This window comes from Pholis gunnellus (assembly GCF_910591455.1).
Source record: "Pholis gunnellus genome assembly, chromosome: 13".
Classification (NCBI taxonomy): domain Eukaryota; kingdom Metazoa; phylum Chordata; class Actinopteri; order Perciformes; family Pholidae; genus Pholis; species Pholis gunnellus.
Genome location: NC_136540.1, coordinates 16,213,369 through 16,357,547, shown reverse-complemented (window position 1 = coordinate 16,357,547; position 144,179 = coordinate 16,213,369). Strand labels below are relative to the sequence as shown.

Below are 144,179 nucleotides of genomic sequence, written 5' to 3'. Positions count from 1 at the left end.
GGCAGAACGCTGTGGATGCGTGTAGACCTCTGTGCGCTATGTTGTCAAAAAAATCAATACATGGTTTGTAATCTGGATAATTCTGACTCCATCTCTAACTAATTCATAACATTTTGAACCAAAGAAAACATCCACTCTGGACGGAGATGTCGTCGCATCAAATGTTTGTTTATTGGAGTTTGTGTGCAGGACTGAGTCTATCGCTGTGTGTGTGTTAGTTCCTCCCGATTCCCTTTTAACGTTCCTTAATATGAAAAGCAAATATGACACGCGTCGTCACTCCCACCGCTGCCTGTGTTAAAGACCTTTGGAGGTTTACTGAGGGAAACCACACTCGAGTTCACTGGGAGTGGAAAGCGGAGATGGGTCTAAGCAGTTTGACGGGACCATGTAATATTTCACAGTTTACCTGTCAGTTGTTAGACTTTTAGTAGACAGCAGGGGCTGCCTGTGTACAAGCATGCACCACTTTTTCGCCCAGAAGCTGCATGACAGTCTATTAGGAGGCTTAATATTTTTAGCCCGTTAGATTCAACCTAGCGGTGTAAGGTAAAAAAAAAGGTATCGAAAATATACCAGTATGAATTTTCCCTACGGTATGAATTTCGACTATACCGTCTATAGCCCTCTTTTTTCAAACGCCAGTGCGACTTCCGTTATATAAAGATGGTTCAGTTTTAAAAAGTCAGACAATTATGTCGGGAGCACCGTGGTTGCAAGGGGTACAAGGTTACAGGTCATCTTTTCTATCACCTCAAATCCAAACATGTTCTGGAGCATGAGAAAAGCAACAGAATGGCTCATCCACGGGCAAGTCAGTTGTTGAGCGAGGAGAAAAGTTTTGAATTTTTTTTAATTCATTATTGCAGTTTTGATCAATAAAAGGTTCTTCAAATACCTATAGGCCTATTCAAATATGTCCTATTAATACAGTTATTAAGAGTACATTTATAGATACTATGAAGTTGCAGTACCGGTGCTTTACCCCTTCAGAGCATTTATATTGACATTTTGGGAACAGGGAATATATATCGTGATATATCATTACCGTCCATGCTTCTAGATTATACCATGATATAAATTGAAGGCCATACCGCCCAGCCCAAGTGCCGACGGAGCTTTCACATACAAATATTAGTTTGCTTGTGTTATTCTGACACATGCTTTATGTTAACATATTCCCACTGTAACTGCGCAGTGAATGTGGGAAGAATGCATTTGAAATTGTAGATTGTGTGCCGTCGATCGATTTGGCTGTTATGGCTCAAATTACAGTGTGTGATGGCTTTGAATAACAACAGAAAAGCTGCTCAATAGCAGTGATACAGGACATATCCAGTGTCACAGCAGGTCCAGCTGCAGGCCTTTATCATGACACGGTAAATCATGGGAAGTCATGGTAAATCGTGTAAATATGCAACAGGCTTCTGCATGCAACATTTTACAGTGACTAATATGTGAAAACCTGCAGAAATCTAATGCTGTATCTAAATATACTGCTTTTGTGCACACACACACACACACACACACACACACACACACATAGTTGTTTAGCCTTGAGACAACAGCAGTATGCGGTGGAAGCAGTGGAAATAAAATAAAGGAGAGAAACACACTGTTACTCATGTTAACTGCGTGTGTTTACTGGACATTGAAACTATAGTCATGGTGACTTTCCCAACATCTACTGATCACTAAGGTTGTGTAGAAATACATTGTCTTTTGTGCAATATGTATTTCAGATAGTATTGTCTATGTTCCAACATGCAAACAATGATTTGTAACAATTTAGATTCAGCTCAGATTTATTTGATATGAAATGATATATTATATTGTACCTGACTTTAACTGGAAGTGACTTAAAAAGACATGAGTACTTGCTTATTTTTAATCTCATTTACAAAGTGCTCTACTGCCCGTCAATTACAGAAAACAATAGAGGGCAACTTTTTGTGCAGTCCCCTGAGAACATGCATCATCGGTTGCTATGTCATCCATCTGCATTCTGGATTTTCAACAACACTATATGAGTCGACATTTTTGAAAAATAAAACACATTATTGCTTCAGCTGCTGCAGTCGACTGGGAGGAATTACCAACCATGCGCTACATTTGTTGCCAGCTTGCCTCAGGTTGACCGCTTATGCAAGTAGCATTGGCGTCCGCGCTCACTTGCACTGTAACACGTATTCAAAACATATCCAGTAACAATACAAGTTCTACGTGATCACAGTAAGAGTTTGTAGTTATCATTTGAAATAATACTTCTCAATTATTCAGCCCCTTAGAATAGCTTCAAGCTTCCCTCAGAAATGCGGTTGATTGGAATTGTTCACATAAAAAAAAAAAAAAGAATGAGCAAAAATAGAGGCACAAAAATAGTGCCGAAAGTCACTCAAAGAGACGTATTGAAGCACAAAGTTTCAAGAATTTGTTTTAGAACATCCACAAATTGAACACTTTGAAACACCTGCCAGCGATTCAGAGCTTCTGCCTCAGGGAATCAAACTCTCAGTCTCGAGCTGAATTTCTGACATTAAGAGGTTGTGTTCAACATTGTACACCGGCAGCAGGCAGACTAGTGAAGGCAAGGAATAGCGTGAGCAACAAACAGCGTGATCTACAAAAAGCAGCTTGTTGACACATGTACAGCCTCAACCTTAGGCATGTTTATCACTGGGTAAAAAAAGGGAGTCGTCACAACGGGATTAATTAGCATTTCTTTGACGCATGTCATGTTTTTAACTTTAGCATAAAAGCCGACACCCAAAACCCACTGTACCCTGTAAACCAATGTTCTCGAGTGAAGCACATACCGTTAAGACGCTTATTTCCAGCCGTTATGAATGAGTTATTAACCATGTTCGGAGTGATGCCTTTCTTTATGATTGACTTCCTCCAGCCCTGTGCGTTCTGTGGGAAGCGGGGCATCATGGGGCCGCCTTGACAAGCTCATCCATCAGCACAGCATGTTCAGGTCCCCATCAAATGCCTGCACCGCTCCATAAAGTGGAGGAGGAGAGGTGTCACTCCCTAAACAGGATATATGGTCTCTCACCGAGACACAAATTAGACAGTAAATACATTACAGTGGAAGTAGCCTCGTCCGCAGCAACATGTTTGCACTGCCGCTGTGCCAGAATCAACACTGCAGGGCTGTTAGAGGAGGCTGCTCGCCTGCCAACGAGACGTACACATTTGCATCGGATTTCCTCTGCATCTCACTCACATCAGACTGGAGCACTGACATAGCGACAGCTTGATCCAAAATAAATTAGTGATTCAATTCATTAAATTGCATACTCAAAGTCTCACATACTCAGGTATCTGGGCTTTTTTTCTATTTTATTATTATCACCTTGACATTCAAATAGCATTTTTTTTTGTTTGTTTGTTAGTTTGGCAGCATAATTATCATCACTTTCAACCTTGACTGACCATTATTCAAAGCATGTTATACTGGAGGCACAGGTGGAATACGGCCCAGTCACACATTTGGATTTGGCACACGCGGCGCATGAATCTGTGTCCGTCCATTCGTCCTATCTCGTTGGAATACTCGCCTCGCACGTATAGCGCGGCGCACAAAGACAGAGCTGTGACTCCGTCCAACAGACTTAATTAATTTTCCCTCCCCCGGTCTTTGTGCTTCCCAGTTTGGTATGGCCAACTCTCAGCAGCTCTTCCCCCCCCCCACTGTTGGCCCGGAGAGGAGGGCGAAGACGGCCGCAAATCCTCTGATACATACACGTGGTGTCGCCAACCCCCCGACCAGTGAGTAGCCATGACGTGAAAAAGAAAAGTGAATACGATAACCCCATATTGTACTCGCCCATGACCAACAGGAAGGTCACTTTTTAGACGTCATACCTCCTTGCCGAAGAGCATTTAGTAAGAAATACAAAATATAGGAAAAAAGTATATCTCACCTACACGATGTAAAAAAAGAGATCTGGTGCTGGAGATTGCTAATTGGAATGGTGGATTTGCGATCACAAGCAAAGCTCAGATTCTGCAAGGAAATTACTAGCTTCATGGGCGGCAAGAGAAATGTTGTTGTAGAAATTTTAGGATGAAAACCGAGGTGACTCGTATTTGCCGTGCGATGTAAGCGAGTAGTTCAGTGCGACAAATGGCTGAATGTGAAACTGGAAGGACACAAACCAGGCGTTCATGAATATGCATGCTGCAGTAAAAGGCAATTCAAAGAAATCTACATTCACTGCGAGCGCCAAACCGCAACAGGAAAAGTACAAATTTAGGACGAGGTTTACGAACCTTGTTTCGCACAAACGGTAGTTTTGAAAGTTAGACAAATACATTTGCGGGGTTTGATGCGGAGAGTTTCCCAAAATACTGACACATAGAGCTGAATTAATTACAGCGGAACAGCCGACGGAGGGCCAAGTTTGAATCTCTAGAGGCAAAAAGAGTTTGCCCCTTTCATCTCAGACACAATTGCACAACTCCGCCTTGAGGCTGCCTGGGCGCCAAGTATGTTTGGAAGCATTTATTTTGTGTAAACAAATGCTCTCCGTGATGAGGCACAACGATCATCTCACAGGCCCACCTGACAGACAAGAAGAGGTGTCTATTTTATTTTTTTCAAAGCCGTCTGACTAACATGTATATTATTTCAGTTACAGCTTTCCCAATTTCACGGCTTTTGTTTTCAAATGAGTGATCACAGTCGAGTCTCCGCAATCAAACTAGAAGGGCAGCTGCACGATGAGGGTCAAAATAATCAGAACGAGTGTTTTGTATCAAAACGCAGAGATGGAAGAAGAAGGCAGACAGTTTTATTGAATTGATACGGACTGGATAATGCAGTGCAGCGAGAGAGGCTTCGTGGGGCTTAATTTGCAAAGAAAGATACGAAGCGCTCCAAATTAAACTAAATATTGACAGTATGAGGCTCCGACTGTCAGAATGTGTGGAGTGATGGAAAGGTCAAAAACATGATTTGGGTGTACATGTTCGACAAAAGGTTAGTGACTGTGTCAGAATGGTTACTGGCTGTCAGTCTATAACAAAAGAAATGTCACAAGCAGGTTTTATTACCCACTGAGATTGAAAAATGTGCACTCTGTAAATCTGAAATATAGGTACGGTAGCCTATACGTACAGTATATATGTAGACTGTATATAAGTAGATTTTTTACGATACGTGATTTTGCGGTTTGATAGTACTCTGGTGTGCCAATCCAGGTGGAGTCTGACATAAATATTCTGAATTATCAGAGTGACAGTGTCTCTTATCATTCAAAGAAGCTAGAAAGAAACAAGCATAGCCATATGAAGACAAATTAAAAGGTTCAAGCAGACATAAAACAAAGGACACAACCTCTGTCATTCATTCATTTGTTCCTCCATTCAAGCAGTTTACTGATGGACTAATTGAATGTTTTCGCAATACGCATTTAAAGAGCACTCCACCTCGTTGCGGCAAAAAAACCAGAGACGCTCGATCTTTTCCATTTATCCTTCTTCCTGGAAAAACCCCGGTGCCTACATTACCAACAATGCAACTCGATCTCCACCAGCTCAGCCGGAGATTGGGATGAGGAGCGGGCTAAAGGGGTCTAAGCTCCCTCCTTTCTAACTCCACAATCCCAGATTTTTTTTTTACATTTTCAAATTTGTCTGAAATTTGAGGCCCTTCCGACTTCACAACTGGAGTCATTGAAGGCTTTACACAATTGTTTTCACATATACAGTCGTACTTTCTATGGGTCACAGTGATCCCGGATAGTCGACTGGCTGCCAATCTCACAGTCGATGCATTGTTTGTGGTTATATAACAAAGGATCATCTCATTTGGGCTAAGTGGGAGTGATGAATATCTGATTTTATATTGAATTGCATAGTTTCTCCAAATAAATCATGATATACAGCACCTGTCATAGGCAGCCCACTGCTCCCTATATACAGGGATGGGTCAAATGCAGAGACAAATTTCCCCCTTGCCGGGATAAATATAGTATAATAAAATAAAAAAATAAATACAAATATTTTGGTATAAATAGTCTATTAAAAAGAATGGAAATATCTCATCTACTTTAAATCAATCTCCTTAATATGCGTGAATAAAACAGTATCCAAACTTGCTTGGCCCAATCAGAGCAGCATCTTGGCAATAGCCTCAGAAAGGCAAAATAACAACATAAATCTACCGTTTTAAAATCAAAAAATACTTTTATTAATCAGAGCACTCACATAAGAATTTTATAGCACTATCAGAACGCTGAAAATATTTCAAATTCGTGAACGATTCCCTGTCAACATCATCAGGGGGCAAAAGTAGAAACTCCGTCTTTCTCTCGTTGCCGGTTCTTCTAAAAAACAAAAAAAGCAAGCGGGGTAACCGTGTTCTGTCAGTCTTTATATCGATCTCCGATCAGATTCAGTACTATGGACAGCTCCGCACCCACACACACACACATTAAACATAACAAACAGCGTTGTTCTGAAACAACCGCTAAGTTCCCCTTTAAGATCGGTGGACAGCAGTACTGGGCCTTTCCCTGAGCCACGCAACCGCCTCTCCACCGTGTAACCTGCAGAGAGGACAGCCTACACCACAACACAAGAAGCACAACTGAAGCAGACACACAGAGGGAGAGACGGAGACAAGAGGAGAGGCCGAATCTCCTGGAGGACGGAGATCCAGATCCAAAACATGTGGATCGAGGCACCGACAGCCAGGAGAGAGAGAGAGACAGTACCAGGACGGCCGATGGTCCAGCACAGAGAAGTGTATCAACAATAAATCCACAGTCCTGATGTTAAGAGACAAAGGCCTTACCTTCTGACCTCTGCTACTGTGATCATTTACTTTATCTAGAGCAGTGTTCAGTTTTGAATCAAACATTGCCATGTTCAAATCCACTAATGAAAGTGAGGATTTTAGTGATCAGCTCTTTTTTTTGTATGGCTTAGGAGGGCTTTGCTACTTGATCATAACTTTGACAGGCCAGTGGGGAGAATCGAAAATTAAAGTGACAAGCTGCGTGACAGTCTGATTGAAAAGAGAATAGACTGTAACTTCATTAGTGCCACCCATCAATCAATTTGAGCAAACTTTTACAGGCATCTTTATGAGAAAACAGACAGCATGATCCTAGTTTGATGACTCACCGAACTTATTGGAATTTGTGCAGCTGGACTTTTTCCACACGGGACACTTTCATCGGTCTTATTGCAAAATGTTGCCTGCTAACTAATAACTCAGACCTTAACACGTGGCCTACATGACATCAATCGATGAACAGGTCTTTCTTTATAAGATCTTAAGAACTAATTTGAAGATACATTAGAAGTAGCATGGCTCTAATAGTCTAATAGACTTGTAAATATAGCACACATATTGGAATGGAATAACACCTTTTCGCTGCTGTGAAATTTTCTGCGTTAGCTCAAAATGCATTTATGGAAATGTTGTCATAAAATGCTTGCCATAAGGGAGAAGTTTCAGTTGGTTGCAATCTGCAACCTCACCGCTAGATGGTGCCAAATCCTTCGCACTGCACCATTAAGCTGCAGGGTCAGGTGGAGACTGTCTCACTCTTAATTGCTTCCAAGCAGCGACTTATTGACCGAACAATTTAGCAAACTTTCATTAATCAAATTAGTAATCAAACAATACCTTAATACCTGACAATTAAAAATAAAAAAGTAAGAATTCTTGTGGCAATTTGTTTATTTAGCACAAATGTGTTTTCGAAGCTTGTTTGCCCTTCAATGGACATTGTCGGAAAGCTAATTCTCATCGGTGTACGTGGCCATCAACAGCTAAATATGAATAAAGATGATGTTCTGTTGGCTGGAATGTGAGCTCACTTGTTTCAAGACATAAAGAGCCCACCACTTCTAATTATAGTTTCTGATGTGAAGAAATAAATAAGAGATGAAGAGATTATTAGAAGGACAAAACTGTGTTGTGTTTTTGCAGTGAGGTCAGTCCCATGGAGGCCTATTACCACCACTTATGTTTTATATATATATTTATATATTAAAAGTTAAAGGCAAAAGCATTACGTTATCCAGTGAAACCGTGTTTAGCAGTACTATAGCACTCATATCTATAACAATAGGATCAAAGCGTCAATCATTCCCTTGCAATTTTCAAATTCGGGCAAGTAAAATGTACACACTATAAGGTCAGCTGTCATACCCAAAGATGTACTATCAGAAAATAAACATACATTATTAAACATATGATCTGCAAGGAATAATTTCCTCAGCCATTGAAAAAAAGGAATATGTTCTGCTTTTCTGGTCATCGTGCACTTTGCCCTAATCCAAGCTATTTTCCACCTTTAGAATACAATTTTATCTTGGGAGCACTTTGACATAAGTCATTTATTTGAGGCATAGCTATAATTTTCTTAACTACTCTCACAGAACCATGAGAGGCTGTTTGTTACAATGCTAGAAGACACAGACGGATGATATACAACCTGCTCTGCCTCCTCCGTTCTTTCACTGCATCCCCTCTGGCTACTTCCACAACACGCCAACACACAAGAACGGGAAAGGGCCATTTTAACTTTAAGCCTCTGACAAAGTCACAGACCTCGAGGATAGAACATTTCATTACCAAGCAACAAAGATGTTTCTTTGTCGAACTGCATGTAACAATGTAAAACAAATGAATACAAGTATCACACACTCTGCACTCAAAACCAGTGCTGTGCAGTGTACTTAAATCAGCTTTAGTATCACTTAAATATATCGTTAATATATATATATATATATATATATATATATATATATATATATATGTAAACAACGATTAGAACTAAATTTAAATGTGTTTTAACTCTGTGTAAACTTAGTGGGTGCTGCAGGAATAGGGAACTTTTCCAAGATAAATGGAACATCTCTTCCTTAGTTATTTTCTTCACTTTGTGATCGCAGTCATTTGGCATAAATATATGTTATTTAACATTTTGGTGGATATTTTTTTGTACTTTTCAGCGCCGCCTTTTCAGAAAAGCAGCTATTCACTGCAGATACGAATCTCATTTTGGCAGAGACGCAGCACAGCTTTGCATGATTGGCTGTATTGCTGTCCTCTCACACTCCCACAGACATGCATTTGATTTGTCACCAGCATCCAAAGTCTTATCTAAACACTGCAAAGAATCTCTGAGTAAATGTTCCCCGTTGGCACACTTCAGCAGCACAGAAACAAGCTATTCTGCAGAAGGATCTTCTAAGTACCTTTTTTCTTTTTTTATACAAAGGGAGATTAGAATGCACCGCTAAATAAAGGGAATAAATTATGTGAAGATGACTTGGCACATAAAAACATGCAGGCCGTGGTACGTTATTAACATATGATAAGAGGACTGCAGGAAGTTTTCATTCAATCCTTTCTCATGAGAGGAGAATGAAAGAAAACAGGCCAAACTCAAGTAATTGGCTTCAGAAGTTGCAGCTCTCTCTCGTCCTCCATTTCTGGGCTGAGAGGGAGAAACCTGCCATGCTTGTCAAATCTTCTTGACTGTTACTGTGATGGCCAAAGAGAGTAAAAATGGCATCCATCTTGTACGAGTACGGGGGAAATACAGGTTTAGTCATGTGTGAAAGAACGGCTCGTTATGAAAGTGAAATATGTCATATTGGCAGATACCAAATTCACATTTTTTTTAAATGACGTTTTTCAATTCACTACACTGTTAAACAATTGAGAACTTTTTAAGATCGCTAATTACGGGAACCAGGAAGAGTTGGACATCAGGACGTGCATCGGTCCCAAGGGCTTGCAGTAGGATTTGTTTCAACACTGGCGTATTAAGATCATTGTAGGTAAAAAAAAAAAAGAAACAAGTTAGGAGCCTGGAAAGATGGTAATATTCTGAGAAAAAAAAAAATCAAATTTTTCTTAAATTTATGAGAAACAAAGACTTGGATATTCTCTGAGATCATAGTGGTAAAAAAGAAAGCAAATTACAAGAAAATAACTTGGGAAAATAGTGGAGTGCAAAACCGCTGTAATGAAAAGAACAGTGGGGGGTTTGGTTAAGGAACGACATTACTTCACTTTGCAAGGTTGGATCAACCTCCGCACACCACAGCTAAGAGAGCCGCGGAGTGAAAATATATTATATTGAAGGATACTCTCCATCAACTCTCATCCACTTAACTGGGGACCAGGTCACAGCAGAGAATCCCAGACGTCCTTCTGCCCAGCAAACTTTAAGGTAATTCCCCATAATCTGTGGTTCTTCACAAGCAGTTATGTTATGTGCCTTTTCTGTGTTGCTTTCCCTTCACACTGACACAGTGACAGTTGGGCTTGGTCCCTTAAATGTGTGTTGCTATGGTAACACAGTGTGTTCAGCGTAGCGTCTTCTCGACGGCTGGTTTTTAAAGTGTTATAGCTGTGCCGCAATAAAAGACACGTCTTTGCGTCGTCTAAAGCTGTTTGCCTCTACTTTCCTGTGACTTCTACAGTATTCAGGATTTATTTATGTTCATGAACGAACACAAAGGATAAGAAAGAAAATTGATTGTGTGTGCATCATTCAGGACCGTTGCCTCGCTCAGAGGCACTCCTTACCATAATTACATTACTTTAAGAGCAACGACATTCAGACGGCTGGCGTTTCTAAAATGCCCCTATTATGACATTTTAGGGCGACACATATAAAGTGGCAATCTGGGGGTTCCTGCATTCTGGTGAATTCGTACGCACCAATTCATGGTTCAAATGTTAATATTTATGTAAAGGAAAACAACGCCAGGTGACAATTCAACATATAATAATGTAATATAATGCAGTGAGGCTTGGGCATTCGGTATTGCTTTCAAATATTTATTCTCCTTTAAATAACTGTCTGATTGAATGTCAGTCCTCTTTCATTTGGAAAAGTAGCCCCTTTAAATGTGCATATGGCACATATTCACATCCACGATTCATTGATTAATCCTAGTTGATTTATAAACCCCTTGTTCTTCAATAGCTCATGCTCGTTTCAGCAAGATTTCTGCTTTAAAACCTCTGCAAATTCAATCCCACGTATCCGTGTTCACTGAGATTTTGGGGATAAAGTCGTCCTATTTCAAGAAGAGATCTACCTGCCTGGCTTCGGCTGCGCACTGCTGTTATTGTAGTATCCCCTTCAGACCATCCGACAGACACAGAACCCTGTTTGGGACTTGGCTCTCTGGATGAGACAGAATTTAGTCCGCGGCTCTTCATCTGAAGTGGAAAAAAACAAACTCAAAAAAAAAAATAAAATAAAAAACGCGAGGGCATGAAACATCTTTAAAAAGCTCATTGCCCACACAAATGTTAACTTCACCACCTCTGATAAAGTGCTTCCCCATGCTTTTCAGGGGGAAGCAACCTGGAATAGATAGGGAGACACTCTCAGGCAGAACAAGGGTGTATCATCTAACTCTCAGGAGGCTAAAACATGCACACATGACTCAAAACCAACATATATTATCTACTCTCAAAATATCAAGTTTTTTTCTCTCGTCATATTATGACTTGCTTCTCAATATGTCAGATTATTTCACTGGCCTATTTCGCCGTCAGACTTAAATTCCTCCGTTTGGTTGATCTTGTTTTGCTCTCACTAATGTGCGGCTTATTTAGAGCAGCTTTCGCCGTGGTTTGCCGTTTACTAAATAGAAGTGTTCTAAATATTGAAAGGGACACGTCCTCTGATACCACCGCCCCCCCCCAGTAACCTACACCTACGGTCTGTGCACACGATTCTGAACCCTCCATCGCAGATAATGTAATACAACAACCTGTCAGGCAATGACGTCTGTAATATCTCCAGTCTGACACACCTGATGTTGCTCCGGATAATAATCTCATGTCACACGGGGGCATCCATATAACAGGGTGTAATTCATGATCAGACAACTGTAGATTCAGCGTTTGCACTGGTTTGAGATACGATCACAATGACCTCTATCGCAAGAGCAGCGGGCTACATTATTTATTTGTATTTACTTCCAACGGACTTAAATAAGAAAATAATATGGTGCAACAGACATGCCCCTAAGGTGGAGAGCAACATGAGTTAAACGTTTGATTTCTAAGCGATCCTTTGGCGGGGACAGTGCAAAAGCACAAAGCAAGCCTACTTTAATATGAAACACCCACGGTGGCATACTGTGCAAACATGTGTTTGCATGTGAAACAGCAGCACTCTCTTTAAATTATTGGCACCTTTCACTTCTCCTGGAATCCCAGGGGGACACACTGGCTTGTGTTGGGTGTGCATTCTTGTTTCGTGGCATGTTCAATACGTACATATATGAGTAACATCAAATATGTAACAGAAAGGCTCGGAGGCTCGAGAATGCATCTGAGCACCCTTCACTAACAAATGCGTTTTTTCACCATTGTTTATTTTGAGGGGGTGGGGGAGAATGTAGAACCACTATAATAAATACATTAAATACAATTCCCAATGTCTACAGATCAAGGCAGATTATCAGGTTTTTCTTTAACAGCAGATTAACAAATACTATATCGTCTTTAAAACTAATTTCCAGTTGTGTCTCCCCAGTTCTCAGTGTAGGAAACCGCTTTCCCTCTCTTGCTGTGCACAGAGCATGTGTTTTGCATTTAAAGACACGTTGCTCGCTTCACCAAGTTTCATGCCGGATAAGAAGACAAGTGAAACCAAACAGCAAGCTGTAATCCCAGTAAACAATGGCAGGTATTGTGGAGAAATCTCTTTTAACTAAAATCACACTTCATCACTGTTTTTAAGATGGCCTTAAATACTGTGTAATGAGTTATGATCATTGGATTGCACTGTTGCCAAGCACACACACACACAACTTCAGAATTCTGATCTGCATTCCCAGAGATACTTGTAATCAACCGAGTCCTGATTTCCCAAAACTGACTAGCTGCTGCCATTCAGTATTTGGCAAGCGCCGTCCCCAACTGTTCAACTTTCAGTGCTGTGGCTCGTGTTGCCCGCTTTTTGTGAGTTTGTCTTCAGACATGCCATACAGACTCCAAATGTCTTTTTTTCTTACAGAAAGTTCTGTAGTTCTCGTTGGTGAGGTAGGCAACACACACACACACACACACACACACCTACACACACAAGCAGGAACTAAGTCCGGCTCATTAGGCAGCACAAAATCAAGCCGTCTTCAGAGTTCAATACATCCTGTGGGCCCGAATGTGGAGTTAAATTCTGCACTTGGCAGTCAGATAGACTGCATCATTTTCCTGAGATAGGCTCCTTGCTGCTCAGTAGGAGATAAACAGCCAAGCTGGAGGACGTGAGCAGGTGCTGCAGCCGAACATTACATCCCGACTCCTCTGGCCACAGCCACCCCCTACCATGCCCCCCTGCACCCCCTCAGCATGAATACAAACTCTGGATGATTGATGTCATCTCCCAAATAAACAACCACAACTTACCAAAAAGAGCTAAACAAAAACTCAGTGAAGGATTTATTTTGGTTTCAAGGCTTGAGGTGTGCAACTATTCCAGTATATTCTCGTATCACTGAAGATATGACTTCTTTAATGCCAACAAACAACAATAAATACTACTGTGTCCTAGTAGTGTATGTTTTTTTTGGTTTTTTTCATAGTAGCAGGCAAGTTCTCCACATAATATTAGATGAATATATTCTATATACACTGCATGCAGAATTATAAGGCAAGTTGAATTTTTGAGGATTAGTTTTATTATTGAACAACTACAGTGCTCTCGGCCAATCTAAAATGTTAATAAACCTCAAACCTGAATATTTAAGAAAGTACAAGTGAGGTTTGGGCTTTCTTAAGAGAATATCTATGTGTGCACAATTATTGGGCAACTATTAGTGTCTTTAAGCCAGTAAAGGCCTTATTAAAGATGAAAGAATAATGACATAGTCCCCTTCCTCACCTGACCTAAACCCTATTGAGAACTTGTGGGCCCTTCTTAAACGGGAGATATACGGTGAAGGAGAACAGTCCATCTCTCTGAACAGTGTCTGGGAGGCTGTGGTTGATCGTCAACAGACAGAATCCATGAATGGAAGGTTTATTACTGTTACTGAAAAGAAGGGGGGAAGCTATATTGGTCTTTGAAATGTCAGAAATGTTTATTTGTAAATCCTGAGTTTTTATTATTCTCACTTTAACAGATGAAAATAAACACATGAGATGGGAACATTTTCGTTTTTCATTTAGTTGCATAATAATTCTGCACACTAATAGTTGCCCAATAATTGTGCACACATAGATATTCTCTTAAGAAAGCCCAAACCTTAAATATAGAGGTTTATTAACATTTGGGATTGACCGAGAGCACTGTAGTTGTTCAATAATAAAACTAATCCTCAAAAATACAACTTGCCTTATAATTGTGCACGCAGTGTATGTGGAACCTATTCATGTCAATGATTAGACTTTAAAAGCTCATATGTGTTTCAGCAGGATTTCTTCTCATGTTCAAAGCTCTCTGCACATTCAAAACATATACCACGGCCTATCTGTGTTCTCTGACAAGTAGTAATGTTTTGAGAAAAAAACAAGGAACCGGGTTTGGACAGGATCGGAGGCGCCGGGATATGCAGCCGTTCACACCGGAAGCCCCTTTTCTCTGCACCGGAGGAACAAGGGGCTCTTCTACTCTGTTCCTCTCTCTGTCGCTGTGTGTGTGTCTGTCTGTCTGTTCACTTCATCAAAGATAATGCAAACAAGTTTATTCAAATATTGGTAGGGACAATTCTGTCCTCACACAATATTAGTATAGGGACATGTCCCTACGCTCCATATGCTCACCTATGTCCTTGTTTCACAGCATTGATACAGCAGCTCACCACTATTTGCTAAGTAAAGATACAGTGGAGGGATGTCTACCTGAGGAGAGAATGAAGTAACTCTCTCCCTCTGTGTGGGTTGTAATCACAGCATTCCTGTGCTTTGCTTACATAGCTGAGCAGGCCGTGCATGCTTTTAGTGCACCTGGGGCCAGCATATGCCGTCCTGATCCATAGCATCATCTTGTAAGCGTGGAGCCCACCCTCCGGTTAACCCTCAGGTAAACACGGTTAGCTCTGTCAGCACTGTTGACGTTGTTAGCACCGTTAGCACCGTTAGCTTCTAGCTGCCGGCTCAGCCGTAGCCATGTTGAGAGCTGTCTGAAGGCACTAGATACGCCCTGAATTTCCTATTGAGCAGCTTTTAGTGTTTTTTGCAGTCGCACGTTTTTCCATAATATTTTCATATATACATGCTGCATGAAAGATTAAGCATACAAAAAATGTTAATTTTCATAACCTCAATACCAAGAATTTCACACCATATAGATTTGGAAGAAAAAATGCATTCTGCATCCACTCTGTTGTTGTGCAGGCTGTACAACAGGGGGAAAAACTAAAAGTGATGCCTCAGCTTCCCTCATTGAACAGATTTGCGTCCCATATGTCTCGGGCAACAAAAGAGAAGATCCTGAGAGGCAACCACAACCTTCAGGAGTAATACAGGAAACAGATGAGATGTTTAGATGTTAAACATCTAAAAGAATGGGCTCAAATCCCCTCCCCAAAAAAGAGCTTTAGAGTTGCAGGGAGGAAGTAAACAAGCGAGAAAGCCCTATTGGCCGCCAACAGAGGTGAGTGGTGTGCTGAAAGAGCAGACGGAATGCTTGAAGCCTTAGGAAGGAGACAGCGTTATTCAATTACGGATTCTCCGATATACTAAAGACGTGAATGCAGAGGGAAAGAAGTTTATTTAGTTGGGAGCGGAAAGAAAAGGGAAAGAGTGAGACCTTTGCCTGACGAGTACCAGACACACGAGGTGAGGGGGAGAATGAGACACTTCTAATTAGACAAGATCGACAGTGAGAGGTTGTGAAGTCTAATTAGGTGTGTTTGAAAAAGCGGTTTTGAAAGTGAGGTCGCTCGACTGAATGAGAGACTTCATTATAGCTGAACGGAAGCGGGAGATGGACGATGTATTTTTCCTAACACTATGGGCGACATTTCAGATAACAAGTGCTTAGTTCTTTTGTCCGTTTCATTAGCGAATGAATTTCCTGTCAATTAAATTTTCATGATACAGCGGGCCCTCATTTTGCACCAGAGCGGATCGAGCTCAGTGACCTTGTAAGTGACAGACTCACTGGGCAAGAGCTAGGTATTTGCCTGCCTGCCCCCATTTGGTGATTTCATGGCTCTCCATGACATCAGCTGTAAGAAAATGTGAGGGGGAGCAGACTAAAGGGAAATGGATGTAAAAGGCAGGCAATTTGGCATTGAATATTTAGCTTCCCACTGCTTTCAAATGTCTTGGCACAATGGCGGCTGTGTTGTGCCGTTCCTTTAGATTTCACTGGGGAAGGCACAACACAGACGTCTAAAAAAGCGGCGATATGCACTCAATCATCAAACATGTTTTTACATTGTAACACTAATCATGTTGTTATCTCTTTAAAGTTAACGTTTTCTCAACTCTTAAAGAGTTGAGAAAACATCAAACTACCTCTGATCTCCTTTAATGAAGTTGTCTCCGTGATTAAAATGGTGATGGTGATGATATCAATGAAGATCATTTCGGATATTAATTTATAGTGAAAAAAAAACCACAATGCTGTTCTGGTGAAAGTCTTAATTGAGAAAAAAAAGGCTAATGACCTCATTTGTACACTACAGGAGGAATTAGTGGTTTATCATATCCTTTTTGTTTGTAAACAATCAGCGGCTAATTATCCTGTTCTGAATTGCCAACGGCGTATGAACATATTACACTTATTTTTCGATTGTATTCACAGTGTGTAATTCATAACTTCACATAATAATCAATACCATAATTTGAGAGGTTGGTTGGATTTGGGTGCAATAATGGATTTGTTTGTTGGCCAGTTTCGGACAAAAAACAAGCTGTGAACACAGCTTGGACATATTAATACATTTTAGATTGATTACAGCAGCAGATACGGAGCAACATAAGCATTCATTTGAGGTCATTTATATTTCTAACCACCTGAGGATTCCAGCGACAATATTCACCCACCTTTTTAGCTCTGTTTTTGGTCTCCAACAACTCCCGAGGGAAATACCTGGCTCTTTAGCTTCTATATGCTTCACTATGTTCACCAGTAGGGCTGAGCGACGTGGAAAAATAATCAAATATCACAATATCTTTCACCAAATACCTTGATACTGATATTCCCACGATATTGTAGGGTTGACAATTGGTGCTTTGACAAAATAGTTCCACAATGAGATTTGTGATAGATAACCATCAGCCAAGTGGATGTAATGATATAAGTGGGTGAAGACAAATAACAGGCATTTTTCAGAAAATTACATCACTTTACTGTGATGCAGCCATTACAACCTGGAAAAGATAACACTTATGCCATATTACGATATCACACATTTCGTTAGATATCTAGTCTCATTTCACAATATCAATATAATATCCATATATAGCACAGCCCCATTCACCGGCTGGCCGCTATCACACAGCTAGCATACACTGGGTTTTTATGAGAGCGGTGAGCAAGAAAAAACAAGACAATAAGCTGAAATATGTTTCTCAGCAATGAAGGGAAGTGCAGTCTGGTGATAATTCCCTTACACATTATAATACCAATTATTCTTTCAAAGATATTGATATTAGCCACTTTAATGTCCAGCTGGCCATGAGTGCTGCCCGGAGTCTGATGTGTCTGAAGTACTGAGGGGTCGGGTTACTTAACACAAAGAAACTGGATGAGTATGGATATTTTACACCAACCCTTCAAACCATCTCGAAATGGTAACTAAAACCCTTACCAGCAAACTATCACAGAGAGAACGAGCCAAAGTGCCTTCCTCACTTGGGATTCTCTCACAAATTAGATCTAAATAGTTTTGAGGGATTCCAATAGAACTGGCTAATGATTGTAAAGTTAATGAACGTAGTCCTTATCTCCATAAGAAACCATTTGGGAATCCTTATAAGCTGAACCAATCATTATCTCTGAATAAAACATTGAGAATTTAATAAACTTGCCTACTAAAGGAGAGCAATACAGTATTTAGGTACCCGTTGATCAATATTTATTTTCTCATGCAGGAGTACCCCAAATGTATTTTCTTGGAGACTGCCAATTAGGAGCCACCTCCATCACTGATTAACCGGCAGTTTGTATTCTATGGCATGAGACTCTCAAAAGACCTCAAGATATAGCCGTCATATAGATCTCATATCTTCTTCACTAGAGACATCAACCCCATTTCCAGTCAATACGTAAGATACTACTTACTTCTCTTTCTGCCTCTACAGAGCTGACTCATCCTGGCACGCTCGCACTCTGCTCTCATGGCTCCATTCAACATTGTGCAGGGTATCTCCCACTCAAAATCATTTCTCACACACACGGCTTACTCACTGCAACAAAACTTCTATATACATTTGACTTTTATGTTTAGATTTCACAGTTTCATCTGGGCAAGAACTTGAAAAGGCTCGCACTGTTAAAAGGAGGACATAGACATGCACATTTGAAAGCACACAACTGTGACTTTGCAAACACTAGAATATCCCCCAAATATGTAGCACCATCCTTGTTCATAGGATTGTGTCTTAGATTGACCCTTTGCAAAAGCCCTGCCCCCACGCTGCTACTACATAATGTTGTCAGAGCTATCATGGAGCCCACACTGTCACTAACTGCACACCCGGAATACATTTCAGTCAGAGGGGTCTACAATGTTCGTTTGAAGGATATACCCATGGTGTCAAACTGATTCAGCAATGAACATAGGTGAAAAAGATAAAAGATAGAAGCTAAAGCCTACAGATCACAGTGTAAAAGTAAACCTCCATATAACCTGGCAATCTAGACTGAAAATGATGAAATTAAGGGGCAAAACTGTTCCTGTAAAGCCGGGTAGGTCTATGGCGCACAGCCGGTTCGTTGTCGGAGCTGGCCGATGCTAGTCAGAACAGTCTGGGGCGAAACAACACATGTATTTGGGATGTTAGAAAATGTTCAGCAGTGTCCACTCTATCACAATATAAAAAAAAAAAAAACAGGGGATAGGAATTGTGGTCAGAGTTTGAGTGGTGCCTCTCATCTTCAAATTCAGGGCACATTTACGATTGAGGGATTGCCTCCAGACAGCTCTCAACATGAAGGCACTGGAGCCGCTAATGGCGCTAACAGCACGAACAGTGCAAACACCGTTAACATAGCTGACAGAGCCAACAGTGTTAACCTGGGGAGGAGCCGGAGGGTGGGCATTACGACGCCGTGGGTCGGGACAGCAGTAACTGTCATACTAGCGCAGTGCAGAGCGGTGGCAATTAGCTAGCCATGGGACACACACACACACACATATGCACGGCCAGACCGGCTATAAGGCCACTTGACAAACACTGGTGTTACATTTGAACAATTTTAACTGTAACTACTATTAAACTTCTCTCAATGCTAAAACCAAATGATGTTTGGTGACAACTGCTTTTAGGTTTTGTGACAAACAGTATAGGGGAAGCTTCTTTCTCTGTGCCATGTATACACGGGTTCAAGCAAGCACACACAGATTTTCAAACGAAAACCCCCAAGATGATAACAGGAGCTTACCAGCTTTGGTGTAGGCCAGATTTTCAAAATAAAAAAACCCCCAGACGAAAACAAGACCATATTAGGGCCCTGGAATAAGAAAGATTTTCAAAATATAAGCCCCAAAAGGTAACATGAGCTTATGACAGGCTTCATGAGCACTTTCAAGATAAAAACTTTCTTCTTTTCACACACACACACACACACACACATAGTAAATCCTTCAAGTGCATGCCAGTCTTTATAGGATTTAGACCTCAGCTGATGGTTTACCCTTACTCCATCTAGACACTTATGACACCTCAACCCCTTCTCCGTATACTGAAGCTCCTATAAGTCCTAACATAATAAGACTAATTTCAACACATTCCTTAATTTTCACACTATATTTTTCCCCTTTTTTCCCCTTTCAGACTCTCTCTACTCAGCTGCTCCTTCATACAAAGTTAAGCCAACAATGCAGTTTGGCTTCCAGGCATTTATCAAGCAATGCTGTCCAGCTCCCAGCCACACAAGAAGCAATGTGCTCCAGCTTCCAGCTTTCCAAACAATGCAGCCCCACCGCAATATCCTCAGAAATTGCATTTTCCAGTCACTCTTTCACACTAAGATATATGACCAAAACACAATGTTTCCACTGCATTAAATACGTCTAAAGCCAATTAATAAAATCAGGCAGAAAATGGCTGCAGCGCTGCGCATCTACTGCAATGTCCTTGAAACCGGTCGTAAACCACTGACTGCAGCACCAGAAATACATTTCTGATCACAGGACCAGAAGTAAACAGTTGACTACACAACTGGAAACAAGCAAGCAGCAATGAGACCAGAAATAAACGACTGACCCACGGAGCTGGAACTAAAGTGGTGATCACAGGAGAGTAGATATATGACCAATTATCATGCGGTGAACAGGCAAAGCTCCAAGGGGTTTGACATCTGCGGGCTGTGTGCGTCCCCCCCCCCCCCCCTCCCTCCCTCAACAAGCCGGTGCCCTTTCGGCAGCCTCTTTAAAAGACTTGGTCGCTGTGAATCTGGTGTCTACACTGGCTGTCCCTGAGGAGATGGGCCACCAGTTCCTCCTAAAGGTTACATTCTGTCACTTCAGTGGAGAGGGTCAGCCGTTTGAGGATTACAATCCACTAGTGATTACTGTATAGTAGGTGTGTGTGTGTGTGCCTGGAGAGTGACAGACCAATAAAAGGATTGGATAGAGAGAAAAGTGAGAATAAATACAATATGCATAATCCTTTGGAAATAACGTCAATATGTTTCTGTGCCGACTGCTCTTTAGGGTTCAAGTGTACTGTAAAAAGTAAGCAAATAGAGAGGTTCTGAATACATTCATGACAAAGGCCTACGCTTTGCTACTATCTAATATTGATCCCCACTGAAAGCACATCATAGGGCTAGTCGATACATTTTGGACTGCGGTTGGTAAAATGTAAAAAAAAACGGTTAAATGCAGAGGCTCTTGGACATTCTATCCAGCCTAAAATAACAGCTTTTTTAAATATAGTGTTAAGATTTGGCACTTTCAAACTCATCATTGGATAATGAGCAAAATCAGCAGTCTTTAAAACGGTGCAGTGTGTTATTTATGAGATTGGTGAGCACTTACAAATTAATTTGGCAGTGACACGCAATAAAATGCTGCTGCAACCACACAACGTAAAGTTTCACGCATAGATAATGGCGTTAGGACGATGAGCCAATCAATTATTTGGACGGTCGGCTCTCACCATTCAGCTCGGTCAACGCGCTGCCGGCAAAAAAAATCTCAACATTTCGCACAAGATTCCACCGTCGCCTAAAACTAAATAGCCTCAGAGAGAAGGAAGAAAAAGAGAAAACTAAAAGGAAGTACAACTCCCTCCTGGAAGACAGTGAACCACAACCAATTATTCTATCACCTGGAGGCCTCTATAAAAGGTTGACGGATCGTGTGAGACAGGTGATTAGTTTGGAGTGTCAGATGATTGGGCTGTGAACTCTGCACTTAACTATTACAAGGACTAATGGAAGGAAAGCTAATGTGACTCCGAAAAACTCCCTAACAAGCTCCCTTACTTTTTTGGTTAAACACGATGAAACCACCTCAAATGTTGAAACAGCTCTCTCTCGCTCTCTCAAATACCTAGAAAGCCTTATTACGTTACAGTCAATGCGCCAGGCCCGATGAGCAGTGAAGAAGTGAGAACTACCATAGTAATTTTAAATAAATTAAGAGATTTTGACATTAGATTGACACTAAAACTAGCATTTTAAGTTACGGAAGATTACTCTGATGCTATGAATTACTAAAGATTCTGCTAATTAGACTTAATATTTAATTACAAATCGTGGCCTGTAAATTATAATAAGCCAAGACTATCTTCCAACAACAGGCTGTAAAGCCCTCAGGCATTCTACACATAGCTCTTGTTTAACATTTCATTTGCTGCGAGATTCTCTCTGTTCTTACAGATGACTTGATGCGTCATGCCATTTCACTTGTCGGTAAATCTTGAATCTTAATGAATGAACACGCTTTGATACTGTGACCTATTTATGTTCTTCTTTTTTTCCCTCCTTCCATTTTTTTGGAGCAAAAGGCAATCATGCTTTCAAATGTTTAGCATATTTTGAGGACAATATTTGTATTTATTTACCTGTGTTTAGTCTTTATTGGTGTCTTTCTTTTTTATATATCTCTTCTACTTCAGGACCCACATGCATATTTCATGGCCCCTGTCTGCATTCACCCCGGGAGTTTGTGAGCAGCCTATTCTGGCCCTTTTTTGTGGTTCTTTACAGCAGCTCGTATTACTGGGAGCATTAAAAGCCACACATACCTCTTTCCAATCCATCCTCCGATCATTTGAGTTTGCTTTCCGTTCCAATCTCTACCTGGTTTGAACCGGGTAACATCAGTCTCCAAAAAGTTATTTTTCCCCCCCTGTAATTGCACTTGACAAACAGCCTGCTGGCCCAAGTAACTGTTTATTGACTCGTCTCTCTACAGAGTGCTGCTGCTCCTCGTGGTGCAGTGCCACCGTACTCGTTTGTGAGGCATAAGGTGCTGGCTTGCACCCATTCCAACACAGGTGCCACAGTGTGTAAATGTAATGATCGATTTCAAATTTGTTGAGAGCTGCAGGGAACGCCGGTGGTTACACAAACTATCCCATAACCACAGAATCCAAACTTCTCTCCCTGCAGCTTTTGAACGGGCAAGATGCTATTTGCTCTCTCGTTGCTCACGTATACTCTGTGTCCCTCTGGCAGCACGAGCAGCTAAAAAAAAAGAAAAAAAAAGACCAGAAGAAAAGATGAAGAGAATGGGTATTTGATTAGTCCAGATTAGTCCAGTTGCATGAAAGGCATATGATTGATATGCTAATTAATGTTTTTGGACAGTTTTCACACATTCACATTTGAGTCAAAATTCAGGTCGAAACGAAACTTTGAATTTTATAACGCGTTTGTAATTGATTCTGCTGGGGTTCTAACACCATATCTGAAATTCAAGTGGGCACTTGAGAGAAAAAAGGAAAATCCCATCATGACCTCTAACGTCGAGAGCCTTTATTGGTTATTGCAGAGAGTAGTAGATATTGTAAATGCCCGGCTTAAGCTGTTAATGGAAATGAGCATGAGAGAAGGGGGAAACTGCTAATGTACTTTAGACATCTGAAGACATCTATGTATATGCTGAATACATCTTAGACGAAAGCAAACTGTGTTAATTCCATTTGGACCTGTACTGGTGGCTTATTAGATTAGTGCTTGAATGTCATGTTTGTCAGGTTTAGAGACGTAAATGGAAAGTATTAAATGTATCCTTTAAGGCTACAATGGGGTGCTGAACAAGCTCTCCCTGGCTAGCAGAGAGTTTGGTACAGAATTTGAGGCTGATATCATTCTAGCACAGATCGCTACTGGCCCGCATGGCTTTGAGTGCGTGGGTGGTTTACATTAAACTAAGTGAATATTTGGTGCTACAGTCGGCCTAGAGAGTATTTGGACAACGAAAACGCAGTTTGATACTGCGGCTGGCTCCATTGTCTCTCTCCTTCATATGTTCAACGAGATGATGCTAATGAGGTTAGTTGGTTTTAATTTTTATAGTATCTTCAGATTCGTATTAATATTCAATGAAGCGCTTGCTCTTTTCTTTTTTTGTTCCACTGTTAAGAGTCATTATGGGCGCGCGGTGCCCGGAGATACAAGTGCCTCTCGATGAACAAGGGGCTTATTGTGAACAGAGGCCAGCAGCACTGAAGCGCCGCTCACCTGTTCAGCCCGACAGCCAACTCGGCTCTGCTCCGGCCTGCCAAGCTACACCACAACCAGCTGGTGGCAATCTTCAATTACAACACCTGAGCCGCATTAACTCGTCAGCCTCGACTCTGAAAGCCAGCAGGTGCGTGAGGCAGAGGTGCAGAGGGCCCGCCGGTACCCGTGGACAAGCCTTGGCTCATGTCAAAGGAAATAAAAGATGTTTTATTAATTTGCTGCAGTGTAGTTTTCTCTTCCCTTTATATGGAAATTGCAGATTTCTGGTGAATAATGGAGCTACAGGTGCCTGTACCTGTAGTGTACCAACGGAGACTTGGTTAGCATTAGAGCTTTAAAAAAAAAATACAAGATCACAAGATAAAACTGTTAAACCATTCATGTAATAGGAATCTGAAGCTTATGTGGTAATAATTCTTGCATAGTTTCCATTTAAGGAACAGTGTGTAATAGGGCTGCACAATTAATCAAATTTTAATAGAATTTTAATCGAATTTTAATCACGATCACGATTTTGGCTGCCACGATTAAATGAGCATGATCGTCAGCGATATTGACGTTTAAAATACGTGCTCTGCTACATATCAAATCGAGCGCTTCCTCAATTAACAGTCAGCCAACCACCAGGGGGCGAACGAGATGAGAGCTGTCATGCGCGCACCCTGCAGAAGTAGAAGAGTAGAGAGACGGGAGCTTGAAGGACGAGTACTTGTGCTTAATTTATTTACACGCCGTCATGTCACGTCTGTCACTACATGGTCGCGCGTTTACAATTCCCCTGCTCTCTGTATCGCGCACGGCGTTGTTCCGCCCCGATCCGCGCGCACGATGCAACAGTCACTCTCCTGCGAGTAGCACGCATGTAGCACCCCCCCCCCCCCCCCCCCCCCGCCCCCGCCGCCACCACCAAGCATCTAAGGTCCGGTAACTGGTCAAATCGTGATCTCAATATTGATCAAAATAATCGCGATTATGATTTTGGCCATAATCGTGCAGCCCTAGTGTGTAACATTTGGGGGGATCTATTGGCAGAAATTCATGATAATATTAATAAGTATGTTTTCTTTACCTGGAATTAAGAATCACTGTGTTTTCATTGCCTGAGAATGATCCGTTTATACCTACATACACCTCACAGAGGCCGCCATGTTTCTACGGTAGCCCGGAATGGACAAACCAAACACGGGCTCTGAACGGGGCTGTTCGCGAGAAGAAAGAGCTATGATTTTACACCAAAGTATCGGACAGCATGAGCATGGTGGGAAGTCGGTGTTGACAGGATTATTGTGCATGGAGAAAATCTTCCAGATGAGCAGCCACATATTACATCCCACCTTCAAGTAACATAGCGCAAAAGTCAAAGATCAATTCCCAATAGAATTGCTTTAAGAGCAACACGCTTGGGGTTTCACAGCCGAGTAATTGCACAAGAAGATTTCTGACTTGTTATCTGACCAATTACTTTTGACATAATTAAATGTAGCCAGCCACTGTGTACTGCAGAGGTGTTTTTCTTTTTTATATTGATATCCTCGATTAAACTAAACCTTTTGTCCTCTCACTTCACCCCACCAAGTCTTTTTACTTGTAAAACAAATCATTGCAACAAACCAAAAGTCAATCTCACTCAGTGCCTTTGCATCATAACAAGCCCTCGATCTCGGTGGCAGTGTGCCTCATTGTTTGAATTAATTCCGAAACACTCTCAGCTACTGGCTCTTCATTTAGAAAACGATTTACTCAGGTGAACATATTATCACTGAAATTTATTTTCTGATGTTTTCATAGAGGACCTGCGATCGAAAGGCCAAATTTGAGGACGGAGCGGACTGTTAACTGGTTCACATTTGTTTTTGGCAGGAGGGAAATCTGTATTCTGTTTATGATAAATTAATTTAGCTAATCTATAGCTACAGTCGGTCAACCTCTTCAAACGATAAGATCGGCTCAATTAATCATCTTTAAAAAAGGTAGATGTTCCGATACTGTCGATTATGTAATAAACTCCGCATGCGCCTTAAATTGTTCTGAAATCAGCAATCACGCTCGACCCGACTCCCATTGGAGGGCTTGTCGCTCGATTACAAAAGGCCCGTCGATGCAGAAGGACGGCTTGTGGGTAATTCAGTAATGACGGAGAGCGTGCTCAGGTGGTAGGTAATAGAGTGTTAAACGAGTGACGCAAAGCCTCACAGACTCAGCTGAGGAGTTTGCACTGACTGCTCTCCAGTATATATATGTTCTTTATTTTACCCCACCCACACACACACACACATTTTAGTATGTGCAAGAGCAACCGACGGGCGAGATTAAATTAATGATGATGTTGCATATGAAACATACCAAGTGCACTCCTCAAGAGTACTTATTCACTTAGAGCAAACGTCCTGTAATGATGATTCACTTACATTTACTTCATCAATTTTAATGCTGCAATAACATCGTCAGTTAATCAAAGTAAAAATGTCGGGCAGTAATATAAATTGCCGAGTGTGATCAGACTTAAAGACTTGTAGCCGTCATTCGTTCCACTCACATTTCTGATATTAATCATTTATATAGAAATGGCCTTGAATGGATGAGCAAAGAAAAAATAAAAATAAACTGCTCGGCGTTACGCTCTCCGGCACTTGAAAATTGTAGTGCACACCCAAGGATGCAGATTTGGATTGATCCCTCAGGCGTTTTTTTTTTTCCTCCGCCTGTGAAATAACCGTCACGATGTCTGGAACATTGTTTTGCTTTTGCGAGAGCGCAGAGCAAGCTTGAAAAAGCACCGGAGTAACAAGGCATTGTCTGATCTGCGTCGCATTTGTATTCACGCAACTAAAAGACATGGATTTTGAAGTCATTTATGGATATGGCAACCACAATGCAGGCTTTTAGAAGCATGGCTCCCAGGTGCATGTTGTATTGTATAGAGAGCAGATGCAGTTTAAGGAAACATTGCGATTTCAAAGTATTTAATTGGAGACTGCATTTCCAGACAGCCATCCCTGCCGCTGGTTTTATTCTAATTGCCAGCAGCAACGCACTTAATGAAGCGAGTGGTGAAGAGTGTGGGTAAAAGAGTGAGAGTGACCAGGTTTCCACGGCAACAGCAGCGGTAGCCGAGGAGTGTTTTTTCATCTTAAGGAAAAAAGCTACAGGAGAGCAGTGTTTGCCTGCAGTGCTTCCTAGAGCTCCATTATGAACTATAGCTATACGGTAATAGATATATTGGTGCAAAATATAGCCGAGGAATGTATGCAAACCTGTAGAGCAAAAATGCCCACCAAACCTCAGGATTAGACTCGAGTAGGCCCCACAGTGAAGCACAATAATACAGTGAAGCACAATAATGCACCACCTTAAAAGTAACTCTGCAGGGGCACAGCTTTAAAAGCTTTCTTTCTTATGATCTGAACAAAAACACATGGTTAGTAATTTTGCCCTGCTTCTCTTACAGGTATATATCAATGCAAGTTCTTTAGAATCCAGAGGGTGTCCATTTGCACTACATTAACCACAGGTGCCCACAATGGATCATCATTATTACCCATGCAGTACAGTTCTGCAAACTGATGCGATTGCTGCAACAAAGTATCAGGTTTGTTTGTTTTTTTGGCGTGCTCCAGCCTCAGGTCACGTTCAGGTTTGGTTATTTTCAAATATCATTTATAAGGAAATCTCTCTCTCTCTCTCTTTTTCTTTTTCTCCAATGGTCTGCATCTATGTGTGTCATGTGTTCCAAGTAGGACACACTATGCCCAGCAGGAAGAAAGAGAGGCAGAGCGTAGCCGATGTGTTGCATTAGCCCAACGGTCAGTAATGGATGAAATAAAGCAAAAACTGAGCAAAAAGGGAGTGTCTCAAAATCCCCAATGATTCAGGGAAGGCTTCTTCACTGTAGGAACATTATGACCTGGCATGATCCAAGATTTATGACTATGCGCAGGGCTGTCAAGTCCAGCTGGAGAAGACGATCAAAGTTTATACCAGCCAGGATACAGCCAGTATTGGGGAAAAAGGCAATATTGAGCTTGATGCGTTTGTTCTCAAACCTACCTCGTAATTGGCAGGCAGTCTGTGCGTTCCACAATAAACCGATGTGAGAAATCTGCCACAGCTACAGCTGGTGCAGTTAAGCCGCTTTCCTTTTGCCACCTGATTTTAATATAGTTGTAGTCTCGATGAGGATATATATTAGTTACATTTTATTGTTTGCCTTAGCCCACAGAAAACGAAAGACACTTTATGCTATTTTTGTTTGCCACTTCCTGTCTAATTCTCAGTGGATTGTGTGCATTTAGTCCATGAATCGTTTGACACAACATTAGTGATTTCAAGATGCTTCTCATTAATGGTAGTAGCAACAGGTCAGGCGGCTCCACAGATGCATGCCCAAATGTTACCAGAGTTGATGCCAACCTATACTGTACGACACTGTAAAAGAAATATGATCCGTAAAACTGAATTATAAGTCAGGCTGCTCATGAGATATGTATAGAGTTATTGATTCAATTTAACATCTTCAATTCATCATCTTCCTGGCCTCATCTTTATTGCGTTGTCAATTACCACGTGGACTCGGGTCTCTCTCGCCCAATTCTAGGTGACTCCCCTGAATAGCAAAACACTTCCATGAGTCAAAAAGCAGATAATAACCATAATACTGAGACAGCACATCCCTCAAGTAAGAGGGTCTCCAGCACAACATAGACACATTAATAATTGATAGACAGAAAGCCTGGCCTACACGGCAATTCTGTGAAGCCCACAGCCTGCCACAGGAGAAATTTCCAGCAGCAAATAGGTCTTGAAGGTGCCAGTTATGTCATCTTTCACTACAACAGTGAAGTGAAAAGCCGAGCAGGTCTAATAGAGTCATAAATTAGAAAATGGAGCCCCTTACCCTGAGTTTAAATTCAATGGAGAGCAGAAATGCTGTAATACCTCAGTTCCAATTTAACCGGTGTTACTGAGTTAACAAAATAACCGTCAATTCTAATAATTGAAAAAAAGAAGAAAAGAAAGTTTTGTCAAAAGCCTCTAAAACTTGGATATTTTAACAGTTAGGCCTTTGAGCAAGTAGTCCGACACATAGCAGCATACTCGCCGACTTTATACTTAACCTCTTGTTCTTTTAACCGTGGCGACTTTGAAGAGGACGTCGAAACTGCATCCCCAGTCTACCCGTCACTCTCCTGTGGCTCAGCATGACGAGCTGCCCCATGTCCAGGTTACGTCTAGGGTTGCACGCTATTGATAATATTGGCTTCCCCTCGCTCCCCGGGAAGCGGGGGGAGGCTAAAATTAGCAGCAGGTTAAGCACTCATATCAGAGCTGATAAACTCAGTAAAGTTACTCGCGCAGGTTCCTTTCACGAGAAGAGAGCCTTGGAGCGGACAATAGCGTCTCTCCGAGCTCTTGAAATTCTTGAACCTCCACGCCGCTGTTTGGAGAGAGAGAGAGAGAGAGAGAGAGAGAGAGAGAGAGAAAAACTAATTATGTGAGCTGAGCTTTCTTTAATGACTATTATTCGTGAGTAGTTCACACAGGTGAACAAGGCAGAAAGTAACAGAGTGGGTGATGGATAGAGTTGTCACGAGAGCACATACAAACAGAGGCTACAGCGAACGCCTTTAGACCTAAAGCATGGTTTCTATAGGTGGAAGTGGAAAGAACCTATGGATTCTGTACTCAAGTAAAAGATCTGTTACTTTAAATACATTGTACTCGAGTAAAATATCTGTTACTTTAAATACATTTTACGCAAGTAAAAGATCTGTCACTTTAAATACATTGTACTCAAGTAAAAGAACTGTTACTTTAAATACATTGTACTCAAGTAAAAGATCTGTTACTTTAAATACATTCTACTCGAGTAAAAGTAGGCTACTTACGTAAAAATATCATTAATAAAAGTATGTCAGTTAAAATGTACTCTGAGTAAACGTTATGAACATATAGCCTATGAATAAACATTACTGAGTTACAATTTGAAAGGAGTCATTTTTAATTAAAGTAATTCATTATACCGTATTTAAATATCTTTAAGTTACAATTAGATTGCCTTAACTTGGAACAACATAAGCAACAATATCTATCTCTCTCTCTCTATATGTGTATATATATATATATATATATATATATATATATATATAACCAGAAGAGAGACAAATGATCGTCAATAAATAAATGATATGAATTGGTATTTGACATTCTCATTAGGAGTTCAGCAGTGTGTTGTTGTACTCACCTGCCTGAATGGCACCATATAACCAGCACGTTTGGCTTTTCCGGTCCCACGTTTTAAGATGAACGAGGCTCCACCGTCTCTTCAGGCATTAACAGTTTCAATCGGAAGAAAGTCCTCAACACGCCAAGTTCATCAGTGAACCCGGTGTTACGTCCCTACTGGTTTCCCTTCCCTGCGTATGTTGTGGTCACTTAACAGTATACCGCGAGAGCAGCTATTTTATGCCTCGGTCGCCAGATTCGTCACATATTCACAAACATATTGCTGGAGATCTATAAACCACATCTCGTATATATTGCGTGGATTACGATTGTATAAGTGTAGCACTACATCACAGCCACGTATGAAGAAATACATTGAAGAAAATGTATTTATGGGAAGATCGCAACAATCTGGATTTGAACTCTGTCGAGCAAAATAGTAACAAATCCAAAGACAGTCACGCTACGCAATCCGCCACATACTCTTAAGTGTTAGTCATTCAGTTATTTATCTATCAAGGCATACCTCGTTAGTGTCCAGGGAACGTTTTGGTTTAGGGTGAACTGAAACAACTGGTCACCTTGTGCGTATCTTCAAACGATTCCAAACATATTTATCAATGCTTTTCTAATGTATAATGTTCACGTCCAGGGTTTTCTAAATTATATTCAGACTATAATAATATTAAAAATAATGATGATAAACTTTATTTACATATTACACAAGTTTAAAAAGTGCTTCACAGACGTCAAAACGAAAATACACCATGCAAATTCAGGATCAAGCAATCACGTAACGTTAATCAGCAAGATCAGTATAAAAGGACAATGGTGTTAATATGACATTTGCTCAGTAGAAAATGATTTTGTACAGCTGGTAAACAAACAAACAAAGAAAGCACCGAAATAATTGCTTGAGTTCAAGCAAAGCAACATCTCTCCGACACATTTCAACACTAATGAGCGATACTTTCTTAAGCTTATGGTAATATTTACATTTTCAATATCAGAGTGTTCTCAATTGTTCGCCTTTATTAGATTGCCCAATGTGATGCCTGCCAGAAAAAGAGGACCTCTATGAAGGAGAAAATTCAGTATCACCCCTAGAGGTGAATAAACATTCAATTTAACATGTTGTATGGAGTCTTGTCGGTGTTAAGCTTTGGTTTGCATTCTAAGGTGACGGAGCCCTCCGACCTAGTCTGGATGGATCTTGTTGGCAACCTGAAATGCACCAACAATGGTTAGGTGTATACAGTATGTGTGATGGTGGACTACTTCAAGTGACTAGAGGTCTACCCTCTAAGAACTAAGAGAGCTGAAGGAGTGACATTGTGACATTGTGCATCATGGATTTTTGTTAGCGCCCCAAAACGTATCCGGACCGATCGTGGCAAAGAACTTGTTAACAAAGTAAGCAATTATTTAGTGTATTTTCACAGTACAATCGTCACTGTATAAACGTCACAAAAGTACATTTGTTTTTGTCCAAATGCAATACGTTTGTGAATGTGTGACGAATCTGGCGACAGAGGCAGAAAACGGCTGCTGCTGTTAAGTGAACACAACGTACGCACGGAAGGGAAACCAGTAGGGACGTAACACCGGAAGTCACTGCACTAAGATCCGCCAGAGCCTGTTAGCATTTTGCATGTTAGCTAGAATCAGTTGTGCCGCTAACCTTACTATTCAGGTCCCGAACATCGTGGTGTCACGATGCCCTCACGGGTGGTGTGAAACAGTCGTTAAGATGGATGCAAAAAAAGATTATTTAACAGTGCCGAGGTACACAGCAATGCTAACTGTAACCACGCCCCCTCTGTCATCCTTAATTTGATTGTGCTTGAAGTTGCTCCGGGCCGTAAAGTGAACGCAAACTTTTCTGACTTATCATTTCTGGAGTGACGCCCCTTCCTCTGTTGCCCACGATCTACGGCAGTGGTCACCAACCTTTTTAAGCCCAAGATCCCTGACCTCTGCCTTGGTGACCGGCAAGATCTACTTATTGAGGCGTTGAGAGAAAAAGACTGTCCAGACTGTACTTACAACTTGAGGCTTTTTATTTGGCCTAATTGTAATTGAATGAAATCAAACACTTTGGTCCGGCTTTCAAATTGATGTGACCAAGAACACACTAAATGACTTCATTTCAGTGCAACATAAAAAGGAAATTATTTGTTAACCGCACACAATATGAACAAGAAAAAACACATTTGCAATGAGCAGGCTGGATGAACGACCAATATTAACTGTTGTATTTATCAACTGACGTTACAACACAACACTGACACAATTCTCAGTCAGTGCAACTAATGTAAGTGCAGTTCAGCTCTGTGTCCCATCACAATGCCATCAGAAGTCATGTGACTCAAGTCAGTGTGATGCTGTGACTGAACACCGTCTGTGAGTGCCTTGTAGTTCGGCTCATAAGCACAGACAGCCAGTCTGAGGCAGTCTGTGAGGTGTCTGTCTCCTTACCTCCTTATCCCTCACTCCCTACCCTGGTGTTCTCATGTTTCCTTACCTCCTCATCCCTCACTCCCTACATTGCTGTTCTCATGTTTCCTTACCTCCTCATCCCTCACTCCCTAACTGTCCGTGCTGAATCTGTCCCCGTTGTTTTAAAAAGCTAAATAAGTTGTTAGCATGACATTCACAAACATATTGCTGGAGATCTAAAAGCCACATCTCATATATATTGTGTTGATTACGATTGTATAAGTGAGCACTACATCACAGCCACGTATAATGAAATACATTGAAGGAAATATATTTATGGAAAGATCGCATCAACCTGGATTCGAACCTGTCGAGCAAAATAGTAATAGATCCAAAAACGGCCGCGCTACGCGATCCGCCACTTGCATCTTACATAGTAACCTGCATTTTCTTGTAAGTCAATGAACATTTGCAGACCTCCACCCTCGGTAAACTATCGATGGATAAATCCAAAAGAAGAAAAGTCACGGAGGAAAATAGAGTTTAATTCTGCGTGGACGTATTAATTTGCTTTCACTGCCAACGATGCTGGCTTACCTGAATGCTTGATATATGGCGAGAAATTTGACATCAAATAGCTTTTGCGGCTCCAGACACATTTTATTTGGTGGAAAATAGGGCAAAATGGCTCTTTGGATGATAAAGGTTGCCGACCCCTGAGCTAGCCAAACCTTTCTGGTGCAGCTAGTAGAGAAGCTTCATGTTCTGCTTCCCTTTCCCGCTAGTCTGCTGTCTGATTGTGAGGTCAGGCTGATCTGGGATCAGCTCTTTAACTGCAGAATCTCCGCGAAACTTCTCCTCTCAAACGGGTCTTGGAGGAGCAGTGCTCGCCTGGCGCTCGCGCTCGCCTGTAGATACTTCTCCTGACGAGAACGCGCAGCTTGGGGCCAAATCGTTTTGGCCCCAAGCTGAATCTATTTGAGGACGTTGATTGGCTAAATTGTATGTCACTCATTTATATCTTTAATCAGCAATTGGCTAAACTGCTCCATAGACCCGCCTCGGTAGGGCCCACTAGCTGCGCGTTTTGAGACGTGCAAACAAGCGGAGATGATGAGCAGACAGGCTGCAGACAAAATCCCCTTCAAAATAAAAGCACAGGATTTTCTTTTTCTTCTTTTTTTTATTTTTATTTTGGAGATCGACAGGGAAAGTCTCCGAGATCGACCTGTCGATCGCGATCGACGGGTTGGCGACCACTGATCTACGGTGTCACAACGCCGGACGTGGCTCTCCGCCCTCCTGCGGCCACACACACACCTGCAGCTTCTTCTCTGTGGATTCATCCTTTCTTCACTCTTTATCAGGACTGTTCATGAGTCTTGTGATTGTCCAAACATACAAATAAAGCTTTGTATGCTTTTTTATCTTGGTGGAATCCTGGGTTGAACGGTACTATAACATTGTTTTTAGGCGCTGATGAATGACAATTGTGAGATATCAAGTTCTTTACATTGTTGTTGTTCAGTATCTAACAACAACAAGCTATTTTGCCAGATGATATTTCCTATTCAAAGTTATTGTGTCGTCGTTGCTGAAGTAAACAAAAAATGTATTTGACATATCGATCAATTCAAATTTATATCTCCTCAGTTTATAAAGATTTCTCTCTTTGGGAGTTTTAGCACAAGTACTTTCTGACTGTTTGATTTCCAGTTCCAGGTTTCAATATATTGAATTCTTCATATTCTTTTTTTTCTTGTGAGAAGAGAAATGAAATTATTTTCTCCCTGTATCACTGTTGTTGCAGTTTCCCCAGTACTGTTGGCGAGCTGTTCGAGAAAGTCATTTGTGTCCATGAAGGATGCCCACTTACCTGAAGAACCTGTCAAAGTGTGGATCTCTGAGGAGGGAAACATTAAAGCGCCATCTGGAAGTCTGTACTGTGGAGAACTGAGGCGATAGGGGCATGGTCACTTATTACAATTGAAGGGATTGGTGTATCAGTTATGTCCTGAATAACTGACTTGCTAGTGAGGGGAAAGTCAAAGCTGGAGAATGAGTGAAGTGGCAGTGAAAAAATATGAATATTCATCTACTGTTGGATTATTTATACGCCAACTGTCGCCAAGTCCTAACTCCTTCATGTACTGGTTTATTTTCTCAGTGGATTGCCATTTCCTGCTGTTGTTGATCTGTCTATTGTTGGGTTAAGAACTGTGTTCAAATCTCCTCCAATTAGCATTTTAAAATATGTGAAGTTACATAAGGATGTGAATAAAATGGGGTCGTGTATGTTAGGTCCAAAGATATTTGCAGTGTTGTTAATGACAATGAATACGCCATCTGGGTCCACAGCGGGCATCACTCCAGTGACCGTTATCTGTGGTCGTTTGTGCTTGAAGTGTGAGTTGCTGAAAGTAGGCATCTATCAGGGTTACATTTATTTAAATGGGTAAATAATATATTTATTTCAGCAATGGAGCCAATCCCACGTATGTTCCATCTTAGGAATTTAAGTGGGGCAATGATTGAGGGTGTTTAGGATGACGCGTCCTGGTGAGTATTTGCAATGAGTAATATGTGGCTGTGTCTGATTATGCAGGCTTGTTATGTTGAATGTAAGTCTGTAATACTGTGTGTGTGTGTGTGAGGTTTAACATATATTACTTTAACATGCTGTCAGAAATTATCATATTGGCTGTTGAGAGGCAGAAGACAGAACACCTGCAACTAAAGACAAACAAGCAAATACAGCAAACAATGCATGAACACAGATGTGAATTTGAAGGGTTGCTGTTCACTTGGGAGACTGACATGTCACTGTCACTGATGGGTAGGCGGGACATAATGTGTAAGAGAAGCCAGGCTGTGGTATTGGGGTCACAGTGAAGCTGTCCTCCAATATATATATTTGTGCACAATCACATTTTGAGTGTTGGTCGTTCAATCAGCGTATTTTCTAGATAGAGTACAGAACTTTGCATTGATTGCTTGTCCCTTCCTGTTCCTTTTGTTTTGTTGAGTTTGGCAACAAGCAAAACCAGTCCGTTGCTGACAAGATTTAAGGACACTGACGTCAGTTCTGGTTGTCAGTAGATCGCTTGTGTCTGTGGATGACGTCTTCTTCTGCTCGTTTGGGACGGACGAAGATTGCAGAGGTGTTCCAGTAGTTGTAATAGAGTGACGGAAGTATGCGTTAAAAGTGTTGGTGGCCCCAAGAATGTAAGGAGGTGTCTGCCAGCGGGGGTTGGAACGAAGCTGGCTGACCTGGGTGAGAAGAACAGAACAATGGGTCATTGGCCCAGGAGGGGCTTATTGGAATCCGGCCAATCACTGAGCTGATCGATTGGCTGAGAAATGTGAAACATGATACTTTTGAGAGACTCAGCAGGGACAAAGGATCTTCGAATTGCAGAAGATCCTCAGACCTCCTCCGCATCATGGGACAGGCACGCCATTCTGTCCTGTGGTGTGAACGGGGCCTCATATTTCATGGAATATTATGTTTGTTTTACTGTCGATAGTGTAATTCAGTTTGCATTTGTTTTGGCTTCTGTTAAGAATATTAAATACTTTTGATTTTAACCTGAACCATTTGATTCTGGCCCTGCTTGCTGATGGAACAAAGAGAGCAAGGGGGGGGGGGGGGGGGCTGCTTCTTCTCCTCTGTGCTCTTCTTCTCCTCTGTTTGAGAAACTTCAGCCTCAACAATATATCGGAACACTGAAATGCTTCTCAGATGTTTAACAATTACAAATTAGTCACAAGATGTTCACACTCAATGCTCAATCAGTTTTCAGGTATGAGGCAGAATTCTTCAGGTGCACCAGTGCAATATAATTCATTCAAAAAGACTTCCAATACAATTTTTCTTCAGAGAGATATTGCTTTAACTATTTTTTTAGGCTGTAATCAGTGCAGCCTAGTGACTAAGTGGCTCCATAATTGTCCACCGCTGCAGATCCAGTCCGTCCAAATGTTCTGTTAAACATACCGCATGCGTCTGCTTACATTGACGTATAGGTGCTTGCTGTTTAGAGATGCCTCCCGTTTGCTGTGGCTACTGCTTGTCTTGACATCATTTAATGAGGGTGAGAGACCTTTGCTCTCTTGGTCCAGCCATGTCACAAACTCATCAGACTGGATGGAGCCGTGCCATGCTGAGGCAGGACCATAAAAGCAAGGGGGGGGGGGCTCTCTCGTGTCCAGGATGGTCCACTCGGATATTTTTCACCCTCCATTTGTGAAACGAACCGATGCGCTTCGAGTGACCAATAAGCTGTTCTTCCTGTTGGCCTATCCTCACGCTGAATGTGATATTGCATTTGGCACGTATTCACTTCGTATTGCAAATCTTAACAAGATCCAATTAACTGTGATGAGCCATTTTTCTGAAACCATTTTATACCCAACGTCACTTGATGCCACTGTTCACTGAGATAATGCTAAAACAATTATTGACTTCACAGATATCTTTATGTAACAAAGACATACATTGACTGGAGTCTCATCCATAATGCTCACTGGCAGCCATGGCCGAGGACAATGTGCCTAATGAGTGTAGATTAACAGGCTTACACAAGGGAGATTGTTGCCTTTATCTACTGTATGTCCAGAAGAATAAATACCGTTAACTCTGCGTATAACAGTTCTGCCGGCCAGTCCAGTTGTTTCAGGGTGCCTATAGCATATGTTTGATCTTTCTGCCACATATAATGTAGGTACAGTAGACTGGTCCAATGTTACAGGGCAGTGAAAGGCAATTTCAAGGGCCTCAGTGCTGAATATCCAACACTTTGGAATTATCTCTACCTGCATGGCTGCGGGGATGCCAGTCAGTGGCAGTTGGTGGATCCAACACTCTCCTCCAGGCTGAAAAATCTCAACAGGTGTGGATTCCCTGCAATTTGTGTTTCCGAGTGAAATCTTTTTACATGTGGTCAAGATATTCACTGCCTTTGTGAGCCCTGCTGATCCTCTGACTTTTGATCGAGCACTAACATCGCGTCACAATGTACTTTTGTCCTATACTTTGGTTTTTGACCAATTAATGAAAACACTGATGTTTTAACTGTACAGAAAAGACACCATGTATATGATAAATACTTAAAAAAAGACTTCCCAGCTCATTTTTCACTTCTTTGCTCATCTAACACGAGATATGATCTCGCAAAATCTCACAAGTGACTCGGCATGATGACCTTTCTGCTTGCACTACCTCCTGTCATCTTCACACTGGATTTTGGACGTGACCATGAGATGTAGGTACTCGGAGCACTGTCCGCCTGTCTGACTTAAACATTGACTGATACATCTTTTAGGGTTAAAAAAAAGAAACGTGTAGCATTTTGATAATTCCAGAGGACAGGATTTTACACCCCGAGTGTGTAAAATAACGAGCGCTGTGTTAAAATTCCTGCTCCCGCTGAAACTGCATGTAGCCAGGAGTAAAAGGCATAGTGGCATAAAGCGCGCTATATCTCTCTGATCATGTGAGAGAGAATATACTGTACGACATAATTACCAAAGAGTGACTCAAGACCCAGTGTTGGATGCTGTTTGTGAGAGAGGACTAGAATTGCTAAATCACTCATGTTACATTGCTGTAGTTCACACATTAAATAATATAATATCAGTGCAACAATGATTAAGTCAATCAAGTTCACAGCGTATGCGCTAATGATCAAACGCAGAGGAAATGCATAGAGCGTGAACGTCAGACATAGAAAGAGTTCCGCTTTCACTGGATGGCTTCCAACCGTGGATCCTTGTCCATTAAATAAATTCTACTCTCCCTTTAAGAAAAGGCTCACGGACATGTCAAAATTAACATCACAAGACAGCAGTCTTGTAAGCCTGGCACTAAATGTGTAGCAATGGGCAGCTCATCAATGCTTTAGAGAACTGTTCTGTATTAAGCTAAGTGCACGATGGGGGCTGTGTACTTCTGGCATATTGTCTTCCTGGTTGAAGTAGTGAGCACCGGTCCTGCGACTCTCCTACTTCAAGCCGTGGGATGCTTCCCTCTCAACATTCTGGGGCTTCCTGACTCAGAAATGAGGCGCTGGTCCCCACATGACAAGAATACTAGTTCTCCTTAATGAGCTCGGGTCCTAGAGTGAAACGCATTATACACAATGTTGCTCCAAGGCTGCAAAACCTCTTATAAAAATGTAACAGCCAAATTCTTGTTTAACACTCAAAAGCGATGAATAATAATAGACGGCAAAGAAAACACTGACAGCGTTCACTTTTTCCCTGAAGTGATTTTATTACAAAGTTCATGAGGACTTACAGTAGTACAAGAGAATTTGTCAACATGCGAAAACAGAACGAAGCAGAACACAGGAGTTTAACAAACTGGTAAGATAAGACGATCCACTGTTCACGATAAACATAAAAACTGATTAAGTCCTCAGGAGGTGGGAGCCGGTGAATGACTACAGTGCAGGCATAGAACGGCCACATTCACACTGACTCAGCAAAGGTCAATCCATCCAAGGCAAGATGTGCACATCTCAAGAAAACATGTTACAATTTTTATATGCCATCGGCTTTTCTCAGAACTTTTAGAAAGCTTCACTTGTATGTACATAAAACTGTACAAAAACATGGCATCACAAGCATTTTATCCTATATAAATATACCAACAATTAGGATAACAACTAGATTCTCTCTCTTGTAAAGACATATTTTCAAGGCAATTGTCTTTGTTCTAGATGAACTGTGAGAAAACGTGAAATGTTCAGTTAATTTCAGTTCCTTTTTGGGAGAGGGCCTTTTTGAATATGAACCAGCACTGACATTTCGGAAAGTAAAAGAAAAGAAAAAAAGAGTAAACAGTTTCTACCAATTATCTTTGGAATTCATGCTAAAATCACCGCCTGCTTAACAAGCAGACCCAGGGTTGTGGAGATCTATGTACACTACACCACCAAAATATTTTTTTTCTTTTTTTTCGCACAACCAGTCAAAAGAGTCATTGATTAGTAAGAAAAAAAAAATCCCTTGCCATTTTCAGTACAGTAATTTGTCCATCTGTCCACAGAAATGATCACCATACAATACACACTACAGAGAGGCAAAAGATACTCAAGTGAATTCAACATTAAATCAATGTTAAGTACAAATTAAACATTATTCCACAGACTTTTGAGTGTATTTAGGTGCTTCATGATGTCCTCGTACTATAATCAAGGAGAACCACTCTGTATTTGAGAGAGAAGTAAACACAGTTCATTCAGCATGAGTTCGAAAGAAAGGTCAAACCTGGTGATAAATTGTCCCAGGGGTGAGTAGCAGGAGGTCATTTTTGGCTGGAGTGAAAGAGTCCAACTCATTAAAAAAAAAAAGGGGGGGGGGGGAAATAGGCGCAGGCTTGTTCTCATTATTCTGCAGAGGACTTAAATCAAACTCCTGTCGTTCCGTTCGGAGCAACAACGGATGATCACGACTTATCTGCTGAGAGTTGCCCCATGTATTTCACGTATTGGCGATCAAAGAGACAAATCCGAAAGATACCAGATTCACCAAAGCGATAAGTGTACTTAGGCTGCAATCAGGCAAGATTTAACCCCAGAGATAAATCTGGATGCAAAGCAGTTGTGAATCTGAATCGAGTCAAAGCGTTTAAATAGATAAAGTTGCGATTGAGGCTATGTGACATTGGCTTTATCACTCACTGCGATCTTTCTCACTTGTCATTAATTCCAGGTCAGCGATCTTACCCACTGCTTTGAGTTCGTGAAGCGGCTATCCACAGCTCTGAGAGAGGTGCTTGGAGGGGCGCGTGGGGGGTTTAATCACAGTGTATCATGGCTGTTGTTTGAATTTTATTTCAGTCGCTAAATGGCTTTGAAAACGGCATAATGTGCGCCCCCCCCCCCCCCAAAAGGCAGGATAAGCTCCCACCTTATTTAATCATGGCCATGTCCAGTAATTTCCATATGTTTTCAGTTTAATTATTTTAAACGCACTTTCCAATGGCAGCATGATGAGGTAAGTGCTGATAAAAATACCCCTTTTAACTGATTGTAGCTCTGCGGGTGGATTTGCATTATCTGGTGGATGCCTTGTCCTGGGGGTGTGCTCACACATGCCCTAGCCCAAGACTCATTACTCACCCTAATTAGGAAATGTCCATTCAAGGCTCTTCCGCTCTTACTCAGACACACGATCCCACTATGGAAATACTCTGCAGGGGTGAGAGGTATCTACAAATCTAATCAAATCAATGTTCAAATCAAAGACACCGGCCAGCTCTGCGATGTTGTAAGGCAGGCTAGTGTTGTCATCATTAACACCCAATTACTGACTAAAACATGGTGTCCTTCAGACGTATCCTTCAGATTCACTTGGAAATTCTTTGTAAAGATAAATGAAGCCCACGGGCATGCCCTAATTTTTGATTCTCTGTTCAATAGCCAGAAGAGGAAAAATGCCTGATAATTTATTAAGCATGTTGTCCTCAATAGAGGGAAAATCATAATTAGCAGGAGTTGCAGTCCTACTATCTAATCCTATGTTTAAGCTCACTAATAGTCTGCATTTGCAGATATTTATCACTGACATGAAATCAAATATTTCTTCCAAATCCCTCCTGCTATTGACAATAACTCCCCAATTGTCTTAAAATGTATCTATTCGATAGAACATCAAGGTCTACACTGTGCATTGAATTCACCTCTTTAAGAGTTTATATCGAGTGAGAACTGCTATTTTTAAAAAACAAAGGAAGAAAAGTACTCTCGACATAGAGCACTCCTGTAGAACATGGACGTGATATAAACTTCCATGCACGCTCAATATCTCCCATGGTTGTCCTCGCTCAAGTGCCCTTTAAAGTCTATACCTCTTTATGCATCTATTAGATCTGCAGATCTTCTTATAGATCACGACTATGAGCTTTAGGGGGGGAGGACAGTGAGAGCCTGTCTAATTGTCACGACAGAGAGGAGCTTTTTTAAACTGCTCCACTGGTATGATTTCATCAACAGAGTGTCTCACAAGGTTTTATATGAGAAAGCCAATCAGAGTGTGCCTAGCGAGTGCTCTGCGTTTGGTCATTAATACTCCGGGGTGCTGTGGCCAAGTCAACCGTTTTCATGATGAACCATAGGTCACAGTGTTGAGACTCAGTGGAGCATAATGTCAGTTTAAATGTTGCCACACAGCTTTCTCCACCAGTGGCAGAGTTCTGCAGGGAGTCGAGGTAAAGGCCATTCTACTGTGATTAGGAGTCAAAGGTGTGTGTGTGCGTGTGTGTGTGTGTGTAATTGTGAAGAGCGGATAAATGCCTTCCACGATATCTATACCTTCACTTCTGGAGACGGTTTCGATCAAGTTTAAACAGCAGCAGCAAAGAAAAGCTCAAATATGTAAAAATTCGGAGGCCTTTTTTTTTTCCTTTTTTTTTTTCAGCTTATGCCAGACAAAAATATATGTAGAACACACCATTGAAATGTATTTACAGCACTGTACATTAAGATAGACCGTTTCAATTGATTGTTAATCAAAAGTGTTATGCCTTCTGATAGGGCCTGACTAGCTGTCTATTAAATGATATCTAATAATGGCACAAGAGCACTGATCACAACTTTCAAATTCAAGAGATCACTTCACAGAATGGGACTTGGCTAACTACAACAATAATTAGTCACTACTAAAGTAGCAATTACCATCTGCATTTCCTTTTGATCTGTTAGAATCGTATCCTTCAGGATTTTGTATAAATAAATGAGTGAGTGCATCAATTAACGTTGTGGAATTCTTAATAAATATGCTAATAAATTAATAATTTAAGGAGGAAATGACAAAAAGCAAGTGTTCATGCCAGTGATTGAATGAGTCACAGCCTATTGTTACCTACAAAACGGGCATTGGCTTTAGCATGTGGACAGCCTGTTTCTCCTCTTGAAGCGGGTGCGCCTTTCCTTCATTCGGATGACGATACTCCTCACAGGTAGATTTCTCTTTTTGGAGTGTGGGCAGAAGGGGAGGTGGGGGGGAACTCAGAGGCTACGCTCAGGGGCATCTCCTCTAAGGGGCAGTCCTGACTGGCGTCGTGACCGCTGTTGGAATAGGCACTGCGGGAGGGCGGAAGGCGCGACCGGTGCTCCTCGCCACCCAGCCTGGCGCTCCCGTTGGCCAGGCGTCCCAGGCTCCCTCTCTCCTGGTAAGGCACGAAGGTGGAGAGTTTCGGGGGGTTCCTGGTCTTGCGTACGGGGGAGGGATGCCCGGGCATCCAGCAGGCGTCCGAGTGGCCCAATTCGCTGCACTCGTTTGTACAGTTTCCGGTCATTGCCACATCAGGGAGGGAGCGGATATCTGTGGGCAGGAGAGAGCAAACGGCACCATCAGAGAGAGCTTCACCGTGACAAACATCAACATTCATGAAAAAATAAATACCAACAAAAAAAAAAGTTGTAAAAAGACATTTGTGAACAGAAATGGTGTCATCCGAAACACGCCATGAAACCCCCGTCCCCCCCTCCGTCCCCCCTCTTTGATGTCTTTGCAGCTGTTGCTAAGCAGTCAGCAGCAGTTGCTATGTAGCTGTTGCTATGCACTGTGTAATGAGCACTACTGTGTGTGCGTCGTCCACTCGCTGATGTGATACATTCGGGAGCTGGCGTGCTGTGTCTATGTCGTTTAGAAGTATCAGCAGTTTGTCTGGTGTGTTTGCAATGAATCACTGTATTGTGAACACGTTTAATACAGTAAATGTGTTGATCCTCTATAACATGTGATTTGTGTGCCGTAAATGATGCTTCAAGTATGCGTCAACATTAAAAGAAGACGGTGAGAATGAAAACATACCACAGACAAACAGTGTTTGGTTAAAAGGCTGACGGCTGGATCCCTTCGGGCAAAACCCTTGTTGAACGAGTTATTGATTGACAGTGCTGAAATGAGTTCCCCTGCCCTTGATTATCATCCATTTTTTATTCAACTGTCCCTAATTAAATAAATGGGTCCACGACCCAGTGACCTCATTTAAATGTACAAGCTGCGAAAGCTCCGAAATGAGTTTGCTTCAACGATCCCTCAAGAGAACGACACGGTTTCTGAAAGCAAAACCGCGCCGAAGAGCCCATGTATTTGTTTACCAGAAATGTGCAGCTGGCAGCTAATAGACTTGTTAAGCAACCCACCTGTTGACAAGCTAAACACACATCCCAGATTTAATGGAAATACCTCTCAATTTATCTTAGTTATCCCTTCAGACTCCTCAGACTAGGACAGACAAATCAATGTCAGTGAGGAGAAGAGCAGACGACTAAGATCCGTGAGTCTGAGACGTCAGCCCCCCGTGTAAACTTTTGATTGCTGTGATGAATGCATTACTGTAAAGCGCCGGCGCTGTCCACGCCGCTCAAGAACACGTCCATCACGGACGTCTTGTTTCTGTGCGCGCTAAAGAGAGCAAATGTGTACGTTGGGAAAGCGGAGGTCACACACACACACACTCGGCAGAAAGATTGTTGCTGCATGCGAATGATGCAACCACAAGAAGATGACGTATCAGAGGCAGTAGTGAGGGTTCGCAACTAGTGGAGCGAATGCCACCTTGACAGTAAGCCTGTGAGACATGTCATTGTCAGTATTGTACTCATGACCGACGGCTATAGATAATTATGCCACAAAATGTCAGAGCTCTGAGGCCGAAGAAAAAACCCCAAACTGCTTCTGACCAAGACTCCAATCAATCAAAAGCCAGAGTCAGACATCTTGTGCGATGGCGAGGTATGATTGAAGATTTTACTTTTAACAAAAGTAGTGGAAGGTATTTGTCCTCATTTTCCTTATTCATGTCTAGAATATTCATTCCTCGTGGGTAATCCATATACAATTGTCCCATTGTTTGTGATAGAATGCATAGCTCAATCTATTGTTCCCGTTAATCTCATTGTTCCAATAATCCGAAATGTGCTCGATGTTTAGGTTAATACATTTACTTTACAGTTGAGCAACGTTCTGCCTTAATCTTGCTTAATTATATCATTATGCTTAAGTGGCAAATTCGTCTCTCTGTTTACAAGGCCAATGTCAATGCTTCCTTTCAAATGAATGAACGACACTTTTATGCCTGATTAACAGAGAAGAAACCGAATACGGAGCGCAAAGAAAAGACAAGGCAAGAGTGTGCCTGTGTGCGCTGCCTCATGCATGATGATTGGAGTTTCATTTTCTCAGCTCCGCTAAGAGCGCTGTCTGTATGCATCACTGCAGCGAAGTGGACTCTTGATACAAAAGATGTTCATGGGAAGAGAGTTGGGGGAGAGGGTTGAGGAGTACGCTTCTAAGCACAAGCACAGTCGTGCAGGCATCTACTCCAAAAGGATTTCACACTTGATTAAAACCTCTCCACAGCTTCCAGGAGGTTTATGCCACACCAAGCGCCCCAGTGTAAAAGTCTGCGTGGCTCCACGACTACAAATCTGTGTGCGGGGGAGGGACAAAAAGAGGTACATTTACAGATGTTTTCTGAAACACTTTAGGTGCCACAGCTGGGCATTTTTCTTACTTTATGAATAAGACATTGCCAGTGTATGTGTGCATGTGAAAGGGCCTATGCATATGGATAAAAAGACATAAAGGTGAACACTGGTTGCCGCATCCTCACGGACTGTCAGGTTGGTAATTGACTTTGGGTCGACTGTGTTTTTAGAAAATATAATTTGGACTGAATGTAATGAAATGCCAGAAAGAAAGCATGTAATGCAAAATGATGCCGTGCACCGCTGACAGGAATTAAAGCACATTCTGAACCATGCTCGTCATCATCATCATCATCAGGGGGCCAGAAAATCAGCAATGACAGCTAAATACGCCGTCTAGCTTGCCAAAGTCTGCCATTTTCTTCTGACAGCGCCAAAGCACATATCGCACGTCATCAACAGAGAACATAGATGCTCTAATGTCAGCTATTTTAGTCGGCCATTAGCTTGTCTGTTAGTGTTTCATCAAAAGGTTATATGGTTGTATTTATAAAGTAGCTCTGACATATTGTCTGTTCCGAATAGACAAATGAGAGGTCTATATTCAACTGCAACGTGTCGTGTTGGAGTAATTGTTGCTGCGTGCTGTCATTAGCGTTTTGTAGCGCATGTCATTTCCAGTCACACAAGTCAACTCGCAAAAAAAAACAAGTAATAATGATGAAGTGGTTGTCCCGTGGCATGTGACAGAGTGTATCATTTGTGAAAGCGCATGTTTTTTTTTTCACATTGGCTCACGCTAGAAATCAATACTGATAAATTATACTTTTGTGTCTGCCTTTTGCTCGCGGCTATTAGCCATCTGTAACTGTAGTGCCCACTTACAGTGTGGCCGAATACCGTCTGCTCCGCACATCCAAACACACTCCCACACTGAGCTGAAACGACCGTCGTTTGAATATTTGCTTGGACGTGAGGAAGCAAGATGAGTCAACACCGGGGTGAAAGGAGCAGCCAAAGGCACGGTGTAAGAAATTTGTATTTTCTCACCCACTCAAGCCTGCTTTCCCCCGTACTGTACCTATACCTGAAATAAATCTGCTCACAGTCTGGAACAAACCCTTTAGAGACTATAGTCTTGTATGTCATGGATGGAGAGCCAAGGTGGACAATGGAGGACAGATGGGGAGAACCACAGCACTATTATGCCAGTGGCTGGAACAGGCTGACTGGATATAGAGAGCTTGTGATTTGGTTTTGAAGAGCAGTGACTCGAAGACATTTATGACTCTCTGGCACAGCAGAATTCCTTTGCTCTAGACTCGGAGATAGACTGCACCTGTAGCTTTCTCCTTTTATATTGGGTCAGACCCATCTGGTTGCTTAAAGCAATATCATGAAAAAAACAAAAAACACAGTCATTTCAACCTTCTACCACCTTCAGCAGCGACATCAGCGACTCACAAGTGAACCTTAGCAGAGCTACTAAAAGCACCTCTACTGCAGTAGCATAACTAGCACTCCACAGTGCAGTTACAGAGTGGGGGTACACACAGAGCTTAACCCCATCCCCCCGGCTGACAGATACATGTGAGGGGTGGGTTTGCATGCTGCTTGCATCAGGGTGCCAGTGGGAGGTGTTGAGTGTCTGAGGCAGGCTTCCTCATCGTCTGATCCCCTGCCCACGGGCATGGGGGAAGCTGCCTCTTCCTGAGATTTCACACTGCTCCTCTCTGTTTGATTGCAAACGCTGCCTCTCCCCCACCGGCTGCTTTTCCAGCGCGTGCGCCACACCGCCATGATCGATGGCGGACAAATATACGAGAGACCCACGGCTCATAGAGGGATAACGTGGGAGAAACAGCTACCATCGTTTGGGAGCGCTTGAGTGATATTAATGGTATAGTCGCGGTCCCTGCAAACAGTTTATGTGGCAAATGACTCAAATGTTCCAAGAAACAAAAAGCAAAAAGAGGAAATATCCCACATCTGAGCAAACATTAGCGTCTGGTGCTGACTATCAGTGCAATAACTGGGTGCGAATGCAGTCGGTGGTTGTCATACTGTGTGAAGAAAAACAACAAGAAACCGGGGTTTTGTATTGCATTTCTTTAGCTATGACATGTCAAGTCTTGTTATTCAAGTGTTCAGAACAGTTTCTCACAGTAAGCAGAAGCTACCATAAAAAAAAAAAAAATGTCTTTTTTATTTTTTTGGTTTCCTCCAGAGGGGAGCATTTTTTAACAGAGGGAAACTTGCTACAAGCACGCAAACATAGTGTTGACGTGCACATTTCCTTGCTCGTTGTGATGGAATGCAAAAGAACAATGGCAGAGCTTGTAACCTCAGACGTGCTCTTTCACATCTCGGGAGCAAAATTAGAATGCGTTGGCTCGAAGGATTTGTCACCCGTACCTATACAGAAATTGACATGTGAGATAAGGCTGCGCTTTTAGTTACAATACTGCGGCGGTATTCTGTAGATGATTGGTACGCATTCACATACACAGCATCACCCGCGTTCGTGGACAGCTTTGTTGGAAAAGTTTATTTTTCAACCATTAGAATGCCTCGCTTTACACAGCCGTGGAGATCATTCTGTCTCTGTTTGGTCTCCGAGCATTAATGGTTAAATGTTTCGGTTCATCAGGTTAATCAGTTCTTCGAGTCCACAGAAGGCGATGCTGGGATGAGAGTTGGTATTGTGCGTTTAAGGCCCATGTCTCCTTTTTTCCACATGCGGTGAGGTCTGAATCCCGGCAATTTCCCTCAGCAGGCGAGCCTCTTACTGACAAAGGCTGATGAGCGGACATGTCGGCCGGAGGCACGTCAGGAGAAGCCGCTGTAGATGGTTCAGTGGGTGACGGCACACCTCCTGTCAGTTCTCTCACCGTCCACCACTTTTGTCTTACAGTTCCTTTATTCCAAGACTGCCTTTTGTATCACTGCATTTGACAAAGCCTTAGCACCTGCTGACAGATCACGTTATGCACCAGCTCCTCCAATTGAGAAGTTGATATGCGGTGTGATATGTCAACCAACACTAAGGCTTTGTCAAACTGTGACATGCACGAGGCATCTCCAGATAAAATAGATTCGAAACATTGGTTGGAGGACGGGGAGGAATCGGCTCTAAATGATGATGTAGTTGCTTTTGGAAGTAATATAATCGTTCCTCTGTTGGTGCACAGAGGTGTTTGTGAAATGCTTGTGTTGGAGAACAGATTCATGCCTCTGCCCACAACAATATGTGAGGCTTGCTGGCCAATTACTGGCTGGAAATTGCAATCTGAACCTTGACAACACAATATTGATCTGCAGCAGCTGCCAATGCAAAAAAGAAATAAATACAAAAACAAATCGTTTATCATGAACATAAGAGATTCAAGCTCATGATTATCATATAAGTCCAGTTGTATTCTTCAAGTGACATAGTTGAGTTGAAACGGTGACACTTTCTGTGATGGCCATGTCTCTAAGGCATTATAAACATACTCACAATGCCTTAAAATCTGCTAATAGCTAAAAAGAAAGTACATAACAGTAATCATAACACATTACAAAGCATTATGATTACCTATGAGGTCACATATCCAATGTAACATTATAACAGAGATTATAAGGCATTATAAAAAAGATTGTAATGTATTACAGCTAAGAGAATTATAATACACTATTAATAATACACTCTTACAAAACCAATTTGTGGAGTGACCATTAACTATGAAGTATTATGATACTTGACCTTCTAAGTCATTCTGAAATGCTTTAAAGTGTGCTATGATTCATGTTAATGTGTATATGTGCTAACTTATATAATTATGCAGTGCTATGAGCAGATAATAACGCATTATAGGTAATACTAGTTTTGCTTTTGCAGTCAGTAAATAAAAACAGCACGTTGTCAACTACATATAAAGTTGGTCTCCAGAGGACCTACCTATCCGTTGCATTAAAACATTACACAACCTACAGCACAGTATGTCTTCGACATAGACCGACTGTTACTCAGGTTAATGTCGCCTTGAGAAGAAAACGATGCCTACATCGTTTTTGCTTGAATCTTTTATTCGAGCAGTCAGCGTGGATAATAAATAGCAGTACTCTGTATGCTGTATTCAATCTCATATTCATGCTGAGAGGGCTTCAGGGAGAGCAGAATGTGCATGTTGAGTTTGAAAGACATTAGTTAGACTTCATTGCTTAAATTTGGAAATGTGCATTTGTTCTTGAGGCCAATGCAGGTATTTTATTGCTGCTAATTTAACTCTTCACTGCGGGCAGCTCCATAGTTGATGTAGGGTGTAATATTAAACACAGGGATGCTGATTAGGAATAAAATACAGACCCACTACTTTATACATGTGTTCAGTATGATAATGTAATAATACTTGTTATACTATAACAACATGTAAGAGTGAATAATGAGGGATATACTGCATAGACACTTTAGCTGTCATAGGTTTGTTGGGAAACAGTTTTTGTGAAGGGTTACCAAATTCTATAATCTTATCATATGTGATAACCTGCTTGCATAATTACATTTACGCCCACTCTGCTCGCTCTTCTCTTTCTCTCACTGCTGAAATAGGAAACCACACATTTCCCATTCACTTTTCTGTGCAATTTAATTAGAAAAAGCTCAAAGAAATGTAGACTAAATCCCTGTGGCAGGGGGTTGTGACTGGACGCTCAATAGGGCGATGTTCTTTCTTTCTCTTTTTGTGTGCCACAAAGTGTAACTCCATTACAATTTCTGCGCAGGTCAAGGAAGCTTAGCCAAACTCGGTCAGGAAATGTTAAGAACACATTTCGAGCCGAACGTCTTGATTGACTCCTGCGTCGCTCAGTTCAGTGAGGGCAAGCAGAAGTCGGGTTTCTGGAGCAGATAAGCTAATAAACGTGCAAGACTTTATTTGCTTGGTAATTAGCGACGGCGGCGCTGAGGTGGGAAGTGAAGATGGAGCTGAGGAAAAAAAGAGAATACCAAAAATATATTTTTTTATGAAGTTTATGATGGATTTAATGAAAACTATTTTCACGATAATTAGACGGACCGTTTTATTGCCCAACCCTTCCCTGATTACTGTGTGACATTTACTTGAGGAGTCACTTGTCTATTCCTGTCTCACGCCCAAACGTTCTTTCTTCTCCTTGTCTGAATGTCTCTTTCTTGGTCCCTGCCTTTGAAGCTTTCTTCCTGCTTTAGGCTTTCACATTTGCACTCGATGACCCTTCCTCGCACAGTGGCAGCGCTCCATGGCCTCATACCAGCAGGTAGGTGATGTTTCATTTTGCAACAGCAGGAAAGGGAAACAGAGTCTCACTGTTAAAACGTCCGTTGCATTTAAGCTGTTTATTTTCTTCAACCGAATTTTCCTAGAAACACTTGCAGTAATGGGCTTTTCTACTCAGGTCGCAATATGTTACTGTTTTTATTTGCCGCCCACATAATAACCTGTCTTTAAGAGCTTCCATTTAACACACTGCAAATTAGCTTTTCTTGATTTTAGTAGAAAACTCTTTTATATTGTATTACCACCAGGACAGAGGGGAGAAATGTCCCAATAGGTTGACTGGATTCTACTCTATGTTTAAACCACACTAAATAATGTGGGTTCAGCTCATCTGCAATTTTCTTTTCATCAATACTAAAATCAAAGTCTTCCTTATATGTGATCTACAGCTCTAATTATCAAAGAGGGAATTGTTTTCCTCGCAGGACACCTGGAGTTAATTCCTATGCACCACTTTGATGCTCACTATCTCTCCCTCATTGATCCTATTGACATGTAAAACGGATGTCTTCCATGAACCGTTTGTTGTTCTTTTCCTTCCCCTTTCGATCAAGATGTCATCTCTTTGCTAATTCTGCCTTTTGATTTCCAAAGTCAGCGTGCAGCGTGAGACATCGGCGGTTAACTGGGGAGAGGCTAACGTATGCTGACAATAGAAATGAGAAAGTAAACGCACGAAAGGAACGCACTTTGAAAGAGTCGTTTTACTCTGTAGTGTCGTTCTCAACATTTTTCCCATGTCTTGTGTGCTACATAGCCTCGCCTACGGCCAAGGTTGTTCCAGGACAACTTATCATTCGATCATACATCATATCCTCAAACCAGAGCCCACGTGGTCAGCCTCGGGTCGCTATCGGAGTGCTTTGCAGTCTGAGTGCATTCCGGGCAAAATGCATACATCAGCCCCCATGATATAAAGAGATAACTGTATTCCTTTGAATCTGTGATTATTATCACCACAGTCACAGGAGACGCGTCATTTTAATGCCAAGTATGGACAAACACCAACATAATCTCACAAAATCGGTTCTTTAGAATCATGTCAGCGGCCCATGCAGCGGTTAAATAACAACCCTGGAGAGGCAGAGCTTTATTTGACCATTTACTGTAGAGAGTCGCTGCATGACTGACAATTATCTGGGAGAGTAAAAAAAAAAGAAAATACTAAAGCAGTCGGATGGAAAGCCGTGTCCCCGCAATTCTCTGAACAATACAGCCATGTGTTTGGAGCATGACAATTCAAATTTCATAACATGAGGAAATATGAAGATTGCCCTTTGTGTCGCAGAGAGGCGACAGGAAAAGAACAGCAGCAATTTCCCAATGGTGCTCTACCCGTCTATACCGTCTGCCAGGCGGTAGCTTCTCTGACAAGGCTTTGATTAATGCAAGAAACTCATATTGAATCAAGAACATGATTGAATAAATAATTATTAAAAGGAAACTGCAAATTGATGTCTTTAAATATGAACTTAAAGAGAAACCCAAAGCACACAAGGCAGCAGGGGGTCATCATATCGGCTTTTTAGGCCAGCGTGATTCCACCCCTCCCCTGTTGTTCCTCACTGATCCACTGCGTTCTGCTGCATGTGTTTGATTGACTTTTAGAAGCTTCGACATGGCGAAGACGGGTCAATGTTCGTGTCCTTTGATGTTGTTGAAACCCCTTCAACAAAAATAACAATCTGACGCAATAACACAGTTGGATTACTATTGGAGTAAATGTGGGGGAGAGGCGGGAACGCTTGTGTGCATCTGGGAGACCAAACCTGCCAAACCTGCACTTCAGACCAAACCTGCACTTCAGTGCTGTCTTGTGTATTAAAGGGGCATTAAAACAGCAATATAAATGTGTCATCACATTAAAATAACTTAAACAGACAGGACATCCACTACATTGTGGTCTGAAAAAAAAAAAATGAAAATGTAATGAACCGATGGGTAAATTGGGTCAAGTAAACGGCGCAGCAGCCTGGGTCTGTCCGTAACCCTGGATGTGCGCGGCTGAAATGTGGAGACTTCTCAATGAGACTTTTTAATAATGTTGGGCATATCCGCTATGCCTTTGTGCCATGTGAATGTGGCTCGTGGAGAGCTAAATTGGGGCTATCAAGTGCAAGGGAGCCATAGCAATAACAACAATAAAGTTGGAAAGCAAGAAGAGAAGGACAAAAAAGAGACACCGAGCAAATGCACAACAACAGTAAACATTGCTGTCGCTTTTTTTTTTTTTTTTTTTTATTAAAGTGGCTGCACTCGCCATCTGTTTTTTCAGTGCCTGTGGTGGCTGCGTGTTTGATGGGTACCTCATCTCCAGGCTAGATACTGTTTCAAAGTAGACAGCTCATCACGATGAGTGACAAGTGTTGGGACCTTGCAACATGACCATCTGAGTGGGAGACAGCCACGGGGAAAGTGAACAAAATCGTGTAATTGCTTTAAATAAAATGGACCTTTGGTGGTGACCAAGGAATTGCGTTATAGGATCTACATGTCTCTGTTGTAGCTCCGTAGTTTGGAACCAGCAAAAAATCAATGAATGCTTTACGGCGCTCTCTAATTAGAGCAGAGATCCAGCAGAAAAGATGGAAACGAGCCACATCATCGTGCTAAATTCTGTCTCAATTACTCTACTTCTGTCTTGAGAATAGGGATAGGGATAGGATGTGCCAGAATGTGACTTTTTAAAGTGACTTTTGAAAGCCAAATGTGTGTTTGCATCTGTGTATATTACGTTTAATGTCACATGAAATGCAAAACACTGATGCATGCTTGGCCATGGGGTTAAAGCAAGACAGATTCAAGTATTTTCTCTTTAGCTTAAGGCATGTCAAAGATTGACTGCATGATATACCATGTTAACACAAAACTGCAAATTAAGAATTGATCCTTACACCTGGAGGATATTTCAATTTGTGAAGAAAAGAAATAAGCACTGCTGGTTTTAATTTAGTGCATGGAGGACTTCTTTAGTTTCACTGGATGTAGCCCTCATTGGGTTTGTAAGGTCCTTGAACTGCAGTGACTTCTGGGATATCCTCAACTGACTGTGAGAACGCCTCAAAAGGAGAGCGACTCCATTCCTATGTAACTCACTGGAAATAAGGAAATGCATGTCAGACCCATACAGTACAATTCCAGTCCCTCAAGTGCCATTCATCATTGAAGGGCAGAACACTAGTTAGAGGGAGGTTCAGCGGCTCTCGGTCCCCATCACACTATGATGGAGAGATGACCCCCGGGGCCTTTCTCTGATGCCGGCTTGAGCTGCCCGACCAACTGAGGTTGAAGTGGATGTGGCCCCGAGCCAGCATCCCCTCCCCGATGCACAGCGCTCTACCTGCTCTACGAATCACATCTGGGGTGAGACTGGGTAAGACCCACTGAGAGCAAGAGAGCTCTACCGCCACTTTCTATTTCTGCCTCCATAATTATCCTTAAAGTTTCAACTCAGGGTCCCATGGACCTGCCAGTGGACACTCAGCTAAAAGGAGTGTCTCTTATAGCCACGAGCTACACCAGGCTAATTAAGAAATTGTTCTCCATGTGTCTTTATAAACTTGTACTTTCAAGCCCTGCGTCTGCACACGCACTCACACACACATTACCACCCCCAAACCTGCTGCTTCAGCATGCTGTTGCCCAGACTCACTGGCGTAGCAAGTGCAGGCAGCGTGCTATCCAATTTTTGCCTAAGTACAGAGAGCCATCCACTTTTGTTAGAGTAATACATGAGCACATCTAAAGCTTAGGGATACTGGCTTAGGCATACTGGCTCACTCATTCATTTTACAAGCTTAGTGCTAAAACCGGACATTTTCAGTGGCAGCATGGTGTTAAAAGCACTATTTATGGAACCTAATGTGTGCTTATATGCGTGGACTTTTCTTTCTGCGCATAATTCAGAACACTCATCTGTTTTTTCTGGGCTTTTTCATCCATGTTATATAGGCAACATGTGGATAAGAGCTGAGTAGCTGCAGACTGGGAATCTGTCCCGAGAAAATGTTCCAGGAGCCTTCTACTGAAACAATTATGATTATTGCTTTCTTCTTCTCTATAATTTAAACATTTAGATAAACGTTTTTAGTATTTAAACATCAATTTCTCAGTTTTTCAGTATTTTCTCCTCTAGAGAGAGTTAAAAAAAATCCTACTTACGGCACATATTAAAACTGTAAGAAGAACAGCTTAAATGGTTATGACAAAAACATGCTATTATCACAAAATCTTCCAGTCAACTGGACACAGTGATGAAACTACAGAGAAATCACTTTAATGTGTAAAAGGAGGTGGTATGAAATTTAATGCAAGTGGTAGATTTATTGGAATAATGGGACTCGGATTTCACATGTTGCTGCAATCTCTGCCAGAGAATAATATGTCAGTTCACGAGATATTAAGCCAATTACGTACTTTGCTGCAGTTAATGGTCAGAGCTGTGGTACCATGTCCTTTCTCTCACATGGCCCCTGTTCAAAGGTCTGGCCTGTCTGCAGTCATTTGACAAACACTGCAATGTGTGCGGCCAAACTTTGGTGATGAGTGCGTCGGTCTCATTGTTAGTGACCACGCGAGCGAAAGCACATTTCCAGGTTCAAATTGGACGAAGGGAAATCTAGACACATTCAAAACTGTGACGTGTTGACACATCATCAGTTCCATTTTGGATTCAGCTGCATTCTCCCATAAAGTCATTTGTTAAAGGGCTGTAGTTAACCATTGTGCACGGTGTCATGGAGTTTAATTCTGCTCCAGTTATGCTCTTCCAGTGACCTATTTGCTCTGAAATAAAATTACAAACAATTGTGAGGGGGGGGGTTTAACAAATAGCGGCGGCTGATGTGTGCAGAGCATAATGCCTGTGCTAGAATGCGCTCGGGATTGTAAGCATGTTACTCATGACAACTTGCCTCAGGGGACCACTTGTAGGACTTTTTTCTTTTTCTCCAAAGAAGCTTCCACAACACTGCCAGTCCCATGACCCGTCCCTGCTCGTCGTGGTGGTAGTTCCAGCAGTGGCTGGCATAGGCCACTGTGCTGGTCCCCGGCTGAAATGCTCTGCTTCACTCCATAGTACAACGGGCAGGGACTCTGACAGGGCACACACTGACATCTGTCGGAGGAAACCCACACCCCCCCCCTGCTTCGGCACTGCTGGCACCCGGGCAGGGGCCCAAACTGACACTTATAGGACAAACAAGCCCCAACATGCTGACGATCTGCCTCTCTGTCTGCACATCGTCTTCCTCCAACATCTTTTCTTTGATCGAAATGTTTCCCTTGCTTTGTACACACCGGATAGTCACAGGGAATGCATGATGTTAAAGCAGTGATGGCTAAACCTGTATGATACTGATATGGCAAGCACTGAAAGCAGAGGAAAATCCTTGACAGGAGTTCAAAAAGAACAAATATACGACGCCACATGCATCGGCGGAGAGATCTGAGGCGGGAAAATCAGACAGCATCACGAAAGAACTTCACTATCATGCAAACGCCATTTACTCATCTCAGCCCTCTCAATAGCCCATATGGCAGTGAGTCCGCACAGAGGAAGACACAGGGAGACCTCACGCTGGGCAAGCGGCCACATTAAAATTCCTCCATCTGTGGTCAGTTGAGTTATTGTTGTGTGTGTGTGTGTGTATGCGCTGGTCTTCAATCCACCTGTGTCCTATCGGTGCTAACCCTCATATCACAGCCAAGACGCCTAACCACTGATCCCCCGGAAGAGTGATTATTGTCTAGGTTGGACTGGACATGATGGGATTGCCGGTCAAACTCGTGTCCAAAGAAGAGAGAAGAGGCCCATCGAGGGTCCTGGGTGACAAACGCCCAGGGTTCTTGGGCAGCGGGAGGTTAAATAACTTCAATTATGTGTTGTGTGGCTCCAGGTGTGTGCTGAGGCTCAAAATACGCTCAATGGCTTGGGTTGATGCAGATTAAAGAAACCTGGCATTTTTTTTTTTGTAATGATATACAATGTGAGAAACTATGAGAAACAAAATCAGACAAAGTCGTCTCACGGATTAAAGATTAAAAATGTTCAGCGTCAGCTCTGGCTCAGGTGTCAGGAAACTTCTTTAAAGAAATTATTTGTCACTTGCAATTGTCACTAAAATGTCTTACAAAAGCTTACTATGCCCAGCAATACTTATTATTCAAACTGCAAAACATTACCAAGGTAGCGGGGAACCTCCCGATTGCCTACCGGGTGTCAATTTGATTTGACCACTAATCAGAATCTGCCAAGCAGTGCCTGAGACACGGTGGATGGACACAAGGGACAGACAGAGACCAGTCCTCGGTCTTCCTCTGATTTCACTATGGAGGACAAATCGTACATCTTGACGGCGAGCAGGCACACCAGATAAGCAGTGTTCGTGATGTCTGAAGTAATCAATTTAAAAAGAATTAAAGAGCTCAGTGATTATGATGAGAGTCTATTAAAGTAAAATAGCACTGTAATCAAAGTGATTTAGAGATTCGGGGTGTGAGGCGACACACTCCAATGCAAACAAATACATACATGTGTGCAGGTGCACACGAGCAACCGACGGATAAACATTTCTGACGAGATTAACCAACAGTTGAGCGATGTGCACGCCACACGCGCGAACATGAGAGTGGAAAATACACACGGGGAAACTGAAATGGAGTGCGCTCGAACACAGCCTGAAGACAAGAATTAGAAAAAAAACAAAACGGGAGCAGCTGCTCAGGCATACGGAAAAAGAAGCTCCAGAAATGAGTTGCTGCAGATCAAGCAGCATACAAGTCATATATTAGAAATGTTGTTACTGTAGTTTGAATCTTCTCTTAATTCCAAAAGCTTAGAACCACAAGGGAATATGGTGATGTCTCAGACCACACACTCTCCTTCCTCTCTGTCACCCAACCCAATCCAACCCAACCAAGGTCATATGACTTCAGTCTGCAAGGATCTTCAAGACGTTAATCCATTATTTGCTTATAAATAATCGCTGGCATCAATATCCTTAATATGAGCATGTCTTCAACACAGACTGTATATAAGAAGTCAAAGAAGTCATTGTGATGTCTTCTATTGGTTTGTGGACTGTGGTTTTCAAGCTTCGAGTTAAGCAATTTGGCCATCGCCATCTTGGATTGCGGCTGTCGCCATCTTGCTTTTATGGAACCAGTGAAAGGAAGTTACCATATTTGGACTGCAGAGGAGTGGCGTAGAGATGCCGATTATATCTCTGGTAGTGACCAGAGATATAATCGCAAGTTAGCCCCACCCTAAAGCATACCCTGCTTTATCAGGTATTTTTCTCTAAATGGACCATCACTTACTAAATGAACATCATGTTGTATTATAGAAGATTTTAAACGAGCGATTGAGACCATAAACTCATGTCAGAATGTTTACTGAGGTAATGAATCAAGTGAGAAGTAGAGAACTTCCATACAACCAGAGGAGTTGCCCCCTGATGGCTAGAAGAGAGAACGCAAGTTGAAGACACTTCTGCATTGGCTTCACTTTTCAGTTGCAGCCTGGTGTTGAGTGAAGGAAACTGCATGGATTGAGAGTCAGTCACACTGGAATGCCCGCCAAGCCCAGGCTAATACAAGACAAATACAGCGTCATTTCCAAAAGCTGATCTAAAATAGATCATGAACTACATCAGTCTCCACTGCAGACCGTCGACACTCACAATGTAGATTCACCACTGTCAAAGTTCAACTTGTACAACAAAACACATATCCATGTTAATATTTCCGGGTCCCAGTGATGCAAAGGCTGACAGTCTTTGGGTTCATATATTGCGTTTTATCCAACTTAAATGGAGTGACACATCATGCTCACCTCCCCATTTTTAGCCTGTCAGTCATCGCTGCTGCAATGAACAAAGCTCTGCACCAGTACAACCTGTCACGCTGTCACTCAAACGCTTAAAAAAAAAGACTTCACGTCACCATTCAGGTGGCGCTGGGGAGGAATTCCTCCGTCTCGTTTTGATTTTTCTGTCTAATCCTTCATTTTATGTGGGCTCTTTGTTATCTCCCTGAAGTGGGAATCACATTTTAATTAGGTCTATCCTTGGTTAGCAGTTCATCTTCGCATCTCCCTGTCCTATGTGCTCATCCTATGGGCTTTGCCTCCTTGTCAGACACTCTTAGTCCCTGCTCCCTGCCACAATCTAACATCTCCCCCCCCCATCTTGTGCCATCTTTTCATTCTTTAACTGCTCCACTCACAATCTTGCTCTCCTGCTGTTGACAACAAAGAACGCCCTGTCTGACAAAACCTGTTTTTCTGCAGATGGGAGAAACACAATAATCAGCTACAACAATGGAAAAAATAAGAAAAAAGAAAATGCACAAATTACACATCCGAAGTGCAAGGAGCAAACGGAAATAGTCAGCTGTTGGCACATGGGCTGTAAACAGCCAGGCCTGTACATGGGTGACTAATTATATCTATTAACCGGGATGCTAAGCAATTTCTGACCTCAGTAGAGCCGCAGGGAACTGCGCTATGGGCGGGACTTGTCCTGTCCTGCACACCCAACACCCCCTCCTATCCTTGAATAATGGTGTCACTAATTGACATAAATAAATAAACAATAAACATTTGGAATACAGATGAATAAGCTAGCTAATGAGATCCAACATGATTGTCTAGCAAGGAGGCAATGCATCACAACGCAACTACACTCCTACACTAATAATAGAACTTTGTCATCTGCCGTTTTGGCGTGACGGTGACACATCTTAGCCTTTGATCCTGCAACGTTTTGCAAGCGGGAGTGCTAGAGATTGAAATAGTTTATTTTCCTCGCTGAAAAAAAACCAACCCCCAGAATCTCTCTCCACTCTCAGGATGTACAGCCCCATTGACGAAAGGTACATCTATGTCTTTTTCCCTGACACTGTGACAAAGCGACTGTCAATGCTGATCAACAGCTCTATCAAGTCTTTGCTGATACATGCCCCATTTTGAACAGGGCAGTAAAAGCCTTTTATTACTTAGCCTTAAAATCCGTGTGCACAAAAAACAGAACCGCACACACTCTTGAAACCGGCTAATAAAATACAAATATAAGGAGAAGGCCTGAAAGTCTATGATCCAGAGAGCAGTACAATGCCATATACTACAATGACTGGAAACGCACCATGTGATTCACTTATCATAGTGTGTTACAAGGCAGGTAATGGATTATGCTTGGCAGCTCAAGGTGGCAAAACTAATTTAACGATACACAGTTCAGAAAAAATCAGTGACAGCATTGGTTATGATTTTGTATTTGTTATGTAGACCTATGCTGAGACCATTGCTGTTCAGCCTGTGGATTGATTACTGTGAGTAGAAATGATGGCTCCGGCACACCTACAGTAAGCTGCAGTGTAGCATGGGTCCAGCTTGCGGCAAGGAAATGCTTAGAGTAAACACAGTGTTGTCTGCACAGATGTCATGGTTCAGATTTATTTAGAGGGCAAATGCTCCATTAGTTGGGCTTTTTAATTAGCACACTTGTGAGAGAGGGTCATTAAGGATGTCTGACAGTGGACCTGCTGATGAGGAGGATGGAGGCTCTGCTAACTCCAGCCCTGATCCCCCCCCCCCCCCCCCCACACACACACACTTATGTAAACCCACACACCCACCTACACAAGCACAAGTCTGCTTAAAAACCAATAACATTTCACACAGTCATCGACAAACACAGCAAGTCAACGTCACGGGTGCCACAGCGTTTCCACTCTAAAATGGCCACAGAGCAAAAACAACAAATCTCCCACAAATGTCTCCATCACAAAAAAACAACAAAAAAAACAACCAAACACACACAAAAGGAGCCTATTAGAGTAATTTACATGTAAATGCATATTCATGGTGAATAGGACAGAACAGAGGGGGATTGTCAGCGTACCATTTTCAGGGTGCTCGGTCTCTCCAATGCTGCCATCTGGAGTGGTCCTCTCGTAGTGGTCCTCGGGCAGGGTCAGGGGTCCAATGCGAGGACCAGACGACGACTTGCTGCTGGGAGTCTCCGAATCCTCCAAGCCGCTGTCATAGTAGCTGTGCTGAGAGGCGTCCTGCAGGTCCTGCACGGGGTTGGCGGTGGAGAAGGTCACTCGCCGATGGGGGTGCTGGAAAAACAGAGAGGCAACAAATGAATATCTTCGACATGAGGAAAGCAGTTTTTTTTTCAACTGCACTCCGCCTCTCGTTTTGATGCTTCCATGGAGACACTCAGCAGGTTGTATGGTAACAGTTACAGCTCAGAACTCTACCATTTAAGACTACCGTCGGAATTGTGCTGGCCTCATGAAGTTCACTCTTCAAAAGTCTAAAAAATAGTATTAAATATTAAACAGTCTTAAATATTAAACAGTCTTTTGCACTGTTATTATTTTGCAGATTATATAAGGTAGAAATATATGAACAGAGTGAGGTTACGGACTTTAATAATGAGTGTGCAAATTAGCAGCAGCAGAATACATTTTGAATACATACACTTTGGAGATTCCACATACTATACTACAACATTTAAATAGCTAAATATGGGACACGTGTTTAAACATGCTGTATGATGCTGTCCTGTATTTGCGACGTATGATCGATGTGTATGCCGTATATAACGAATACGTTGATGTACTTTTCAAGAACTTGTTTAGTTTAGTTTTCTTCAAGAACCCTGGCATTTCAATGCTGTACGTGATGTAAAAGTCCTCATCTAAGAAAATGAAATAGCAGAGGGTTAGACCTCAAGGTACAGATTGTGAAGAATTGCGCCGCTATATTTGTTGACCTTCATAACAAGAGCTCACAATGGAGATGGAGTAGAGTATGTACAGAAAAAAAATTAACAATGTACAAATGCCATGATACAATCACGACACAAAAAATAGCATAAATATTATGAAGAAACCTGTCAAAGGGTGTCACCGAGGTTTAATGTGAAAATAATTAGCATTGCTTGTTATTGTTGTCATTAATGGTCTGACAAAAGTTTCATTTTTCTAAATCTTCCACTGCCAAATTAATTCTGATGACAATGATTGGTACACTAATCAGTAGCCCAAGTGAGTTACTTCCTATCTCCATATTTTAATATTGATGTTTAACCGTGTAGAATCCCGAGAAGATCTAAACAAGGCTAACAAAAAGTTACAGATTCTGACAGTCACTATTTCACCAGCGTTGCAATATATCGTTAGATCGGCATTCGCTGTTATATTAATGAGATATTATAAAAGAGTGAAAGAGTAAATGAAGGAATAAAAATACTGATGAAATCCAGAATTCGATAGCTTGAAGAGGAGCAGAGCGGCAAATAATAAATCATTCAACATCACACCCTTTATCAAATTGAATGGCTTGTAAATACGGTTAGGAGACCATTAAATTTCCTCTTCCAAAGATCAGTTTACTAATGGCTACTTGCCACCGATCCAAAACAGAAAGATGACTCCTTGCGGCGCGCGTGCAAGCGCGCTCTCCCCCCCCAACCCCCGCACACCAGCACCTCTCGTAAAAGTCAGGAAAGCACTGATACAGCAGAACGGGGCTGCCTCTGCTGCACGAGCCGGCCCAGATCAATACCACGGGTCTGTGCTTTCTACCATTCGACCACCTTTCTGGCAAACAAATCCATGCTGGAAATCATTGGAACCATCAGCCTTTTAGTACACACACACACACACACACACCAGATATTGAGAAATGCTTTTAGGGCTCAGGTAAGTGCTATCAACACTGTGTTCTTAATACCGTTAGTGGACTTCAAAATGTTTCCAGAAAGCTGTTCATCTCCCCATTATCTCAGCCATGCAGTCACATTCCCCTCACGTCACGGATGCATCTCTTGGTCTTTCATCTATATAATGATTGTGTGAGATCTGGGGTGCATGTTGTTGTTTTTTTAACTCCCAGCAGTGCTACTACATCGCTACATCAATAAATCATACATGTTATGCTGTAAGAAATCTGACTTGGACTTTTCTGCCATTGCTAGAATTGAATGGAAACTAAAGAAAAATAGAAGAATAAAAGGACCTTTCAATATCTTTGTTTGTAATAGTAATTTGTATGCTTGGTGCACAAATGAAAAAAGAGGGCAATGAGAGGTTTTGGTGGATGAAAACATGTTTTCTCTCCATTAAACATGCTCTTTGATTGGTGAATCTACACGGAGTGAGTAAATAAGAACACACTGTTTAGCGTTTCTCACAAAGAATGTAACATTGATTAATATTATTACAATTCTTACAATACAACAGTAGAAAGTGTGAAAGTAGAACATATTTAACAGGAGGTTTGGATCAGGAACTCATCCATTACACCAGACAATAGTGAGCTAGTCTGCTATTGTTTCTGTGTTACTTCTATAAAGTTGCGACTGACTCACATAGCTGGGTCGCCGCCATGATATATTTCAATGTTGCATTCTTAAAAATATGATTGGAGGTCGCTGAGAATCCACGGCTATTTCAGCGTTGGGGGGTATTTAGTTGTTTAAATATGGATTCTTGCTTAAACTTCTCCTCAAGGCATCACTCCGGAGAGTCAGCATGTTTCCTGGGTATGATAACTAGCTAAGGCTGCAGAGATGGGGAAATAGATTCTCCTTTTAGTCAGAGCACAAATCCTTTGCCAGGCCTTGGGGGGCTGCAGGGATGCGGCAAGACGGAAGCATGGAAGGGGAGGCTGAGCAGGAGTGGGGAGTTGGTCAGGCAGACACGAACGGCGCTTTGGCTGGAGGGGACAAGCAGAAGGATTAGATTCTGGGAGACTGGAGGCGGGGAGATGGAGATTGTTTGGGCATTGTGGTAGGAGTAAGAAGCTATGGGGCTGAGAATGAAAGAGGGGACATTTACGATGACATCTGAATTCATAGCCCCATTTAGATTGGGCTAAAATGGCCTCATTTATATGCCTTATATTACAATCCCAACGCAGATGGAAAGATACAGCAAGATTCTGTCTTTACAAGGCTACCAGGACACATTTCAAAGTAGCAATAAACAGCAATCATCCACTCTCTACCTAGAGCTCCTTTAGCCCTTTGGAGACACTTTTTTTTCTGTCAGCTGGCTAGAAATATTATTTACAACCTACTGCCTCAGAATAATTCCAAGCCACATATGGATACAGTGGAATATTTCCACTGCTGATATGCCAAAAAGCCAGAGAGAGATGCTGCCAGTTAGACAACAGTGTCATTATTTCTCTAACTCATCACTGTATAAATGATACGACGAGGTGCAGTGTTTCACGGTCAAGTGTAAAATGGAAAGTGAGCACGTACACATGTTTTTTTTTATATAAATTGCGTCAATTCCCCTTTGTACGATGGCAAATCAGCTTTCTTCAAGTACATATAAGGAGTAAAAATGAGAACGGCAGCTGCTGTATGTCCGCCTCCTTGCCTAAAGCCATTCAGAGCCATAGATCTTACAATTATCTACACATCATCTACCCCATCACCTGAGAGCTGCGATCGTGTTGCTTTGCCGTCTTGGACATAATGCACATGACAGAAGAGAGCACTGTGTTTTCCTAAACTGAACGACTTTATTTCCTGACTGCAACCTCACGGTTACGCAACAGTGGTCATTTAAAAAGGTGGTCGACTTGGAATCACGTATGAATACATTCATGAACAGTTAGCACACAAACACCTTGAAAATGTTTGGCTCACAACACTTTTTAATTACTTCTCAAACCTTATCTTTTCCAAATTGCCTTCTAGTTTTTGCATTAATTTTGGGTATTGTATTGTTTTTTCAACCATTTAAAGCACTTTTTATCTTTATTTTCAAAGGTGGTGTAAACATTTACATAAAGAGAGAAATATGTTAATTGTGATTGATTCGTCCTTCTTTATGTGGACAATGCAACATGTAATGGCCTAAACATTGCCATCCAACTGGGTGCTTCTCTGTATTTTCAGGCGACAACATGTCATATTCAAAAGCCTCATCACAGAAAATATATACATCCTTCAGGCACTCTCAGGAGAAAGGGTAAATCAAGCCTTTTGATGTGCTTGTGTTTGCCGTTGTTATGTAAGCTGAGGGTACTCATTGTTAATTAACCGAAGAAGTATTGGTGCAATACGAAAAACACTAGAAGAAAACACATTTGACTTCATAAGCACTATACCTTCTCTCCCTCTCATCCTCCGATGGATTTGTACAAGCCAACATTAAACATGGGCACACACACACACATGAATTACAAAGACCACACTTTAGCTATTGGCGAATTTTACAACTTCTGAACTGCATCCGCTGGTGACCATATATCAGATAATAAAACAAGGGAATACCACAGCAGACGGTGACTAAGCTTGAAAAACAAAACAAGGAGTGGCATAGTCTGAAGCAGATAACTGTAAGTGATGATCTGTGTGAGTTCAATCGTCAGCTTGAGACTTGAGGAATTTGGGGTTACGTGGAGACTGAGAGCCCGGATCCGATTTTTGGCTGAGACATCAAAATAAATATTTGATTTATCAAATCAGATTCAAACCACATTCGTGGGTGGTTGGAGCTCCGATTTTGAAATTGCCCTTTACACCACCTGCAATTTCACACGTACAGTGACGTCACGTCCAGAGAAGCCCTCAGCCCTGTTAGCTGGCTGCGACCGCTGCAAAAAAAAAACATATATATCAACCACCTCTGTCACTAACGTTGTCTGGTGTGATGGAGGACTTCTGCACGGAGACTAGATATTGCTATGGTGTGAAGAGTGAGAGGATGCATCTCCATTATTCACCCAGCCTGCGGCTTGCTGTTTAGTGTCTGTATTGGAAAAATGCAGCAACAGTTTGTGAATGTGCTCGCGCCTATGTCGTTTCCACAACAACTAACGCAGATGGGTTATTGTTAATGGTTATATCTAATCACTTGCAAATAACAGTCTGGGCAGTCTGTCCTAAAGATTGGATTTGAAATAAAAAAAAGTAATGCATTTGCCTGCAGCTTCAATGAAGGAATAAAAAGGGATTCCTTGGGCAAATGGCTGAGCCTGAGCAACAAGGATAGGATAGCTGGTGACTGTGGAGCATCAATATTGCCATTGCTGATTTGCACCAGTGAACCCCTGATGGGACGGCAGACCCCAGTGCTGTTGTGCTCTCACATAGCACCACGTTCCCGGTCCACTGTGAAAGCCCCGGAGCTACCTGACACCGCTCTGCCGTCAGGCGCCTTGACATCCAGCCAAGTCTCGCTGATTGCTAGTGCACAGGGCTGCTGGTACTTATGCAGATGGGGAAAGAAAAAGCTTTTCCATCGCCTCTGCTACATTTTGAGCAGGCTTCCAGCAGAGTCGCAGGTGAGTTAGATTTAGTGTTTGAAACTCTGTCTCGCGCTTCCGAATTTGCATTCATGTTTTCACTGATCTGTATGTGAACATTTGGTGATCAAGCTGGCGACAGCATTGTCTGTACTTTAACTACCTTGTCGAGATGATACCCCCCGGCTTAATGGTTGGTACATATGGTGGGACCAGACAATCCATAAAGTGCAGTGGCAGTGGGATATAACAGAACATCAACATAATACCAAGGCACATTTTATATATATATAAAGATAAATAAAGATGATATTATTATTATTATTATTATTATCATTATAGTAGAATAGTACTCTGGTGATTCTTCTGAGAAAATACCTCCATTTGATGCGAATTTAAATAATATTACATCCTTTAATATCTAACCTGAGGTTCAAAGCTTGAGGTAGCATTTAATCTTTGAGGCATTAACCTCTGAATTTTAAGCCAAAGTGGTTGATACTCCATTCATAACACTTTCATCCAATCTCCATTTATGCCAGTTTGTCTGCCTGCTAAACATGTCAGGATCAAAGTCAAATATTGCATAATGTCTTATGAATTAATCATTACAAAATAAATGATTCAATCAATCCAGTTATCCATTAAATTCCAGAGACAAATACAAACATGCACTAGATTGGCGCAGAGTAGGGGAAAAAAATAAATAGTGCTAATTGCAGTATTCTAAATGTGTCCCTCTATATCTCATTGCAAAGCCGAAACCAACAAGTATCGCAACACTACATTTAAATAAAATACCATTTTACTTTCAATGTCCAGTGGGTCCATATTTGTCACAGTTAGTTTGTCGCCACAGTTGTCATTCAAATTTGTATTACACAGAGGTGTTGTGTTTAAACGGTGTCACTGTGACCAGTGAAACATGCTGAATATTCAGAAATTGCAGTTGGAGGAGCAAAGCGCCCGAGCTGCATACCTTTTGAAGAAGGCACATGAATGGGGATAATAACCAGCTAAACATAATCATTACTATGCAAAGACACTTACTGTAGGGTGCAGTATATTTTCCTTGTAATAAAAGCAAACTGGTAAAACTTCCGAGGTTATAGCATGTCTATATATTTCATACAGAAAGAGATGGGAGGTGAGAGGAATCTATAAGGTTATGAGCAGGAGCTGCATTTCATTTAGTTTACAATAGGGTGCTTTTAACCGGTCGTGAAGCCAAACAGCTATGGTATACTCTACTCTACTGGAATACCCTCAACTTTTCAAGCTGCAGGAAACCTATGTGGCCCTGTTTATCAATCCTGAGGTATATCGCATGTGTACTGGAGCTGGAAGCCAGACTTTTCCTATTGAATCACAGCTATGTGTCTCTCAGATATTATGAAATGGGTTTTCTGCCCATGTTAAAGGAAACGGCTGATGTCTCAGTGCCCCTGTGATATGAAAAATTCAATTTAAAAGGATGAGAGAAAGAATGGTGCACGGCCTATTTTCATTCCCCCACATTGAGAGATATGAGAATGATGTTCTGTTGTGTGGAGGAAATGATGCCAATCGTACTGCAGAGAAATTCCTTCATAATTCAATTCAATTTCGTCTAAATCCCAATGGCAAGCTGCTCTGCCAAAGAGAGGCGGAATGACAGAGACAAAAAGGTAGGGCTGGAGACGGAGACGGAGGAAGAGCGACTAAAGATTGAGACTGAAACAATGGAGAAATAGAGACAGAGTCGCAGGGGTAGGACGAGGAGACAGCAGTAAAAAGTGGAGGGGATGTGGAGAGGAGACCATTTTTGTAGTAGTGATTAATTTTGATTACTGTGCCATTTTAAGTACAGCCAACTAATTTCCTTTACCTCACTGCAGCGTCTGAGAGAAGTAAGAAGAAAGAAAGTTGAGATCCAACAGGGCAAACGGCTTTTTGTGAAGAGGTGTTCCTGCTGGTAGACTAGTATAGAGTAAACATATAGCATCAACATTTTCTGTTATTCTAACTGTAAAAACTAGATACAAAATGTTCTTGCAAACCCTTTGATAGCCCGTGAGAGTTGCGAAGTGTGGGACGTGGATTTTCCATTTAGTTACAATCTGTGAGTACATCCTGGCCCTGGCATTTTGGGCGTGTATGCAGGAATCAATGAGCTGCTGCCTCTGAAGGCAGAGGAAAAAAATGAGCTGCACCAACAAATATGACAATGAAGAAGTGCACCTCTCAGTGTATGCAGCGAGCATAAAACCATAAAGACTGAAGCCGTTGCAAGGGAAATGCATATGGAACTGTTTTTATTTTCCATTCCACCATTATGTCCTCCATTCTCATCCCATCTACTGCTCTCTCTTCTCTCCCTCTTTCTCTAACGGCACACACACACACACGCACACACACCCACCCACCCACACACACAGTTGTTTTTGTAGGTGCAATAGCTCCAAGGCAAGCAGCGTGGAATTGGAGTCTTCAAAGAGTCTTGGATTATCAAAGAGACACAGCTACCAGAAAACTAGGGGACACGCTGGAGAGGGGGAGGGAGGAACATAAGCGAGAGGCGGGGAGGGGGAAAGAGCGCAGAGGAGTCAGCATGGGTTTGGGTGGAGGATGAAGTGATCAGACAGGGGAGGGGTGGGGGTTGAGGGGTGGATAAAGACCAGAAGTCCCTTTGTTCGCGGACTGTAAATGGAGAGAAAAAAGGCCGGAGTGAATGCATTAAAAAACAATCAGATATACCGTAATGGTCTTGATAGGCAAGACTGAATTCGCATTCTTCACTGTCCGTGCCACCGCCTATTCTGGAGTTTTCCCTTTTTTTTTTTGGGCCTACACAGAGGATTTCATTTCAATGGGAGCACTGGCCTTGAAATACCATAATGTTGTCACAGTGAAACCAAGTATTACTGTAGCAAGACCCACCATGTGTGAATATAGCTGCCACATCTAATGACAAATCTGACTGTTCACGCCATTCCATATGACAGGACGTGGGAGTGCTGGTGTGAATGCATCACCCTTTGACAAAAAGCTCTCCGTCAGCCCCTCTGTCCCACAATGAGCTATGGATGTCTCTCGTTTTTCCCCATTACAAGACCACCTCTCACTACAGGACACATTTCAAGCCAGTGTATGAAACTGATTCTGGTCGGTTCACTGCTGTCGGCTGCAGGGCATCATCCGGCAATGACCCTGGCTGTCCCACTGCCACGGCTACCACACACGAACCTCCCACCCTCACTGACCCGGTTTGAACTAAATTACTCGTGATGAGAGCGGAAAAAATGTTCTTAACGCACAACGTCAAAAACAAATCAAAAGTCCAAAAAAGTAATCTTCCTCTCACCGTGCAGCTCTCCTTTGGAAAATGTGGTTATTGTGAAAGATGGGTACTTTGGGTGTGAACCAAAGTGTTCCCGCTGCCTTCATCCATTTGGTAATTTTGGGGAATGCCATGACATCTTTTATTCTGACAGAGGAGTTTGAGAATGTGAGAGTTGTGTCTGTGCAGCACAACTTGTTGAACTCTCATCCGCTCTGTGCAGCACAGACTATGTGCAGATGTTCTGTACTTTGTTTATATGGCATCAGTTAGTGAATGCACTTGTGTACACGAACATAACCACAAAACGCTAGACCCCATAAACATAATGGAGTCTTGACTGCTGTTTGTGAGCTACAGTTTGCTGATATAATGTATGGATTAAGAATATAAATAAAATATCTGCCATTCTAAGTATAGCGATATTATTTCAACGACGCGTTTACTCATCTAATCATCTAGTAATCATTTGTTTGCGCTGCAGTCACATTACAATTGATCCATCACTGAACAGTCATTTCTTTAGGTCCGTGTGGGTGCAGTTTTAATGTTGTTAAGTTAATATAGTGAGCCAGATTTGATTAACAATACGCAATATATTTTGATTAATTGGTGTTTTTTTTTCTGCCATAATGCAAGAAGATGATGGAATGGGGGGGGAACACTAATGAAATATTCTTTGGTGTCATGAGAGATTTGGAGGGGGAGGGAGAAGCCAGAGAAAGGATCAGTGGTAGAACTTAATTGGGAAGGGCACAGGATTAAAAATTTGATTGGTTTAGGGGTTAGATGGTGATGTCTTTATACCGACACTCTCACTGTCTTAAACTGTGGGGACTATATATGTTAATGTGAGCTCATATGGCCAAAGGAAATGTGGGGGTTCGCGAGTGATGTGCTACTAGACACTGTGGTAAGTAATGAACGCTCCTAACAGAGAAGCAAGAAGTACGTTGGAGGAATGGAGGACACGATACAGAGAGAAAAAGGAGACAAGGGAGTGAGAGGAAAATTCTGCAAAGACGGAGAGGCACTACAGCAGCTATTCTCTGCCCTAATGGATAGCAATAAGAAAAGAAGAGAAAGAGGAAAAGATGCTAAAGATAGAAAATATTTGATCAAATACTAAGATGTTACAAAGATGGCCAGCTCAATAAGTGAAACAGCAGGAGAGCAAAACTCCACAAAAATAATAAGATTAATATGACAGAGGTGGATCTAAATTGGTGGTTAGACTGAAAAGACTGAAGATGATTTTTCCACTTGTAAGAGTCCGACCTTTTGACCATTGGATGTAACAGAGTTTTAATAATGCTCCAAAAAAGTTGTATAATATCAACTCTGGCTGGCTGTTAAATTAGACCATGTTCCTCCATTCCCCATCAGGCTTTAAATAATGTGTTGGCATTTACTGAGATATTGGTGAATTCTATAATTTTTCACGATTACCTGATTTGTTGTGGGATTGTGAACTCAAATTGACATTTATACAGCTGCCCTGTGTTGTGTTTTCATGATCTAATATACTGTATGAAGCACTGCGTTTAGCGACATGTATTGCTTTATTCCCCCAATGTAAAGGGTTCACATTCAGGTCGACTCATTCAGATTTAAAGTTTTCATCAGCCTGCCCTTTCAGTGATTAAGCTCTATAAAACTCAGTTCATTTTAGTTGCTCTTTAGACTCCGCCATTAGCACTCCCATGGAGGCCAAAGTATATTTGCAGCCTAATTTCCAGCGACCGTAACAACAGTTGCATTTAGAGGAGAACTGTTGTGAATCAGAGTGACTATATTGTACCTTGGAGTAGGGCCAGCACGATGCAGGGGAGGAGAGAAGCAGGAAGGACTCGAAGGAAGTAGACAGATGATTAGAACCTTTACTATTTACCGCAGACAGACTTGTCTTTGTCCGTGTTATGGTGAGAGCCGGGTTGTGGTTCTGTGTAGAAGGTTACAAGCAACAGTCTCCTTTATGCACGCTATGTTTGCCTGTTTCCATTTGATATAGATGCACACTATAATATATGAGATATTACCCTCATGCTCACTTAACAATCTGCAAACTGCCTGCACAATTGAAAAGATAGCAGAAGTCGTCTTGATACCATGCGGCCGTGAGAAGCGATGGCTCCCACCGTAGCTATGGATTCACATCATCACACATGAACAACATGGTGACAGTGATTTTAATACTTTGAGAAATGGGGTTTTCAACTTAAAACATGACACCGCCTGACCTCGGCAGGATATTTTAGGTGGGATATATTTGCACCGTGTGACTCTGTACCTTTGAAGCACAAACATCACAAGCTCCTCCGGTGACAAACAGCCACTGCTGCAATGGTGTTGAGTTCACTGTTTTTAACGGCACTAAAAAGGAGCTGATTTAATTGGTTATGATAGCAGACCGCTCTTACCGCGACTATGATATGTAATTTATCCTAATCTGGCCCCTATCACTGCACTGCAGGTTAAAAAAAATGATATTTCGGTCAAACTAAATGATCTAACGCTGCTAACTTGAGCCAGCATCTGGGCTTGAAGTTTGAAGTCTCTGATTTTGTGTGCCAAAAGCGAGAGAAATCAAGTTTTACATAAATGTCTGGAATTGGCCCGATAGTTTGTCAGATCACATCTGGTCATGCTCCATAATGTTGCTGAGCAGACGCTTTGGCAGCTTTGCAAATTGCGATATCTGTCTGTGTTTGGCCAGTATGGGTTCTGAGCCCTCCAATGGTCAATTGCAACTACATTTTCTGTCTAAATAATGTCCCTGGGGCAAGTTTCCAATTCAATCTCCAACAGCTGCAATACTAAACAAAACTAAATTAAAGGCAAGCAGAATTTAAAGGCAAAACTTAAACACAAAGAAGGATTAAAGTCAATAGACTGACTCCCCACACGGTGCTAAAGAAGAGGTCAAACAAACGCACTCATTTGGACTGATTGGCCGCATGCTACTGAATGAAACATCATTTTCTACCTGAACGTCTGTTTTTTTTCTCGTATTCATCCACAATATTGTCTGGCGAGGATTGTGGCTGATATTTGCAGTTTACAAAAACATTTTCCTTTTGTTTTAGCCTGCAAGCAGTTGCTTCAAGTCCTGTGAAAGCAATCGATATTTACAGTTTTGAAGCCCAGAGCAGAAGTTGCACAGTCACCACACCTTAATGGCTGTCTGTGGGCCAGTATACTCTTTGTCAGTGTACTCATGTCAGCAAAGACTTTGAAGCTCAATTGAACAAGGTTTACATCATGTACCAACTGAAATGTTCTAGTAATTCTTGAATCACGTACCCATATCAGATTGCAGATTGTCAATTAGCTTTCTTTTTTTTTATACTGTAAAATAAGCATCTACCAAACTGTCTCTCTGAAAGACATATCAGCAGTTAAGAATGTCAGAAGGGAAAGATAGACAGAGAAGAAGATGGGCTAATGGGGGGAAGTAAAGAATCAGACATGAGAAAAATTAATCCTCAATATCCACTCCCTGCTGGGTGCCTTATTGCCTCTCAAACTTCCCATCCTCAGAGTTAATATCTCTATTGCTGTAGAATCTGTCTTGAGAAGCATGCATATACTTCCATTTGTTTGAACTGGAACATAATTGGATTGGGGAGAGGGATGAAAAAGCCTTCAACCGTACTTAAAACTTTTTTTCTTTTCCTTTTCCTCTCATATGTGCACGAGAGTGTGCGATGCGGCCTGTCAGCGCGGGTGTGCGTGCGCACGCACACGTATGTGATGCTATTAATAGCGCCTCTCATGGTCTCGCTTGTCTCGATTTGTTACCCTGCATCCGAGATGTCCCGATTGGCAATACATTCCCAGAGCTGGATGATTTGGGGAGTGCGTCTGCATCTCGTTCTTGCACTCAAAGTAATCCTTTCGATGCGACTGGATCGGGAGCCCTCATGCTCCTCCATCTTATCAAGAAACGGAAAAATCATGCTTGATTAGATTCATAGTGACCTTTTTCCATCTCTGACTACAAGCGCCCAGCAACTGCCGAGCCAAGACGTGTTCTCAACATTGATCTTTCTGCAGGCCCCGTGGATTGGGAAGAGCTCGGCGCAGTGAAACGAGGCAGAAAAACAACATCTCAAAAATCATCAGATGCAGAGATTACTCAGTATGAGTGAGCTACTCTGTGTTATGAGGACTTTAGGAGTTAGCGTGTTTTTGTGAGGAGAGCTCTGTAATCCACCTGGTGTATCTCAATCACAGTGCAAACAGACTCACACACACACGTATCAATTCCCTGCACTCTGTCTCATCGCCCACTTGACATGCACATGTAATCCTACCGCCTTTCTCATTCCCAGACCCCTACCTCCACTCGCTTCTCCTTTTGCAATCCCACCACCCTGCTTTCAGCTTTCCTGCAGTGGCAGTCCGCAACTGAGCGACGATCTCGCTGCAGGCTTCAAACTAAAAGAGGTCTTGCAAGTTCCAACCGGAGAAAAAGTAGAAGCCCTGCTGATGAAGCCTATACGGTAGGGCTCGCTCTCAAGTCTTCAATGTACAGACGTGCATGTATTCGCAGCACGTATCGCCAAGCTCCAATAGGTGAGGTGTGCAAATGTCTCCATTCTAAGGAGCATCGCGATGCGGACGTTGACTTTTCTGCATCGATGCAGTGACAGAACATAACTGGGAGTTCGGTTTTCTTATTTCAGCTCAGTGCGAGAGAATTTACTGCGTTTTGCTGTCTTTTACTGTCGCTCTTGTTTCTCTCTTCTGCTCTGCTTTGATTTCTGTGTGTGCACATTTGTGTATGAGAGAGACTGGCAATCAAACTCTCGGCAGTCTGCTAACTTGTTGCTCTCCCTACTGGTATGAGCTGCTATGTTTAAAAGAAAAGTCAGGCTGAAAAAACGTGCACACGGGCTGAAATTCAACCGTGGTGTTCTGCCGGGAGACGCAGTGACTTAAACCAAGTAAGAGTAGAGGAGCCATGATGAAGGAAACGTCTGCTAGCCGCTAGGCTAATTCATGCAGTGTAAAATGCCATAGGGGATTCGGGAAGTGGCGTGTTTTCAAGCCGCTGTGTGAAAACATTATTTTTGTAGATGGCAGCACACTTGTAATGTTGTAATAAGGCTTGGGCGATATGACAGGATATAGGTTGGCCATGAAAATGGTTCTCACGTGTCCACGATGACGGAACGATACTCAATTATGCAACGCCTGTTGTGATTGTTGCCTCTCTCTCTTTCTTTTTTTTCTCTTGCTTTCTCTACGCTGCACTGCATTGCTGTGGCATATTTGAAAAAAGGAACACCATGCTAGATGTCTGATTTTGGGATGTTGCAGTGATATGAAGGTAAATTATGGTGCAGTTAGGGTTGCTGCACTGCCGGGTTAATACAGGCGCAGGTTAATGCAGGTGTAGTTTTTGAAAGGCTAACCGGCAAAGGATAAGCAGCATATTTGGTTGGTTATTGGAAATGAATACACCTATCTTTTTTCAGTACATTTTTACGATTGGACTAAGAGAGAGAGGGAAAGAGGGAGTTGGAAGCTGATGCGCTATTGCACGCAATGTTTCTGTAGAAGTTATTGATAATAATTAATCAAATGAAAACCTTGTCAATGAAGCTCTCGTTAGCAACAAGGATGCAAATTGCCTATTTGGCAATACTCAAGTCTGCCACCGACTCCATCCACAAAGAGCAGCCAGACTGCTGTTGTAGTCTGACTTTTGAAAGCACTTTCTTGACAAAAGAAATTAGGTTGAGACTGCTTGTAATAATTGATAAAGAAGTAGCCATGTGCATTAATATAGAAGATTGAGGACGCGATACATCGAGATGCATCGATGCACTTGAAAAAACACCTATTAAGACTTCAAACAAACTGCCTTGACTTTATTAATATAACGTAGAGATTTCTCATTTTGAAATCTGGAAAAATAGGAGCAGAATTGAAATGCTCGTCACAGTCCCATTGCAACTCTAATAACACTGTGGGGGAACGCACTAGACACAGTTGATACAGATACGGTATGATATTGATGACAGATTTGATTAATCTACTGATGAAACTTTGGTGTGAGTGCTCCACAATGGGCTTTAGACAAGAGCCCCACAGCAGCATATCCAGAATGAATACTCTATTGCCATATCCTTTCAGAGCTCATTTGAGTCAGATCTGACATATTTATGGCTCATCATGTCATATCGTAGCCATCAAGAGTACAAGCACCATGAACCATTTAAATACTGTGGGCCATGCTGTCATCTCCTGTTAGAAACATATGTCTGATAGATGCATAAGAAGAGGCACTCAACTGGATACTTTCATAGTGCTGCAGAGAATCTTGAGCCCAGACTTGGTGATTTTACTGGCAGGACTGATTTTGTAAGGAGACCTATTTAGCTGAATAAAAAGAATTGACAGCTTAATAGTATAGTGAATGCATGAGGGTCAGAGACACTGGAAGCAGAGGGAAACAAACACGAGCCTCATCTGGATACAGAACGGTACAATATATATATATATATGTTTTAAAGAAGTACAAGTTAACGGTTGGACCCAAGAAATCTATAATGATCCATTGTGTGCACCTTAACAGAGTTGCCTGGCAACAGAACTAGAGCTCTGCAGTGAATTTAAGTGTCAAACTAAATACATTTGTAATCCAAAGGCAACGGATTAAATTTCAGACAGTAGGAGTGCCTCTCGGACAAGATTTCAATAGCTGAGGTGGGCAAAGTGAATTGGAAAAAGGCAAATGATTTCCTGCGCCTTAATAACTTTCACCGCACCGACTTCCAACCTGAATATGGACGGTTGAATGAGCACAAAATAAGCACAACTAATTAACTGTGTCGTTTTAAAATGGGCCCGTCTTAATGGACGCCGTTATTCATCCGCCTTCGACGGGAATCCATGAAATATCACGAGGGTGGACGCGAGGCTGATAAATCATGATAGCGTATAGATCAGTGTCATACCTTTTTCCTCTGAATTATTGATTGACTCATACGCAGAGCTGCTGCTGCTGCTTGAGGACACATTTCCTCTTCGTATTTTGACCACTAAAAGCCGCTTGATAAACACCACATCAAAGAATGGCTTCGTGGAGAACAACGCTTCTAATATGCTTTATGTATGAACAAGACGAAAAATCGGAGAAACACTCTAACTGCTTCCCCCCCAAGTCCCCTCCTCTTGGTCTCAAATGCCCCACACACTCACTCACTCACGCACACACAAATAAATGCAAATGTTTTATAAGCAGGCTGCTTATTTTCTGCTAAACAATGTTAAGCATTTACACAAAGGGACCCAAATGAGCCTCTGATTGAAGATAGAATCAGTGCCCAAGCGACCCATCACAGAGCCTCTCAATCCCACATATGCATGATTAATACATCAAACAACATCAATTCTCCTTCCTTTTCCACTTGTCAATGAGCGCACACACACACACACGCGCACACACACACACACACACACAGTGTATACGGACACACGTGCGCATATACACCCACATGCGCACACAGACAGAATGTACCCAAATCCTTACAGGACTGCGCATGAACACACAGACACTGCCCCCTCCATCATGGTTAATACATCAAACAGCATTAGCTTCCTGGATTCCTGAAGCTTAGACAGACACGGTTCTGACAGCCCATGAGTCCTCACTGGCTGCCTCCCCCCCTCTAGCTTCCCCACTTTCTTGATTCCCTATGAAGTCTGTTTGGGTGGTTACAGAACATGCTGCCAAAATAGATTCACTTACATATTACCTTTTGCTTTTTGTAAGCGTGTATAATGTCATGTTGGAAAGCCATCGCTACAATGAGATGACACTGCTGAGGAGCTTTAGAGGCTCGGGAGATGTTACAATAATAACCTGCGAGCCCTGATCAACAAACTCGCTATTTCAGAAGATTTCCATATTATTCTGACATCAGCAGGTATTTATAACCGCATGTATCCAAGGGTTGCTTTTGTAGCACCGGTTCATCAACCAACAGGATTCAAATCTAACCTTTACAATTCAAATGTTTTATATATATATTCTTTTTTTTTATTTTGGCAAACTGCAACATCAATGAGCAGGTGGTCTATTGGATCACGGTCCAATAAAATGGACACTCATTAGTATGTCTTTAGCATAAAGTGCCCTGTAATTATCATGAGAGGCCTGTATCCTTACAATAAAGTCGTGCATGGATCTCCATTTGGTTTCACGCTGCTTTCAGCATGGTATTGATTTGAACACAAAGGAAGTATTAGTCCTAATATATCTTTGCTTATATTATCGACAAACCGTCACTTTTTGTGATGTTTTCAATATCAAATGAATAAGCATGCTGTTCCCTCCAATCTCCATCTGTTTTCATCCCCCTGTGTACCAACTGTGTATTATCACAAACACTACAGCAGGCCTAGAATATTTGAAAGCCTTGCAAACAAAGTATTTACCTTATTCCAATACAAACCACACCATACTGTTATCCATAAAATGGTGTGTTATCCTTTTTTCTTTTTTTCTTTTTTTTTTAGAGTGAACGAGGGATTTAAACATGAGCTTCTTGGGCAACAAAGACTGATGCAGCACCGATATGTTTTACACAATACTTTCATTGGCTTAAAAGAGTAATGTTAAGGCACTTAGCAGATTGCTTCGTGATTTTGAATGGTATCCAATGAGTATAACTCCTCGATAAATACAAAAAAAATCTAAATGAAAAGAGGTTGTGTGTGTGTTATGGATAGCTTACTGGGCTGCTGATAGTGTAGCTTAAGTGCAGGGCGACTCACATGTGGTCCGCTATACTGCAAATCCTCAAAAAGAGGATGAAGAGGCTTTAAAATCACATTTACAGCACAGGAGCAGCATCCCGCAGATAAATACAGATCATGGTATTTGACCCTGTCCGTCAGCACGCTGAAAGGCTCTACACTATAGAGTCACAAGCCAGGCTTTGCTACGAACAGATACAGGGCAACACTTTGATAACTCTAAATAATAGCACCAGTTTGTGAGAGCAACTGGGAGCGAGTCAACTCTGACTCCTGAGTTTTCCAGAATCCCGCTGAATTATTTGACCTTTTCGTTTGATCCGTTAAATGAAAAACATGGCCTTGATTTTTAGCTCTCAGACTTGTGTTTGAAAAAGACACAATGCAGAGCCGGTTGTGAAATAGGTTGTACTTCGCACGGATCGATGGGCTTCCTAAAAGCTGGCGTGCCATATTTGTTCCCTCATGACATTCCACAACAACCTTAAATGTCAATACTGATCACCATCTGCTAGACATTTTCTGAACTACCTGAAAGGAATTAACGTCACAAGATTACAGGAATCCAACGGCAGCCGGAGCGTGTATCGTGCTCCTCTAGCCATGCAAGTATTGTTATTGCTGAAACCAAGAACCGAAGACATTCCGAAGGTAATATCAAACCCGTGACCTTGATTGGGCCAGTGTGTCACACTAGGCTTTTAAGTTCACGATACCAAAAAGAAACACACTGTGCAGATTAGCTGTGTTTTTTTTGTACAGGAAAATAACCTTAAATTTAATAAAATCTAGCTTATTTTGTATTTATTGATATTTATCCCTACAGAGGGCTCAACGTGTATTGTTGTTAATTCATTTGTTCTGTTCTCTTTGACAGAAAATACTGTCAAAGCTGTAATGACTATAATAAATGGATATGGTGCTGTGTTTCAAGGGTGGGTTTGTGTTTTATCAGCATTGAAGTTTCATTGATCATATTTGTTTTGTTCCCACAATCTACTGGGAAGAAAGACTGCGGCTCCTAACCGTCTATCTAGCCGTTCACCATGCACATCAATTGATCTGATTTTGACTCAACAGCAGGAAATAATGCATGTCATAACGAAGAATTTTTCGAGATAAAATGATGTGGGTTGATGTGCACGTTTCCAAAATCCTTCCACTGTACTGTATGCAGGGAAACAGCTCCTCCCAGCTTTATCTGTATATGTTCATAACACAGAGATTCACGTTAGCTTGTCAGGGGGGAATTAAATAATTTAGTTGGATGGGAAAACATCATACGTGAGCTGACATCTCATGTTTAATCTTTTTTTATGGGACAGACAGCATAAAAAAGTTAGTGCAGCATTGTAGCTCTTGTCCCTGGATGGACTTTTACATGAAGAGAAATGCATATGCGGTGCAACGAAGAAACTGGGCAAAACTCAAACCATAAATAGAAAATACTTATAACAATGAAAGTAAGAGATAAACATGGGAGGAGAAGAAATGTAATTTTAAGGTACGTTGCCTCAGAAACAGTTTCAAACTAGCTTTAAAATGGTCCGAAGGACGTCCACATATACACCTGGTGAATATACGGACTCCCAGAGTAACTGAGCCAGTAACCCTGAGAGGTTTCACCATGTCACTGAGCACACAGAGCCGTTATGCGAACATTTATGGATACAGTGGGTTTAGTATTGCAAAGTCAACGAAGGTGTCGTGCTTAATGTCCTGAGAATATGGGAATAATGAGGTCTTATTGGCTCGCCAACCTGAAATCTTTATAGCATGAGATCTGCTGACTACTGATATTCTTAAGAATCTTGATTATTGTAGAAGATGCTTGAAACTATTTATTGGCACATTAGTCTAAATGCAAGGACAGGCATTGAATGCTGTTCACATAAAGAGATGGATGGATCCTGATGAGTCTAAATTGACTTAAATTAGCTTTTGCAACCTTGTTCACCATTTCTACATGTATCTGAATGAGAATCATACGTACCATCAAGATATTTCACATCACAGAAACCAGTTGTTACACTTTAAAACGCCTGTCTACCGTTTTCTTGGTGTCAAGTATAAGATATGAGTTTTGTGATCATGCTGCCACTGTATAGATTACAGAAGCTGCCACAATGGTACACAACACAAAACGTCTGCTAAATATATAAAAAGCCTATGAAGCAACATTTTCTTTTGAATCTAAACTTTTTTTTACTGCCATTGGGATTCAAACACTGTGGATGATCAGATAGGCCTGGGTTGATAGCTGTGCTGTTTTGATGGAGATAATGAACGACCACTCCAGTTGTGTTTTCTTCCTTCAGACATTAAAGGCATATGAGAAGAAGAAGAAAAAAAATAGCTCTATTTCCCTGGTGGCATTTTAGTGACATTTTGATGTGAAGCATCTCTGGTGAGTTGGAAAGAAATGTTGTGATATATGTATATATATATATATATATATATATATATATACAGTATATGTGTGTTCAAATAAAAAATCTTAATGCGCCTGATAACCACCTCATATCATCTATCAGATCGATCGCTGGAGCCAAAATCCAGCTGACCACCCTGGATCAATAAGAGGAAATTAAATGTGGCTTCTTTATCCAATCTTCATAGCGCGCCTCTCACAACTAAAGCGTGTTTTCACATTGCGCTGCATGGCTAACGCTGCTCATGTGCTGATGGCAGCAGGGGCGGGGAGGTTAAGTTTTACAGTAAATACAGCCATGGCAGCTTTTCATGAGTGTTAGAGGTGGTTTGTCATGCTTTTCCCCCTTTCCGAAACTGAATGAGAGCAGACCTGGATGACTCATTGGCGCTATACAGTAGTAGGTTCCTGCTTTATTTATGAGAGCTGGTGGTTTTCTCCTGCGTGTCTCCTAGGCCCAGTGATTCATGAATGGACTAGACAGCCTGAGACTGCAATTGTGGAGGTGCATTGGGAGCAGTGGATATTGAGGATTAATTTCTTTCGTGTCAGACTGTTATTCCCAGACCCCATCAAATCCATCTCTCTCCCGCTCTCTATCTACAATGACTTTCCCATTTCTTAGTTTAATAGAGTGAAGGACAATTATTTGTCCAATGCCTGACAAATGGTCTGAGTATTACGATAGAGCAACCCTATGATATACTGTAGTATATATTATGTTGCTGGTGGTAATGATTTAGACACCACCGGTCAAATTGTAGCTTGTTTTCCAAGCACATATAGGGCTCCATTACTTGCATATACATAGAGGCCTAAGGCAGAGAGAGAACAGTGGGCCTATTATTCTGCGGAGTGTTGCAATTGATGGTTCAAAGAGCGAATGAAACAGAATATCTGGCGGTGCTGAAGCAGCTATGCTCAATTATGTCCCGGATATAGCAGGATCTGGGCATTTCCCTGCAAACTGTCTAATCTGCGTTGTCCTGCTGATGAAATGGGGGAATGCCCACTCGTCTCATTGGCTCACGTGACGAAAATCATGCCACATCTTGTCACAGTTGGAACTTGTAGACAGTTAACTTGAAATGTAGCCCGTGTCTCCAGTTTCAGTGACACAGTAGGTGTCCAGAGGAATCTTTGAAATAGATGAATATGTCCTGGTTTCAACAGTACGTGTCCCCAGATATTCAGTTTTGGCAGATTGTTAAATATTCCTTTCTATGTAATGTTCCTTCTGCATCCTGACCCACAAAAATCAAACCATAAAACAAACAGCTATAACCCCATGTGGGGTTATTTCTGCAGCTGTTGATGGTTGCTCAGCTGCTGACATGCCAGTCAATCACAACAGAAATAGTTTGAACCGTTCGCTCCACATTGATTCTGAAGCAAACTCCTGCTGTCTGACAGGAGAGTTTGCTGACATTTTGCATTTCACCTCACCAAAGACACATTGTTCAACAAAGATCTCTAGCTAGAATTCCTCCATCTTTGGTTCATATTCAAGGAACTTATGATACTCAGAAATAACTGTGAGAATATCTATGTTGCAAATAAAGAGAATTTCAACTTATTTTCAGGTCAAATGTGTTTGTTTGTATGCAAATCTCTCATTCACGATTACTTTGGCCTGCCTCTACAGTTATCCATACAGGTATACATATATTTGATGTTTAACTAAACCTGTGAGATCTACCGGCACACAAGATTCCTGAAGCCAAAAACGTATTTTTGCATTAACTACAAAAGGAGCAAGTGCTGCAGCCTTCTAAAGACTGATGCCACTATTTTCTGCTGGACGACTCAGTGTTGTTATTAGACAGATTCCTGGCCGATCAATGTGTTAATTTGATTTATAAAGAACAAGATGTATCGAACTTACAAAGGGTTGTGCAAAATGACTGCAGAGAACCTCCAAGCACACCCACAAAAAAAAAGAAAGAAATGTCTGTGCCACAGGGTAGCTTTGATCTGCAGGAAAAACAGATGCAGATCAGCGCGCATGCTTTACATTCTAATCCAATTTTGTGGTGTAATCTGTTCTCTCATAGTCAACAGTCATTGTCGAGTCTTGCTATTTTGACTCAAGAGCATGACATATGGGGAGTCGATCCCAAATGTCAGCAGATCAAGGTTGTTCACCCCTGCTTCACATTATCATTTTATTTTTTTAAAAGTAAAAAAAAAAATGATTTCCTTGAAAAATAATAGTGAGGATTTGAAACTTGGTTGAAATGGAGTTTTCAGGCGTTTCGGAGAGACCTCTCTGGTATTGTTAATATTACAAGATACGCTTCTGACTTGCAGGAAGCTGGAGCTAACAATCCACAATGCACGAGGTGCCTCTTTTCTTATGCTGTCATGGTGAAAATAGACTGGCCAGTACTGTGTTTTATAATAAATAAATACAAAGGCAATACTGCTCACAGAGTTAGACACCGCGCGAAAGAACCCTGAAATGCTTGGTTATGGCTGGTGGTTTGTAGCTATGATGGAGCAGATAATAGCGGTGTCAAACTGACACTACACAACCGATAAGATATTCGTTTCTAGACTTAAACACATGGAGTAGTAAATATGATGTTTTGCTGAGGATGAAGAGAAGGGGGACTCGGTCTAACTGCGGTCAAGTCAAAGCTTTTGACTTCTGTTTGCCAGCAATAAAACCACATTATTCAGTGTTGTGATTCCCAAATCACAGCTTCAGATATGGATCGACGTGTAGCTACTAGAACTCTGTCAGATTAGCCAAGCATCTTTTAAAAATGGCTTTTTCATTGCGAGAAAGATAACTCCCACTGGAAAGAATAAGAGAGAGTTTTTTTTTTTTTTCTCTCAGTCTGCAGTCAGACCCAACTACACAGCCAGGAGGGTTATGATGAGAACATAACCAACAGGACTCGGATAGCCCTGCAGCTAACAGTGGGTTTATCATAAGATAAATATTAGAAGAAAGAGATGGAATACTTCCGTGCAGCTTGATGGCAGCCAAACAACATGACCCAGCCACTCTTTCTCATCATGATATCTTCTTTTCCACAGCCAAGCAAATAATAAGACAGAATTTCCTTTCCTCTTCTTTCCACGTCTCACTCCCTTGCCCTGGTGCTCCGTCACTCAATGTCTGCGGTCTGCTGGGTGTAAGAGCATGTCTGACACATTTCCATTAGTGGGGAGACTATTCAATTACCATAGCTCAAGATATTTAAACCTTGCCAATTACTGAACATCTCCCCTTTAAATTATGCATACACAGAGCTGATAAGGTTGTGTGTAGTGATTTCTCCTTTTGACACGTTGCAGTGTGTTCTGCTGTGTCAGACTTGCTTCTTCTTCTTCAGAGAGAGAGAAAGTTACATACTTGTGTCATTCACACACCCGTTCATTTGGATGTGACAGTCATCCTGTAGCTTGTATAGCCACAAGTGTTGGTGGCCTGAAAGTTGCAGTCAACACCTGAAAGGGTTTCTTTCTGTGTGAAAAGTGCTAGGATGGTCAAATTTGCAAGGCGTTGCAATATACAGCACGTGTTTTTTTTTTTTTGGGTGGAAAACTGCTGATTTCGCAGCGGGGCCCTGTGATCACAAAATTGCTAACGCTCGGTAGTTTTCTCTTACACAAGTAATAATCGTCGGCTCTAATTTGCTTGACGCCAAATCCAGTGGACAAAATTGCGTGTGCTCTCCGAGGGCCTTCGTCCTTCGTATCCTAGCAACCCCCCCCTTCCATTTCAAACAATGCAGTGGCATTCACACATCCTCCCACTCAGCGTGCCCACGTTCCTCTCCCTGGCCCCTGGCCCCTGTCTCTGCACACCTGACCCAATCCCCAGGTGAGCAGCAACATCCAACTACACTTTTTCTTCACCTTCACCCCAACCCACTCATTGTTGCACTTTTATTTTTTTTTCTTCCTGCGGAGACAAAAATTAAACGCAAACCTCAGTGCCCATCTGTTTTTTTTTCCTCTCTCGGTTTTGCACGTAAACCGTGTAGTTCTGCATGTTTATGTTGTGTACACTTTGACACATACAGTGCAGTCCTGAAAGCTGCTGTTCAGCTACCATTCACTGCTCCGACTCAAAGACGCAGCTGCTTTGAAAAGACTTCCCTTCTATTTGAGAAGAAATGCCATCGCTGTCTTTAAATCACATGATGAAAGTGGCTTCAGAAATGCTGGTTTATAGCAGGATCTACCCGCCGAAATGAGTTCAAGGAAGAATATACTGTGCGTGCGTGCGGTGGAAATGAAAGACAAATTGAAAACTAAAACATAAAGGGGTGACGGTATGGCCCAACTTTGTAGAGGACCTGCTGAAGAGTGCAGACAATACATTTGATTAAGAGGTTTCAGTGGTAGCGGAGACTTTCTAGCTCTATGGTCAATGGATTGCCTTGTTTAAATGGGTGTATGGATTATGCTTATGGACAATATATGATACATTAATTACAATTGACAAGTTATGATTTGTGTGTGTCAGTGCTGAAAAAAAGTACCCACCATTATCTAATAGATAACATTGTTACCATTTGTTACACATGTAGTGTCGATATAAACTACAAAAAGCCTTTCAGTGTCATAAGTCAAAAGTAACGTATCACTTACGGTGCCATTAAAGACAACTGTGTTGCTGATATGTCTGGACATTAAAATATACTGAAAATATTGAATATATTGCATATTATTTACTATTTGTCTGCCTAACTACAGCCTCCATGTAGCAACCGTCTTTTCAAAAAGTATTTTTTTATCACAAATGAAAAGATAACATAAAAAACGGTTGAATGAATAAAAAATGAATAATTTCCATCAACAGGTCTAATTATACTAACACTAATTATAGATTTAAAAGACAATTTTAATACAAAAAGCACGAGATCACTAGATGTGATCAATAATGCAAATACATAATAATTGGTACTCGTTGAAAAGCTTAGTTAGATTATATATATTTGTCCGCACAAAGAGCGCTGAGGCACTCAGGCACTGAGTCAGAGTCAGGACAGAAAAAAACAAAGAAACAGATGATCTGTGTCATTAGTCTTTATGAAACAAAAAAAAACACACAGCCTGTCATTGCGTCAGCTGACGACGTTTGATAGCGTTTGTTTGTAACTTAAACGCTCGTGTCAATTAACGTGTACAAGCCAGGTAACTGCTAACCGTAATGGTAAAATATCACTCTGAAGCTAAAAGCCTTTATATTCAACAAAGTTAATAAGAGACATTGTCACAGCAGCAGCAGCAGCAGCAGCGTACTGCCACTCAGAAATGAGCGTCACGTACAAATGAGCCCTGACTGAATCAGGCGTGTTTGAAAATGTCAAACATGTCCAATGCGTCGCTGCACATTGCTGTCCTATAGCCAAAAGGGGGAAAAAAAAAAACAACAAAAGGGAGATCACCTTTTGGCTAATTCTTTCTTGATCCATTTGTTTCTGAGAGATCTCTGCATCTCCTGGAGCTCTGGGTGCAGTAGAAGCTTGACCTAACTGCTGAAAACATTACAGAGACCCTTCATTATCAGAGAAAAAGACTCGCCCAAGGCAGTGCTGGAGTCAGTCCTAAAATGCTCAAGGAAGGGGAACAATTAGGAATCCTCTGCGGGATTCTTTCCAACAAGGACACGCTTGATAGCGGAACTGTAAAAAACTGGGGGGCATCATCACCTCAGCTCGGATCGTCTCCTGGAGCAAATGTCCTACCAAAGGACCATTTTGATGAAAGAAGAAAAGGCAGATTTCCGGGAGGGGAAGAGAGAGCAGATGGAATTTCTGCATTACGTCAAATGCTGTCACAAAGCCCCGAATGGCATTGTTTTGTAGACTCTTATTATAATATGGAGGTGGTTATGGAGAATCTTGACATAACAGTAAATGTCATCCAGATGTAGATTAGAGGTGTCAAGTTGTCTGCAGTGGGGTAGTGGCATATTATTAAATAAATGTCAAATTTAAACAGGACGTGCGAGGCGCATTCTCTTCCCTCAACCTATTCAATCATCCCCTCCTGTGACTGGCGGGAGAAAAACACTTTGAAAAGGGGGAGACAGAGGAAGAGGGCGAACACACGCAAAGAATCAGAGTGCGCTCATTTTGTCATCCTGCTCTTCACTGGACATTTTGATAATACAAAGTAAGGCCTCACTGCAAGCCCATAAATCATCTCAAATGAGTGGAGAAGATTAAGGACTTCCATGGAAACTGCGTCTCCAAGAAGGCAGAAAAATAGAAGCCAACGGCAATGGCATTCTCTTGTGAAAACCTGATGTCTTTCATAGGAACGCTGTTCTGCGTTATTACTTGTGAAATGAAGGAAATTAATTGAATTATATTCAAGTCATAAGGGTAATTGTTTCTGAGTCAATGACTGTTTCCGACAGTGAGGCAGACAAGACAAAAGACACAAACAAGCTCCCAGCTGGAGAGATACAGGCGCAAATTCACGGAGTCAAGCAAATTGCAAATGGCTATAATCAAATGCATACCCTGACATTATTAAAAACACGCTGATCTCCAGCTATCACTGTTATCTGATAATGTTACTTTATCTAAACCATAAACCATATGAAACAATCCAGACCCCTTTTATCAAAACCAGACATCTTGAACACCTGTGCAGCAGGTTGACATTTTGGCTTAACCAGATATAAATACGCGGAGAATGGGAAAAGGAACAGTGATTATCGTAACCTTAGCTTTTTCCCTGGAGGGAATAAAAAATGTTCAGTTTGCAATGCTGAGCCAAGGGCACTGCTCACATGGGAAAACTTTTCTTCAATTAGAGGTGGCTCGTCACAGAAGCGTCGCAGGCGTCACATGGAGCGCCGTGTTGGCCTGCTTGGCAAAAACTTTGAACAGACACAATGTTGTGCCACAGGGGCAGGGTTCAGGGTACACAAAAGCACAATTGTAAATGCAAAGTACCTCAGTACAAAGCAAAGTCATGATACTCCGCAACAAATAATAAACCATAAGCTGAAAGAAATGTAGAGTTAGGATCACAAACATGTTAAATACATGGTGAACGCACCATCAAAGGCACAGGCTTTATAGAGCGCTACAGTCAAATGGAAGGCTTATCACACACTCGCAGCACATTGTTTTTAGACGTATGCTTATCAAGCACACACAGAAACACTATTCAGTGCATGAACTCTTTCTGACGTATTTTTCAGGGTTTGGGGCTTTCTCATACATCCCCCTGAAACGTTGGGGTTTCTGATATATCGTATTCGACCTTATCCATCTCTGCAGAACGTCTGCTACCCAGTTAACAAGGTGGAAATAGTCAAAGGAAGCGCACAACTGAGAGAGGCTATAAGAAGCGTCCTGTCAGATAACAAAATGTGCCGGGGTGAGTGGGTATCCTTCACATAGAGTACATCACCTGCACAAATCGAGTAATCATGGATCTGTTTTTATTTATTTATTTGTATTTCACCACCAGCCCAAAAGCCGATTACTTGCCTCATTTCAAGCATTTCTGGCTTCAACAAGCCGCACGGGGAGGACAGCAATAGCTGCCTTTGTGTTCTCCTGGAGGTAGTGGAACCGTACAATAACTTTTTGGAATCATCAAAGCGCTGATTGAAACTGCCCCTGGTGGGGCACTGTAACTGAGCACCTGATGACTGGTGATACCTTCCAGCGCTCCGTGTAACTACTGTGCGGTCTGAGTGCATTCAACATGAACGGTCACACAAAGACCTGGAATCTGTTTTACATGTAGTTTCTTTCTTTTTTTTTTTTATGGTATGTCTCAATGTTCTATGTCTGGTATATTTTTGGGGGGATATTGTGGCAAATTATTATAAACATTCAGGGTGGAATTCTCATGCTTGCTAAGCTATCGTTCGGCCATGACGGTCTCTTTTTTTTGTGATGATATCTGCATTCGGAGTGCGTAGCTCGCTGTAGCTCGCCGAAAAATACGTGGTATTGTGCTGGAACTTGGTAGTTTATATATTACTTTGTGTATAATTGTGTTTTGAGTGAGTAAAATGACTTTTTTTGTATTTTTTCTCAGAATCTCGTCGTTAAGTAGGTATATAGCATGTGGGTAAAATTCAATATATTTGTTTCGGAAAAGTGATTTATATGACGCTCTTCTTCGCAAAACACTCGCGGCGGGATCGTTCGGGATTAAACGGTTAAAGGCTGGTTTTGTTGCTAGTTTGGCCAAATTTAGAAAATATCAACTTGTATTAGTTCGATAATTGTTCAGGTTGTATATAAACAAAAGGGAAAATCACCTGACAGACACTTCACCATTTAGAATTAAACAGAACAGTAAATGTTATTTACAACGCACACTGCTATTGTGAGGTAACACACAGTGCACCCACAGAAACAAGCATTCATGTGAAGGTGCCGGAGCTGCCATGCCAGGTGTTGGCCCACTCTGCCACCTGAGCTACTGTCACCCCACAAACAAGTGCATCATTACTCATGAAAATAAAACCTGGTGACTGCCAACATTCAGTGTGTCTACAAGTGTGAGTTCAGCATAAAAAGCCACATATTTTGACTGCCGTGTATGTGCCCTTGGAACTCTGCATGTTTTGTAAGAGAACAATAAGTGAAGGTGCTTTCCGACTCTCCACTCCATTACCACTGTCAGTGCGTCATGGTGGGAGAGCACTGCTTTTTGACTGGGGACGAAGACTATTTTTCTTGCGCCTTGACTCGTTAAATTAGCGCCCGCGGTTCTTTTGACCGACCGCCTGTGAATCCTGAACCTGTAAGTTAAAATAAGACGGATAGATTTGCATCGCAGATTTCCACCTTCATGTCAGGGGGCCATATTCTCCTACTGTAGCCTCTGCATGCTGATGCCACACGTACAACAGAGCTGAAATAGTATGTTATTAAGGCTAAAGCCCGTTTCTTTTCCTTTTTGATTAATGGTTTAGCTAATGAAATTGTAACTTGGTCTTTCCCCAGTGCAATGCCTCCCAGAACGACGAAGCACTTCAATGAAGCATCATTCATAGGACAAAAGCCGATTAAGAATACATATGTATATATTTGTCCTGTCAAGATTAAAGTATTATGCATATTTATTTCCATCAGTTATGTTTCTGTCTTCATCTCACCCGATATCTGTTTTGTCTTATTAAAGGGCTCTGGGGCTACTTTGATGGTAAGGGACTTACTCCCACTTTGCAAAAAGAACAGTTTAAACAATGCAGGGTGAGACAGTCCCCAACATGCTGCAGTAGAGGGGAAAGGGAAGTCAACTTTTCTTTAATGGTAACATAATATGCACTGTTTATGCTGGCTAATCATGTATTAAACATACAACTCCACAGTCAAATGGGCTAAAAGTATTACCAACTACGCAGCGTGCCACACATACTGTCTCAATGTTAACGTGATTAACAAATTGATCCTCGAATGTGGTGGATATTTCTTTCCGCGCTGAGTCTCCATACTAGCCTTTAAACACTCACTGACATGTGGTTTCAGTTCAGTTCACATCACGAATGGCGTGAAAGTGTTTTTTGAAAGATTTTGTGCAGCACCTTACGAAAGAAGCAGAAAATTGCTGATGGGGCAATGCTGTTTTGTGGTAGAATTTCTTTCTCCTGGTGAGTTTCCATTTAACTTGAATTTTGGGAACATAAGATGCCTGAATACATTCTGCTAGAGTTCTGAAGTTAAAAAAGTAACAGTATGCTTCCTGCATTAACCACATGCTAGACACACACACAAACACACACACACCATGACAGCATAGGCTTGAAATGCCAGTAGAATCTCAATTTGACAATGTGAGATGCATATTTCTCTGATTATAACGGAAGTATTCACAAATGAATCTGTCAGTACGCAACAGTGACTGCAGCTGCAGAGGATGCATATTGTTTGAACCAAAGTGGAAGCTGGACAATCGTCCTACTGTGGAATGCCCTGGAGCTCAAACTGTGCAACCATGGAAATGTCAATGTGCTGGGCAAAAGAAGCCTTAGATGCAAACCCACTCCAGCTGTGCCACCGAACCTCTCAACAGCTGTAACCCAACACTCGAGCCTATTTCCCGCTGTATACGTACCAGGTTTTCTCAGAGCCAGGATAGTTTGTGAAGGCATGACGAATCAATGATTTAAACAGACAAATTAAAAGAATAAAGAATAAATGGTTTGAACACGGGAAACTATTGATCTTTGGACTGTGAAGTATGAAGAGAATGCTACAGATGCATTTATCAAAGAAATAGCAAGTAATGATATATGTGAAATGTGATCAGGGCTTCAAGCTCATGCTCAAATGTAAAGCACAACTGTGAGCAAGACTTCAAAGGGGAAAAAAAGGAAAGTTTCATCATTCTGGTTGTTGAGACACTCTAATTAGATTGAACCACAGCTAACCTGCAGTAGCAAAGGGGATGAAAGAGTTAGAAATAAGAATGGACAAGTCAAAGCTACTGATCCTTTTACTTTTGAAAAGGGGAAAAACTCATTCCACAATACCGAATCTAGCTCAAATTCATGTTTCTTTTTTTTTTCTTTGGAGCGACATTCACACTGTGAGCGCCTAAGGGAGAGTGCTCTAAAAAGACTTGCATCCAAAACATGGGCCAGATGTGTGCAAACCCATGATAACTGAGAATAAATAAATGTGCAGATGTGTTCCAAAAAGTGTCACCCGAAGTAAGTGGAAGAATCTTTCATGTTGACATCTTCATAGGCCAAAATAACAGTTTAATTAGTTTACCCGATTGCTTTCCGCAAACGTGTTATTATGATCTTCCTCATCGTTTGTTGCTAGTGTAAATTAATAAACACACCATGGGAGAAATATACAAATGAAATCTTAGTTTTAATATTTTACAATGGCAATGTAGAGCTGATAAAAAAACAAAAAACAACACCACATGGCATCTGCTTGGCTGTGTGATATCAACTACGCTACAACAGCTCAAATTCTTGGCCAGTGACACCGTCTAATCTGTTTAATAATATACGAAGGCTACCAGTTATTCTGACCTCGGGACAGCAGAGCGCACAATAATTCTTGGGCAAATAATTAGTTTTTATCACACAATGACACGGGTCACCCGTAAGGGCTTGATTATAACAAGAGAACAATATAAGAAAATGTGCGGTTCAGTGGAGCTCTCAGAAGGGATTGCTTCTTCATATCTTGTCAAATTCCAGATGACATTTCATATGACTGCAAACCAGAAACAACCCTTCCCTCTATGAGCCACTGCAGCCTCTGAGAGTCATTACACTGAGAGCTGAAATTCCTCACTGCAATGCTTTAGTCCCCGCTCTAAGTGCTTTGTTTGGACTGACACTTAGCAGAGAGGAAGAGGAGACAGGAATCCGATATTTAAATGAATGTTGTTTGCAGGATTTTCTGGAGTAAAATAGCAAATATTACATAAATATGCAAGCAAAACATAGAAACAGTACAAAGGCATTGAGGGCAGCCTTGTTTGCTGTTAATCCTTACTTCTAGCTGATTGACAGTATTTATTTGTGCTTGTATAATTCATCACAGATTCCATTACCCGTGGCGAGCTGTTCTCTTAATGGCGCTGCATATCGTGCCTGCCCAAAGGAAATGGTGTGGCAAACATGCACATTTTGCTTTTTATTTCACTCTCGACTCCAATCGGTATATGGCATTGACCATGTGTTGAATAATATAGCCTACTATTTGTTATTCCAATTACATTCGGTACACAGTATTTTTTAGCTCTGCCTGATGGATTTGCACTCATCTAATGTGCGCAGTGTACTGCTGCTTTACAGACTCAGAATTTGCATTATAATGATTTAGAACACCAATGCATTTTTAATGCTCATAAACAAGAGTGTGTGCACTGTGGCTTTTTTTTCACGGAATATGTTTACTCCACCATTTAAATGTGTGTTTGGTCGAGACATTTGTAGCGGCTCCTTGGTGTGAAATTGCCCTCGCTTTTGTATGAGACTAATCATTATGAAAATGTGTCTTTGCTGAAACACAAATGCATTTAACTAGAATGTGAGGTGTTATAAATACACTGACGTTGGTCAGAGCGATGGTGCAAACTGGGATCTGGATGTAAGTTTGCCTTCCAGAGAAACTTGTAATTAATAATGCTTTTTTGAGACCTAATGATTTGATACTGACTGACAAAACTTGAGGGATTTTTGTTTTTCACGCTCAATATCTCAGATACCACTGACTGTTTTTTTTACAAAACTTGGGGAAGTGCTGCATGTCGACACTGCATTTGAGCATTTTTTTTTTTTATATGTGGACAGATTGGCCCAAGGGGGGTGCTATGCTTTCCATTTGGTTATCCATATATTAATAACCTGTCACTGAAGTACATTTTTAAAAATGGCACACGGTAGGACAGATCATGCATGATACATTCATCCTGATATCATTTTGTGTGCTATTTCCTACATTAATATTCAGAACTGGATTTATGCTGGGCACTGAGCAGCCAAAACACACAATCCAGCTTCATATTACATTATTAAAGCGAATGGTGCTGTAGCCCCGTAAACAAATATTTCTAGACATTGCGATTGTGTAAAGTGCATCTCCAAATGAAAGTACCTATTAGCTTTTCAATACGTTTTCTTCTTTTTCTTTTTTCTGCTTGTTATCAATGAAAAGTACACCTGACAGGAGACCTCAAATACCAACACAAGGCAACTTAACTCACACAATGCGTCCACAACAAATGCATGATAGTCACACAAGTCTCTTAAGGTATTAAGGTGGCCCTAAGCCTTTATCTTATCAGGTTCCAGTCCAATACACAGGAGGATGGGGGGCGGGGACAAAAGGAAGCCAAGCAATTAATTGTCTTCTCTGCTTGGCATCTCATTTCAACACCCCAGAAGGTCTATTACAGGAGCAAGACAGTCATTAAACCTCAACAATAATCACTGCTGAGCTATGCCTCCATCCTTCGTGCTACTTCACTGTCTCCTGCTTAATGGCACTCGGCTATGACAATTCCACTCAAAAGCGATAAAATGTTGATACATGCGAGGACATTTATAGTATTTAAATGCCATGTTAGTCGCATCGGTGACATGAAACAGAAGTAGGGCAGTAACATTATTGCATGCTTGAATCAGTCTATTATTAAAGAGACTAAACAATCCCCCACAATGACTTCATAATAGAACGCAGCCGGACCTCTTCAGATGCAAAACCTCCAATACTCTCAAGCCACCGGAGCACGAAAGAGAATAGGAGAAGGAAATAGCGGGAGGCAGAGAAGGAAAGTGAAGTGGAAATGTAGGACAGGGGGACAGCGAGGCTGAAAAAGAGCTTGGTGGGTGAAAATGAAGAAGATGCGGGTTGAGGGCGCTCAAAAAGACACTGGTGGGGGGAATGGGGATGAGGCTGAGGGTGAGAAAGGAGTTTAAAAAGGAATAAAACTGGCGGTTGGGGAAGAGGAGATGGTTCATTTGTCACTGTCAGATCAGTTTGTTTCAACTTCATAACTGCAAGTACGAGATCTGGCCCACAACCCAGCCAGCTCCCATAGCTCCCCCGTTCTTTAGCCAACCACCCATCACCATCTATCCTCCAACCTCTGCCAGCACCTGCCCTCCCTCCAATCGCTGGAGATGAGGATGCAACCCGTGCTACATTGAACTCCCTACACACACAATTTTGTCTGCCTGCGTGGGCATGCTCACTGAGCTTAATCGAATGTATGTCCCAGTAACAGTAGCAACCTATAGCCCGGAGTAAAATCATCTATCCAAAGGCACATCTGAATGATATTAGCATTTCTTTCAGAAGCTAAATTAGTAAGGCATAACCAAGCAATTGTCTTTCACAAAGCTTGCATTCCAGATAGAAGATTAATGTTTGATTTTGCCTGCACGTCGAAGGAATACAGAACAGCTGCTTATAGCTCAGTTTGACCATGGCCCCTCTTTCTTCTCTATATGTACCTCCTGCAATGAAGCGGATGCACCGTGCTGATATAGCACTCCTGGATGCGTCACAGGCAGAATTCGACAAATTTTCATTGGCTGAGTGTGTACCCCAACCTGAGCCCTGTAATGAGGACTGTGGCGGTGCTTTCCAGTAAAAACCTCTCAGTTGGAGGTTAAAAAACACTTTCTTTGGCTCAGGAAGCGCGGTGTGTCTGGCATTCATATTGTTCATTCCCCGGTGGGTAATGTTTCCACACATCCTTCACCAGGTGTAATTAACCTGAATTGTCCGTGGTGTGTAGGTAAGTCGGCAATTACTGCACCTAAATGCGCGATGCTTCTGCTGCTAATGCATTTATCTAACGAGCAAGTCAGTTTTCAAAACAGTCAGGATTCTTTCTTTGGAGTCTTTTCTTTTACTAAAACTATTTCGAGCAACATCGGGCTAACGACTGCCGGGCTATTCATTCTCTTTCCTGTTTCCTGCTGCATATTACGTGCCATCTCATTTCCCTTATTTGTTACTTTTCTTTTTTTTCATATTTTTTTCTATAGTGCAATTCATTCATGTCTTTTCAGCTTTTTATTTTCCACCCAAACATCGTTTCTATGTCTATACCAACCTTGAAAAGACCAAATGACTGTTAGAACTGCTGAAGCTATATTTAACAATACCAACGTCGATGTCAATCAGGACATATTAAGTATTTCAAGGACTATTTTGAGACATTTTGCTTGGTTATCGTGAGTTACATTAGAAGATCAATAATATTCAGTGAATGTACTGTTGTGTGATCAATACGGCGAGTGATAATGTTGTCCACGGTGTAAACATTCTGCTTACAATCCCACAATGAAATGCATCCGATTTTTATAGATGCGTCTTTTTGCAGCTGTTCTTGATCAAGAAAAAGCTCCGAACTGCTCCACAAACTTTCTATTTTATATATATCTACACTTGTTAGATAGACACAATTTGCACTTTCCCTGCTAACAATCGTTGTGCCGAGCTACAGTAACACCTCCTCGAGCTTCCTCTGCTATCAACGCATGGAGTAGACACATTTATTTTTAAAGGTGAGAAGCTGTAGCATGTTAACATGTTCTGGCTGTTGTTACGGGTCAAAAGCTGTCAGAAGTGTTGCACGAGACAAAATGTCCCCTTAAAGGAAAATTCTACATAACATGTAATTGTCTTACAACATAAGAAGTGTTACATCTCGACTATTTCCACTAATAAAGTACAATTAAATTATTAGAGATGTTGATGCAATCTTCTGAGTCAGATTTAAAATGTTGAACTTAGTGAGATTATTTACTTTTGACAATGTTCTTTTCTTCCTGCGAGCAGTGAGGTCTGTCATCAGAAATGTAAATGGCGTGGCCACATTACTGTTGTCTTCACTATCTAACAATGCATGTGACAATCTTTTTCATAACACTCATAACGCTCATCTTTTTTTGAATTAGATTCTGATATGAAGTCAAACTGGTCGCAACCCTTTTCACAGAGCCATCCTTATTGTTCTTACATATATCTATGAAGTCTGTTTTACACGTCACAAGATACATATGCTGTTAAGAAACACAGCATTGCAGATTCATGATAGTATAAATATGAATGAATGAAATTTAAGGGAAATATTTGTCCGCAAATTACACTGTGGGAGATAATTAGAGGTGTGAAAAGGATGCAAGAAACACGTGTAATGTGAAAAGAGGAATTAACACTCGGGAACTCTTCAGGTAACGTTAAAATGATAATGTTCATATGAATATCAGAATATATGATTTATATCTTATTAAATAAATAGCATTATGAATGGATTTTCTTTTGCCATGTAACCTTTCAGAAGCAAACTTTACATAATCCTGCAAGTTAAACATATAATTGTATTCTGAGGTGCTGTCACGCCATGGCAAACTAAAGCAATAGAAGTGCATGACATGCACCATGTACAATAATCAGTTGTAACATCTTGTATAATGTGTGTGAAGTACATAAATATAAAAGAATCTTTCATTTTCACGTGTTCATACGTCATCACCTCTTTTTAAGCAACTAAGTTAAAGCAATACAAAAAAAAGACATGCACTTGTAAATGAGGCTGTAGGAAGAAAATGTATATGCTTGCTGCAACTAAATAAGTTTAAAAAAAGCATGGAACACAGGAAATAATTCATATTCCCACAACAGTTTGTCGCAAGATGAAATGTTTCCCCAAAGCTAATCAAAAAACATCCATTAGAGCAGTGCTTCCAAAAGTGTGTGTGGCAAACGTTGGGTTTGACGGGAGTGTGTGGTTGCGACACTTCGGATTGCTTTAAAACCCGAGGTACACATTTGTAGCTGTTGAAGATGCATATTAAACGGCACAAAAGTGTCCCAAAATACCAAATGGCATGTGGGGATGTAACAGCCCCACAGAAATACCCCAGAAATAGCAATTTATGGCCAAGTCAGGGATTCACCTTTGACTTGATCTCGGATTTAGAATTTCAAACTCGCTGTGAAAAATGTGTCTGCCACTGGAAGATTTGGGTCAGGCTCATCAAACATAATAAGCAGCGCTCTGATCACATGAGAGGCAGTATGCTGAATCCTCTCGGCTGTATGCAATTGTTCCAATCGAAGGAGGGCGAAAGAGCTGCCATTTGCCGAAGAGCGTCTTCAGGCAGCTACAAAAGACTGAGCGAAATCTCAGCTGGGATCCGTTTTCGCTCAATAACGCTGACGCCAATTCATATTTCTCGTGGTCATTTGCATTATGGGCTAGTTTGATTACTTGACTAATGAGAGCGATAACTGTATAGTTAAGATGGCCGTCGCCAAACGTCACTAAACTTGAGGATGATTAACGCTGACATATGACAATTGCAATTAAATGTCTGAAGCTATTTAACTATGTCGCAAAAAGGCCGGACACCGTGTAACAATACGTGACACATGGCTCTGAATGACAAATCAAATAAGTTTTACACCATCTGTAACTGTGCACCTTTGTGGCTGACTGGCCTTAAAGGTGTCTGTGGGCCAGAGCACTACCCTAATGGACCTTAATGGGTTTTATGGTGCACTGCAGGCTTCTAATGGGGTAGTATGTCTGATGGGGATGCTGCACTCTGGCCCTCCTGGGCCCTGTCTAGGTTCCTAATGTGACCTGAAGTGAAGAATACATAATGTATCGCTGTCTCTCTAAGTCAGAGGTTAATACCCAGAGTTAAAGAAAGTAAAGACTTTTGGGGGGGGGGGGTGAAAACAGGGAAATGTGAGGTTGTGAGAATGTGCAAGAGCAAAAGACACAAAAAGAGAAGCCCAGGAGTCAAAGCAGCGGGAGAAAAAAAAAAATAGCATGGCATATTATTGAGGGACACTTTGGTGCTAAGCTGCTTATTGATAAAAGCACTAATCTGCCTGGCAGAAGGTAAGGAGGCTGGGTTGTGTGGTGATATAATATCTCAGCTAAAGGCAATGCCATCAGGGAGCTGAGCCTCCACACAGCTTTACCTAACTGAGTTACTCATTTTATTTTTATTTTTTTTTACATAAAAGACGGAATCTGACCATGTGCCCCTCGCAGAAAGCATATGCGGCTGAGGAAAAAATGAGAGCAGATCAGTTTGAACCGCCGGCTTTTCATCAGACATTTCATCAGACTTGATCAATAGGGAGAGACCGTCACTTTTTAATATGTATATAGATCACCAGCGTCACTTTAATTATTTTCCCTCTACATCAAAGCGCAAGTCAGCATTGCCGGGCATTTTGATGACATCAAGAGGGCTGGCAGTCAGGGGCGAGCTGCACGGAAAGTTCAATCACAGTCGCCATTCATCAGGAAGACTTGCATTATACGGGTCCTTTGCCCTTAAATCAATACATTGTTACATTATTAAAAGCATGTTTAATGCATAATCACCGCATTAAAGCTGACATGATGAAACAGCATTCATGAAGAGTGCCGTTAACTGAAAATCGTGTCGGGGCAAATATAATCTACCGTGGTTACCAAAAGAAATATTCTTTCAGCGAATAATGTCATTGGCCACAAAACAGGACAATTACCTTGGTTTAGGGTTGCATTTCGGCACAATACACGGATGCGTTAAGCTCCGACACAAACGAATCCTTTTATCTCTCCTTGTTATTTTTTTATGAGCAGAGACCAATGTTAAGAACGCGCAGGTGACGTCGGGAGGTTTCTCATCGACAGCCGCTGCTGACCGTTGCTTTGGTTCGTTGGTTAATGAGCTCTCTCCGACCGCTGACGGTACTCGGCTAAAGATTTGTTTGTGGGAGAGAAAAAGACGACAACACATCGCTCTGTAACTGCGAGTGATTTGTGTTGTTGTGGAGTGGTGACTGTTCTCTAGAGGAATAATGTCGCTGATTTATTCAATGTGTGCATGCTAGTTAACAAACCCAAGTTCTGAATCAGGACTTTCACTGTTTGGATCAGGTCATTTGTGAAAAACCTGCAGTAAAAGTCAGAATAATATCAGTCGATATCAATCAACATTTCATATCTTTTGCTGCTCATCACATTTCCAGGTTGTAGCTACAGGTTGTGGAAATTCATTTTTAATATATTCATATTTAATGTCGATTAACCTACTAGCCACCGCTAAAAACTGTACAAATTCTAGCTTCTCGCCCAACAACAGCTGATCACAGATCTACACTGAATCTTTGAGTTGCAGTTGCTTATAACTTTAGTTACTTGCAAATTGTGAACGCTAAACTAACAACCAAGCATTATGAAAACTAGAATGCTTGTTTGGGAACACTCTATATCCTGCTGTTGAAGTGTGAATCCCCCTGCCGCAACACTTCTGACATAAAGGAAATCTGTTCACAACAACAGTCGAACTGGAAGTAACAAGTTTTACACTGTTTACTAATTCCATGCACCAAAAATCGTCAACATAAGCCCAGTAGTATCACACTTCACTGGCACAAGTCGTGTTATGTTTTTTAAAAAAAATAAGAGTGCAAATCGCAATGTGTGGAAAGTTACAGATTTCAGCTTTTTGCAATGAGCTGAGCGAGAAGACTCGCCAGATAGCGATGGACGCTCTGCTTTAATTATGCTTTACAGACGGAGAGGTACACTACTCCCTCCTGTGCATTGTCTTGGCCCGTTATCTACACCCGTCGGTCCTACCACACTGTGGCTGGGGCGGCCAATCTCAGAGGGCCAGGTCTAATCATTCAATCTCGAGTGAGGTGCATTGGAATCAATCCTAATGTCCGAGTTCAAAGGATGGTTCTCTCATTAGGGCAAGCCTGTTAATTGAAGTCATTTGCCTCCCTGCTGTCTCTCTTGCCCTCACCGTTGTTGATCAACCCTCCAGTTAGAGGCCTTTTTTTTATTGGGAGCATTGTGAATCAATAAGTCCTCTGTTACCTAGCTTGGTGGGGAATCTCTAAAAAGAATCTGCTTTGTCTGCAAGTGCAACTGTTTGACGATAATATCTCATCTCCAACTTTTTTTTGACCATGCAATTGGTTTTCTAAATCATGTTATACTAGTTAATTTGGTTGAAATCGATTGAAATTCCTTACAATTAAATAAAACACAAGACAAGAGAAATAAAAAAAAGCACCTGACGATGCAAAGTAGACTTACTGCATTTTGTTACAACTACTACAAGTACTAGTCTACTACTCTGCTACTGATGTTACTTGATGTCTGGTGATCCTGTCACACATCCCCATACAACACTCCTTAAAGGCCTTCGTGCCTTAAAGAGAGTTAAATAGATTAAAGTGATTGTTAGTAACATGGAGTGAGGTGCTGTATATTTAAACAACTACATTAAACAATAAATAAATAAATAATAAGTGACTATATGCAGCATATATACAGGCAATTGACAAGATGTTGTCAATTGGTGACATATAGTGTTAAACCTACGGTCATTTCAACATCTCAGTCATTGGCAATTTCAGTTTGTGGGAATTAGAAACCCAATTTAGACTTTTAAGCCCTATAATAAGCATCCTCCTGCCTGATAAGCACTTGTGGTGGTGAATATGTAAACCCAAGTGTGTCCAACTTCACGTCAGGATCCATGGATTCGGACTTTGAGTGAAGTCAATTTTTAATCTTCTCTCCTCAGCTACCTGGAACCCACCAATAACTCTGGCACTCCAACTCGTCTGCTGGTGTAAAACCAGCAATCTGCATGCTAATGAGAATCACATGCATCGAATGGGATTTGACTTGTTACGCCACAAGACCTTAAAGAAACTCTGTTGGGACAGCCGATTGGCCTCTGAAGAATTAGGAACTATCCTGATATCTCCGGTATTTAATAAGTGAACATGAAATAAAGCGGCATCAAAAAGAGTACATGGAGAGTGGCAAGAAATTGTGAATGTGCTGAGTGCAGCAGGAAGCCTGTGCACCCAGCGTTTCCGCATAAGCCTTGATTATTGAGCTGTGCCATCGTTTATATTGTGCAGATCCAGATCGCACAGCTGACATCCGTCTCCGTCTACTGTAACTCAAGGTAACGCACACCCTCTCTACCCAGGCAAGATACTTCAAAGGATGTCTGGGGATGTTATGTGAATATTTTTGGCCTCAATCTCCACCTGCCTAGCGCAGTTTTTAATAGCAATGAGCAGACACACCAAGGCAGATATGAAGGGGTGGAGTTTAAGGATTTGAGGCTCTAGCCCACTAGATATATGCAAAAGGATATTACTAGAGCAGTAGAATTAAAGTAATATTCATGGCAGATCAGCTTGTTGTGACTGTATTCATTTTAATTTGGTCATTGGCTTAGACATCGGCCCTTTCATGTCTGTTGTAGTGTTGACTTGTGTGTATGTTATGCAGAACCAAAGAAGGAAATCATTTGAGATTGTACGCATGCAGCAGTCTTTCCCCGGCTTGCACAATCCGAATACAGCCTTAGTCTTTTTCTCTTCATTCATTTTAGAGGACAGTTTCTTTTCCACCGGTAGTGGTGTGAATACATCGAAGTTTTGGATTTTGTTTGTAGTGCTGTTTTTTGGCGTTGTTTTGTTGGCTGGCTATTTTCTGTCAATGTGCTAAATGTCCAAAAAGATGCCTGTAATGCAGTTGCACGGGCTTGGCTGCTGGAGCGATGGCAGCAGTTCCAACAGGCGTACCTGAGAAAGACCCTGTGAAAAATGAATAACAGAAATGTATTTGACATGCTAAATACAATTTGTTGTAGATTGCTGTAAATAAATGAGTGTGGCTTACCAACTAGGAGATTAAATGATGTTTCAGAAACATCTGGGCTGCTAACCCAGAGCCTAAGCTACAGACCGCTGCCACAAAGATTCTGCAAAGACACTCTTTCTCTTACTATTGATTTCTCTTAAAAATTGGATTAGCTAATACTGACAGATTACCACAACATTCGAACAGTTATCGATCCAACTAGCTGCATGTCAACCCATGTCCTTCCATCTCAATATCCAGCGACCTCCAGAATTTACTATGAATCACATGCTATTTATTCACAAGAGGACTTTAATCTGGTACGTGAACAAAACGGTGCTGCATGCTTACAGGAGATTTGCTTTTAAAGTTCAGAGAAACTAAAGGTGGCTAAAGGACAGATTCGCCATTTTAAAAGCTTTGCTTATACGTGACCATTGTTTTCTAGTGAATACTCACTTGGTGTCTGATGTAGGTCTGCTAATATGGAATGGTTGCATTCTGCCTATAATGGCGAAAATATAGTAGCAGTTACTTGCATTGATGGACAACATCAAGACGGACGAGTTGTTGTTTATAATATGTTCACGTTTTTATATACAACCCTTGAAATTAATTAATTAATTAATGTAGTATACAAGTTTGTGTGAATATTTCTATGTGGAGAGTTGCCCACATCATTTGTGGGAGTATAAAGAATATTTGATTATGCTTTCACTTAATTATTGTCTCAAGGGGAAGTTGCCAGTTTAGTGTTCCTGTTCAGCCATCCTAAACAAAATGAAATTAGAAGCACACAGTATTTAAAGCCGATGCTTCAGCAGAAAATAATGAAAAGTCTCGGGAGTCTTTGGCTTCATTTTCTTATGGGGGGGGGGGGGGGGGAGAAAAAAAGTGTGGATAGGAGTAGCTTAATGTAATTCAACAGTATAATGCAGGGCTGTTGGTATTTTCAGTTTTTCCCTCAGACAACTTGTGGATGACACTCTGCTTATTGTTGTACTGGCAACCTAAGCACCAAGGTCTTGTTGAGACAAATGTACAAAATGTTCTACTTTGCACTTAACGCCACTATTATATGACCGGTAGTCCTTCACCTGAAACTCAATACATCTACAGTACATGTTCCTCCCTGTCCAATTCTCCCATTCACAAACACTTGGATTGCTTATATCTTACTTTGAATGCTGACAGCCATCTCAGCTCAGCATGTACATGTACCAAGAGTCCTGGTACCCACTGCATCAGCCTTCTCATTTTTCCTTTCAGGTTCACATTCAGACAAAAGCCTCAGACTGTCTCATTCTTGTCTCAGTGAATTCAAGATTTTTTCCTTTTCCTGTCAGTCCTCACCTGCACACAGTTCTCCTGCACTGAAGATAACCTGACCCTATCATTTATCTACCGAGCTGCTCCTCACCATCAATTAGTCCCTGTATTTGTGGAGGGCTGCTAACTGCCAAGACACGTTGGCTCTCTGTCCAGCCATTTCTCTTGTTACGTGAATGTCTGACTTGCAGTTGTTGATGTGGTGCCTATCTGCCGATTCTACTTAAACTGCCCTTTGACCAATCTGCTGTACATCGGTGTCTGCATTCGATGTGTCACTTACCTGAATGGCGACAGTATGGTTCGGCCAAACTATGGCCCGAGCAGTATTTACCAAAGCTGGGTGTGAGGGGGAGCTGCAGGGAAGCATCCTGACAAACACGTCCACGTCTTATTTTGTAGCCTTGAGTTATGTGCTTTCTCCAATAGTGCCAGATTCCCAATTAAAAAGTACTCTAACCTATGAAAGCTTCCTCCTGAGAATCTACTTCTGTCATCGTCATGACTACATTTGATCCGGCATGCCTTGGCTCCATCAAGTATGGATCAAAGTACCATACATTCATTACTGGCTTCTGCTCTTAAAACAGCCTCTCGGTGTTTGTTTCCATGTCAGAAACTTCCCCTTATCAAAGCCAGAAACCATCACTTTCTTCCAACAATCTTTGTGGTTGGTGTTTTAAAAGAGATGATGGTACTCCTAGCATATAGACTTACTTCATTATAAAATGTAATAACATTTTTAGATTGCATATTTTAAAATGAATTAAATTACATGTGTGTTTAAAAACTTAAGAAATAGACAATATCCCATAATGACAGCAACAACCACAGAGTGTAGCGTCATTAGCTGGTTTAATAGTTTGTCTTTGTGTGTGTATATATATTAATAAAAAACACAATATTATATGACTGTACTAGCAGTACTTATAATTATTAAAAAGTATAAATCAATTCTAGGTTTACTAGATTATAAACTACGGTCACCTCTTTATTCAAGGAGGTTTTGGCACCCCAACAAACAGTTTGGGCAAACATTTGGAAACAGTGTTGTTACGATGTGAAATGGAAGCAGTAATGGTGACTAAACAATGTCCAGCACTTTCAATACAATGCAGTGTACAACACAATGTATTGAATCACGCTTTTACACTAAGAGACAGTAAATAAAACATGCAGTGCTGGCTGGGTAAATTATTCCAGCATCTAAAATGCTTTTTACCCCGCTTTCCCTCCAGCCTTCCCTTTCTCGGTAATCAGCCAAAGCAAATGTGTGGTGCACAAAGAGCCGTGTGTGTGTGTGTGTGTGTGTATATATCTCTGTGTCGTGCCTGTTTGAACAATACTGGAAGGCAGATTGGAAACCGAGATAGGAAAACATCAGGAAAATAAGTCAGCTGTTGTACTTGCTTTCCCAACTATTCACCAAAATGCAGACGACATATTTTGTTGATGGCTTCTAGGTGTCACTGGTCTTGAGTGCAAGAGACAATAATGTGTCAAGAGTGTTGAAGAACAATTGCATATTTTGCCTCCGGCCTCGTCTGTAATACACCTCTGCTGAGTTCAAACAGCAGTTTTTTGGGGTAAATTGGGCTAATCCATGCTCAAAGGGATGCCTAAAGTTCACAAAGCGTGGGCCCTGCTTAACAAAGAAGCAGGTTAATTAAGACTCACAGTGACTCACTCTTCCCACTTTCCTGCTCTCAGAATCCACTTGGCTTTAAGTGACTGCAGACAGAAATGGAGATGAACGTGTGGCCCACAGGGGGGACAACACTCATCCATTTTTCATAAACAAAGCATTTTAATAGTGTGAATGTATATAAAGGATGAATTTACAGCTTTCCAGGCAGTCGTGATTGCCACAGAACTCTGTGTTTCGTACCACTGGGCCTCATGCAAGAACCACGGGCACTAACAGATTCTTTAAGTGGCTCGTACAAGTGATGATTTAGGAGAACTTGTTGTCGTCATAAATGTACTCGTATTTTTTTATTTATTTTTCTTAGGTACGAACACAATTTACGAGTGGTCCAGACCTGTCGTAGGAGTCACGAGCAATTAGTCTGCTGTTATACGTTTTTATCTAATGGATTGTATATTTAATTACTTTGAAGCCATTTTTTGAAAAATCTTTATGAATAACACCACATTAGCATATTGACATTATCCTGTTCGAATCTGAAATTAAAATGACAGGCTAATATGATTCTACATTTATTCATACAACCTAACATTATCAACATTCATTTAATTAAACTGACCATTATTGCCATTGTGTAACATAATACAATATCTCTGCGAGCATCATAAAATGTTTTACCCCGTCCTGTCGCAGACGTTTTCCATGTTAAACCATTTTCCTTTGTTATTTCAATCACGCTGCGACCCAGAGGTGGCACGGCATTAACAGCACTCGTTTCTTTTAGCGGGTCCCTTAACTCAGCCATTGAAGCTGTTGCAAATTTTAAACTTTCCTTTATGGATCTTCGAAAGCAGGACTTCAATATTGGACATATGGGGCAATATATGACCTTATATGGTATTATTGAGCCGTTAATTTAGCTATTGCTATTGCAGCTCGCAGCTAACGGCATTAACAGCTCTTACAGTACACACTACGGTGTGCTGACAGAGCTGACAGTGTTTGTCTGCTATGTCTGCAAAGAGATGCTCCGATTACAACACATACAGGGAGGGCGACTTCGTTCTCTGGCAGACGTATATTGCACCTTTAAGATAAGAATATGAAAATGTTCTTGTGTGCGATCAAATGTGTTTTGCTCAAATGCACGATTCTCATTAAGCGATGTGTGAAAAAAGGTGTCAGCTCTTGGACCCAAAAGGGCTAATTATCAGCTCTATGGCTAATGTGAGTCACTGGTTTCTCCAGCAACCAGCATGCAATATCATCCAACAAAGGGTTGAAAGGGGGCGGGGGACTGAAAACTACAAAGATAGTTTATTATGTAAAAGGCACACAAACCCCCATCTTTCTTGTTTTATAAATGTAAAGCTCGCCAAGTCACTTCTAGATACAGCTGCGCAACATCAGCAGCTGCAGCGTGACACTTCATCTTTCATAACAGCAACTTTGAACAGAGTAATAGAGGGTGCACATTTGTGTTCAAACATATTTTTCACATTAATATATTATAATGTTAATATAATAAAGTGGTAGATTTCCGATCATAACTCAGGAACATGTATTATTTGCAATGTCTACTTGATTTGTCGACACTGCACATGCCATGCTCTGCATTATGCATAGATGTATTCCAGGCTCAATAACTAAAAAGTGACATACACCTGAGAGAGTTGTAACTTGCCAAGACCCTGAGGACAATTCCCAATGTCTCCACTTTAATTATAATATCACCCAAACAGGTGCAAGCAGTATGAAAGTTCAGCACCGGGAAGCTCCAGCATTCATGCAGAGAGCTCATCCTGTTTGTTTAAACCTAGTATAGAAACATTTTGTGTTTGTTTGTTGGTACATGTGCACTTGTTGAGGTATTTTCCCTTGCCAAAAAAACAATGTTTTTTTCATTTCAGACATAGAGTAAAATCACCCAAAAAATTTAAATTCAGTATTTCAAGCATTTAACTCGTGTTTGGTACAATTCTAAAGAGTGTTGACAAAGGACCACTGACGACAGGAGCCTGTCTATATCAGCCTCACACGGGCCTTCCATCTTTCGCTCTGCGCATGATGCAATAGTACTTCAACTGCACAGAGGCTTTAGAACACTTGGAAGCAAAAGAGCACTGTCCGTGGTTCTGAATTGCACTGGATCTCGACACATACAGTACATGAAAACCATCGGTTACAGCTGTGGTTACAGGTTCCAGATGTCCGTGTCTGTTCCTGGCATTTACTGGTTTGTTTATTTTCTGGAACAAGCATTTTAGAAAAAGGATTTGTTTTGAATTTTCTGTGAGGCAATGGGTATTATTTCCCCCCAACTATTTTTAGAGACAGTATGTCTGTTGTAATATACTACTACCCCGGAAACCCCCGGCATTTCAGGAATTCTGTGCCAAAGTGGGTTAATCTAAAGCAATTAAAAGCTGAAAAAAAAATCTCTACAGAGTCTTGGGAGAAGATCAAAATGGTTCTGAACTGATAGCAGTTCTAACTCCTAGTGTAGAAAACAAAACAAATAATGCACAGATATAGCTGGCACATACTTCATAATGCTGTGATTAAATTAGGACATTTCAAACATCTGTTTGGGTTTTGGCACTGTCAACAACCCATTCTTGAGTACACAGTATTTAAATATGCTGCTATTCAGCCAGGCTGTTCTCAAGGCTAGCATTTATGTATAAGTCTAGATGTTTCCTTCCATAAAATGAAAAAAAATCCTGGTTTGAAACCTGATGAATGAAGTCATTATATTATCATTGATGAATGTGTGCACTATATTGTGCCTGGAGTAAAGAAGATGCAGCAAACATGAAGTACATTTAAACAAATGAGATATATATATATATATATATATATATATATATATATATATATATGTATGTGTGTACAATATGTCTAATACTTGTCTCTACTACTAATCTATATACTTGTATTAGGAGTGGAATAATATCTATATATATCTCTACCCTACCAATACGAACCAAATCATGAATTTGTAAACATATTTGTCCTCTATGTGGACTGTGTGCATGTATTCCTCGTACCTAATCTCATCGAATAACTTTGCGCTCTGCAGTACACTCGGCACAAAGCGCCGAACAGCTCAGCGCCACTGTCAGTGCTAGTTTCAGACCGACGCAGTTGCCATTTTCACTTCCAGCAACCAAGTAGCAATTGCGCCCTTCTGCAGGGCCCGTGGGCTTGTTGGTCTTAAAATGAAGTGAGGTCATTTGTGGCACATTTTTGTCTCATTGCTCTCTTTAAGGCAGCAGAAACCACTTGAATCATTGACCAACAAAAGCCTGGTCAAGTGAAAAGGGCGCATGGTATAGCTATTTCAAGAGTGCATAAATGGGGTCAAACATTTTTCATCTCCTGCAGTCTGGTGAATTTGTATGCACCAATTGATGGTGGAAATTTTTTTTATTCATGTTCAGGAATAAACAAAAATCCTCCGTACCACAATCAGAGGCTTCCCCATAACATGTTTTTTTTCTAACCAAATTTGTCAGGATGAGTCCACTTGTGCTGTTTTTTTCCACCCCGTGTGGACAGTGCACCACAGCCTCTGTCGTCTCCTCTCCTCAACCCTCTGTGTGTGCGAGTGTAGAAGAAGGCTATTTCATTATACTGTGGGCCCTTCAGAGGCTGAAGTCTCCGCGCATTACGCACCTCTACTCCGGCAGTGCCTGGATGCAAGCATGTGTGAAATGCAGCCTCCGGATTCAGCACCCCCAGTCAATGGACAGCGACAAATAGTTAACAAAGTGCCCACCTTATCATTTGACATAATATGAAACGAATCAATATAAGACAATTATAGGGCTGTATCGAATAGTTGGAAGCTTTGAAGCTTCATCCATAACGTTGACATTGAAATTCTAAATCAACGTTTGAATGCTGCGCAGCTTTTTTAGTTTTTTGATCGTCTATTCATTGTGTTTAAAAGTCAGTATTTCTGCACAGTTCCAGATAACGATTAGGCTACACACATTGTATTTGTATTGTACTATTTGTAGAGTTAGATTCCAGTGGTGGCTGAGGAGGATTGTTTCTTGACGCCTGTGATCCAAACATTTCCAATAACTCCAGATCGTTGTTAAGTCCTACAGTCAAAATTCATAGAAAAGAGATAAATGCATTATGTACTTATGTAGTGAAATACTTTGCTGCAATCCACATTTGTTGCAGTTCAGCCTTTCAAAAGCAACATTTTCACTGAAGAAAAGCGCTAGCTTCTTCAATTTGCCAAATCCACCATTTAAAAAGAAATGCACGAGGCGCATCTGGCTTTTATACAACCCCTTTGCCTTTTGCGCCTTACTCTGCACCCAGATAATGATTACGTAGCAAAAGTGGAGTTGGACACACCCTAATGCCCTTTAGTCCATGCGCTATAAATCGTTTAAATAGGGCCCTTCATCTCCAACCCAATCAGCGTTTGCACCGATTGCAATTGTCTTGGCTGATTCCTATTTTTTTTAAAGCCTGACCAGCCGATTCCAATGTTTAAAGACTCAGATTTTTATTCTAAGAACTATAAATGACAGCAAGGGGGCCGACAAAGTTAGATTTTCAAACACCTCCCGAAAAAACATATTTCACATAACTATCTATTCAAGTATCTCGCCAAAAAAACACATTTTACAAGATTACATTGAAACACACCATGATAGCATTATAATATACCTTTGCCCAATATGGAGTAGAGCTTGAACGCACCATAATGCAAGTTATTATAACCTCCTTTAACGTTAGCTGTTCAGCTCCATGCTGTCTGATTCATTTAGTTGTTCCAAACTTTTTTAAGATTGTTCCTCCACTGCTTATTTTGGACTTGCACTTCTGACAAGTTGTGAACTTTATGTTGTGTATCTTTGTGTGTGTGGCTATGAAGTTACTGCCTGTAACATCATGCGGCAGCAGCACACGCGTGTTATTAATGTGACCGGCAGAAAATCAGAAAGATGAAACTGACCAGCTGGTCACTGATCAAAATGTTTGACAAAAAAAATCCTTCATATATTCAGTGTGCTCATATTCTGTCAACACACAGGCTTAAACGTTGAGACATAACATTAAGACGTTTAGTACAAACCCAGACACACCAGACCCCAATGAAAAGCCATTGTCAAAAATAGCACAGTTAATTAAAGCAAGGGCACCACTCTACATCTGTCACATAACTTGCCAGTTACTTTAATTATATATTTTGGTCAATCTGTTCGTCCTGATGTGAGAGGGGATGCCATACATGGGACAACATCTGCTGAGGTATGTCACATGAGCGTCAACATCTGTCCGTGTTTTTACGCAGCCTGTCCATCACTGGAATCATGTCTCATACGCATTTATGTTATCATTTTGAGAAACCACAAACACTGTGAAGTGCTTCGAGCTTACATCTGTACCGCAGTTACAATTAACACTTTTTTACTGAGCAGTGAAACTACACACAAACAGAGAGATTGGCACTACATACAAATACCCAGACACACCCCGTGGCTTGCAGTCATTTTGGTCCCTTATGTTGTCCATCAAGGAGACAGTGGTGACTGTTCTCTCAACTGACTCCACCCCATAAAGGCTTGTGATCACCGAAACTGTCAGCAAGCATCTGCTGAAACTACCAACCAGCCAACTGTGATACTGGCTCTGAAGATATCTCCACAGAAAAACGTGTCACCTACACATGTTCAGAACTCAGTGGCATATTTTCCACTTCTATTTTTAAGTGTTTAAGTGCACATTTTTAAGTGTCAAACTTTATCTGCAGTGCCTTGGACAATGTGAAACGTATGACACTGTGATCTAACATATGGAAGTGTCTCGAAAGCCAATGTCAACTCGCCTCGGATAAAAACAAGTTGCGTATACGTCACTGTTGAATATTTTCAATATAGAAAGGAATGGTGGTTTTTGAATACCACTGTAGCGACATGCATATTGCAGTGTTGAAGCTATTCATTTGTGTGTGATTCACAAATATATCTGTTTATCACCTAGAGGTGGAGAGAACCATCAGTCATGTTCGGTTGCTGATCGTAGACGCACTGCATTTGTTTGAGAGGGAATGTAGTGGGCGATCCCTTTCGATTTGCGTGCTCTTTGGAGTTGTGTGATACTGTTTCTACATCCTTTGATTCATGATTTTTTCTCCTCGAGTAGAATGACAGTTTAGAAAAAGGGAGATGCATTTCAACAGTCCGCCTATAGCTTCTGTAATAAACTGGTGGGATCAGAACGTTATTATTCAAGGATAATGGTCGTCTGCCTTATCCCAGTGAACACACACACACATACATACAGGTCTACACTTGTCCAGTCCAAGACGCATATTCACACACTTGCAGATGACACAGAAACCTAGAGACACAATAGCTTTCTATCCCTAGACTCTACAATTTTCCTTTTGTAATCCCCCTCTGAGTCTATTCAAATTACTGTTTCCATGGCGATTGGAGCCTTGCCAAATGTTGTACAGATAAGAGGAGATAAGAGCATAAGGAGCAGGGAGATAAGAGCAAGTGACCCGGGGAGATCAGAGCACTAGAGGTCAGGCAGAAGAGCAGAAGTAAGTCACTGAGAAATGGACCATCCCAAGCTTAACTCCACTGCTAACCCCAGGAAAAGAAAACTAAGTACAAAGGGCCATCTAAGTTCTCTGGTAGTGCAACGTTTGAACACCAACTTGGAGGTGATTTTTGCAGCAACTTTCTTTGTGTACCAAATTTAACCCTCAGGAGAAGTAACATGCCCGCAGAAAAAGGCAATAGTATGACAGCATGTCACTGCGCATAAATATTAAGATTAACTATCTATAACTGGATAACTGAATTATAATTACGCCCAAAGCATATTAATGTTGTCAATTTGACCAAAGAAATGTCTTAGTGGCAACAAGAATACCATAAATACCATGTCAATACATTTTAAACAACTTATATGTTTTTCAAGTGGGAGTATACATGTAGTCTCTCCTTAATCTGCCACCGCACTTATTAGGTACAATTCTGCAGAGCTGCAGAAAATAAAATTGTGAAAAAGAAGTGATTTACATTTATCTATAATTTGAACTGCTGGCACACTGATAACATCACAATTGATGATAGTTTACAACCTAGTCCGAAGAGAGGTGTTCATTCTCTCAGATGTTTTAAAACTGCACACTATAAAAATAATTCTTACATTGGGTCCATCTTAGGGTCCATCTTACCCTAAAACAATGGGACACACCAACCATCCACTCCTCTAACAGACCATCGAGACAGAAGTTAATTTTGTAGGATAGGTCTTTACCTGTTTGTTGCTGTACTTCAGTTGGCTGGTCTTGTAGCTGTAATCTGAATACTGGTCTGAGCCGGTAGAGTTGTCATCTCCTCCCGTTCCCACAAAGGTGTTGGCAGCAGGAAGGTCCTGGACAGCTTGATGCTTCTGTGAGGCTGAAGGGGATTGGGCCTGCAGCTGGATGGAGGGTAAGGGGGAGTTGGAGCGGTAGTGCCTGCCTATATCTGGGCTTCCGGGTGAATATGTTAAGGGCAAGTGTATCCTGGGGCTATCATTGACTCCATCAAGGTTGAACTTCAGACTCTTTTGAAGGCTGACTTCCTCATCTTCCCCGAGTGGTTTTGGGGACTTTTGGGGTTTTCCTTTCCTTCCTCGTTTGCCTTTGGCATTCTTTGGCACCTGTTTGGGTGCATATAAGTCCTTTGTTTCCTTCTTGCCAGCCTGATACCCACTCTTAGTTTCTCTCTGGATGCGGTGTCGAACAAATACCACCACCAAGATCAACATGACAACACCTGCCACACCGGCAAGGCTTCCGAACAAAATGTTACTACGCTGCGCAGCAAAACCATTGTCAGGATCACCAGCAATGTCCCTGTCCAGTGGAGTGTAAAGACTGTGTCCTACTAAGGCCTCCACTAAGCTGACATTTGAAATGGTTTCATTGACATAGATGTGGACCAGGGCGGTTGCATGACGTGCAGGCTTCCCCCTGTCACTCACTCGCACCACAAGACGATGTAGTCCGCCATGTTTTCGCGTCATCTCTTTTGCAAGAGTGATCTCCCCACTGGAGGGGGAAATGCGAAATAACTGGTAAGGGTTTCCACCAGCAATGCTGAAGACCAGCTCTGCATTAGGCCCACTATCCAGGTCTTCAGCTTCCACTATCTCAACATGGCTATCTGGGGAAGCTAGAGGTGACAAGCGCCTGAAAGAAGAATTGGAGGGCTTGGTGACTACGGGGTCGTTGTCGTTTTCATCCAGTACATTGATGGTGATGCCCACGTATGAAGATCGAGGTGGCTGTCCTCCATCCACTGCTTTTAGACGGAAAGTATAGCTGCTTTCTTTCTCCCGGTCAAATGAGATGCTTGAAAGAATGGTGCCTGTTCCATTTTGAACAACAAACTTCCCTCCATCAGGCTCTACAGAGAGGTGAACATGAGCGTTCTCGCCTTTGTCCACATCCAGGACTGTCACCATGCCAACTGCACTGAGGGGAGGCATGTTTTCCAAAACTGAAAAGCTGTAGCCACTAAGCATGAACTTGGGGTCGTTGTCATTGCGGTCAAGAACGTTTATCACAACAGTTGCTGTTCCTTTGTGAACAGGTGACCCTTTATCTGCTGCGGTGACCCGGAACTCATAGCGTTCTTTATGCTCGCGGTCAAGCGGGCTTCGGGCTCTTACTTCGCCCGTATTTGGGTCAATCTCAAACAGACCTTTGATGGATGAGTCTGCCACAATATTATAGAGGAGTTCTGCGTTGGTGCCACTGTCAGCATCCGAAGCTAAAACATCCAAAACCCTCTCCCCTGGTTGGTTTTCTTCGGCAAAATCTACCTCAAACACGGTTGGCGAGAATATTGGAGAGTTGTCGTTCACATCAGTCACCTGCACCTTAAGAGAATTTGTACTAGAGAGTGCCGGATTTCCAGAATCCACAGCCACAATCTCTACCCTGTAATCCCTAATCCTTTCGTAGTCGAGGGGAGTGGTGGTCTGCAGGAAATACTTCCTCTTGTTGTCACTGGATGAGTCGCTGGCAGGGCGGAGCTGGAAGGGCACATCTCCTGCGACCACACACGTGACCACAGCATTCTCTCCCTCATCCTTGTCAGACACTTGCACCAAAGCAACAGCTGTTCCAACTGGCATGTCCTCTGAAATGTTAGCCACTCCTTCACTGTGTGTCACAAGCCCAATGCCACGAATCTCCACAGCTGGAGCGTTGTCATTTTGGTCAGTCACCTCTATAGTTACAAATGTCTTGGAGCTTTTAGGTTGAGGACCCTTATCCCTCGCCACTACATAGAAGGACAAGCTGCTGATTTCCTCCCTGTCCAGAGATCCTTTGACATAGATAATGCCAGTGGACCGGTCGATACGTAAGAGTTTCGGCACTGGTTCTACTGCTTGGTGAAGGGTGTACTCAATTTCTCCATTAGGGCCCATGTCAGAATCATTTGCTTTGACCTACAATGAAAGGAATTCTGTGGTTAGAGGCTTGATTTATGCGCAACAAATTGGGGTTAGAATTAAAAGGAAGCCAGTGTAGGATTTTCTCTATTGGTCAATGAATTAATTAATAAATGAATCAATGGATGTCTGATGACTTCAAAGCACAGCGAGTGAACAGCTTTATTTAGGGATTTTTAATCATTGCCCATTCTGTCTGCTTTTGATGGTTGTGTCACTCGCCTTTTTATTTCTCTTCGCCCCATTACTTTTATTCCGGAAAAAGGGCGAGAGAAAAGGTTCAGATGAACACATGTGGCAAAATATTAGGGCTGCTATTTCTTTCATGACCGTACAGTTTCACAGTGGGATGCAGAGAAAATCCTACACTTGCTCCTACACTGCGACATTGTGTAGCTCTAATTCTACTTCTGCAAGTATAATAACACAACAAAAGAAATAAGCAGCTTAATAACCTGTACAAATAATATAATAATAATCCAATACTTCTAGCATTTTTGTGAAAAGGCCTATTGAGGTAATAGGTGTGAAAACAAGTTACAAATAACAGTTTTCTTTTAACGATAATGAAGATTTGTGAGCTGACAAATGTTGCCTTGGTTCCCATGAGTTCTGCATTTGAGGTTGGATTTTGAACATTCAGAGTTATAAGGCTAGTTTTAAATCACAATGGCACAATAAAAATATCTCTCTTTGATTTAGATTTTCACATTAAGACTGTATCTGAGGAATAAGCACTGCACAAACAAGACGCACAGACTCATTTTTCAAAAACATCTTGATAAATTGGCTGAGCTTTTTTTGAGTCGGTTTCTTGTTGCTGAATACAAAACTCTAAATTGCACATCAAGCAGGACAAACAATTTTGGTTGCAAGTTAACTATTTACTTCAGACTGCAATTTCAATTTAAATGAGTTCTTATGAGTCAGTATATTTACATCACAATCTTACCTGCAATACAGAGTGCCCCACGGGACTGTTTTCCAACACTTCCGCATCATACGTGGACCTTTCAAACTTTGGAGTGTTGTCATTGGCATCAGTGACTACCACTCTCAGCAGAGCGCTGCTGTAGCGCTGTGGGTTTCCTCCATCCACTGCCTTGATGGTGAGGTCATAGGAATCCTTGAACTCACGATCTAGGTTGCCCAGGACAATGAGCTGTGGGAGCTTACCCCCCCTGTCTTCAGCCACCTGTAAACCAAATAGGGTTGCCGCATCTGGCCCTGCAGTCAGAGCATAATCCGCCACTCCATTCCTTTCTGAGTCCCTGTCTGTAGCTAAAGGTATGGAGAATAGCGCCCCCATGATCGTATTTTCAGGGACAGAGATGGTGAGCACAGAAGAGGGAAATTGTGGAGTGTTGTCATTGATGTCCTGTACCTCAATGCGTCCTTCAATGAGTCGGGGGCTCTGGTTCTGGATCAGATCTGTCACCGATACTTCAAATTCCAGGTAGCAGGGCTTACCCTTAACAAGGGATCGACAGTCCCTCAGGGTCTCTCTGTCTATAGGAATCTCTGTGGTGAAAATGTCTCCAGTCTTTCCATCGACGCGAAGGTAAGGGGCACCCACCTCCAGCTTGTAGAGATGACCAGAGTCTGGCAGGCCCTGGTCTGCTGCCAGGCTACCAATAAGAGTGTTGGGGGGCTGCTCCTCCTGGACCCGGTACAGGATACTGCCTTCAGCAGAGCCACAGTGCAGCACCAGGACCCAGAACAGCACTACTTGTAAATTCAGTTCCATGAGGTCATCAGAAGATCTGCCTGCAAAATAACAGAGTATTTGTGTCAAAATGTTGTTTCCTTTTCGAAATCATGTGTAAAGGTTTAGCTATAAAACGCCTGACAGCTGTACCGAGCTCCTCTTATGAAAAAGAAAACACAGAACTCATATCAACAAGTCAGACTGGAGAGATACATGGATCTCATTGTTAATAAGTAGTACCAAAAGCAGCAGGTCTAGAAGCACAATATAATAATTAGACAGCAATAACAACACAGGGAAAAGTTAAAGTTTAATCATAACTATTTTTCCGGCTTGGATTCTTTTCAGTCCCAGGGCTTCAATATCTTCAATGAGAGTCTCGGCTTTACAAATTTTATGTAGAAATTATTGTAGGAACAAGAAATTGTATCTTGTGAGCTTAGACACAAAACAAATTTAAAGGGCCGGTGTGGATTGCATCGTTTCAGCTGCGTAATCAAGTAAAAGTGTAATACAAAATCAGATTGCCCAAGAGACTCATTTTTTTGGTATTACACTACTAGACATTGAGTGGTAAAGCAAAGCGGCTCAAAAGTAACCTGCATAAAACACATCCTCCAACATGAATCCGCACGAAACCTGCCAAGATAGGGTCCAAAGTCAGACTGATCTATTTCATTGCTGGAGAGGCCTCAAACAGCAAGCGCTTGCACGCTAAAGGTTGCGGAGGTAATGAGATCATCACGCAGATTTATGCAACTTAGCCATCATTATCACACGCAGCTTGAAACAATGCACAATGCAGACATTTCCATCCACGTTCCATTGCTACTGGCTAGCTCAAACACTCTTAATCATTATGTTTGATTTTGAACCTTTCAACTCCGTAATTACGACCCATTACTTTAGTGTCTGCTTTGATCTATATACCCTCTAGCTAAAGAAGTCTTTTTTTCATGCTACAATGATTTTAGACTACAATTATTTCCTGTGTGTGTGTGTGGATGTGTGTGTGTGTGTGTGTGTGTGTGTAGAGTTCTATTGGTAATTGAAATGAGAGCAGACGGTGAGGTTAAGTATCAAGGTCCAGTACTCTGAAAAAACATATTGGTGGCAATATTTTAACAGTTTTGTGTGTATGGCGCATCTCTGAGTGTCTACAACATCCCCATTTGTTGTCAAAAAGCGATGTGTAGTTGAAGCATTGTGTTACCTTTAAGGATAGAAGAAACTTTAATAGAAAAAAAAAAAAAAAAGAGTACAGGTACTGGATCTAATCTCGGCTGGTACCCTGAGGGACCCTCAGGGGAAAATAAGTGAGATCAGCGCAGCCTTAGTTTGTGTGCTTGTGAGAAAGATGAACATGGTCAAATTGTGTGACACTGAGCTCAAATCACTACATTTTGCATCTCCTCACAGGAAACAATGTTCCGGAGAGGAGCAAGGAAAATGTGTATTAAGCGAGACAGCAGAACACAAATATACAGAAATCCAATGAGAAATCCAATTCCTTTTGAATACATTAAAATTGGAAGTGCGGGTTATTGATGCACTAATTGCTCAGTTATCGATGTGTCCCTTTTTTACATTTGCAGGGGGAGCCTCGAGTCAATGTGCCGTGAACGGTGAGTGTGCATTTTGTGTGTCCATGTGTACAGGGAATAATAGGCAAGCAGGAGTAAAAACATAATCAGCGGGTACATTCTGAAACGCATTTCTTATACCTACAGCTGACAGTTCAATTCAAAACATCATACTTTGCGGAATAATTATAAAGTTAAGGTTGTTCTAAATCAAATTGTACATTGTTCCTGTTGCAAACCCTGCTTGAACACAAGAGCTTGTAAAGAGGTACGCTAGATGACGAAAAACGTGATCATACTTTTACAAAATAAGTCTGTACATGAACAAGTCCACAATGTTACCGTCACATGATACATGCTTTAGCTTTCTTGACACTAGCATCATCTTTTCTCCGCCTCCTAAAAAAATAAAATAAAATCACTGTTGAATTTAATTTGACAAAATGGCCATTTCAAAATGAAAACCACAATTAATGTCATAATGTTTTGTTTGGCTGTAACTGTCCCTCCCCCCCCCCCCCCCTGCTATTACAGCCACTTCTAGAATGAACAGGCGTGCTTTGATAGTGACATGATTGTTATGGTTGATGACACTCATGACTTAATGTCTTCCAGTTGGCCTCATGCCTGTCTTCCAGATGGCACCGTGCCTGGCAGCCACGGCGAATTGGTGCTCTTTTTTCTTTGTTTACATTGACGTTAAAATTCATGTTGTTTGTGAAACATGCGTTCTGCCATCACTCAGTGAGAGTCTCTTATCGGTTGAATATTATTGACACCACGCCTTCGGGCTTCTATCTCACATTTCTCAGCTATCTCACAAATATTTCATCAAAAGCTTGACAGCAACCGTTTTCTTTTTTTTTCTTCTCTTTTTTCCCCCTTAGATCAAAACACTCTGAGGTGGTGGCGAAGGGGAACGAGTGCTCATATCTAGTTCACTACTGGGCCAGTGCAAGTCTCACCATAGTGCACTACCTGAGCGGCAAAACGGATGAATTAGAACTGCTGAACACAACTAGGCGTGACATTTCCTGCATCTCAGCGCTTTTCCTCTGAAAAAACTTGGTTATCATCTGCCACACCAGATGGTGTGGTAGACCCACAAGACTACAAGCTGATTCAGGCTGATCGCGATACAGAACTCAGCATAAAATCAAAGGGAAGTACAAGAAGTTAGTTCTTCCGGGGTGTTTTAAATGTGTCCGTCACATTACAGTTCTGGTCGACCACTCTAACCATGGCTTCTGTAAGGACTGGGTTTTGCTAACAGAATGCCAGTGTGGGTGCAGATGCTAGAACTTAGAGCTTGCTAATGTTTAGGTGACCCCTGCAGTACTTCAAGTTGTATGAGGGAAGTGCACACTGAACATCCTTAACTCAGAGCTATTAGGGCTATGTACGGCCTTTTGAGCCCATACTGTTATTCCCTTATGCGCCGTGTGCTGCAAAATGCATCCTGCACAAGTGAGCCAAACCAGCAAACACATTGCGGCAGACACCTATGGAGGAGCAACAAATATTCTGAAGGAGTATCTTTCCAAATACAATCAAGGCGTTCACTGTCTTACTGCGGTGAGAACTTTAACTCTACCAGTGAAGCAGCGTTCAGCACATTGCCTCACGCTGTGATCATGCAATGGTCCAGATGGTTCCAACATAGAGCAAAACTGAAAGCAGCCTGTACCACAGTGTGAAGGTGGACCTTCAAAGACGGTTACAAACTGCCTGATGGGTCTTCCATTTGTTACATCACGATGAAGATGATTAGCTTTGCCACAAAGGATGAAGTTGAGGCAAAACTGCTCAGCAATGGAGTTTCAGACCCCTAGGAACACCACAGAGTACAGCCTGTCACGCCTCAAGAACACTTCCTGGTCCAAAACCCAGCTTATTAAGACCAAGGTCTAAGTACAAGACTGGACTGGAGAGTCTGTGTTTCATGACTCCTTCTCAGCATGGCCATCACCCCACAGACTCACAAGCTGCAGGAAAAACTCACCCAAGCGAACCCCTTCACCTGCCAATGACCTCTATAGGTAAGAGTGGCTCTAAGAGAGCAGGGGAAGTGATTCTCACCCCCGCCCACTGCGTCACTTGGGAGTCTGTTGTCACTTCTTGAAGATTCACTGAAATGTAGAAGTGTTGTGATTGACATACGACTGCATGACTGTCCAAGCTAAGGGTAAATACAATATATTTACGACCATTTATATTTATATTCTTTGCATATTTTGTTTCTTTTGAACAGCAATGTTAAAAAGAAACAAAATGTGCAAAGAATATATATAAATATATACTATAATAATAATATATTGTGTGAAATGTATGTTTTGAAAAACTGTCTTGCACACTTCTCTCTACACATATCTCTGATCAAAGAAGTGCAGGCGCATACTCTATCTGTATTTATACAACCATAACCTTTAAATAATGAAAGGAAATAATATTTGTTTTGTTCAAAAAAACTAAATATGCAAAAGAGGACAGAGCAAGGAGCAAAAAGCATTCACAGTGAGAATATTGGAACAGTTGCAACAACTTCAAAAAGCAACAGAGAGGAGACTTGGATTTCACCAGCAGATGCAGAAATAAAGGGATGTCTCTTCATATTGTTGCTCCCTTCCTTCTGATCTCCCTCCCTTGCCTCATGGATCTACCCATTTCCTCCAATGCCGTTTCGAATGACAGCGGACTCCCAAATTCCTCCTAGCAACTGCCTGTTATCCTCCATCCCTCCACCTCTCCCTAAAGGCTCAGTGCCAGTGCTGCTGCTCTGCTCCTCACAGGAGGAGAAGGGGAGAGACTTCTCAGTCAAACTGCGAGGTCTGATTGAGCCTCACCTGGAGCCCTCCCACAGTGCACCACCCAGCTGACCCCCTACGGCTGAAGAGAGAATTTCAACTTATGCATGTCTACGATCAACCTGCTGAGGGGCAGGAGTGTCTTCACGGTTGCACTCATTCCCTAGAGGGGATCCAGTTTCATGCCCTAATGGGGCCAGGGGTGCTGTACCCATGCAGTAACAATGGCATTTTGAAAAGTTGTACCATCCTGGCTTACAAACCCAGAAAAACCCACTCCTCCACCACCTGGAGTTTGTTTGCATATTGGTCGGTGGAAAATGCAGAAATATCTGCGCCCACGGTACGATCATTTTCATTCGCTCTGACATCAAAAACCATCATCTTAAAGCAGCTCTTCATGTGTTTTGCCAAAAAACCTCTGGCACCACAGGCAGATGTCAAACTGTCTTCGGGAATGTTGACATTTCATATTTAGGAGGAAGGTTAATGTTCCACTCTACGCTAAGTGTTTTTGATTTTCATTTTGAGGAGAAAAATTTATGTTGGGCACAACCCATTCCATATTAATTGTGTGTTAATAGCGGTGTGGTGATCAGAGAGATGACACATATTTGTAGTCTGGAATGGGAGATCCTGTTTTCATAATATATCAATTACTAATGTTAATGATTTTAAGGGAAAATATAGGGTGAGAAACTGAGAGTGGACATACATCCTGTAGGAGATACATTTGATAAATACAGGTAAAGTAACAAAGCAGTACTTAAGTCAAAAATATTACAAGTGTGTAAATTCTGTTACGATCATCCTGTATTTAATCAGTTATTTATCACCAAATTGAATGAGATCATCAATCTATCATCATTATTTCCTCTATGTGACATGAACATTTCACTTTTTCTTTTAAAAGTAAAATAATTTGCAATTATTGAAGGAGATCAAAAGTGTTGCTTTTTAAATAAAAGATGCAACAGATATTTGGCTTGAAGAAGAAGAAGTAAAAGACGAGAAAGCAGCATGGCACATGTGAGCGTTATAATAATTCATTTAAAAAAAAATATATATATGGAAAAAATGAAAAAATATAATTGTGTTGCAGAGCATGTGCGCCTGTCCTGGTTACCATAGAGACAGACTATCTACCGACTGAGTCAACAGAGTGACTGACTGGGTGACACTTGCTCTTTAAGTTGACCGCTCCACAGGTCCAGCAGGGATGACTCACGTGTCGAATCAACTGAGGTATAATTGTATATTAATAATATGTCAAAGGCTTGGGGTTGTGTAAAAATCACTCCTGGTAATCATTATAGGAGCATAAGAGTGAAGATTATAACCCACCAGTCCTATTGTTCCTCTGCAGAGCCTGCTTTTTCACCTGTTACTCTGTAAAAATCAAGCTCATGAATGTCTACTATAAGATGTGATCTCCACTGCTTTGCTAGAGTGTGGAAAGATAGCGGGTGATGTAATGATTTTCTCAACTGAGGTGATTTGATATATTGGCTGACTCTGCGCCTTTAGCTAGTAGAACAGGTAAAAACCCATTACCCTCCCACCAGCGTGATTTATGATGGGTAGTAGCACAGCTTAGGCCTCCCTACAGCTGGTCCACCAATAGAATTTACTGCAAAATCTTACTCTGCACACATCTAGAGACAGCAAACCCTGGCTGCTGGTAATGAGAGAGCTATGGCCTTTGGTAGGAAACACTTGCTGGGGGGCAGGAGTGTTTGGCTATTCACAAAGGCTGATCCAGACAAAAACACTCTCATGCCACCATTCAATTGTTCAACGGCAGCTACGTTCACTGGTTTTTGTGAACTATTTAGACCTTGTTTGTTGGGCTGTGCTTGTGTCTCAAACCAGATTTCCTCAAGCACATGCAGTAATGTCAGAAAGCCCGGCTTAAGCCCTTTCGATGATGCCAGATGGCAAACAGGTAGCCTTCCTTCAGCAACTCTATTACATAACTGCGAGTATTTGCACGGTATTCAGAGAACATGTGTAAAGTTCACCATTGATCGTTATGGTAAGTGAATACAATTATGAAAGTGAAAAAATAGAGGAAATTAAACGTAAAGCCTTTCCTTTTGCTCTCATTCATCATTTTATAGATTTGTAGATGGATAGATGGATAGATAAGCACTGGCAGATCATCATCACATTCCTCAGGTTTATGTTTTCGGGGTAGATCCGTGTTATTAGGCCTGTTTTGATGGCCTTGTAGCCCACAGTGTGTGTGGGAACTTCGACCGACGTGACTACGTGGAGCAGACTATTAAAATGTGCCCGGTGGTCGGTGGAGCGGAGAGAAACAACACCCCAGACTCTCGCTGGAGAGGGGGGGGGGAGATTACCCGTGCGGATGCGCTGATCAAAGGTGTTTTTTTTGTTTTTTGTTTTTTTTTACCCCTCCAATTATTTGCGCGAATCTTTCCATAGGAACACTGACGAATAGTTCTTAACACGGCAGGCAATACGTCAGAAATATTTGCGCAACAAAAACATATTTTTTAAATCGTTACGCGTGAGTAAACTGCTCCAAATAAAGATCCACTAATGAAGGCAATTAGTGTGATATTTGCGGTTAGTATAAAAGAAATGGCGAGGAAGGGATGATACGAATGGATCACATTTTATGCTTCACAGAATCATAATGGTATTATGAGATGCAATTAGCCGATCGCCAGAATACATCAGATTGAAGCGCATGCACTTATAACTGTAGATATGCAGACTTAATAACGACTCACGGAGATGAGAACTCCGCTCGGGTGTGTTTTTAATTGCGATGCATCGTCTTATCAAATCACGGGGCGCGTCATTACTGTGGGTGACATATATGTGCCGCTGTGTCCGTTCAACCTGTAACACCGAGCCGCTGCTCCGTCGGCTTGTCTGCCGTTAAGTGCATCGCGGGCAACTTGTTGTAGGCTACAAACAGTATATTACGGCCACGGCCTATGCGTTGTAAGACGATACTTCCACGTCTGAAATCTTTTTTCCGGAAGAAACTTCGCGACACAAATCACCGACAACGTCGAGCAATCAAAACAACTTTCTTGTGGGTGGGGGGGGGGGGGGGGGGGGGGGTAATCTTTCAGTCATTTTTGGGTACCTGAGCCGGAGACTTCTCTAGGAGCGCTCGTCGCGTCGCCGGTCCGTCCGACAGCTGATATGTGTCCGCCGGTGATCCCAGAGGCAGGTGTCTAACCCTCAAACCTCTGCCGCGGTGCCGGCGTCAAAATAACTTTAGCAGCCGCGAGAAAGAAAGGAAAAAATCCGCTCACAGCATTTGCAACTTTCCGCATCCAAAAATATTCAGGTTTCTGTGTCCACCCCGTCGTCCGTCGGTCTCGCCGATCAGATACAGGTTTTGTGTCTGTGAAAAATATGAGAAGTTGTGAGCTGTTTTGTGTTTTTATGAGAGAGCCGGAAAACGAGGAGTCTCATTCCACAGGGATACCCAACTGTGTGCCATTTCCGAATTCCTCCTCAACAACTGATCCCTGCCAAGAGATGTGCTCGTTGGCGCATCCCCTTTGGTCCAAGTTTCTCGAGCGCTTCCCTTGATGGAAGTGGGCTAGAAACGCGCTCTTAAGGGCGCACGGGATGTCCAAGCGGCGGCAACATAAATGTCATTCTAGTAACGTCAAACTGAATAGCTATAACCGGTCCCTAAACAAGGAGCCCGTCTGAAGCGTTTCCAGAGAGCAAGTGGTGAGATACTGTGGGTGGGTTACGTTGCTCCCCTCTCTCTTTCTCTCTCTCTCTCTCTCTCTCTCTCTCTCTCTCTCTCTCTCTCTCTCTCTCTCTCCCCCTCTCCTTTTTCGCTCCCTCTACTCATCGGAGCGTGGGAGGAGGTGGGGCTCCCATCCACCGCAGCACACAGCAACTTCACACTCAACATCACATTATGCCTGGGCTGCCCACCAGGAAATTGTGTGATTCCGACAGTTTGAGATCTCATCAAACTGGGTCACCTCACATGGAGGGGGGGCACCTTATAGAATGAGCCTAGTGTGCAGTGTTGCACTGCTTTGTAGCTCTCGCTGCAACACGACAGCTGCTTCTGTTGATACAAAATGCACCGATTGTACCAACAAAAAATAAATGTCGAATGTTTCGATGTAACAGGTAGTCCGCACGGACAGTTTACTTGTTGATATGTATTCCATGTAGCACAATGAATGGCCTAAAATGGAAGCCGGTTTGGACACTATTTATGCATCTGGCGCCACCCTCAGGCGGTTATAATAAGGATGGGGAATAATACAGGAAATTAGGAGAAATCAATGAAAACTTTTGCTTGATGTTGGGGTAATGCATATCATAATGTTGCCCCCCCCCCCCCCAGTGTAGTCAATGGAAAAGTGCTGCTGGTGTTTATAGTGATAATGTAGTGTCTAACATCATCTGTTAAACCTGCAGCAATGTAATTAAAAAAAAACAACAACTAAACAATGCTTTTGCTCTGGGCTATAAATCAGCACGGCTCAGCGGGGAGCGAGATCCAGCCCACGCCACAGTTGTTCCCTTCTTTTCTTCCACACCACTGATGTCAGTGATCATAGCTGCTTAAGCACAAGCAATGGACCAGGAGCAATGAGTCAACCGCGGGTTTTGTCACAAAGGAAAGAAAGCCTTAAGCAATCGCCTCCGGAGAAAACTTGATTGCCTATCTCCCTCAGCCATTCTGAGGCAAGAGTTTATCAGAGTGTTTCCAGCCTGTGATCCTTTACTCCTCCCCCATCTCTCATTAGCTGCAAACACACAGCTGTTGGGTTACCTCTCCAGGGCTCCCATTAAGGGCTGCCACTCAGGCTTACGGTGTCCCTGAGCCAATCATATTAGAGCTCCCGCCCACGCACTGCCACTGCCACGGCTGCTCTTCAGCAGCCATACTAATAACGTTTAAGTATTTTCACAGGTGGCCCATAAGTCTTCTGGGGAGAGTGCAGGTACAGCGAGAGGGGAAACAACGTTAGAGGCACAGAAGATAACATTTCGACTCTACCAATAACAGACAAGATCTATAATTAGGAAAGTTAGCGAGTCAATGTTCCAACAGGGAGTGACCAATCATTTCAGCCAAGTCATTTTATTGAAATGTTTCAAAACCCCAGTTATGGGATTGCAAGCAATTTCAATGTATGCATCTGGTCAGTTAACAGAAATTAAGTTTGATGATCGTTTTCCGTTTGATTGACTTCTCTCAGGCTTTTTTTAGTTTGAGAAGAAATGTTAAGGTAAGGCAGTGTTTCAGGATACTTCACTTAAACTGGCATGTGTTGTCAATTTATTAGCTAAAGCTGCGTGGCATTCATGGAGTTAATTTATTGAAATCCGTGTCGTTTAGTAAACCAAACGGCAGAGACGGACTGAGGCCATGTTTGAACAGCGTGTTGTTCGTTTCAGGTATATACCGAATGTGGGCTGAAATACTGCTTCATTTGATGTCTTTAGTCACTTTAAAGAGCGCAGGCCTGTTTGATTCTTACTCACCTTTTCCTTGTGGCCATATTTGAATATGAGAGAGGTAAAATGAGGACAAGGCGAGGGTAATCGGCGCATCAGTACAAAGGCAGAGAATGCCCTCAAACTCCCAAAATCCCCAATAGAGTCTGGCCCGCATGCAGAATGTGGCCAGCACACTCTGTGGCCAGTGCCTTGAATATTACAGCCTCATGCTTTGATGAGGAACAGATTTGTCCAAGTCTGATTGAGTCATATAAACGCATTCAACAAGCACCAATTAAGTGTTTGGCAAGTTTTAGTTAAAAAAAAAAACCCAATCTCCGTTTGTGTCAATTGATGCTGAAAACTTTGAAGCTCGGCATGCTTGAATACTCTGTAGGCAGACAGAATGTTCTAATTCTAAGCTCATGGTTTGTTAGCTACTGCCGCACACAACAACCCAGCGAGTGTATGTGATCTGTATACATTTACATCTATTCTCTTATCACATACCACACCTGGAGGACCTATCCTCCCCCACAAACAGAGGGTGTACACAGAGAGAAGGGTGACACAGACATCACCATAGACGGACGCAAAGAGACACACACACACACAGACACACACAGACAGTATGCAACACAAATGGGGATACATCTAAAGAGAGGAAAACAAATACAAAAGTCCTCAGTGTACACTTTGTGGAGTAAATCCTCAAGGAATGAAAAATGGGGAATAAAACCTGCTGCTGCACTGCTCTCTATAGGTACAAATGTTAATGAAAGCCGTACCTCTGGTCACATCCCAGCCAGTGATGTCACAGTGGGTGTTTTGCCTTTGACAGCTGATTAAAAAACACCCACTGTGACATCACGGGGTGTGGCCAGACGTAAAACAGCATTTAAGCCCACAGGCAATCAAGCACCTTTCTGTCATATGTGATTTGGCGTGCTAAAGTCTGGGATGCACAGGATCATCCAAGAGCTATGAAGAGAAACAGACACCGAGTTGGAAGAAATGTGTTGCACATCCACTTGTGGAGAAGGAGCAGTTACAGATGGTTCAACCGAGGGATAGAAGGAGCAGTGAGGCGAAACGGAAACTTTATTGTTGAACTGCTCAGCCCCGAGGCAAAGCCCAGCAACACAGAGTCAGCAGTTTGTGAAGCAAAGTTGGCACTGATGTACTTTAAATCTGATTAGTAAATCGTTTTCATCACTACTGAAATTAAGTTTCCATTTACTTGTGAATCTATAATAATTAAAAATAATATCTAATCATATAATATTTCTGAATACAGGCATTAATTCAGTAATGGGAGTCGGGGAATACTGTATACACCGAAAAACACTGATAATTTGCAAAAAAATGCAAGTTTATGGATGAACTCAAATGAGACATACTGATTTTACCCCATGGCGTACTTTCACTGTTGCCAGAGGTTATGTGGAAAGATTGTAGAGTACTTCAACTAGTTTAAAAATGTAAATTACTATTGATTAAATAAAAACAACATCCACATATTGAGTAAACTACACACCTAAACAGATATGTGCTGTGACTGAGTGTGCGAAAAGTAGTTGGAAGGCGAGCAGCCGAGAGGTCAACAACAAAACTTAACAGTTTAAATCTTCTGCTAATCCAAGCGGTAGAAGGCTACGAACTGGAGAACTGTTGAATTGTAAAATGCATTCATAAGCATGCCTTAAAAGGCGCTATTACCAGATTGGGAGGATTTATATTGTCTCTCTACGGCAGTGTTTTTCAACCTTTTCTGAGCCGCGGTACATTTTTTACATTAAAAAGATCCCGCGGCACACCAACAACCAAAAAAGTTGACACATTGTAGCATCATACAGCATATATGTATGTAAGTGGAGGGTGTTCGTTTTGGAGATGACGTTTAAGCTTGCTTGGGACCATGGCACTGTTGGATAGCTTTTCCCCACACACCAAGCATAACGGAGTTGGTGCAGTCGGATCCCCGGTGAAAGTAAATCCAAAGGAAAGACAACGTTGATAATAGCCTTGAGCTCACCGCTTCTTCTTTCTTTTGACCACCACTCATAGTAGGCTTTTCATCTGGGTTAGAATTTTCTCCAGGGCCCAGTTCAGAGTCTGCATTTTTCCTTTTCAAATACTTCTTCCATCGCTGTTCATCACAAGCTCTCCAGCGCATCATTTAATTCTGCTGTCTTAAATTAACAAGGTCATTATAGCGCTATACCTACTGCCACTTACTGGCATGGAAGATGACTTAATTACTCAGCCAGCCACTATATTGCAGGCTCAGATGCTCAACAATGGCAAATTATTTGGAGCAACTAAATAATATTTGTTTGGACCGATTAAGTGAAATTGACATTTTCCCGCGGCACACCTGATGATCTCTCACGGCACAGTGGTTGAAAATCACTGCTCTACGGCCTCCAACATGGCTACGGTTGAGCCGGCGGCTCGCAGCTAACGGTGCTGACGGAGCTAACAGTGTTGCCTGAGGGAACCGGAGGGCCCAGCTATGTCAACAAAGCAAGGAGGAGCGCGGGTAATAACACACACAGAGGGGGAGTGACTTCATTCTCCGCTCAGGTGGACACTACTATGATGTCTTTACGTAGAAAATAGTTGTTTGCTGCTATATTGATTCTCTGAATCCTGCACGTTTAAGATCTTTATTATGGTATCAATAATTCATTACAAAACGTAAGGCTGCACTTGGTGAGGAGAGTAGGAATTGATGATTATTTACAGTGTAATGGTAGCAGCTTTGTAAACCTTAATGAACATGTTGACCATGTAAAAAGACAATACAATACATTTTGCCTTAAACGTGGCATGTTAGACTCTACTATATACTCTACTATGCTATACCGTCTACAGTTTCTATACATAATGCTTTATTTTCACGTGGTGTTAACATGTATCAGAGGTAGTTTAAGTTTGCATGTTCTAACATCTTACATCTCTTTTCAATCCGGTGATCCTGATGTGTTTTCATGCCAATAAATAGGAAAATAGGAGAGAAAAAAAGAGGAAAAAAAAACCCATCACTCTCTGGCAGAACCGTGTTAATAGACAACTGATTTCCTAATGGCCCTGGCATCTGAGGAGATGTATAAAGAGGTGTGTTTATAAAGCTGTCAGCCCCACATGGACAACTCGCTGTCATATCTGTCATGATGTAGCTCGGCGTGTGTATGTCTGTGTTTCTGATTGGCAGTTACAAAGGCTGAACAATTTACCCGCTAATATTTCCACCAGCAGCTGTCCATTCCGGTTATCCCTTCCCCTCATGAACACTTGTTCATCTTTTCCAAACAATATTATACATGAGAAAGGTGGGGAGCTTAGCAGTACGATAGGCACTGATGTGTAATTAAAAGAAAGAGACAGTCAGTAAGGTGACAAAGGAGGAGGAAGACAAGGGTGGTTATATGCTATATTTGGAGCAGCACACTTACTCCTCTATGAGGTCTGACCCTGAACTCCCCTGAGCATCTCACACACACACACACACACACACACACGCATGCACGCATACGCATGCACGCACACACATACACAGACACACACACACACACAGGTATGTGTCAGATTTATTCTATGCGCAGCCTCAGCTTCTTGCTTTTACTCACTGGGAGAGCATACAGTGAACTTAAATCAAAACAAGTGAGCATTTGGACTTGTGTTTGGCCCCATGTGGTTTGGTTAATTAACAGAATGGGTTCTCGAGGAGCAGGGAGTCTTAAGAGGTGGGAGGATCCGCATCGCTCCTCCCTCTTGTAGGAGATGCAATATCTTAACTTGGGAAAACCAGGTGCTTTGGAAACACTTCCTCCATTCTCACAAAACCAGACTTCAAAAGAGCCACTCATGAATATGATATTGTTTTTTTAATTCATATTCAAACTGGATGAGTATATTGCTTTGTATAGGGGAAGGTAATCCTGTTACTGTCATGTAAACATGTCTCTATGTCTCACACTCATACCTCCTTATCGTATGCAGTGCATTCCAGATTATATGCAGCAGTGCTGGCTGTCAGTATTTCTCTTCAAGGGTTGGAGGAGGAGGGGGGGGGGGGGTCGTAGCGTGTTTTCGAACATGCCAGGAGCTACAGTGGATTTCCTTCTTTTTTTTGTTGTTCATTGTTTATGTTTGCCACTGGGTTGGGATTATATCCACATCATCCTGACAGTTAGGCACGCAACAGCAGCAACAATAATATTTCTGATAGGGAAACAGTAGGCTTTAAACACTCCTGCAGTCATTTGCTGCACAGCACAGCTGCAAACCCTACACCGTAAAAAGAAAGCAGGGACGAGAGGGTGTGTGTGTGTGTGTGTGTGTGTGTGTGTGTGTGAGAGAGGGGAAGAGACAGCAAATTAAGCTACTTAGCATTTTGGGCTTGCTTTTTAAAAAGATTAAAGTATGCACAAAGTCATGAATAAATTCTATAGATTAGAATGGATTAGCAAGTGGTAGCATTCATCGAGCTTTGCGGTGTGAATCATGGGATGTATTGAATTGTTGATCTGTGGAATCTCATTTTCCAAACTTGATTTTTTTGTTTTTCCATCTATTGTGCCAAACCATTCAGCTGATTGCAGACTCAATCTAATGGCACTGGAAAGGTTTCAAGATTTTTATCTCCAAGTTGATGCAATTGTAAGAAAATGACAGAGTTTTCCGAACTCTTAGCTATGAGATTTAATGTAAGTGCAGTCTCATCCACTTGGCTAGATTCTCACTGGGTTACTGCAGAGCCTGAAAAGATGATGGAGTAAAGACAAAAAAAAAAGAAGGTCCAAGTGTATATCATGTGGTTAAAAGACTTGACATCTCGCTGCAGATGTCTATTTGCTCATATTGGTCTGACCCAAACAAGACAAATAGAGCACGGTAGCTCTCCTAAAGTAAAACAATCTGATAGCAGAAAACAGGTTGGGATTTAAACATATTGCAAGGTCTCGGGACAAAAAGGTGTATGCGTTTTATTTTATATTCAACTGAGTAGTATAGGAATGAAATGTTTTTAATATTAAAGATTTCCACATGCCATGGCTTTAAATTCAATTTAACAGTGACAATTCGATGTGTAAAAGTACCATGTGGTGCAATATACGTATCATTTCATATAAAACTTTCAAATATCTGGGAAATATATGACTTTAAAGGCGAAAGACTCCAGTGGCCAAGTGAAATGCCTCTGTATCAACTGTATTGTTAGTTCCATTATTAGATGTTGGGAAAAATGGAATCTCTTTACTTTGAGTTTAATAATGTTCAAAATCAGATCCAGGCCTCTAAAGAACTTATGGCAAGGGCAACAGCAGGAAATCACTCTTTTTTATCATTTTCAAATTATTAAAAGTCGACTTAATGAGCAACAGACAACAAAATTGCAGCGGCTATGTGTGTGTGTGTGTGTGTGTGTGTGTGTGTCACTATCAGTCAGCCTGTCACACAGACACTGTAAAACAGAAATAGATGAGGTGTTTCTTTCGGGACAGCAGCATTAGATCTCACCCACCACTGACAGAAGTTGACCCATCCACTGGTTCATTGGTATTAAAAATGCTCCATCCACTAATTGCTTTAGCTAGATGTGGATATTGGCTGAGGTGTGAATTAATAATCTGATGATTGCTGAAGCTGAACCACTCAACTATATTCAAATGCATTGTAGCCAGGTAAAGGCAACGTTCCTTGACCGATCAAGCCACCGATTGTGTTTCTTCTCTAACTCAGGTTAGGTTTGAATTCTAAAGAACTCTTTAAAAGAATATAAAACCAACAGGTCTTGCACATTGATGTATAGATAATTGTATATAGATAACACTATAGCCGTGGAAATCAATATCCTCTGGGAGCACATGCCACAATGAACGAGCATCTTACTTAAACATGCAGCGAGTTTGCAGCGAGGTCGATAGGTTTAGTTTGTATTTGCATTCTTTTAGCCTTTCAAATATAAAACTAATTCAAATATTCAGAAGAGAACAATTGTTATTCAAAGATGTGAAGTGCATGTTTTCTGCATTCCATAGACACTGATATCCCACACATTAAGTTGTTGGTAATGTTGAAAAACTAGCAAGAGTAAGATTTGAAAAGTTATACAACCAAAAAAAGTATCAGCAGTAGCTCAAAAAAAATGCTCACACCCCACAGTTTTCCAACATTTTGTGAGACTATGGTATGTGGAGCCAAGACGCTCAAAGAGGTGGAACAAAGTACAAAGTACATTTACATTAACTTCACACATTTATTTGAAAATAGTAGTTAGTTAAGCAACTTTGCAGATTCAGATTCTTAACACAAAATATAGATCAACGAATGCACTGTGATGTGTTTTTAATTAGTATAGAGCCTAATCATTAAGCAAATAAAGTAGTTAAAATGAGCTCCACCTTCATCAGCTGCAACACTGAAGTGCTGAATGCATAAATAACTATAATCCAATAAATTCAAGGGAAACACGAGCCAGTCTTTTCAGGCCTCCCTCCGAAGCCACTCCCCCAAAATTATCAATATGAACGTAAACAGCGAACATTGCTATCGTTAGTACTCACAGCTGTCACGCTAGCAGCTTGTGGAAGACTCCATGGCGCAATGAGTGCATTGGCAGAGTGTGCGTAGACTCTGTCTTGTATCGGTCTCAGTAAAAGAATACTCTGAATTTTACATGAAGACTGGTCAGGACCACAGCTGCAGGGATAACACCAAATTGCAGTGCATCGTCTGACTTATTTGATACCATCATTACTGGTTGCTCATAGAACAATTCACATACAATTCACCTCTGCAGTGCCTTTTGATTATTTTATCAAGACCTTTATCGTGTACATTCATACAAACACACAAATACAGTACATTTGGCAATAAAAGAGGTAAATTAAGATGAATCTTCATTTGTTTTTCTGTGAGTGCTTTTATGGGAATGTGGATCTCTCAGATCAATTCGAGGAGTGCATATGATTTGCATGTTCCAGATTGTATCCTAAATCGCAGCATGGGGCCTGCACTGGTCCGGTCTTGACTCGGTCTTGCCCTGCCTTGGTCTTGGTCTTGACTTGGGCTCAACCCCTTAAAATGTTCAATGTTAGTATTACCATCTTCAAGACACTTAACAGTAAATGCAGTATCACCATGGATATCGACACTTTCATAACAACCTGTGGAACCATGTCATTGGTTATACATCGAGAGTTATACTTGCTATTCATTTCCCAGTTGAATGCCGGTGCTACTTCAGTTGATGTCTAGACAGAGTGAAGTGGCAGGATTTTTTAGCAAGTCATTATTATTTGTACTTCACGTTTACAAGGTTTATGTCCAGAATCTTTCCTCTGTCAGTCCTACAGTATAAATCTATTAGTGTCAAATCAGCAATTGTCAATGTGATCCAATTGCAACACACGACTACCGTGGCAAATCTTACATTAATGTCTCGTTTAAGAGAGGTGGTGATTAGACTGTATGGGCATTATGAGGCTAATGTTTCCCCCCCCAAAAAAACAGAGGCTCAGTATGTCTTGAACTTTAATGTTTTGAAGTCTTTATGATTGTGAAAAGGTCAAACATAATAGCTCCAGCTATTCCTAAACACCATAGCTCAATGAACATCCAGCCTTGGTGTGCTATCTTGTGTAACTAATAGTTATACCGTTGAAAGAAATGATTGTTTTCCTCTCCTCAATGGGAGCCAATATGGCCGATATCCAAAAGAAGAGGAAACAAATCCAGTGTTTTCATTCGTCTTGACCGTGTTGGTAATGAAGCAAAACACACACAATATGAGAGCAGACCTTTAACAGTAGTGTACACCCTCATGGTCATGGAGGGCTTTTTGGATGAAAAACATTCAGCAATTGACGTCTATATGAGGATATCCACTGGCTGAAAATGAAAGACATTTTTCTTTCTTTATTGTGCATCCAAATAGCTTCTTCAAAAATACAGAGGCTGTAGGCTGCCAATGGAATACGTTAGGGAAAAGAGAGAAGGCAAAACATCTGGCCTCCAAATTTTAATTAGACTAACCATTGGGATTTCTTTCATTTTACGGACCGGGGTATTTTTTCCTTGAGGAATACTTGACAACATGATGTGACAGAAAAATAATAAAATATATAAACTATTCATTTAAAGTGGTATCCCATTTACTTAGGAATTCATGTTGATATATATATATATATAAGACTGGGGGCATTATCATGTCTGAAGTTACCGTGTAAACAAGCCAGTCAGTTTGTTTGTTTGATTTCAACTTTATACGCTCAAATTAGACAAGTTCAAGTGAAGTGCAACTAGCATTAAAGCAGAAAATGCACGCAATGTTATCTTTAGAGAATAGTCGTTTTTTTATCAATTAGGATGGAAAACTGCTGCATCACTGCTCTTAATGGTTTAAACGTTTGGTGCATTCATCTTTTTCCAAGCATTGGGCACTGTATTTCAAGACTGGCCAGGCGTGCCCTTGCATAAGCTTAAGCAGGGCATACCTATTTATTTTTTTTTAAAGGGGAGTACCTGGTACAGAAAGCCTTGATATTTAGATTATATTAACTCGCCAGTGCAAAGTCCTGTTTTTTCTGCTGACTTAACCCTGGACACACAGTAAAAAAGATCCTTCATCCGCTCTGTTCCCTGTGCCATAGCCCACTGAAATACATGAAATTTGAGTGACAGCAAGTGCGTTTACAGCAGCACTGTGAATCATGCACCAACGATGCTTTAATGAGCAGAAGTTGTAGACAAACATAATCAATTTAGCTAAGAAATGAACATATAGATGTGTATATATACATAAAGATTGTGTTAATTTTGACAATTATTTGGTGAAAATTGTGATTGCAGATTTCATTAATTTGCAGGGACAGCACCGCTTATATCTCTGATCTCCGAAGCTTGTGAATTGTTGGCTCGAACTGACAGCGTTGCTACTGGTACTTTGATTTATGTAATATGTGGGCAGGCACTAAAAATAGTTTGTAATATCATATCCAACAGCCACACAGGCAGTTAACCAGCTGGGGGGCCGACGTTAACTGTTGCCTCGTCCCATCTGTGGTCTGAGCCCTCCCCGCATTGCTGCATGTCATAATTCCTATCATGGGGTAACTTATAGTGTGCTGAGGTCACAGGACTACTTGCTGCAGTCACTTTCGATAGGCTATACAGGGACGAGCATCAGGCGGTAGCAGACCGCAGAAGTTGCATGCACGTCTTTTTGCAAAGTAGGCTCTCAGATATGCCCAGCTCTTAGAAATGCCCTCACAGAAGCCTGAAGCTAAAGACGCCATTTACATTTTCAAAACAGGGCTTTACATTTGTTTCTTAAATGAATCAATTCATTCAACTTTAAACGCAAAATGACATAGTTACAGAATCATTTAACATAAATGATTAAATATGATAATGGTTTTCTCTGTGCACAGACATTCAACAAAGAAACCATGCGATGTACTGACCTCGCCAATTTGAGCTCACCAGGTAGGATCTTCTAAAAGCCTGAGGGCCTGGATAGCAAAGACTGAAAGTGTCTTTGGTCTTTAGTCTAGACTAAAGAATGGCCAGGGGGGTCCTGAAATTGTCGGGTTACACACTTACACACTTGAAAGATCAGAGAAAGCTTCACTCAGACATACCAGAGTGTTGAAAGTAATCCGTGCCACCCAAAATACCAAGTAAAGGCAGTATGGTCTGATCTGTGTAGTCCTCTTCAATAACTCTGAATTCTGAGATGCAGGATGTGATGAATGGATGATTGGGGGAAATAGCTACAACAAACAGTTGTGAAGTAGCACTTTTTCACAACTTCTGGCCCATAAGCCTTTCAAAATGCACATAAATATAGCTTCGTCATGAATACGCTTTCCTGATTTGTGACATATAATTTAGCAGTGAATGGTGTATTTTCTTATAATGAAAAGTGATTCATGCCTTTTGATGACTACAGATGAGGCATTAAGATGTTTGTGTAATTTGTGCCAGAACTTATGCGAGGAAGACTTTTGAAAATGTTCACAGAGATATGAAGTAAATTATAGCAGTTTTTTAAGAGTTATAATTGCTGGGGCTTTTGTGCATACCTCCACTATGAAAGTGACAGACCAGACATATCCTTGCTTGTTCATTCGCCTCGACAAATTCAATGCGGCGCCAATCACTTGTCTTTGTTCCGCCGTCCCTTTTATATCTGTCCTTCTTTTCTTGCCGACTTTCTTAAGTGCAAATGCAGTGAGAAAGCTTTTTAAAAGAAACAATGTATTTTCTAAAGTTTTACTGCATTAGGCCAGACATTAACCTCAGGTTTAGTCTGACAGGACTGAACTGTTGTAATTGAAGGGACTGATGGAAATACAGGTACATTGATGACTTAAGTATAATGAGCAATTTTGATAAAGATGAGGCAGAGAGACAGAGAGATGAGGCAGACAGAGAGAGAGAGATGTTTCAGTTACTCTTTCAGCAAAAACACAACCAAATTAATTTGCATGTCATAGACAAACTTCAGTTGATGGGGTTATCCAAATTGTGCCTCGTTTTGCATACGGTGAAGAATGAATAAGGGAAAGAACAAAGGTGCTTTTGATGACTGAACCTCAATGGAAAATGCCCATATTGTAGTCACTGGACTCGGGCAAAATAGAGGTTTGTGATACATGACGTGATACAAGGAAAGGAAGGTCAAACCTTGGACTCATAGTGACACCATAGGAGCTGTTGGCAATGTGCACACAACTTGTGTTGTATCGAATGCACAACAGTGCTGTATAATCTTGATTATGATTTGGAGAAGCAATACCGCGAAGCGTCGCACTTGTTTGCGGAATTAATCTGCCTACAACCTCAGATCAGAGAAGTGTTTTTGATCAGCAAAACTCTGAGATCTTTCCTTGTGTGCATGTTGGATTTATGTAAGGCTATTTTTAAAGGTAAGTTTGCCAAATTGGTTGCCAAATTGAAAATGCTGGTTTGCATATCGATGGCAAAGATTGACATCTTCTACAAAATGAGTCATATTTAATAAAAGTGGCAAGAAACGTGTTTGCTGAAACCAAGACTGGCATTTGCCAGCACGCCAGATGGGCTCTACAACTGTAACTCCACATGATTCACGGGCGACAGAATCAAGATGCTTTCAAGACGCTTTTCTTTGTAAAGGTAAGGATGATGGCACTTCAGCTTTCGAGTGATAATGAATAAGTGTGACATACCGAGCTGGGCGGTGAACCTCAAGGATGAAGATGGATAGAGATGCACTCAGACAGTCATATCATGAACAGACATTTTGGAGTTGTTTTCTCCGCTCATGTATACAAAAATTGAACGGATCATATTTTGAGGCGCAGGATATCATGATGGAGATTGTCATTACCATGAGAAATGTCACTCTGTGCTGTTTTGAAGTAGACGCCAAGATACAGAGGAAATGAGAAGCTTTTCATGTTTAATTAATAATGCTAATGAAACTTAATTAGAGCAGCTTATGAAAAATGCATTCAAATGAGAGATGAGCTTTATCCTTAAATAACAAGCCTCCTGTGCTGGATTTGGTGTCCTATTACATGCTAATTAGACTGCACCAGGGACTGTTAATGAGCATAGATCATTTCAATCTTTAGCAAGGCAGGGCCCCCACTAACTGCTTATGACCAAATATATGATAATCTCTTTTGTATGTATACAACATAAAGTATTACATGTTCATTGTGTGTATTAACCACTGGAACATATTACTTTTTGTCATGTATTACTTCTTATTCAGCAAAAGAAATGACATTTTAACTCAAATCTGCATAGACACATGCATGAAGCCTCATTTAGCGGGTATTATTTTTATCAAATATTTACAATGAATTGGGAGTTTATTTTGTAATCAAAATTAAAAATCAATTTTCATTTTGCAAGCTGTTTCAATGTGAAAGACCTCAGATCAGTGAAAGAGAATATTTCCAAATAGTATAGAATAGAATCAACTTCCTCTGGTATCTCTGATGCTAAATCTTTTATAATCTAACATTTTAATTGTAAGATTTACATTTGCTGCCCTGAAAACAAGCTGAGACTGACAAGTGCATCATACATAGCCTTAGAGCATTTAGGCATTCTATAATCCGTTGGGAGTGTCTATTAAAAAGACCAAGCAGTCTGCAGGCTATCGGTTCACAGTTTACAGGTCTGGAAAAAAAAAAGGTCTTCAAACAAGCTTGCGCTGTTTATTTCCTGTTCACTGAATCGCATCCAAAAGTACATTTTTTTTCAGACACCTATTTTGTATTTTTGCATGCAATTTTGTACGTTAGTCACGTCAATTATCCACATTTGATTTTCTGCTCTTTCATCTGAATGCAAAATGTCAAAGATAATAGATTTGTAATGCTAAAAAGCATATCTACTGATGCATGCGGTGTGCTGAAACTACATGGAGGGTGTTTATGTAGAGAGACAGTGCTGAACTGTCACAGTGTGTGTCATCTCCAGCTTTCTAACATCACAGCTCAATTGTTGAAAATGCCTGTATACCCTGCAGGTAAGGGTCTATTAAATCCTCCTACACTACTCCTGCTCCTACGCCTGATTCTATCTCAACCTGTAAGGCTTTTGGTCAGCAGCACCTATTGGAATGCACTTCTCTGGAAAAAGCAACAAAGCAATCATTGACTGTATAGCTTACACGTGACAGTTAATACCAGTTGATGAATGATCCGTATGATACGTATACATAAACTAATTAACTATATAACCGGTGTCTCTGTGCTTAAGAAAGAGAGGGGGTTGGATGAATGGGTGGATGTGTGCGCTCTGTTTTACACTGTCAATTTGGCAGACGCCTGCAGGGGCTGGTGTGTTGCCATGGTGATATGAGCAAGGCATGAAAGAGCAGCAAGGTTTGCCTAACAGGACCAGTCTCATAAGGACTGATGAAATGAGAACCTTTCTTCAGGAGTCTCGCATACACTAGATGCCTGTTCAAAAACAAACCCAGAGCGTCCCTCTTCGGCACAACATCATCTACAATACCACTGAATCAGACATGCCTATTTGTTTACTTCTGTTTTAAAACATTTATGAAGATATTAATCTGCTTTCAGTTCAGTGACACCATCTATTCTACAAATATCATGTCATATTATAATATTGGTTACAAGTTGTATCATTGGCCATGGAGAGCAATAGTATTTAAACTGAGAGTACATCATGTTCAGTAACAGCTGCAACTGGAGATGTCTTTCCACGTTATTTAAGGTTAGTTGACTGATAATAGATCAAACTAAGATTTGTCTTCAGCAGAAGTTTTATTCATGGTTATTAATCCTTGCTGGGATAATACAGGCAAGGAAACTCATGGGGATACTTCTAAGGATGTGTGGCCCATATTTAGGCACTAAACTATCAAATTGTGTGTGTTGTTGTCGTATTATTATGATTTAATAAAAGGCCACCGTGGGTTTGTACTGGTGAAAGAGAGAACATGGCCGCACTGGAGGAACTTGTGCGTTTCATCTCATACAGTGTAATATCTCTAAAGAAGCAAAGAATATGGGAGGAAATATGTAAATCCCTACAAATAGCCTCTCCACATCATTTATTAACACAAAACTCACCAATGTGACGTAAAGAAATTGTGTCTGACATTATATGTCAAGGAAAAAATAGTCTGCAGCACCATTGTATCGGACACTAGTGCAGGGAGCATGCAGGGTTGGGGTAATGAGTAACAAAAGGAATGAGTTACAGTCATATATTTAAGCAGTAAAAAAGTAATATAAAAGCTTACTAACAGGATTTGGATGGTAATATTATTACATTTACTATGACAGGTAACATTTTTGCCAAGAGCATCCTGTTAAAGTTACTTCCACATGCAGTCACTTTGTAGTTGCTCAATCCATATAGAGGACATTTCGAATTAGCCTAATGTGTGTCCTGAAACTTTTACAAGCTATCGCCTCCCTCACTTGTTTAAAGGTACCTGCATCCATCCAGTCCTTTATCTGCCTGCCCATCTCTGTGCCCAAGGCTATTTATAAACTAATAAAAAGGTCTGGGCTATTTGATTGTTCTATATCTTCACATTATTGTTAATATAAGCAGGTGAATTTGAATACAAAGTGGCGACCACTGCATGCGAATGCCTTCATCGGGCTATACAATATCGCCCACCACTGGATTTGTAATGAACTGCAATAAATGCGAGCTTCCGCCTAGCTGTACGTCAACCGTTATTTGGTGAAAGTAGCGAAAAAGTGGTGTAATCAGGAACACATATCGCCAAACAGACAGTTACATTGTTGATCTATTAGTCCGCCACTTATGTCCAGGCTGACATGACTCACAACTATTGGACGGATTATTATACAATTTGAGTCAGACATTCATGGTCCACAGAGGATGAATCCGGATTACTTTGATGATCACCTGATGTTTCATCTACATTTTTGGCTTTTCTTCAATTTTTTTGACAATTATTGGATGGATTGTATTGAAATTTGGTTCAAACACCCCCTCCCTCTTGTCAAAATTGTATTTAGCCCAATACTTTGGTATAAATACCTGCAAAACTAATGACATTACTCACCTTTACTTTGTATCTGGTGCCAATTCGCAAATATTTTGCTAACACACCAAACTAAGATCGTAAACATACTAAACATTATACCTGCAGTATCAGAATGTTAGCATTGTCATTGTGAGCATGTTCACATGTTGACGTTAGCATTTAGCTCACAGCATCACTGTCCCAAAGTACAGCTTCAGAGAGGCTGTAGAGTCATAAGTCTTAATGCTGTTTTCTTCTCTAATTTAAACATGTGGCCTGACAGGAAATACAAAATATAAGAAAATATAGGACCAGTTACAGAATTGAAAATAACTGCAATACTTAAATAGAAGAATTGTCATAATGCCAGGTTGAAAAGAAACTGTTTATCTCAGTGACATACGACTGCAGATACCTTGGTTCAGTCCCCAGCAGAATCACTTCTTGCTTTGCCAGACACCATAACAAAAACTACTGGCAGTGTACGTATGTGGGAAATCACTGAGGGATCACATCCTCTTTTCTGCACTCACTACTTCTACTCAACTTCAGTGGCGGAGAGTGCGTCGTGAAGCTCCGCGTGGATTAGGTCCTCCCAGTCAAGCTCCTCACAGTCAGATGAAAAGAAGCAGCTAATGCAATTCCATGGCTGCTCATACCATCCACAGGCCAGCAGTGGGAGTGTTCAGTGACAAAGAACACACGGCACAGTGAACAAGATATTCCACACCACGAAAAAGGAAAAGTCAGGGAACAGTTCTGTTCATACCTAAGGACATAACAAATCAGCGCGTATGCACAAATACACTCTCGTGCACTTTGGTCTCACATTGACCCCGACAGCTAAGTTTCCAAGTACTGTGATAAAAACATATATTTTAGTAAAAGATCAAACAACCAGGATGACACATTCACTGATGAACTTAATAATGATAAAGTGCATGGCATATACTGTATGTGAGTGAGGTTTAAGAAACTAATTGGTGTAGTGGTTGCATGTATCCCCAAAAAAGATAAATAAGATTTGTGGGTTGGAATCTTTCAAATAAATATCTGTGTGCAATTTGTGTTTGTTCTTCTCTTCCTCTCTCTTTGGAGCTGACTCTAATGGACAGCCTAACATTAGCGTTGTCTTTTTCCTTTCAGATAACTCTCCTGGATGTTAGTTTTTTATTTTATTTTCATTTCCAAATATTGATTCGCTCTGAATAGATGTAACTTTCTTGCAGTTTTTCTCCTGTATTTTCTAATCATATGATTTTGGATCATATGGATCCTTCAGGTAACTAATATTTCCCTTTGTCTGTGTTTGTTGTGTTACGATCCCTGAAGTATTGACTGTTGGTCTAACAGCGGATATTATACTCTGTTTATTAGATAGCAGATATAATTCATAAGTTCCGGAGTAGTTAGCGGATATCCGAGCCAAGGCTTTCTTTTCTGTGCGCTGCTCATTGTTTACGGTCCGATTAACAACTTGAGACGAGAGACTGGAGTTGAAGTGGCGGCAGATATATGACCGGATTGTTTCTCAAGTAGCCCGTCTACAAGCTAATTTTCAAACCAATAAAAAGCTTAATCATCGGCACCGGTGGATTCACAGATTGTCTTTGGGTCAATGCTGCCTGTTTTGCTCTCCACACAGACCGTTTACCTGCATTCAACCAAAGCCTGCCATGACATGATTGGTCAACACTACTCAGACTACAAACGGAAACCGCTTCCGATGCCAAAATCTTGTCCAGTTGCCCACAGAATGTGCATATGAATGAAGCAAGTTTAAAAGAGATTAGTTGTGTTGTGTCTCTGCTTGTATAGTGTCTCAAATACTAGCTTGTTGGAGTGTGAAGTGTTTTCGGCCGACAAGTCATTAACCATGAGCCTAATTGTTCCCATGCAGTGTTTCATTTTTCTTCGTGGCACGCTGCATTGCCATCTCCATGCTTTTTTTTTTTTTTTTTTTTACAATGTAAATTGCTTTTCTGTAACAAACTTAACCTGGTGTTCCTTACCATGTTAAGTCTGTATTGCGATCCGACCGAGCTGCAGCACAGCTTCTTTTATCTCCTGGCCATGCTATGGAACAATTGACTGTTTACTGTTCTCATTAGTGATCGGCTTCGCTCCGATCATTATTCCAGCTGACAGGACAGTGTACCCTTTGGGTGAGCCTGATTCGTTTTCATGCGTTAGTCCAATCATTAATTCAACCAGCAGACATGGCCTTCAGCTTTAGAGAAGACCGAATGGTGGGTACTTTATGCTGCCTTTCAGCAAACTCAGAGGCCGTAATTAAGAACTTCCGACCGGGACAGATACACATGGAGCGGCATGCTAAATCGGAGTTACAACCGCTGATGAAATCTCAGATGTCAAATTCTGCTCACATTACGAGCATGATGAAAAGGTCTAAATTGGACATTCTGGTATTCAGTGAACATCCATGGCCGATCAATCGTCCTCAGCACATACGGTGATGATTAACACGTCCACAGATTTGATGCTCAAGCCTCACTACTCAACTGCAGACAAAAGCAAGCTCCACCATCCTCCAGGAGCCGCATCGCGCTCGGCCACCTCCTTATGTCAGCTATTTTCAGCTGCAACTCTCTAACCAAAACCAACTGTCACAAAAAGTGGAAGAAATGGTCTGGACTCACAAAACGGCTCCAAATGCTTTTGACATTTTTTCTTTTTTTTTATCAGAAAAGAACCTAAATCTACTCAGACAGAGCATGTGATTCACACATCCACACACTGCGAGAGCATATTTTGGCCTCCTCATAGACATGCGTTGTTGATATATCATCTTCCTTTATGTGCGGCCAATTGGACAAGCTCAGAGTAATCTCACCGGTACAGCAGTGGTACCTTCAAAGTTATACAGTCTTGGCCTGAAAAAAAAAAATAAGACATAAAAACATGAGTCAGGAAGACAAGGTTGCAACTGAAAGCGGACTATTATGTGAGGTTATACTGTAGGAGGATTGCGATAAAGGCGACAATGGTAACGCCACTGTGCATTGCCATTGCCCATTATTAAGAGTGTAATGTTATTATCTAGACTTAAATTAAATAAATAAAACAGAACAAAGGGAACTCTGGTTTCTATACAATATGTGGACTGACATTCTTATCACTCACTGAAAAAAAGAGAAGAAAAATTGCAATTTTCTGCACTGCTTGATTCAAGAACTTACTGCAAAGACGTACTGGATTCATTCTTCCACCTTAGAGTATGAATGTTTCGATATAAATTGTTTTACTGATTATGTGTGCTCCAGGGCTTGTTTATATGATTCAGTTGTTGACTCACAACTTTTAAACCACTTGCAGGTTTGTAACTTATGCTTTGTCCTTCACCGTTCAATATTCTTTGTTCTCTGTCCCTTTAAAATTCTCTCCAATTCCTTTTAACTTCTTCTATTTCCCGTTGCTTCTCTTCTCAATTTTTTTTACCTTTGGTTATTGACATTTCTTTATACATGCTGGTTATTTGTCTTCACACCTCTCCCACTATCCTCTTATTATAATTATGGTGATATTTTGCTCCTGCTTCCTTAAAGAAAAGCTCTCTCTCTCTCTCTTCTCCTTTGTTTCATGCTGGTTTATTCTTCACCTATTATCTTTCCTCTGTGCCTTTTGCTCTTGCAACTCTCTCCTTCATCCTCTTCTCTCCTTTTGTGTTTCTCTGCGCCTCTCATTTATTCCTGTCCTCCAGTCCTCTTTGTGTTCATTACTATGCTCCTAATCCTGCGCTTCCATTTCCCCCCCCCATCCTCTCAACTCTTTACATTTCTTCTTTCATTTCCAACTTCATAATCTCGTACCATTAAATTAACACAGTGAACGTAAGCAATAATAATGAAACATGTTGCACTGGCTGTTAAGCAATCCCTCACCCTGTTTCGGCGGTTTCTGGGCAGAGCTGCTGTGGGTGAAGTTTTTCCTGAGAAATGACGAAGCAAAATCAGAAACTAGTATCAGCAGCAGCTTGTTTGTCAGATGAGGATATGACGAGGCGTTTAGTAACAACGTTTGGCTGAGAGGTTCCAACAGAACATATGCACACCTGGACTGTCAGGATCATGTCTTATTGGCAGAGACAGTCGAGGGAGCGCCGAGTCTGACTTTACTTACAGTAAAACGCCGGGTGTACTGTAATAGGGTGACACTTCAAGGTCAACTCAAATGGATTTCACTCCCGGAGTTTTCAAGTGGGGGACACAAACTGCCAAACTTGCTCTGTGCAATGTGCATCTTTGAAGATAGCTGGCAAATAAAATGCTACAACTTGCCTCAATTTATCTCGGAACTCATAAATTTCGCTCACAATTGGTCCTCACTCTCTGTCAAAAACTTGATCTGTGTTTACTTAACTGTCCCTTCTCTCAAATCTTAACGTGAAGGCTGACGTCAATTAAAATGTGTTTACGGACATGCTTAACAGTTCTGT

At 41.5% G+C, this 144,179-nt stretch overlaps 1 protein-coding gene across 1 annotated transcript; it reads right to left on the bottom strand.

Annotated features, from left to right (window-relative positions):
• Positions 1–42,441: 42,441 nt before the first annotated feature.
• Positions 42,442–115,373, bottom strand: pcdh1a (protocadherin 1a; the record flags this gene model as incomplete). The annotated part of the gene is made up of 4 exons (XM_079171475.1): positions 114,567–115,373; positions 111,425–113,611; positions 60,126–60,345; positions 42,442–42,812 (listed from the first exon to the last, which is right to left on the bottom strand). The coding sequence occupies exons 1-4, from the start codon at positions 115,359–115,361 to the stop codon at positions 42,442–42,444; spliced, it is 3,573 nt and encodes a 1,190-aa protein (XP_079027601.1). The 5' UTR covers positions 115,362–115,373.
• Between the last annotated feature and the right edge of the window lie 28,806 nt (positions 115,374–144,179).